The following is a 139,769-nucleotide window of genomic DNA, read 5'->3' as shown; positions in this document are numbered from 1 at the left end:
AATTAAAATTACAAAAACAAATCTAAAAATTAAAATTACAAAAAAATTATAAATTTGATTAAACATTGTGTAGCAATGAAACACACATATGAGGAAGAGGTATGAAACTGAATGCCTTAGAAAGACTTGATAAATTTAAGTTATTAAAGAAAAAGAGAGAACAGCATGAAAAGAGAATCACAAAAACACTGAATGTTATTCTACACTGTTTTCCCCTAAAATATCTTATTCCTTGTATTGCAAACAAATCCAAATTAGGAATCTAGAGGATGAATTATCATTATGGAAGAAATCACAGAACTGAGTCAGAGAACCCACATTCACATAAAGAGCTTTCATCCTGTAAATATGCAGAGTACATGAATAGAGATACAATGTATCCATTGAGGTAATGAAATTTCACTGGGATAGGGGAATACTTATTAGAGAATAATGTAATAAAGCTCCTTGGAGGAGATAATGAAAAAAGTTGAGAAACTGATTTATATATGATGTTAATATTTTTTGAGAGTATGTGTCCTATCATAAAGTGGTAAAGCCCTTATCTAGCATATACAGGAACCTGGGTTTAATCCCTAGAACCATTAAATAATTAATTATAATTTTAAAAGTAAGTACCATTAGTATTAGGATCATAGATTTGATGAACCCTCAAAGTATTATCCTGGTACAGTCAGAAAAAAAGCTGTACTGTACCACAGAAAGCACAGGGCACAAAAGAGGAGGAGTCTGGAATGTTTAAGGAAGGAATGAGAAAAACTAACTGTCAAACTGACACTGTAAAATGAATGTAGATTTCCTTCATTAATAGGATTGAGATAGGCTTGAGAAAAAGAAGGTACAAGAAAAATCACAAAGAAAAGAATAAAGATGAATGAGGGCAGACAGACTCCCAAAGGCCAGATATTGCACAGCTTTGTATGATAAGCAAAGGCATCTAGAGTTTATTTTATAGATTAGAGTAGAACATCAAAAAATATTGAATCCTGTAGTGACAAGAGAGAGCTACATGCTAGGGGGACCATCCTGTCAGCGATGTGGTGATGGGCCGGTCGGTAAGAAGGTTACCACAGTAGTCTGAGTAAGTAGGAATGAGCTAGAACAGCAGCAAGGGACAGGAAAGGAGGGACATAGTGACCTGTGTTGGTTCCTTCATCACACAGGCCTCTGTGGCCTCTCCCAACATGGACCTCAGCATTGATTTCCTCTGCACCCTTGTGGGGGAGGGAGATCAGCCTGAGCCAACCAATGTACCTAATCACTCCAGTCATGGATGGTACTTTGCTTTTTGAGACACTGGTATTATAAGAAAGGTTTGCTGAATGTTTCTGAGAAAGCAGCATCTTTTCTCTCCAGCTGGATATGAACAGGGAAGCATTAAGTCCTATTGTGGTTGGAAGTTGTTTGATAACCATGAGCTAGCATCACACTAATTTATCATCAAAAAACAAGGTTACACTTTTGAGAAAAGACAGTGCTATAAATAATTCATTTAGGATGATAAGTTTAACTGTAAGTAGCCAGCAAACCAGGACATATGGTGTTCGAGCCATTAGAAGAGATGCTCCTAGGATGAGGAAAACCATCATTAAAAGCTATGAGGAAATTAACTACTTGATAATACTGTTTACCACTATATAACACTTCAGCTGAAATTGACCATGTATCTGAACTTTTTGGTCATGAGAGTAAAAACATCCTTTATTTTAATTTTTCTTTTAATTTTATATTTAAATATTTAAGCAATTAAAATGTGCTATGGATAGAATAATGAACCTTCAGATTCTCCAAAGCCAGATCCAACTGTTTTCAAGTTTTTGCCTTAATTCTTCATCTCCTTTTTTTTTTGACAAAATATTTTAAAACAAAACAAGACATGTCATAATGAATATTTTAGTATGGGTTCCTGCTAAATATGAACTATTTTTCCAAATAGTCACACAATTGTGACACTTAACAAAAATAATTGACAGCCATTCATGCCATTTAATATACAGTTTCATATCCACATTTCTTGTTTGATCCAAAAATATTTTAACAGAGATTTGTTCACATCAAGATCTAAATAAAGTCCACACATAGTATTAGATGGTTATGTCACATAAGTAATCTCATTTAATGAGGAAAAATCCATTTTTGTCCTTCCCAAATGCAAATTATTTTTAAGAAAACTGTCACCTTAAGACCAGGTTTTAGTTGGGTTTTCTGTATTTGCAACCAAAGTGCTCAAAATGATCAAAATAGATTGTACAGTTTGGTGTTTGGGTGCCCAGCCTATTGAGACAAGATAGAACCTTTAGAAGATAGGGTAGCGTATAAAGAAGTTAGGACATTGGGGGTTCACCTTTGAAGAGAATATTGGTGTCCTGATGCATCCTCCCTTCTTTCTCTTTGCTTCCTGTTTCAAAGAGGTGAGACGTTTTCTTAGTTTGGGTGTTGCCAATGCAGTAATTCAAGGTAGAGTATGCTACTTTGAATTACTGCATTGGCAACACCCAAACTAGTAAGACCAAATGACCATAAACTGAAACTTCTGGAAACAAGAGCTTTGCTCCTTCTAAGTTGATTTTCTCAGTTATTTTGTCATAGCAATGGAAAGATAACTAACTCTATAGGTGATCTAGATGATAAAATTTGGAATGATTTGGAATTCAGTTCATAGAAGAAGAAAGAGGGAAACTCAAAATAATTCTTAAGGTTTTTCCACTGGCAACTATTAAGAACAATGAACAGTAAGAAAGTGAGAATTATGCTCCATAACCACCCAAACTAAAGGAATAAACAGTTGGGGTAGAAGCTGAGGAAAGAGAAAATATAAATAAATCAGAGTAATGGAAGAATCCAGGAGAGTATAGGGTTATGGAAACCAAGGACATTTCAAGGATCAAAAAAGTGAGTGATGCCAGATGAATCAAGTGAGATAAGGGTAAAATGCTTCTATTAGATCTGGGTAATTAAGTTGTTAAAGGAATTTTAACCACTATTTGTATAATCAATACCCACTCCTACTCTAAAATATTCTAGAAAATGTTCTTTTTTTTAAGTACAAGTATAATCCTATTCTCCTTAGTATTGAAGTCAGACAATTTATGAAAAAAGAAAAGAGAAAGCTAGCTCATCTGGATTTTATCATCAGTCAGATGATTGGATTAAACGACTGTTTCTCACCCTGTGGTTGTGTTATGGTTTGTGTCCAGATGACCCCTAACAGCCTTTTGAGGTCACAGGTGGCTTTTTCAGAGGCGGCTGAATGTACAGTGTGTGAAGCTGGTGTTAAGGGTGTGTGATTACTAAATCACTCACTGATTGGTTTGGCACTACCCTAATCTTGGTAGCCTAAACAGACTATAAAAGGGCAGAAAAAGGCCGTGAAGGCCCCTTGCTTACTTTGCTACCTTCTACCTACGATAGACTTGTTTCTCCTCTGGGATGCCCGTCTGCCATGCAAACCCTTCCTTGGAGCCAGCTCACTTTGGAATGAAACTTCTACAAACTGTGAACCAATTAAATCTTTCCTCTCTTAATTCTGGGAATCAGGTATTTTATCTCAGCAACAAGCAAAATTTCTAAGACAGATTGCTTGAGTGTTTGCTAAAATATTTATCCCTTGGAACATTAGTCAAACAGCCTCAAAGTAGGAGGACAGAGAAATACTCTGCCTTTTTCCCTTTAATATTTTATTGAACTACCTACAACAAGGAAATATAGCTCAGGGGTAGTTTCAGGGCTTTATTTCTAACCTTATAGACAATGAAATAAAGATAGTGATGAAGAGATAAGCCAAACAAAAACATATGTTCATTTTTTAACTTCAACATATATTTTCATTTGACAGCCAATCGTTAGCAAGCTAGTTTTCACCTATGTCAAAAGCACTAAAATAAGTCTTTTGTGGAGGTGTCCACTGCCTAATGGAGGAAAATGGGTATCTACATCATGTAGATTTGTTTAATCATCACCCCGAGCAGCCTCTGTGGCTCAGGTGCCAACCAGAGATAATCCCATGAAAGCAGAGCTGGCTTCAGTACACATGTGCTGTTTTCTGGAGCCAATTTGCATTTTGTGCTTTTGTTTATCTGAGCCAAAACAGCATAAACAATGCCAAACCTGGTTTTCTGATTATTTTCAGGCTGATTGAATCTGGCACATGACATGGTTTTATCTAATTAACCCACATGTGGTACAAAACAAAACAAATTTGAAATGGAAAGCTCATTCTGTCTTCATGGGAAGACAGAGGTGAACATATAATTATTTTTTTCTTGTCTCTAAGCCAAATTCATAGTTGATGGAAGAGGTCTTTTCTACTAAATAGCAAAACAGGTTCTGCGTATTACCTATTATCATTAAAATTTACTTTGTTTTGTATTTTTCCAAATCTAGTCCTTTCATTTTTTTTTGACTGCCCTAAAAGAGAAGTGTGTAGATGATATATTCCTAATTAAAACACGAGGGTTGTAAAAGGCAAAAGTTCCTCTCTCCACACACACATTTCTGAAAACGTGTGTATGAGAGGTTTTCTCTTAGCAACGAATTTCCACAACTGTCTATTCACCACCTGTACTCTGCACTCAACTGACACTGATTGCCATAGAATTACTGAAGATCCCTCAGGCTAAGGATTTAATCCCACAAGATTTTCTCCAGTTCAGATGCTAATCACCAGTCCCAGATTTCTACCTGTTCTTCTGACTGACTGGCTATAAACTGAGGGTTCTTATGACCAGTCGTCTGCTTTGATAATTTGCTATACCGTCTCAAAGAACTCAGTGAAACATCTTACATACCATTACTTATTTATTTTAAAACTTATGAACAGACAAATAGAAGAGGTACATAGGTAAGAGATGGGGAATAGGGGAACACAGTTTTCAGGACCTCCCATCACTTTTATGTGTGCACCAAGCTGGAAGTTCTTCAAACACCATTGTTTAAAGGTTTTATGGAGGTGCCATCATACATAGGCATGGTTGATTAAATTGTTGGCCATTGGTGATTGAACTATTTATTGCTTCAGCCCCTTTTCCTCTGGAAAGTAAGGGGGAAAAGCTGCAAATTCCAGTCCTCTCATCGCAGTCTAATTATTGGTTCCTCACAGACTACCAGTCCCTATTCCTCAAAGTCACCTGATCAGCACAAAATCAGGAATGGTTAAAGGGACTTGTAATGAATAATAAAAGATGCTGCTGTCACTCCTATCCCTCAGGAAATTCCAAATTCCTTTGTATTTATATTAGCATTTATCTGTGTATTAAGGTTTTCTAGAAAAAGAAAATCAACAGATTGAATAATTATGCAAGGGAATTTATTAAGTAGGCTTACAGGACCACAGGGAGGAGAATCCACAATGGCCATCTAAAGAGTCAAATGATCCAGGGAAGATGGAAATCATAGAACAAGAGAGATAAATTATGCAGCAGCAGTTCAAGGTCAAAGACCTGGAATTCTTGTTGCAGAATCACCAATGCAAACCTGTATTGAAGACTAAAGAAATTGGAGACCAATATCAAAAAGTTGAGAAGACCAGAGCTCTTCCAAAAGTCAGGATGTTCCTTCTTTCCCCTTTTATCCTCTGCAGGCAATGCTTACTGATTGGCAACACTCTAGTTTGGGTGTTTCTCTTTCAGTTTGCTGACCTACATCTCAATTATAGACAGAGATACTCAAAACAGTCCTCCCCTAATCTGCTATCTAGTCGAGTTGACACACTATGACTAACAGTTGCAATGTGTATGTCTTACATTGCTGCTGTAACAAATAACCATGTACTTAGTAGCTTAAAACAACACCCATTTGATATGCCACCGTCTGTACATTAGAAATCCAAAGGACTCATCAGGGTTTATATGGACTGTATTATTATGCCAAAATCAGGGTGTCACTCAGGCTGGTCTCTGACTTGAAGGCTCTGTTTCCAAGCTTAAATTGGTTTTTGACAGAATTAGTTCCTTGTGGCTGTAGGACTGTGTTTAGTTCCTTTTTGGCTGTAAGGACTATTTCAAGCTCCTTGAGACCACTTGCTATTCCCGTCATACTGCCTTGACCTATTTTCAAACCAGTAGAGCCTGTCTAATCTCGTGTACTTTAAATTTCTGTGATTTCTATTCTGCTCCCAGCTAAACAAAGCTTTGTGCTCATAAAGTACTTAGATATGATACTGTATGTGGAATCTTTTGATTGGGTAATAACAGAAATTAAAGAACAGACCAAAAAGTGTGAATAAATAGGTAAAGTTTTTAGTGAGAAGGCAGAGAAAATGGGGAAGGGACTTTAGCTTAAGGAGAAGAACCGAAAGAAGAAAAAAGAAGAGCAAATCAGACAGGCTGATTATCAAAGAAAAGGGGCGATCTTTTATAGGCTTACTCGGATGGACAAAGGTCTTGTTGACTAAAACCTTAGTTCTAGTTTTGAGGGATGGTTGAGTTTTTTACAGAGTCTTTCTTTGTAGTTCAGGCTGACCTCAAGCTCACAGTCCTGGGATTACAGGTATGTACCACCATACCCAGCTTCACTGTGAGTTCTGTGAGGCAGCTCCAGAGAAATCCTTATTGCTTGAGGGGGTGATCCTGTTCCCAAGACTCTTTTTGTTTGGGCAGTGAGTGACCTCATCATGGGCAAGTCTATCTCCACAGGGTTCTCTGGAATCCAAGGTGATATCACAGGCTTCCAGCAATGACTGGAACTCCAGGCACCACAACAGGGGGTCTGGAATAGGATGTTTTAAAAAGTGGCAGTTGAATGTCCCTGCAAATGTTGAAAATATCTTAGTTACTCTAACCTGGATGTTCTTTGTCTTGTTTTATTTTGTGATAGTTTTTTGTTGTTGTTTTCCTTAGTCTTGAAGAAAGATGAAGTTCAGGTCAATTTGGGGCTAATAAGCCAGTTTATATATAGTCCTTAAGTGATTAATATGCCTACATGTAAAATTATGCAAGGATCTGAATCAATATTTTAAGGTAATAAAGGAGATATTTAAAATAAAGCCAGAGATGCTAAATTTTATCCTCTTTTTAGTTACCTACTGGGCACCCATAGACCCAAATGAAGAGTCAATACTTTTTAGAAGTATTTTCTTATTATTGATTAATAGATAACTGCATGAGTAAGTATAGAAAAAGATACATGTATCAATACATGTTTATGTATGTATATATATACATACATATTTCCTAGGTATTTCTTCTGAAGTGACCCAAAATGGGCAATCTTGCACCCAGATTTTCATTTTAAATACCATTTCTCACTGCAAATTAAACATAAATCTGGAGAAATGAAAATTCCATGTCTGAGTCAAGAAAAGTATAAGCGGAAGAGAGAACCCCACAGTATGGGAGAAAATAGTTGCCGGTTATATCTCAAAGGGTTACTATCAAGAACATTTAAAGAACTCAAAAAAAAAAAAATCAGTCCTCTAGATTTAAAGATCCAGTCCAAATATGGGCATCTGAGATTGAAAGATTCTTGCCTCAGTAGAAATTATGGTGGTGGTCTAATGAGGCAGAAGGCCAAAGTGGGAATGTCTACACTTCCTGCTTCTTCCCCAGCTCCTGTTTGTGCCTGAAGAAAATTCCAATCGGCTGCTCATGCATCAGCAATGTCTGCCCTAAGCGCCATCCCAGTCAGAAATTATATGAATATCCCATGCCCCTCCGTTTCCAGTAGAGAATGCCAGGCCACCTGCGGTCATGGAGTTCTCTCCACATCCTTAGAAAAAAGGCTATTTTTTACTTTATATTCTCTATCATCATGCGAAAAACTCAGAGATGAATATACATTCTCAGATGAAGAAATATGAACAGCAAATATGTGAAGAAAAGCTCAACATCATTGGTCACTTAAGAAATGCAAGTTAAAACAACACTGAGATTCCACCTCCAGAAAAAAATGGCTAGTATCAAGAAATCAAGCAGTAACAAATGCTTGATTGGAGGGGCTGTGGGGGAAAAAGGAATACTTCTCCACATTTGTTGGAATGTAGCTTGGTGTAACCACTGTGGAAATCAGTGTAGATAATTCCTTAAAAACTAGGAATAGAAGTTCCATTCAACCCAGCTATTCCCCTTCTGGATATCTTCTCAGAAGAATTAAAAACATCATACAACAGTATATATGTGCAACCATGTTTATAGCAGGACAATTTGTAATAGTCAGATCTTGGAAACAACCTAAATGTCCATTGACTGAGGAATGGAAAAAAAGATGTGATATTTTTATACAATGGAGTACTACTCAGCTATAAAGAAGGATGAGCTGGAGACTTATAGATAAATGGATATAACTTGAGACCATACTCATTAGTGAAATAAATCAGACACACATATATAAACATAATATTGTCTCATTAGTGTGGGAAGCTGAAAGACACAACATATGTATATGTGTATGTATATGTACATGTATATGTATGTAAAAAATAGTTAAGATAGTTACACTACTGATTTCTCTGAGTTCACTGAAGAGAAAGATTTGTTCCAGTACTATTAGGACAATCGAATGCAGATGCCTTGTGCTCTGGGTGAATGATTTGGGGATGAAAATAGGTAATTTATGTACCATTCTTGCCCCCTGATTGATGTGTATTGAAACTTTTAGTTTTCTCTCTTTTTTTTTCTTTTTCTCCTTGAAATAAAATGGATCTGGAAGAAAAAAAAAGAAAATAAAAGTATAAGTCTTAACTATCTTGAGCCAGAAAGCAAGAAAGTGCTCAAAAATGATAAGGACATGCCAAAAGAATATGAGGGACAGCATACAGGGGCTGTCACTGGCCAAATGTGACAATTAGTATAAATAATAATAGTGATGAATTACAGTCTATTGAATAAAAGAAATACCCACAAGTCCTTATTTGAATAAACAAATATAAAAAGGAACAGAGAAAACTCTTTTTATGGCAGAATGTCCAGTTAATGAGTGTGGAAGGAATGATAGTGTTAGAAATTACTATTTCACACTCATAAATAATTCAGGAACAAAATATCCATGGATGCTAAAACCAGCAGGTAAAAATTTGATGAGAAACTACATCTTTCAAAGTATCTCCCCACAGATTGCATTTCGACTGTTTATTAATTATTAAATAACCAGAGTGGAGGAGCCCAGCATGTACCATCTTAACCCAGCAATAATAGTCAACACTGGCAATAACTGAACAAGCCCATCTCATGTTTTTGATGCGATGCACTGAGAAAAACAAAGCAGCTCTTTCACGAAATTCCAGCCAAAATGGATAACTTCATTTGAATCTTGAGGGAGCATCAGACAAAATAAAATTAAAGGATACTCTTCCTAGTTACTGGCCTGTGTTATTCAAAAAATACAAAAATCTTTAGAAACAAGGGGAAGCTGAGGATTCTTCCATCTTAAAAGATAAAACAACTAAGTCTTAGGTTGGATAGTCTAGATTGGATCCTAGATCATGAAGAAAAGGTAGCAAAAGTGCTTCTTGTTTGTTCTGTTAAGAAAGATTTATTTGAACAACTGGCAAAATTTGCAGGGAGTGCATGGATTAGGTGAATATGTAGGTGTATTCATTTCTTGATTCTTACGACATTATGGATTAAAAACTGATGGTCAACTTAACACCAGCTGAATTAAATTGGCATGGTGCTGAGTGTAGATGACCCACCTGAGGAAAGTTGCCAGCATTAAAGACATGGAGAGGATGAGTGTGGCATTGTGAGTTCTCCTAAGTGTCATTGTTTGGAGCCATTTGTTCTCCTGGAAGATGTTGTCATAGCTAGCTTTGGCCAAGAGGAGCTTGAGGCTCAGAGTGGCTGTGGTTCACTTTGGGGGAGCTCTGCTCCTTATACTGATCATCATTTCCTGTGTCCAGAAGTGGAGATGTGTGCTGTTTAGTCTCCAGGAGAAGCTTGTCATGCAGGATTCTTGACATGTACTCGACTATTCTCAGCAACAGAGGCACTTGGGAGCTCGCTGAGGATGACTGTGGCACTTTTCAGGGCAGCCCTGATTCCTATTTTGAGCATCCTTCTTGGCTCCAGTGTAGAACCCTCCACCTACTAACCCAGACCCTTAACCCCTTAACCCCTCTGGCATAGACTTTACAGCTTCCACCATTGATCTTTGGGCCTTCCCAGCACAGATCCGTTAAACAGGCTTGCATGAGTCATTGCTGTGGGCTGTAGACATCCAGCTGGACTTGTGCAAGGCCTTGCCATGGGCTCTAGGTTTTCCACAGGACTCATGCAGGACATTGCTGTGGGATCCAGGCCCTCAGTTAGGTTTCCTAGGTCTTTAGTGCTGTGGACAGATTTCCTGCACTTTCTTGTATTTAGCTCTGGGTGGCCATCATAAAATAATATTATAAATTCTGTATCCTATATGTAATTATTCTCCTTGCAACCCTTGACCACAACATATAGGTATACTGTAGATACAGAAGCAAATTGCTGGAGAAGGAAACTGATTTTCCCGAGAGTAATTTGTTTTTTAAAAGAAGAGACAATACAGGGACTTCTTCTGTAAAATTCCTAAAACATGGGTATTGGTCATCACTTCAGAATACATTCCAGATAGAAGTAAGCATCTGGCTTAAAGCAGATTGGTGGTACTGAAGACCTAATTTACCTACTGCTATTTATGATAGGATAGAGTGGATTGCTCCATTTATTTTCCCAGTGGGTTTAAAGCTCCACTTTAACATTATATAATCCAGATATAAGATTTTTCTTAAAGACTCCCAGTTATGGCTTTTGTCTAGATGTCCCCATAAAGCCTTATGCTCATAGGTGGGGCTTTTTCAGAGGTGGCTGGGTCTAGGGTGTGTGTTACTGGGATTAAATGTATGTGATTACTAAATCTGTTCACTGATTGGCTTGGCATAGTTCTGGGCGTGGATAATGGGAAAATGCACCCTGGGTGTGAGTGCAAAGGGCATGTAGTCTGAATAGAACAGAAAGGACAGAAAAAGTTTGTTTTAACTTGCTGCTTTTATTGCCTTCTGCCTGCCATGAGCTGTTTCTCCTTTGTGATGTCCCCTGACTTGGAGCCAGCTGATTATGACTCAAACCTCTACAAACTGTGACCTAAATAAACCTCTTCTCCTTTTAACTTTGGGTGTCAGGTATTTTGTCTCAGCAATGAGAAAAGTAACTAGAACTTACCCTAAGAAGAACAATGGCCTTACAATTTTTTTCCTCTTCAGTTGAAATATTTCTTACAAATCCATCAAGAAAGGTGAAGGCACTGGTGTTTGAGTCTCAATTTTTGTGCCCAGATTCTGTATGAATATTTGATGTTTGGAGAAAATGTCTACTGAATTGTTTCAATCTAATTAACCACCAACACCACTTTAATGGTCACATAGCACAGCTTGCACTATTTTTCTAGCATTTTATGTATTATGCCTTCAGGATCACTGTGTCAATTTATTGAGAGAGAAAAGGGCACTGACAGTGATGTGGGTTTGCTTTCAAAATACTTTAATTTTTCCATAATACCATGCCTCAACACCCATCTCATCAATGTGATGTCCCTATACACCTTCCATAATAGTAATGTGACCTTTGCCATCACAGCTTCATGGGGTTCCAATGGAACTATACTCTGGCAAACAAACATACCAGAAATATGTTTGGAAGAAATTCTGAAAACACTGTCTAAACAGTTAGAAACTTCTTATACCAAAAAATAATTTTTATATCTTCATTTTGTCACATTATGCTGAAAAAAAAATCCAGGTGTTAAATACACTCCTACAGCCTATGTTTTAGTATATTCTGTTTCCTTCCTGGTCCCTCACAGACCAGCTGGTGATACTTCTGCTGTGCTATATATCACTTACCCTAACACAAACTACACACATGCAAAAAGCCTAAACTGGTGTTCTGCTCACACACATCCTTTTGGTTCTAGCATAATGTTCTGAGAAATGACAGTAGGATCTCTCAGTTTTCTGTGCTTTTTTTCTGCATCCTGGCAGAAAATCCAAGGGCCTTGACTGCAGCATGACTCAGCCAGATGCAGGATTTTTTCCAGCTAGCTTTAACCCAAGAAAGGGTGCTTGAATAGTCCTAGGCACTGATGGAGGTATATAAATTGTTGCCCAAAACCCTAAAAGGAACAGGTCCCTGCTCTGAGCCAAATGCCTTTAGCCCTCATACAAACTCCACGCCCTAACTCTCTCACTGTGGATACAAATGTAGAACAGCCTTTTCTCTGTTGTCCATTCTAAAGGCAGCACTCGGTAAGTTCCCCTAATAAATGCATCGGATGAATCACCTGGGAATTTAGTGTTTCTTTGAAATCTACCTGGCTCTGTTCATGGACTTTTGGGGGAACTTGCTTATGGGAATTCTCTCCCTCGGCTTTTAGGATGACTCCCACTAGGTTTATTGGTATAAAACAATGATCTACTAGAAGCAATTTAAAATAACTGTAGGACTGAGGATAGAGCTCAGTGATAAAGCCTCCCTAGCACACACAAGGCGCTGGGTTCAATCCCCAGCACCTCCTAACAACCATACAAACAAACAAACAAACAAGACAGTAACAGTTGTTCAGTACTGCTGTCTGCAGTTTGTCTAATTTTCAGCCTTGTGAACTATCATTCTTTTACACTTTAGTAACTTTACTCTAATGCCTTCCAAACAGAAAGCGAAGACATGCTCCTAAGAATATTAATAGTGATAACTTATTAACTGTAATGTTCTTCAGCTACAATGATGGTTTTCAACCTTGACTAACCATGGAGACTTCTGGGGAGCATTTAAAACTCTGAGTCCAGGCTATAACACAGACCAATTAAATCTGAATCCTAGGGCGAGACCTAAGTTTCAGTTATGCTAAAAAGTTCCCCACATAATTTCAAAGTACACTCAACATTGAGAGCCATAGAGCTAGACTCTAAGAGCTGGCTTTCCAATTGCTAACCAATAGCCTTTCCATACAGGTTATGACTGTTTTGATCAGACTTGAGATTTGGAGGTTTAGATGTGTCTATTTGTTTTTAGAGGCTCAGTATTTACCCTACACCCTTGGAACATTGGCTTGATTCACTAATGTTCAACCAAAGAAATCCATGTATGTTTACTAACTGACCAGCATGTTTGTGTGTGTGTGTGTGTGTGTGTGTGTGTGTGTGTGTGTGCATAGAGGATAGAACCCAGGGTCTTATCCATACTAGGCAAGAGCTCTACCACTCAGCTACCCTCCCCAGACTCAATGCTTCTCCAATTTTATAGTAATAAAGCTAATTTAATAATACAAAGATAACAGACAACACCACCTAAACCCCACCTTTTTTTTTTTACTCTAATCTCATGAACTAGGTAATCTTATCCCATCCTCTGGCTTTAAATATATTCTTATGTGAAAATGAGTTCCAATTTTGTATCTATAATCTGGACAATTTCCCTGTACTCACAGTTACACTTCAGTAATTTATTGCTCTTGGATGTGTTAAGGATTTCAAAACTTAACACTTCCAAAAGTGAGCTTAAAATCACACACTTCTTTACCACTGTTAGAAGTGCCTCTCACCATCTTCTCCTCCTCTTAGTTAAAGGCAATTCCATCCTTCCAGCAACTGAAGCTCAACATCATGCAATCATCTTTGGCTTCTCTTTCTCTACAACTTACATCCAATCTGTTCTTGTTCAGCCTACTTTAAAATTCTGTTAATTGTACTTCTAAATTATATCCAAGATCCTGCTACTTCTCATGACCTCTACTGTGATTGTACTGACCCAAGCCCCATCATTTCTCATCTAGATCATTCTAATAGCCTCCGATCCAGTCTCCTTCCTCCTACGCTCACTTACTACTTAAGCTCTCTCAGCTTGAGTAGTCACAACAAAATATCCTATACTAGGTGGCTTAAACAATCAAAATATATTTTCTAATACTTCTAGAGGCCTGAAGTCTGACACCAAGATGTCTGCAAGATGTAGATGGCTTCTGTTGCACAACGTCCTATCTGATCTTTCTTCTGTGCCAAATGGAGTACTCTCTCTCTCTCTCTCTTTCCCTCAGTTCTTTTAAAGTTGATAATCTGCAATCCCGGTACTCAGAGGCTGAGGCAGAAAGATTGTGAGTTCCCCGGGATACCTAGTGAGACCCTGTCTCATATCAATGTATGACTTTAGATTGAACATAAACATTTGTTTTATAGCATTTTGTTTTAGTTCTCTCAATTTACTAGCCAAAATGATCTTGTTAAAACATATTACAACCCCTTGTTTCTCTGCACAGAACCCTCCAAACACTTGTCATTGCGTGCAGAGCAAAAGCCAAAGAACAATGCCATCTGGCTCTGCACTCTGCTTCTGTCTTTGTTTCTTCCTACCTTCTGCTGAATCCCATTGGCCTTTTTGTTGTATATTGACACAGAGATTTTCTCTTCAAGATTTTTGTCTTCTATTGCTTTTGTTCGATGCTGATATGTAGTTGGGTCTGCACGAGGTCCTAATAAATGTGTATAACCTGCATCAGCATTTATTTATTTAGATGTCTACTATTCTGATTGTTCAGTTTCTGGACTATGCACATGATTTTACCTTAAGCACTTTTTCTGTATTCTTTGCTTTTTCCTCAGAGTTCACATTAAGACTCTGGATACTATCTAAAATTTCAGATACATATTCACGTCTCATTTTTTGTCCCGTTTAATTTTTTTCTACCAGTTACTTGCCTTAGTTATCTATTAATGCATAACAGATTAGCCCCACATGTAGTGGCATAAAATAAACATTTACTTATTCAAAAAATTTGTATGATGCCAGAATTCAAGAGTATCTCAGCTACATGCCTCTATGATAGGTTTCAGTCAAGACATCAGCTAACCCTACTATCAGAAATAACAAAATAAAACAAAACAAAACAAAACAGATGTCAGCTAGAGTAGTGACCATCTTGAGCAGAGGTTACACGAGAGAGTTCTACAGTGGGAGTGTACTAATCAGGCACATAAATACCAGAAGACAAGAATCACTGGAGGACAACTTGGAGCCTAGCCAGTACAGTGCTACTAGATCTGCTAAGACTATATTTCTAGCCAGACATGGTGGTGCACACCTGTATTCTTGGTATTATGGATGCTGAAGTATTGTGAGTCCAAGTTCAAAGCCAGCCTGGGATACCTAGTGAGAACTTGTCTCAAAAACAAATAAGCAAACAGCAAGTACAATAACAAAAAATACCCCACCCCATCCAAAAAAAAAAAAACTACATATCTTGGCCTCTCTTATAACTCGTTTGGCCATGTAACTAAATTCAGTACAATGTAAGCAAAAGTGTTAAGTGCTATATTTGGGTTGCAGTCTCAAAGGAAATGCACTTGCTTTTCAGTTTCCTTTCCCACTCTACTGTTAGACTGTATATGTATCGGATGAAGATAAGAACAATCCCTCAAAAGGCAGAGCAACACCGCTGGAAAAATGCAGATCCTTGTAGACATGGAGTCAGTACATTAGCCCTGGGCTGAATATGCCTGGACTGGTTCCACCAAACTTTCACGCAGTTTAAACCATAGTTATTTTGTGTCTACTATTGCAGCTGAGTCAATAGCTTAACTAATACAAATTATATAAATAAGAGAGGCTGAAAAAGAAAGATAATGGCCAACTAGTTTTTAATGACATATAAAAGACCTCCTCATGTATCCTCTTAGATTATTGGAATGAGTATGCATAATTTATTTAATTTTTGTTGATAAGCATTTGAGTAATTTTTAGTTTTATGCTCCAGTGAATACTCTGATATGAGTACTTTTATATGTGACTTAGTGAATATAGTTACACAGTTAGGTCTAGTAGAATGATGAGGTAGGAAAATGTTCACTCTTAGAAGTTTCTTTTTTTTTAAATTTTATTTTGAAAGTAGTAAAAATACAACAGCACAAGACAGAACAAAGCCAAGCGAGACAATGCAGTGAAATTGGTACAGGATTTCACAGTAGGATACTGGGATAGTGGTAATAGGTACTATGGTATATCTCGTAAACTTCACAATAGTTGTCCAGTCAATTAGGTATAGTGAAATCAAATCAAAAATAGAACATTATAAAACCAATTGAGAGTACTGAATAGAGCAAAAGAAACATAACAAAACAAAACAGTGAAAACAACCTTTGCCTTCAAACGGAAGATAGAAGGAAATCTCCCCATATTTGCTATACTGCATGTGGTCATCCTTCCAAGAGATGCTGAGACATCTATCCCCAGTAGCTATGGTGGGGGTGTGGGGAGTGTGGGGGTGACAAGAGGGGAAAGGGTGCTTGATTTTCAGCCTGCGTGGCAGTAGGCTCACAGGTAATGGTTCTCTTCCTGGCCCATGCCATGGGTGCTTACCAAGAGGGCGGGTGAATAAGCTGCTTGAGTCCCACCTTGGCCAGATATCGGGAGCGCTGGTTCTCCTCCTAGCCCACGGGCGCTTCCCAGGAAGGCGGGTAAATAAGCCAATCTTAGAAGTTTCTAAGATGCTAGTTTTCCAGAAAGGTTGTACTGATTTTTTATAAGCCTTCTATCAGAGTTCAAAAATTTAGTTGTTTTAAATCCTTACCCACAATAATTTTTCACTTTCATTTAGCCATTTTGTTGAGTGTTAAGAGGCATTTTATTATTATTATTTTTTTGTTTTTTTGTCTTTTTCCTTTTTATTGGTACCAGGGATCGAACTCACACCTGCCTGCTTACAAGCAGGCGCTTATGCCACTGAGCTAAATCCCCAGCCCCTTATTATATTTTTAATTTGTATTTCCTCCATAACAAATGAAGTAGAGGTCTCTTTATTAAAATTTTAAAGAGATTAAAACAAAACGTAAAAACAAGAAAATGATTTAGGATTTCAAAACAAGAGATAGAAAATTAACAATGGTCACTATCCTGCATATTGTTATCTTCAGAATAGTTGCTTAGAATACAAGATACAGACGTGGAACAGATCAAACAATATAAGCACTCACTGTTTCTTTCCATGAACTAATGGAATTACTGGCAGAATTATCTTAGCTAATATATTTCCCTCTTTTGTTCTTTTCTCTTTTTCTCCATCTGAGTTGTTTTATTTCCTTTTAAGCAGTTTTTTTCCCTTTCACAATATCTATTGTACTGTTGGATCTTATTTACTCTTTCAGTTTCTTACACAAGGGAGAGAAGCTGAAAAAGTAAGTAAGTGTTCTTATTAGCTATTTCTGTGTTAAGTGCTTGTTCAAAATTTTAAAATTTTTTTGAGTTTAATAATGATCACTACATTTAGTAAACTATTTTGGATAAGGATACAAAGCACTTTATATTTAATATGCATAACAGCACTATTTAGCAGGTCTTGCAAATATTACAAATGTTTCTTGAGTTAGGATGGGGATATATCCCAATAAACCCATCATAAATTGAAACTATTCTATGTTGAATGCATTTATAACATCTAGCACATTAAACATCATAGTTTAGAGACCCAGCTCACTATAGAGGACTATTTCTTTTTCCTAGGAGTGGTGACTCATTGCTGCTGTTCAGCATCAAAAGAGAATATCACACAGCATTATTGCTAGCTAGGGAAAATACCAAAATTCAAATTACAGTTTTATATAATGTGCATGACTTTCACACCATCATAAGGTTGAAAAATCAGAAGTGCAACCAGTTTAAGTTAGGTTCTGTCTATACTCTAATTTTACAGTTGAAGAAGCCGAAGCCTCGAGACGTTCAATAATTTTCCCAAAGTCTGAGTTGTAAGCAATCAAGCCAAGATCTAAACATAGGACTACAATAAAGCTAGAAGCTTGAGCAACAAGCTCTTGGTTGTGAATCAGGTTCCTTAAGTATCATTTCCCAAAAAGAACTCCTGGCAGTGTAGAAAACAGCAAAGATCATCACTATGCTGACCACCAGAAACCAAAGTATGTATCCTGCCCACTGCATCCGGGCTAATATGATCTACCTGCTGGAATCCAGCGAACATATTCACACTACAAGTTACCCAGAGAAGGTCATTATTTACAGATAAGCAGCAAAGGACAGAAGGCTGCACTGTGAACTAATTTCCCAAAGGTCAAAAAAGCTTCTCAAGGTGGATTAGACTCTTAACTGTACATGCCCACTATGCAGTGCACATGGCTGAGGGACCCCCCCCCCCCGCCCCGCACACACACAAAGCAGCTTGCTCTGTGTTATATACTTAATGGACTATGTGACTGATTCAACACAGCTTTGAAGGTCATCCTACATTTTAGGTGAGAGATGATCCAAAAACTCTGTAATCCCAGCACTTGGGAGGCTGAGGCAGGAGGATCACTGCAAGTTGGAGACCAGCCTGGTATGCCTGTGGAGAAATCCCAACCCAAAATTACAAGCCAGAAAACACGCAAAGGTCATGGGGATTCTTATTAGGATTCCTTCTATAAGTTAAATAGGATAACCCTAGGTTTTATCCACAGAGAGGGGACTTTCTTGAGCTTTAGAAGTTGTTAGGGCAGACAGTGTCACAAAATGTCCATGGAGTACTCAAGTGTGTTCCAGTTATGACAACAGAATTCTGGTTTTTCTGGAAGCTACACTGCTGTGCCAGGCATCTTCATGTTGGAGGTGAAGCTATGAATACTGTTTTGTTTCTATGCTGAAAGGGATTTCATGTAAGCACACTATGGCTATTGTTCTGTAACATTTTCAAGTTGAAAGCCAAAGGCTAAGGGTACTACAGTTTGAAAGAGTTTTGGCCCAGACAGGACACTGTAGCTGGTAAAGCCTCAAGGCGGAACTAAGGAGCTCCATCTCCCCCACCCCTAGGAATTTACTTATGGCACCAAACAAAGACCAGTGGCCTACCGGTGCATCCCTAATGCCCCCTTAGGTTCCACCCCAAATCGAGGATACTCATATGCCCCCACTCCATGTGTTCCACGGAGAGATCGCTGACCCCGGGGTGGAGATGTCGTGCCCTGGGGGGTCGGGGCTGTCTCTCCTCGCATTCTCAAAATAAAGGTCATTTTATTTCATATTTCTTATCTTTTCAGCCACCGCCTGTCCCCCACAGTTCTATCACGTTAAAACTCTTTGAGGGCAAATATAAACAGTAATAGAAAAAAGTATATAAAATGATTGCATTGACAGCTCAAAAATAATAATTTTCATTTAAACTGATCCAAGGTGAAATTTATGAGCTATTTTCATACAATATCTCACTTTTGCCTCCCAAATTCCTGAAAGGTAGGTAGGACCAATAGGATGATTATGATTAAAATTTTATCCTACAAAGGAAGAAACCGATGTTCAGAAAGTTCAGTAACTACCTGTTGTCCCAAAAGTTTTGAATGGCTTTGCAGGTCTCAAGTTCTGGTCCTCTATGATTGTGCCCACTGTGCTGTATGTTCTCGGATACACCTCGCTATATGTACAGGACTGTGACAATCACCAAACTTTTGGTTTAGAGTTAAAGCATCAGAACAATGAGTCCCCTGAGAAGCGGTATTTTTGGAAAAGGTACAGGTATCAGGGGAAAATAGGAAGTTGTCTCAGGGTTTCAGTTTGATTCATTTATCACAGTTAAAAGAATTCCTTTAGGGAATCTCCCTGCCAAAACTGCTGATGGACTCTACAGAAGTTACCCCAAAGTTAAGGGAAATTCCTTCCATTGCCGTGGCCGGCAGAAATCCTGTGGCTTCTACCAAAGTAGACAGCGTGAGAACCCAGAAGTGGCAGCTGCTTTCCGTTCTTCAGATCTGAATTTACAGCCAAGGAAATCCAGCCACTAACGGGATGGGAAACAGCATGTAAAGCACATTTCTACAGCCCTCCTTTCTCCCAGTGACAGTCATCCAAAACACAGAGGGAGCAAGTATGTATCTTTCCATTTTTAGGTCAAATTCTTTGTACATTATCAAGCTCCCTATTTTAGTTGTTAAAGAAAATACATTTTAACCTACATTTACTGCCTGTGCTATTCATGATTTTTTTTTTTTTTGAGACAGGATTTCACTGCACAGTTCAAACTAGTTTTAAACTCACATCAGTCTCCTGCCTCAGCCTCTCAAGTGCTAGGATTATAGGTGTGTGTTACTACACTCAGTTTGTTTATGAAGCTTTACAAAATGGTATAAACCAGGGGTGGTGTGTGCCTTTAATCTCAGCATTCCAGAGGCTGAGGTGGGGGGATCCTTGCGAGTTCGAGACCAGTTTGGGCTACAAAGTGAGCTCAAGGCCAGCCTGAACTTCATAAAGAGACCTTGTCTCAAAAAGACAACCACACACACACACATCCAAAAAAGAAATTGTATTAAACACTGTCATTGTAGTCATCTGACTTCTGACAGAAGTGAAAGTTTGAGCATTACAGTTTTTATTAATGTCAGTTCTCATAGATTTAGATATACAACTGGCCGTTGAAAAATTATAATAAAAAAGGTTTCAAATTCTAAATTTTGTTAAAAGATTATATTTGTCACAGCCGGGAGTGGTGGCTCACGCCTGTAATCCCAGCACTTGGGAGGCTGAGGTGGGAGGATCCTTGTGAGTTGGAGACCAGCTTGGGCTACAAAGTGAGCTTAAGGTCAGCCTGAACTGCGGTAACAAGACCCTGTCTCAAACAACAACAACAACAACAACAACAACAAAAAAGATTATATTTGTCACAAGTGTATTTCAAAAATGTAAAAGACTTGGTTTTGGAAGGCCTATTTTCAAATTCTACCTCTGCCACTAACACGACCTGGAAATTCACTTGACTTTTCTAAGTCCCTGTTTGTCCATGCTGAAATGAAGCAGTTAGATGATCTTGAACGTGAAGCAGTGCTTAACAAAGCTGGACTTAAACTCGAAGCAATCCTCCTGCCTCAGCCTGCTGAGTGTGTGCCACTGTGCCCAGCTTCATTCTTTAATTAACTATTAAATATGTATTTTTCTGCTCTAACCACTAATAAAGCAATAAAATAGTGCCCCTACGTGGTTGGCTGATTGGGGCTGGCAAGCGCCAATCACACACCCTTAAATTAGGCATACAGTGTGTCACTGTAAACCACAAGTCCCTGCTGTGGCGTCTCCCTCTTTCTGGTGAACTCCCATGTTTTGGCGGCTCGTTGTCAAATATGCCTTTTCCTGAAGTAGTCAGAAAGTTAAATCCTAGTTCCCTGTATTCCACTAGTGACTAACCTGTGGTCCACCTGTCATATCAGGTACCCCGTGGTGGGGTTACTGCTTGTTTACTTGATCCCAGAATATAGAAGCGCCTTTCCAAAGTTATATAGACAGCAGCTCTCCACTCATCGAAATCATCTGGGAACATTTTAAAACTGGGTATTTGAATGAACAGTTACCTACCAAAACTATCCAGAGAATCAGCTCTAGCTTCCCCTGAGCTTGCTCGTTCAGGCTTTCTGTTTTGTTTTCTATTTATTTCACTTGTCATTTCCTCTGCATTGTGCCATCCAAGCTGCAGACATTACTAATAAAGGGCAATATAGCCTACTGACCGAATCTCTGGCACCTTAAAGTAATAGTTCTCAAGGCTTCAAACATCCAACAGAAACTTCAAATGAGGAATCTCTGTTAAATACTCCTTAAGTGTTTTTCAGGATCCTCCTAGCTGGCCACTTCTCCTTCACGCGGGGCCTGCAGCTGGGCGTAATTACCCTTATCCTCCTCTGAGTTGGTCTTGAGGCCTTACACCAACTCACCTGTAGCTGGGCGAGGCAGCGGAACCCAATGCACCTCCCAGGGGCTGCATGCTGCCCTGGGGTCGGGTCCCCCTTAGCGCTGGAGGGGGGGGGGAGGGGTGGGGGAGGGGAGGGTGGGGGAGGGGAGAAGGGGGCGGGGCAGGCGCAGACTGTAGAGAAAAACCGAAACTCAGCTGTTAAAACCGCTGTATCTGCTCTTTAGAATCTTCCCTCGAGACTCGCCAGGCGTCCTGGGACCATGGGCTCTAAGACCATGTACCCTCGCCGGCTTGCAGCAGTGGACTCGCAGTCCAGCCCTGGCCCCGGCCCCCGGGACAGGGAGCTCGGCGTGCTACCCAGCAGGAGCTGGAGCCGGGGTTTGCAGGGGGCGGCTGCCCCAGAGCGCCCGAGCCTGGGGCCCTCGGACCGGAGGAGGTGAGTAGTCAGCAACCTGTCTTGGGGGATGCGACCTCAGCTCCAAACATTCAAGCATCTTGCTGAGGTTTGGAGTTTGAAAACTCAGGAGCCCAATAACAGAGTTTTTGAGAGAATGAAATACCAGTTGCCTAAACAAAGGCATCCATACTTTGAAACTGTCAGTTTGGAGTCCTGTACTCAATATCGGAGCTCTCCCATTTTTATTATTATTTTGTTATTTTGAGGCAAGGTTTCCGCTATAGTTCAGGCTGGCCTTGAACTCACTTTGTCTCCCAACCGCCCTTGAATTCACAGAGAGCTTCCTGCGTCAGCCTCCAGTGCTGTGCCACCTCACCTGGCCTCGTACTCCTTTTAAACAAATTGCTGATTGTCCTCTCTAGTTACAGGATTGAAAGGGATGTACATAAAAATTCTTACTAAATTTCCAAGTGTCTCCAGAAGTTATGCTCCAGCTAAGTAAGAAAATAAGGTTTTCGTTATTGTTTTTAAAAATTCCTGCCATTAATAGAATCACCATACTAGACACCCGGCTCAGGGCTGGAAGGTATGTGACATGGGGAGGAGAGAGAATCACATAGGAGCCAGAGGAGCTCGCTTGTGTTCACTCAGACTGGCAGGTAAACTCGCCTCTTGGGACCAGGAGCAGGGCTGCTGGGGAGTCCTGAGCAGTTCAAGGTGGAACTATGCCCTGAACACGGACAGGTGGGTGGCATTTATTCTCAGGCTTTGCTTCAGGGACTACAGATGGTATTTTGGACGCATCTCTTATGCAGTATCCATGATCCTCTTTCCACCCAAGGAATGAGCTGCTTTTCTTTAGCCCTACAGACTGTAAAGACATTTCTTACTGCCTTTGAAGTGCTGTCTGTGTAATGGAACTGTACAAATGATTTTATTTTTATTTTTCCCCTTCTCAGTGGCTTCTTTGTCATGGGAAAGACAAATGCTCGTTGCTAGGGAACAGTATATAACCTTGTGACCAATAAACAGTAAAGTTTCTTTCATCCTTCCACTTTTGACAGTATCAAGCCCTTAGTATTATTCACTTTAGGTTTAGTGTTACATAGGCTGCATTCAGATCTGGAAATCCATTAGCAAATGCTGCATTTCTCATCTCAGAATAATTGGCATATTGCCACAGTAGAAGCTCCCTCAAATAGCCTACATGTATCTAGAAACTGCAGCATTAAATAACAAACAAGAGTCACAGACATAGTCCCATGCTCACAAGTGTTTAATGACAAAATCATTGACATGACTTTTATATTAAAAAGTATCCATTCAGATGTAACAAGTTATTTGCTTGCATCCTCTCATAAGTATTAACTCTTATATCTCTATTTTCCTATTTGACTGTCATTACTCCAGAATCTTGCTGAAACAGTTTCTCACACAGGAGCAGTTTTCAGGGTCAGGGCATGGTGGTACACACCTGTAATCTCAGCACTCTGTGATGCTGAGTGAGCAGGAGGATCACAAGCTCAAGCCCAGCTAAAACAACTTACTGACTCAGTGAGACTGTTGAAGAATAAGAAGAAGAGGAGGAGAGAGAGCGAGCAAGCGAGCATGAGTGAGCTGGGGACCTAGCTCAGTGCAAAGTCCTGGGTTCAATGCCCAGAAACACACTCACTCACTGACAGAAGGGGGCGGGCCGTTTTGATTAGTGATCTGCACTTCAATACTGTGATGACCTCATTGCAAACTATTTTAAAGTTTGGATACAGAGCATTAGAGAACTTTCTAAAAGAATTCAGTTTTCAGATATTTCTCAGAGTTTTCTTCTTTTTTCAACTGAATCAGTTGTAGTAAACAGGATTATATGATACATTACATTTTATGTCTTAACATCTAACATCTTGTTCTGCACTACTCTGAGTTATATCTCCGTCACTCACATTTACCTTCTCACTTGTCTCATTTAACAGAAGTGGAAAGCAAGGAGAGTGATGGGGTGATAAATAGCATCTCAGTAAAATCAACAGTAAAAAGTTAGACTGTTTTAAACAGAAATTAGGAGCATTTTCTGATGGAAAATTAAAAAGAAAGGGAAGATACAGTTACATGCTTTAATATTGAATCATTTGTTCATTCACAATGCAAACCTATTTAGATGTTAAAGACTTGCAATGTAACCTTGTTTTGTGTGCTTTCCTCTGCTGATTCATCGGGGCAGCCCCAGTGTGGGGATCAGGAGCCTGGGCGTTGATGCTAAGTGAATTTCAGTTCAAATCCTGGGTCTGCAGTTACTGTATTTGCTATCTAAATGGAATACATAGCCACTTTATGTCTCAGTTCCACTTAGGTATTATTTTTGGGACAATTTATCCCCCAGTTGGTATCATATGGTTGGTGTTGAAATGGCGTATGCAGAACTGTACATTTCCCTGTACATATCCATACATTTTACATTTCCATATTACTTAAGATAACACTAACCTCCCAGTAATTATTCAGTAAATGTTGGGAACTAACAGCCTTGACTTCATTTAACAAACTTTTATTGACCAAATATTATGTTGTCAACCTTAAGTTGAGTGTTCCAGCCTTGAAAAAACACACTGATTTAAAATATCTACTCTCCTATAACCAAAATAAGCTAGTAAAAATCTTTGATAATATCTTTGAATTGGTGATTCCAGAGGACCAGTAGACTTTCAGGCAAGGTTGAGGTTTTGTCTCTTTGTTTGTATTTGTTTTTGTCTTGTCTTTTTTGAGACAGGGTTCCATTGTGCAGTTCAGGCTGGCCTTGAACTCACTTTATAGCCCAGACTAGCCTTGAACTCATAGCAGTCCTCCTGCCTCAGTCTCCTGAGTGCTGGGATTATGGGCATGTACTACCATGCCTGGCCTGAGTTCTTGATGGTATTTGAATTTAAGTAATTACAAGTATTTAGTAATTCATGTTGGCTTTTCCAATTATTTTTACTGGATTTCATTTTATCTCTGTTAGAATTTAAAGAGAAAAGCTTTATACATATTTGTAATATAAGGCAATGCTTTCTTTCCACTTAGTATTTTGCTTGTTTGTAAATATTTTTCATTAACATCACCTCTTGATAGATACAATGTAATGGCATAGGTTTCTAACCTGAGTTTGCCTAACTGTAGGTGATAGGCTCTCGTCTGTGTCATAACGTAGTTTAAGGTTCATTTCTTTCAGATACTTGTCTATAACTATACTTATCACAGGCCTTTAGTTTGATGTTTAAAGGAGATAAAAAGATATTATGAAAATGAACCATAATGTAGAATTTTACGGTACAGTTAGCTTTAGCATGATTTATATACAAATTCAGTTTACCTTTCCACATTTGTGGCCTATTTTATATAGAGTAGTGTAGAGACTCAGAGATGAGCAGTAATAGCTGCAAATACTTATGCAGTGCTCACTGTGTAATAGTGTATTGCATATACTAACTCAATCCTCACAGGCCTAAGAGAGGAGAATGAATTTAAAACTTAGGAGGAAGTAAACTCCAACAGAGAAGAAGCTTGCAAAATTTCTGGTGTAATGGATGGGGTAATCACACAATAAATCTTTATGTATATTGTAAAGGAAAGCCAGGGGCCAAGGTGATCTTGGGAACAAGAAAACCTTTTTGAAGAAATTATGTTTGAGCTATTGCCTACTGGAAAATGAGAAAATGAGTGTGTGGGTATGTGTGTGTGTGTGTGTGTGTTTCTGACACAGTATATGTCGTTTTAACACCACTATATGACACTCATGTGGAATAAATTATTACTTAATTCTATTTTTTCACTCAAGAGTTAATGCAGGCTCAGTTTCACAACATTGCTCCTAACTCAGACCTCAGACCACCAACTACAAATGGGCTTCCCAGCCACTGCAGTCCACTCACGACTATAAATTTGGGGTTTTTCCTACTTCTCTCCCCCAAATTTGATAATTCACTAGAACGAATCATAGAACTTACAGAAACCACTATGTGTACAGTTAGTCCTCTGATAAAGGGTATAATTCGGGAACAGACAAGTAGAAGAGATCCATAGGACAAGAACTGCAGGGCACATGAGGGGTGATGTGCAGAGAGCTGCTGTGCCCTGTCTAAGAAGACCACCCTCCCATCACCTTGCCCTGTTCACCAACCATGGTGGCTCAGGAGTTTTTATAGAGCCTCGTTATCATTGGCCACTGGTGATTGAACTCAATCGCTAGTCCTTCTCCCCTATATAAAAATTGAGGTGGGAATGAAAGCTTTAAGCTTTTAATCACATAGTTGGTTTTCTGGCCACTGCCCCATCTTAAGCTTTCCAGGGACCCTCACCCTGACTGATCATTAATATAAAAAAGATATCTTTTTTTTTGTCTTTTTCATTTTTATTGGTACCAGGGATGGAACTCACAACCGCACATTTGTAAGGCAGGCACTTATGCTGCTGAGCTAAATCCCCAGCCCCTAAGAAAGATATCTTATTAGGGGGGTTTTCAGGAGCTTGGTGACAGATCAGAGACAATGACCGAATATTTATTTTTTAATAGAGGCTTAAGTGGACTCTGTGGCAGCCAGAGAAACTGTCACTCTGATCTCCAAAAATGGATTTACTGTGTCGAGTGTGGTCAGCAGACAGCCCCAGGTGCCACCTTTTGTACCTTTCACTGCAGGGCCAGCTCACACTGTGCTCTTCTCAGCCAGCGATTGAGCATTTCAGGTAGTAGGGCCACTACCACACCTGCTTGTGGTGCTGAGGAATTCCTGCCCACCCCTGCTCCTGTGTCTGCCATTCCCAGGCGCTCCTCCTAGGACATCTCGTCCTTGGCATCATCCAGAAGCCCACTCTTTATTCTTAGTTCTTTGGAGCCCAGAGGACGTTCTGTAATTCTTTTCATCCAACTTTGTGCTTCTCACCACTTTGTTTTGCTGGGGAAAGGCAGTAACTTCTGTAACTGACACTTTTTCTTCCCTTCATTCCTAAATTCTCAAGGGAGATCTGGGAAGTGCGAATAAAGGACAGGTCAGTAGTGTACTTATTGATGGTCAGTCCCTGAAAATGGAGAAGTCTCCATTTTCTTTTTACAGTGTTGTGATTGGCTTGGGGATTTAGCTCAGTGGCATAAAGTGCCTGCCTGGCAAGCACGAGGTTGTGAGTTCGATCCCCAATATGGTGGTGGAGGGGGAGTGTTGTGATTGATTGGTGTTTTTGAGACAAGTCTCCTGTGTATGTAGTTCAGGCTGACCTTGAACTCATTATGTAACCTAGGCTGGGCTCACACTCATTGCAATCCTGTCTCGCTTCCCAAGTGCTGGGTGTATAGACATGTTATAGGCTGCCTGGTAATTGTGTTACATTTTTGCAAAGCATTTTATATGGGATGGAATAAAATGCTAGATATGATAGTTATTGTTTCAATATTTTATTTTCACATAAAGATCACTGTGTAGTGTATATATTTTGAAATTCTGAAATATGATACTTTCTTGCCTAAGAACTTTTTTCTTCTCAGTAGGAGGAACTGAACCCAGGGTCTTTGCATCAAGCTACATTCCCAGGCCCTTTACATTTGTATTTTTTAAAATAATGAGTTTACATATATTGGAAATGAGATAGCCTATTATTCAAGAAGTCACACAATATCTCATTTAGAGAATGACTAACAAAATGTACATCTTAAAAATTCAGCACTCCAGAATGCTTTTTACAATTGTTTCCATTTGAGAATTAGAATACAAATGTGGGTAGTAACATAGACACAGTTTCACATGGTTATCTGGGTAAGAGGCAAGAAACATCATGATTTCTTTGTGAGTAACCACACACTAGAGGAGGGACAAAACAGGGTTCAGGAGGGCACAGCCCAAGGGGCTTCCAGCAGAGAGGGTGCCCTTGGGGATCTTGTTTCCTTCCCTGGAAGAATGGGAAGTTGAGGAGGGTTGTGATCATCAGGAAGTACACTGCAGGCCTTGTACTTAGTCTGCCAACTGATTGACTATCCAACCAGTTGCTCCTCTTTGCAGGAAGTACATCTTCAGAAAGTTCCCTAAACTCTGCTTATGTTGTTCAAACAGCGTATTGAAGTGGCTTTTGTCATGTTTCCTTTAGCTTTTTTCTTAAGTAGCTGCTTGAAAGATAACTGCTGTTTCTCTGACTTCTGCTTTACCTGGGGCTCTGGCTCCTTGGGTGGGAGGGACTTCATTTTGCCTTTGTCTTGCAGCCTAATTTTGGAACCTTGGTGAGAGGGAGACACCAGGACCGTTATTCTCTTCCCATTGGGCAGCTCCACCTGCTCTACTTTGGCTGTGGTCTGCACCCTGTTCTTGAGGTGAAGCCCACCCTCCCCTTCTGCAGGCCGCAGAGGTGCTGGCGTGGGAGGAGCTTGCTTTGATCTCGTCTGCAGTCTTGAGCTCCCTTCTGTTGCTTCTCTTTTCCAAGAAATTTCTGCCTTTTTTTCCCCTTCTGCTGCTTTTAGGCCCACAGATTGCAGGCTTCAGTATGAATTTTTGCAGGCTGCACTGATCCTCAGTTCCTTCACTTTGATTCCTTTGATTTTCCAAAGAGAACTCCACTGTTGGTCTCTTCTGAGGCCAAAAGATTTCTGGGTTGTTGATTCAGCAGAGAGCTCTCAGAGCATGCTTATGCTTCTGGAATCCTGCAAAGGAACAGCACAGCCACCGCTCCTTCGTTTTCCTCATATCACTCTCCACTTGCACAATGCTGGTTTCCCTCTAGTGTATTATTCAGCAATTGCTCCTGAGCTGTTTGTCATCCATAATCTTTGGGTGACTGTGTAAGGAGAACCCCGCCTGGGAGACAAAGAAATTCTAGTCCTCGAGTTTCTGATGTTTCATTAGCTCTGGACTGTTTTTGTCTGGCCACACCGGCAGCACTTATACCTACAGCAATTCATTCTTGGGCCAGGTAGAGGTTCTGAGTCCTTGTTAGCTTCTCCCCTTCTTTGTCTGAACTTTTATAGCCTCAGGATGGGTCATGGCCAAGGCAACCTTGAGTTGTTGGCCATTCTCTCTAAGTTCATCACACTTTTTCTCTGGAGAAGCGGCTTTGAGGCAATTATGAACAGCTTGTTGAGTCGTGAGTGGGGTAAATGCACAGCCTTTAGCGTGCTCTGTGTGTGGAGACACAGCGGTGTGGGCATATATCCAAACTGTCGGGGGAGCCCACATTGTCCTTCCTCTGAGCCAAAAGATAGGTTTATGATAAAAATAGTTTTCACCTTCACCCCAGAGGGTAATTCCTCCTCTTCATCCTCTTGTTCTTCAGAGTTACTATCCTGTGGAACCTGTCCCTTGTCACCACCAATGGTACCTCTTTCCTCCAGATCGCTGTCCTCATCTCATGCTTTTCCTCCCTGCTTTCTACGGAGGCTGCTCTCGTGCCTGCTCTCCTGAATTTTCTTGTGCTTGGTTAGCTTTTATTGTTCGCCTTTTCGCTTTCACCACCGTCATGATCGCTGTCAGCCTCAACATCATCATCATCCCCTCTTCCCTCTGCCGTTCCTTTTAACTGACTCTTGCTGTTCAGATTCAAAGCCCTTTTTACCTGGGGCAGAAGCAGACTGTGTGTCTTTGTATCTATCTTCGCCTCACCCCAGTCCATGGCCATTGTCCACCCCTTTGTGTGTTTCATGTTCATGTCTTTGAGAGCTTTTCATGCTTCTAAGAGACCTTTGAAATGAACAAAAACAAAACCACAAATCTTTCCATCGTAAAGTTCAGGTGCCAGATAATTAATCTGGGTATTTTATCTGCCACTTTGGCTTTGTCTTCAGCTCCTTTGGAGACTGAAATTTCATTTTTCCTCTTTTCCTTGTGCTCGTTACTCAGTGTTTTTTTTTAAACAGTAATGCTGATCTTGCAACCTTCAAAGGTATTAATCTCCTTGAGGGCCCTCTGGACATCTTGCAGCGTGGAGAAAGTGGCACACTCAAAGCCTCGGTATGCCTTACACCCCGACTGGACAGTGCTTGCTGCTTGCTGTGAGCTGAAGATGGGAGTGGCTCACACAGAGGCAGGCCAGTCACGAGACCGGGAAACAGAGGTGCATGAGGCTACGAGGCCAACATATGTTGATTATATTTTTGCATTTGAAGACAAGGTTTTCCTAGATCATTAAGTTGGTCAAATTTGCAATCCTCCTGCATCAGTCTCCCACTGTGCTGGGATTACAGGTATGTGCCACCATAGCTGGTGACTGAACTTCTTAAGTCATTCTTGACTCACTTTAGTTATATCCAGAATATTGGCTCCAGGAAGTGTTTACAAAGTTATTAGAGCTTATAAGAACTGCTTTTAGTATTTCTTCCTTACTACAGCACTCAGGTTTCAATTTCCTCTCTCTGTATGATTAACAGGAAATAAGCTTTTGCCTATGGATGCTAAATGGCGTGGAAGTTTCAGACTTATTACTCCTTCCTAAAAATGGAGAACTGGATAATGCTGAAGTTCCTTGTAGGGTATGAAATAATAGCACATCGGAAGAAGAGCTCTGTGATTGATTCTAATGAGTAATCTTCCTGATGGCTCAATATAGATGGTTACTCATTGAGAGGTTATTTGACTCAGTCCCTGTAGAAAGCTTATAAGCATTCAAAAAGTCTGCAAAGTAATGGATAATATTTAACTCTTAATGGTAATAATATGGTTCAATGAATAGGTGGTTCAACTTCTAATATCAAACTAATCAATGGAATTCTGCCTATTTGACTTTTTATGGTACATGTAATGACGCATTGAAATGCTGTGGTAGCATAGAGTTAATTAGTTGTGATCTGGCATATACTGCATATGCCTGAAAAACTAAAATAAAAACCAAAATAATAGTACTTTTTATGTCTCAAATACTGAACCATGTTCTGGACTCTGTTAAGCACATCCTATGAATTATTGAATTTTGTCTTCAAAATAATCACTCTGGCACTTTACAGATGGCGACCTGGAATCTTGCAAACTTAAATTGCTTACCAGGTTCTCACAGAACCTGCACACAGGTTAAATTGCTTACTGGTTCCTAATCATAGAATCAGCACACAGTTTTGAATTTATCTGCCAGAGTCTGAATCCTGTCCCTGTGGTGCCGAAAAAGCAAGTGATACTGCACCAAGCTAATGCCCTATCAATCGTTTCATAGTCACATGCAGAAAAGAAATTCTGAAGACTACAGAGTGTTAGTAAATGTCACATCACTGTTTCTATACTTATAGCTTTAGGGGGAAAAAGATTTCTTTCCTCATCTACACATAAATTTACCTTCCCTATAAGAAAAGATAGTTAATAAGTGAAAAGGATACAAATTTCTTTAGTGTAGTTTTAGGTAATATAAGAGACTTCAGAAATGAAAACCCAAACAAACAGACATCTTGATAGAATCATGTTTGCTGAAGGGTGACCAGTATGACTGGTCAACAGGGAGTATGATCTAGTGGTGATAAACTGGATAAACAGTTAAACTGGTGTCAGCTTGGGTGGCTTGAGATTCACCTGGGGAATTAGCATCCTGGGTGGGTCCTAAGCGTGGCCCTGGGTACTCTATGTGGTCCTTAGCCCCTTCTCTGTGGCGCTGTTCCTGTGCTCAGCTTCCTGGCCACCAAGAACTAAACAGTATTGATCGATCGTGCCTTCATTCCTGCTTTGGAGCCAGCGGGTTGTAGACTGAACAATATGAAACCGTGAGCCAAATTAAATCTCTTCAAGTTGTAAATGGAGGCATTTTATATAACCAATGAGAAAACTTAGTAATACACTAAAGAAACTCGGTTAGGCTTGCTCTGATGCTTTTATATGTCTCTGTGACTTCATTCTTTTTCTCTGGCTCTGACATGGAGGTCACATGCCTTACTTTATGAAAGACCGGAGAATTGTTTTCTGGTTTGTTTCCAGGGGAAAAAAGTGGGAGAGATCAGAGAGGCCTGCCTGCACCCACTGTTTTCTCTATATTCTAGGGTAATATATCCTGAACCCTATAGCAATTTAAAAATTATTAGGATCAGAATGTAGTTTGCAAGAACCACATTTCAATGAATATCTGTTCTTTGCTGCTTTTCACAAATGACAGAGTTTGGTGACCTCCTTTTAGAGCAGTTCTCTCATTGTTTTGGAGCAACTATATAGTTACTTCCAATAAATGTTCAGACTCCTGACCGTAGCCTACAGGGAACAAATTATTTGACACTGTGACCTAGTAAATGTATGACAACCTATGAAGGTATAAATAACTGGAAAGGAATTTCACAAAATATTTGTTACTCTTAGTACATGTGATTCACTCTTATATTTTCTATTTGTTCATTAAAAATAAATCCATTGAATTGATTTCATAACCCACTAGTGGCTTACCACCTGCAGTTTAAAAAACACAGTCCTATGCATGGCAGAGATTGTTAGAGTGGATGGAAAAAAAGACATTTAAGTTTGATTAAATCAAATTTACCTTCCTGTTTATATAGGAGATGAGAAATTATAGTCCTATTTAGAATGAATTTCTACCTTTTCTGTATTAGATTCTTTTCCTCAGTGTGTGTGCATTTGCAGTCTGCCAAGTCTTCGGGAGCAATCATTTTTGCTCAAATATAGTATCATCAAAAATGAATGGACATTTTTCAAAAAGCCTTTGACAGCTGAAATAGTGAAACAATAAATCAACAGGATGATGAAAACCTGAAAACACATAATACCTATAATAATCAGGGAAAGCACAGCAGAGATGAGAAAAAAACGAAACAGTTCAATTACACAGTAAGGTTACTTACTTCAAAGTCAGTAGAGTGCTGTAAGGTTATACATATTTTTAAGGTTAATTGCATCTATTCAGAGTGTATTTGAATATGAAACAAAAGCTTTAAGAGACAAAACTAATCAAAGAATGCTTTTGAAGGGTCTGTTCTATATCAGAGCATCAGCTGATCATGGCTGCTTTGTTCTGTAATGTTTGTAGCCCCCGTCCCCCAGTATAAAGACTTGAAAGGCCACCCATTAAACTCCTGTACAAAAACTGAAGACATTTACCATGAGTAAAATTAAGGGTTATTATTGCCAGGTGTTTCTGATCTTGGTAAGAACAGAAATCTCCTTTTACATAATCTTAAAGAGAAAATCTGAGCCCTTTTTTAAGAAATACTTATTTTAAATGTTTGCACTGTTTTTCCCTAATTGTAAAAGTAAAGTCCTATCTGCTTGTTATAAAAACTCAAACATTGCAAAAATAATGTACAGAATATGAAAATCCTCTGCAATTTTGACCCCTAACACACACACTTCAACCCTGGTGTGGTGGTGTACACCTAATAATCGCAGCACTCTGGCAGACTAAGGCAAGAGATCCCAAACTTAGGCCCAGCCTACGCATCTTAGTGACTTAGACAGAACTTTTCTCAAAATGAAAAATAAAGAACTGGAGAGGTAGATCAGTATGAAGATCCAGAATTCAATTCCCAATACTGCTACAAAGCAACCCCTCCCAAAAGACTTCGAAGAACTTAACAAAAAGGAATCTTTATTTTTAAGTGTAGGGTACACTCTTAAGACTCCTCATGTCTTAGTCTTAGAGACATTACATCCTTTGATTTCTACTGTCAAGAGAAGATGACAAGGGAAGATACATTCTTTCTAATTTTATTTTAAAATGCGATTGCAAGCTACTATATAGGCAGATACTGTTTTTCATATTGTATTATTTAGTTGTACAAGGAAACAATATCTTGTCCTCTCAGTGGACTCTTGAATAATGTCTCCTATGTGGCACTCTTGGTAAAAATAATCTAATCATGAGGAAATAATCCTTTTCTTAAACCCAGATGACAACGTAGTCTACAAAATTTATGTAGATTCTTCAAAAATGTCAGTCACAAGAATAAAACCGTCCAGAAAATTGTCTTATAGTCTACAGAGACGTGTGGATCCAGGCTGAGATGGATGTAGACTATTAATATTGCAACAATTTGGAAATCTGAATATAGTTAGGAAAAGTTCTATTAATATTAAATTCTTTGGGTGTGGTAACGTTCCTGTGTATAAGTAGGAGAATGTTTTAGTGCCTTGAAGACTCGTGCTGAAGTATTAAAGGTGGTGATGTATCATGACTGTTCAGCTTCCTTTCATACATTTCAAAGAAAAACAGGATTGAGAACAAACTGTATGAAACACCAACAGTTGGAAAACACAAGGGAATAATACATGGGTCTTCATTTTACTGTTCTAGTTTTGTTTGTTAGGTTTAATATTTTTGTTTGTTAGGTTAATATTTTTTGAGATTAAATGTTGGGGAGAAAATTAATTTAGTTAATACATAGGTCTTTGTGTCTCTTTTTTTTTCCCTTTGTTTTTGGAACATGGAGATTTGTCACAGACCTGTATATTCAAGATTTGTGTAGTTTATTGTACATATACTTCCACAAATGAAGGGAAAAAGCCTTGGCTCAGAACTATTCTACTATCTGCAGGGAAAGTATATTTATGAAGCTTGGTATTTATCAATTCCATTTTAGTAATTCATATAGTAATTCTTATTACTCCTAAGATACAAAAGGAGTCAGAATATACATATTAGAAGAGCCAGAACAGGGATATACACAGAAAATTAGAAAGCTAAAATGCTTTTATTTATGAAAAAGGTGCAACAAAATGATTAAGTCACTGCATGATAAAAAGATGCTGTAGTGATTCTGGATGAGGTTCTAGTACATATAATAAAATAGGTGCTGTATGTGTTACACATGGTTGTAATTACATATAAAGTAGATGTTCTCCTTAGGTATCTTAAACAAGGCTTTGTTTTTCTCCTATTATGTAAGTCTGAAAGTAATCTAGATATCACATAATATAAATAATATGCAGTCATAAGAGAACATTTATTATTTTCTGATATTGTTGTAAACACTTTATATCTCTACCTTATGAGAGAGATAGTTATTCTCATTTTACAGATTAAAAAATAGAGAAGTTAAGTAATTTGTTCAAATCTCACCTAACAGCATTTGAAAATCAGGTGCAGGAATTAGCACTAATGCACTAGGTTTACAGTTGAGAGGATACTAAACTGCTCTTGCTGATCTGTTATTCTTTATGTATGACTTCTATATTTAAGTTTTTCATTGATCAAAGTAACTGCTTGAGCACCAGCAACCACTTCAGCCTTCCAGTATAGTGAAAACAGCAACAACAGCAACAAAAGTTTTCCTGTCTTCTCCATTTAGAAGAGCTTTCCTAGAAATCCCTTTCAACAGTTTCCACTTATATCTCAATTACAAGGTTATAAATGTTGGAAACTACCGTATTTTAATGGGCACATTTTCACTTTCAATAATATAGAATTGCTATTAGTAAGTAGAAAATAAGAACGAGCATTGAAAAGGTAAACAACTCACTTAAGAGTTGAGAGTCAGGCATTAAAAATTAATCATGTGGTCGAGCTGTCTAATCTGAGCTGTATCCGAGTTTGTGTAGAAGGAACCTTGAGAGATGAGGCACACTTTGCTCGTGACAAAGACCAGGCTTCCTTACTAGCTCCTATAATAATGGTGAATTTTGCAGCTCAGGATTTCTGAGCTGTGGTGCAAACATTCATGTGTGCGACATTCATTATGCTGTCTCTGTAAGACCTGGGATCAGAGGGAGCAGATACAAAGAAGCTGCTTGCTGTGATATGAGCAAAATGTCCTTTATCTCTGGCCCAATGAATTGCGTGTCTTCTGCCAGTGTCCATGAAAGAGTAGCAGGCTAATTTCTTAGCTTGTAAATAGGGTCAAACTGAATCTCAGACCTGACATTTCTGTGTTCTGAAAATATAAATTCCTTCTAATTATTAATTATGATTTTTACAGAAAAAGCAGTTTCAGACATTTTGCAGGTATACCTACCAATTGGTCCCCATCTCCATGTCTATCACGGTTTTTGGGCCTCTTAAAACATAGTTCTTGGGGGCTGGGGATTTAGCTCAGTGGCCTAAGTACCTGCCTTGCAAGTGTGCGGTTGTGAGTTCGATCCCTGGTACCGATAAAAATGAAAAAGACAAAAACAAAAACAAAACAAAAAAACATAGTTCTCTATGATAATGTATTTCAAATACATTCTTTGTATCTTTAGTATAAATCCTTCTTGCTTTCTTTATTCATGACTTTTACTATTTATGTGTGTATGTATATTTTAGAAAAGAAACAACATCTTGTGTCCATGCATAGTTGTGCATGTGGTTACTGCACAGACTTGCAGATAACAAGCAATTTAAAGCTAAACCATGTGTCCTAATGTGAGGTCACCCCCACCTGAATGAAAAGACACATTTTTAATAATTTGCATAACTTTATAATATCTTAATTATATGGGAATTTTGAGTTGTGTGTTTACGCCTGTGTATGCGCGCGCGCACACACACACACACACACACACACACACACTTACACTCCTTTTATTTTCATAAAGGCATCTTATAAACAAGGCACAAGGATCTCTCCTTGCGTATCTTTTCTCTCTGAGACTCCATTTTAGTCTATTTCAGTCTTCTAACAGAAGTTGTGGATTTTGCCAAAGAAAGAACTTAGCAACTTTCCATCATTTTCTTGAGTGTTGACAACATTGTAGGCTTCGCCTCCTCTAAAATCAAAGATGGTTCATGAATTTATTTAACTTGAGAGGTGGAATGCCAGGTCCAGGCTGGCGTTGCACACTTGGGGTCAGGGTTGGCTTACTTAGCCTGATCTTGGTTTTTTGTTTTTCTTGGGAATTTAATTTGTTTAAAAAAGAAGTTTTAGAAACCTAATTGCTTCAAAAGTTTTTGCGCAGATTGGCTGAAAAAAGTAAGCTTCAGTTTCCTTCACTGGAGATTATATAACAAATGCTAATATAGAATTTCATATTTAGAAAAAAATACCCAAAACTTGGAAATACCTAAATGTTAATTTTTTCAACTTATGCATATCCAAGGATAAGATTTGCTCAATCTATAGCAGACATCAAGTCAGTGTTTTATACAATGGCAGACTGGGTGTTTCTGTTCTTCTGTTTGAAATTATCTGTAACTTGTCTACCTCTTCCTGAATTTTTCTCTTAACTTCAAATTTCTTTTTCATTACAACCAGTGTTGTGTACCATTAGAAATTTAAATTATATCTGGTGCAGTTTGTACATACTGGGGGGTATATTTACATAATACTTTTAGGCAGCCAAGATAATTTTCATAACTCCAGCAGAATATTTCAGAGTCCTTATTGATGAGATGTTCTAAAAGTTGTACAAGAAGGAAACGCACTTTTGTGAGTCAGAGACCCTTCACAGGGAAATATGTCCTGCATGTTATATTTTTATTTTTTTTTTTAATGGTACAAAAATTTTTCTTTGTTGTGGGTGTTCTTTCATATGGGCTTTAGTTTATCTCACAGAAATGTGCTTTTAAGAAGTGAAAACAATATCACCAATTGAGATATTTCATTAAATTTCAATGAGGTAATTAAGGAAACTCATTTTCAAAATACATATTTGTTTCACTAGCTTGAATGTGCCTTAATCAGGAAATGACCAGAATGCAAAATTTAGTTAGGTTCTACCTATCTGTATTAGCAGCTTAGGAATCAGCCTGTTGAAGAGAAAACCACGGAGGTTAAAATGACAAAGCCTTTTGCTGTGGGTGGAAACTAATTGGCTGAAAACATTAATAAATTATACTTGCTATTCATGTCAAGAAACAGCTAAGAGACAAGGGATGAATATTTTTTTACCTATCAAGGCATTACACTTTGCCACATGTTAAAAATAAAAAGTATAGCTTTGAACTTAAGCAGCTTTTCCTGTTATAAGTAAGAGGAATAAAAGCTAAATTATTTGGCAGTGTCTCCTTGTGGATATTATAAAATGTTTTATATTTGACATTTTTATCCAATAAAATATTGCTGAGGGAGTTATCTAGGAACTCTAACGTAAAACATGCATTATCAGGACCACCGTTAGGGTTGTGCTAAAATGGTTTTGATTTAAAACCTTTAATTTCAAGGCTAGATGAGTGTTTGTTATGGCGTATAGCTTGGTGATGGTGACCCCTCCCCTTCAAAGGCCTCATGAGGTCTTAGGTGGAGCTTTTTGGAGAAAGCTAATCTAGAATGTGAGAAGCTGGGATTGGTTCATGGTGTAATGCTAGGATGAAGGCATCCTCACCCTGGCTGTGAGTACGAGGATGGGTAGCATTGATAGAATATAAGGCACAGAAAAAGGGCTCCCGTGTCTGCTCGTTGCTTGCTGATTTTGCTACCTTCTGCCTGCCATGAACTGTCTCTCCTCTGTCATGCTCCCCTGCAATGCCACTCTGCCTTGGATCCAGCCAGTTATGGACTGAAACCTCTACAAGCTGTGAGCCAAGATAAACCTTTCCTCCTCTAACTTTAGGTGTTGAGAAAACTAAGACAGTCTTTTTCTTTTTTTCCTGTCCCTGCGATGTGTTTGAATGCCTGCTGCTCATATACAGTAGCCAGAGATTGTACATGGTCCTGTCCCTAAAACTGACCTCATAAGCACTGGAACTACAGAGAAAAAATGTAAATGAGCTGATGGTCATTCTGCTTGCTGTGCTATGAGTAATAAGGTCCTTCATGTTTGACCCAGGAATCTCAGATCATCTATCAGTGACAGATTCTAGTAGTATAATGTTGTTAATCTTAAATTGAATGATTAGGTATTGTAGTCTCTACAAGCTTTTACAAACAAGTTGTATTTTTTTTCCTCCAATGTTTATAAAATTTTCATAAGCAGACTTATGAACTTAATTCTTTTTTTAAAATTTTTTGTCTTTTTCTTTTTTTATCGGTACCGGGGATCGAACTCACGACTGCGTACTTGCAAGGCAGGCGCTTACGCTGCTGAGTTAAATCCCCAGCCCCTTTTGTTATTTTTTTTTTTTATTTTTTAGTCTTTTTCTAAAATTCTTGACAAAGTACTTTTTAAAAATTCTTGTCAAAAACCAACAAAAACTTGTCATTTCAGGGTCTATCTTTTAAGTTTCAACTTACTCTTCTTTCTGAAGCTTTCTGCTGCTGTGGGGCTCTGTGACTCTCCTGTGCTGTCATCCCTTACTACATACATCCTCCCACCTTAACACTTGTTTGAATATCTTTGTGCTATTCTCTGGTGGTGTTTTCTTGAGTTGTTCCAAACTATAGTATAAGTTATGTTAAAGTGGTTGGAATCTATATTTTGGTATCTTCTTTCACATCCCTAAGGTCCTAACATAGTAAGTCCTTAATAGGTGCTCAGTTAAGCCATTGCATTGCTTAGAAGTCTTATCAAAGGACTGTAGTCAAGAGACAATCATACTTTCTGTAGAGAGTCGAGGAGTTAGCTGCAGACAGTTAACTGACTTATATCAAAAGACCTGAGTTTGAGTCTCAGCCCTTTTGCTTAATTAACCTAGTGATATTTGGTACATGATTTAACCTATGTCTTTATCAAACATTTATGAACTCCTAAGTTTCCTCTTAGCCAACATATCCTAAGATAATGTGCCTTTGGGTTGCTATAACAGAATATATAACATGATTTAGGGTAATGCTTTTAAAAAGAAGTAGAGTTTTTTGGCTCATGATTCTAGTGGCAGGAAAGTTCAAACAGGCCCCTGGGTTGTATCGTAACATAGTGCAGAAGTGGAAAGAGAAACAGACGTGCAAAAGGCCAAGCATGTGGTTGACTTCACCTTTATAACACACTCAACAAGTCCAGTCCTGTGAGGTGGGCATCAGTTCCTTCTGAGCATGGTGCTCCCATAGCCCACAATGCCTCTTACAGGCCCACCCATTTCTCAACAATATTTCATTGGGGACCAACCCCCCATATGAGTTGTGGTGAGCACAAACCATATTTGAACTACAGCACATAGCGTGACTGATCTACAGCAATGATTCTTCAAGTGTGGTACCAGATCACAAATATCAGCATCACTTGAGAACTTGTTAAAAATATATGTTATTGAATTTTGGTCCAGAGCTACTAAATCAGGAGCTTACATTAACAAGTCTGCCCTCCTGGTGATGCATGATACAGGTGAAGGGCTGCTTATCTGGAGGACAGGCAAATTCCTGTTATAGTGAGTAAGAAACTGCACCACGGCCCTAGCAGACTCTAAAGAGCAAGCAGCAATTTTATGGGTGGCACTGAAATCCATTTTCTCATGCTTCAGCTAGCTTCAAGGCTCTATAGAATGGCTCACCATTACATAGTATTTATTTCCAGGCACTGCCACAGAATAGCCATAGAATCGCAGCCCCAAACTCCTAACATTACTGGCAACTGAAAAGTGAAATCTTATGGTGAACAAAGAATATGTAATGGATAAGGGATTAATTTACAGTGTCAGTTTCCTAATTTTGTATTCATAAAGTTGTATGTATGCTAGGCTACACAAGCAAGGTCTCCTGATATACCTGAGGTAATTGGGCATCCAGCAGCCCCATTTGCATGCAAAAGTAGATGCACACCTCACATTTACAAGTCTAAAACTGAAGCCCAGTCTGAAGCTGGCTGAAGGCTGGCTGCTGGAGAAATAATGAGCTAGGAAAGAAATGGCTTCTGCTCTTCAACACTTTGGGCCTCTACTGTTCAGGATTGGTAAATATGCCCTGTGAAATTTGTACATTACAGATCGGAGAGACTTCTGGGTTTCTATTCTTTATTTTTTTCTTCCTACAAAATTCTACAGTTATAAACTGGTTGTGTTTATTCACAGTATTTTCCCTAAAATTGTACCTGTATGGGTGTTATAGTCTGTTGCTGTGCTATATTTTGCTCTACAAAGTATTCACGCTTTTGTGGGACCAGATGCCTCAGCTTAAAGAAGAGCTACCCCCAGCCAAACTCACTGACTGGATCTGTGGCATAGTTTTATTTCAGTTTAGCCCACATTTCATCATGTAGCTACTTTGTGCCAGGCACAAGACCTGGAACACATGGCAAGGAAGCATAATTTCTGTCCTCAACAGCTTACAATATTTTAATAGTTTCTTGCTGCCTCAAGTGTTGAGATGCTTAAATTAGCTCTTTCTTCAGCCATTTGAAGGACCCCTTACTTGTCTGAGTTTCTGATTATGTTCAACCTGTAATATCTTTGGGAGACTAAGGAACTCAGTAGTCCCAGCTTTATAAAAATTATAGGATTACGGCCAGTTGGCTACTCAGATGGCTCATCATGAGGAAGTACTATAGCTGCAATGCAATACCCACCTGTGTTTCCTATTTTCCCAATATGGGTCACATGGAAAAGAAGGGCAATCTTTTTTTTTTTTACATTTTTTTTCTTTTTTTATTGGTACCAGGGATCGAATTCATGACCGCCTGCTTGCAAGGCGGGTGCTTATGCCGCTGAGCTAAATCCCCAGCCCCAAGAAGGGCAATCTTAAAGGGATTTACCCACAACAGCCACCTAGAGGTGCAAGAACCAGTGATGAAGCAGTTCTATAAAGAGCCTGTCACCTCATCCAAAGCTTTCTATGTATATATTTGATCATGTCTGTCTTACATTGATGGCTAGATTGGATCTTAAGATTATTTTCTATGGTACCAATATGATTATTCTAATCACATAATGTATTAGAGAAAAGATGCTGGTGACCTACATACACTAGTGATTTCTCAGTTAATAGTGACTTTTTCTGTTCATTCTAGCACAGGTGCATATACCTTGATAGCACCGAATGAAACTCGGAGACATCAGATCCAAAGGAGTATGTATATTTGCTTATGTAATATTCAGAATGATTCTCATGTTCTTTTAAATTGGTTTGTTTTAGCCTGAAGTGTTTTCATTTCGATTGACATAAATTTACCAGATCTCACCAAAATCTTTCTTTTTAAACTATAGTGGCTTTTAATATACTTTATCATAGGAAGCAGGGGGATAGGTCATACTCAGAGGGGCAGGGCATCACGAGATAGAGGGAAAGGGATAAGGGATAAAAAGAGAAACTGAGATGTGTTATGCACATGTACCAACTCTACACAAGAACTATAAACATTATCTACATGAACAAAAAAAAGAAAGGCATCTAGGGAAGGATGCACAGGGAAGGGAAAGGGACCTAGAGAAGGGTGGAGAGGAGAGGTAGGGAATAGAAAAGGATGGAAAAGCAATTAGGATGTGGTATGTACATGTTCCAACTTCTTACAAGGAATATAAACATGTACTACACTCATGTAATAATAAATAAAATGATAAAAATTATTCTCTCATTAGCATTTTATAAATTTGTTCCTCCACGTTAGTAACAGAACTCATGACATGATTGTAAGTCTTAGATTTTTGTTGAATTAAAAAAACCTCATTGCCCATAGACTAGTCTCATCCCTTTACATTTCAGCTGATTGCTATATTTTAATGGCAGTATGAATTCTTATAAAACAGACAAATGTTGTACAAAATAATCATGAAATAATTTGCACCTTTCTTTGTCTCATCTCTCCTCAGTGGAATTTTTCCACAACATCTGAGCCCTCATAATTTTGAAATTGTCAGTTTATCCTTCACTGTTATTATTTGTGTAATTTAGTTTTATTCCCTAGGTTATAAGGTCTTTAAGGGCAAGGACCATTTGACTCTTTTTTGTGCTCCTTATACTTAGTGTGTGTATAATATGTATAGAGGAAGTATAGTATATATAAATACTACCATCTAAAGTTATGACATTATCTTTTAGAGTTGCAGAAAGAGGTAAGGTTCATTTAGTTCAGGTCTAGCTGCAGTAGTACTGACATTCTGTGCTTTGGCTTACTGCATCTTTTGCAGAAAGTATAATTTTGTAACTGATGATAAACCTATGGGCTTTAAGCAAAGCCACCATCTAAAGGGTGGTGTTTCCAGGTAGATAGCCCCCTTGTGGGAGAGTAGATCACTTTAGAATATGACAGATAGCTTCAGTGATTATGGCAGCTGCAGGTATTTGACCAACAGAACCCCAAAAGTTGTGGCATCTTACCAGCTTTTGTTATACTTACCTGGAATTTGTGTAGTCTGGGTTTTGAGATATTTCAGAATCCTTTTACCTTCATAATTAAAATAGTTTATAATTAGACATTTGGAACAATCAAGTCTAACCTGGAGATGAGGGCATTTGCTGATAACAGAGATAGCATCTCCTTGGTGCCCCCTGCTGTGAAGAGTTAATATCTGGGCATTGAGCCTAGCTTCTTAGCAGACTCTGCCTAGTCCCAAAAGCCAGAACCAGAACAGGGGTGCACACTCAAAAGTGCAGAGCCCTCATTCCTTGTATCTGAGGTGAAATTGGGGAGCATTTGAAATAAAGTCAATAGGAGCATCAGAATTCTCAGAATGATTACATGTGTGAATTCCCACTGTCAGGAATATTGTAGTTTTGCACAATAGGAAACCTTTAAAATTAACTTGATATAGAGTTTTAAGAATGTCTAAATGGGAGATAAAACTATATTCCTTTTTGTTATTAGGAGATCAGATTGTTTCTCAACTTTGAACTCTCTGTGTCGACACTTAGAATAGTATGGGTACAGTACCTTATTTTCCTGGACATCTTGTCTGCTTATGCTAGCATGTAGTTAACTGTCCTCTGATGATTTTATTTTTTGTGTGTGCTTTAAAGTGATCCATTTTCTTTCCACATTCTAATACTTGATGATTTTGTTTCTCACTTATTTAGTTGCCGAGCAAGAGCTGGCCAGCTTGGAGAAGTGGAAGGAACAGAACAGAGCTAAACCAGTTTATCTCTTGCCAAAACGGCTGGGTAAGCAATAAATCAGTTGCCTGAATGAGGAAGGCAAGTCCCACCTCAGATCCTGTAGGCACCTGTATATGCCTTTCTTTGTATACTAGAGGCAGTCAGTGGTTGTCACTGCTTGAAATATCACTCACTGCTTGAGATGGAATGTATTTAACATGGAAACATTTAAGTGTGCAGGTACATTGTTGTCTCTTGCTTCCTACAAGTAGCAAATGTATGAAGCCACAGTCATGTGGGAATAATGTGGCAGGTTAATTATCTAATAATTTAGAACAGTGGCACACATACCACTATGGGCTTGTTTGTTATTGTTGAAAACTCTAAAAGGCTCACAAACACTGATTTAGAGCTTCTTAGATGATCAGCTCTGAACAATGCTTACCTGGGGTGCTGGATATATACCCCATCAGCACCTGTTGGGATGAGGGGGAGACTATCACAGCATATCAGTCATGGCAGTTAAATGCTACTGTGAAGGAAATAGAAGGAGAGCTAATTCTAAAAGCGAGAAGAGAACCCAATGGTGGGTATAAAGACAAATGTCACCTGGGTTTTACTCTGCGGAGACCTTTGGGCCACTAGGATGGGTGGTGGTAATGTGATGAATGATCGGGGTCATCTCTGTGGTGTTTGAATCATTTAGGGGGATGTCACCTAATGGGAGTCTTTAATTTTCTTTCTTTTTTCTTTACCAGCAGCAATTGACAATTTAAAATGCTGGACATAGTTTCTGTAGATCTAGTTAATATAAGCATTATTTTCATTCAAGAAGCCACTTACTGTCATGAAAGTCTTAAAGAACCCCCTCCCCTGACATGGACATAGGTAAAAACTAGCAAATTTGGAAGTCACTTGATGAATGAAAGTAATAGTATCATCATGGACATACATAGTACAGTGGTACTTTGGTTTACAAACTTAATGTAGTCTGTTCCACAATTTGGGGGAAGGTGATCACATTCATGTTTGTCACCCAGTGTAGGGTTCACAAACAGAAGCAAAATTTTGTGAATACTTTTATTCTTGAACTGAACAGAAGTTTCTAAGCTGAGGTATTACTGTATTTCATGGAAGAGGTTAAGCTCATATCACTTTGGTGCTGAATAAACCAGACTTGAGGGGTGCCATCAAATCATGTTCCTCAAACCAGCTGTGGGGAGCCAGTCTTTGCCATGTCCTTTGAATGCTGTGGAAGATTAGACTTTTTTGGTTTTTCTCAAATAATAGTACCTACCTAGTTCTAGGCATAATGCAGTCTCATTTCAATAAAGTTCAGTCATAAATACTGGTCAGAACTAACTCTGTTACTAAAGATTAAGGCTCCCCTAATTCAGTACAGCATTGTTTCAGGGAGGAAGCTAACAAGCATGGTTGATGTTCCTGGACTTGTGTTTGACTCCTTCAGGGTCAACGGCTTAGAGGTGAATAAAACAGTAGTGTTGGGTACATGCTGTCATGCTGTGGTGACTGCTCTCTCCCTCCTGAGATTATCTGAGTTTTTCAGGGTCCTTCCCTACCTACCATCTGTCCCTTGCTTGATTTCCTTCATAGAGACGATAGACTCTTCTGTCGGCACTGCTTTGGCTCTTGCTAGACTGTGTGTGGAGTCTGTTGTTTCATAGATGGTGCCCATAGCTGAATGTTACGCTAATGTCTAGATGTCCCCCCAAAGCCTCATGCACTCATAGATGTGGCTTTGGGAGGTAGCTAGATGATGGATATATGATACTGGATTAGTTCACTGATGCCTGGAGTGTGATGCTGGGAGGTGAAGCCTTGTGGGAAGACATGAGTCACTGTGAGTGTGACCTGGAAGGATGTATATATACCTCTCTCCTCTTCCCTTGATGGTTCCTTGCTTCCTGCTTACCATGCCATGAGATGATTCTCCTCCATCCTGCCTTGGAGCTACCTGGCTATGAGCTGAAGCTTCTAGAGTCTGTGAGACAAATTAAATCCTTTTTCCTTTAACTGTGAGTGTCAGGTATGTTGTCCCAGCAATAAGAAAGTTGGTAAGACAATGAGTTCCTCTAAGGTGATTTTAGGTTGGCATTTTCTCTCATAAGATCACATAAGAAATGCTGATGCATCTTTTCTTACTGCTGACTCTGGGAACACAGGCCATTTTCAATGCGATCACCTCTTTTTGAAGACATATCTGAGCAGCCAACTAACAACAGCTTTGTTGCCTTTAAGCTCTGATTTTTCTGTGAATTTTTCATACTCTTAGGAATTCAGGTTAAGGTCTTCACATGATCTTTGTTAAACCACTCTTGCTCAGCTTGAAGTGGATATTTTTTTCCTTTATCAAATACACAGAGGAGTAGGAACTCAGACATAGCTCCTCAGGTTTCTATCTCCCTTTTAAAAAAAATTTTTTTTATTTAAAGAGAAAAAGATAAAAACAAAAACAAACATGGAGAAAAAAATAATACAGAAAAATAAACAGTAAGAAATCACTAGTTGATAAGTTACATATTGTCATCTTAGAAATAGTTGTTCAGGTTACCAAATTAAAGCATACAAAGTGACATTCAAATAGTGACACTGCCAACAGTTCTGCTCAATGATCCAACAAAAACTTAGTAATATGGTTATCAGTCCTACACACTTGTTTTTTATCTTAAAGAGGGTAAGATTAAACATATCAAAACAGAACAAAACAGTTCATAAAGAAACAATTTAAAGAAATGAGGATTTCAAAGCAAGTCCACTGGAGATCTTCACTGACTATCTTATTGTCTCTAGTTTTTCTTCCAAATAGTTGTCCCCATCTTCACACACATTGAATACATACTGCATATTATATAATTAAATCATTACTGGATGGTGAAGGCTTTTTAGGTCTTCAAGACCTGACATTGGAGAAGTAAGTAATGACTACCATAATGTCTCTCATTCTCTTCGCAGTAACTGTTCTTACCTTTACGTATACTGAAATTGAACTTAAGAGACTAGACTAATATCGCTCTGAACAGTGAATAATAGTATTGCTAGATTTTATATCATAATGTTACAGAATTAACACTGGGTTTCTTAGTGTCTCTTCTTCAGAGTATCTGTTCATTACATCATACATTATATAATCTGTTCCCATAAATAGTTTAAAAAATTCTTCCCATGTGTGAATTTATACATGTATATCTATCTTCTCTGTATTATAGGGAAAAACAGATCATAACAAGACAACAAAACAAATTCTAGAAAAACATGCAATGAAAAAGACACATAAGACCACAATATTTGGTGATCTAGTAGTTGCTTTCTCTTGTTATTTTAAATAGACTTGTCCACATCATCAAGCTTAATATAGTTAAGCATAGTATTACATAGCTATTTTTATAAAAACACAACTTAGAATACATTATAAGACTTGAAAGCGGTTAATAATCAAAACTGGTATGGATATCTTTTACATCTTGTCATCTTCAGAGTAGTTGCATCTACTCTTAGACTTGATACTATCAAGCATACCAAATTTGAATAAAATCAGCCAAGGCAAATCTGCAATCTAACAAACCAGATTCAAATAAGATCAGTCATAGTAAGACAATATAACTAATACAGGGTTTCAGTTTAAGTTTATAGGAAATTAAGGATAGTTACCATGGTATAACCTGCTATTTTTGGGTTAGATGTCTGTGCCCTCAAATCTGATATGAGTGGACAGACCAGAATAAATAAAATCAAACTAAACAGAGCGATAAGACTACTGTGACTTTTAAATCCTGATACACTATTAACAATGACCTCTGCCTTCCTTTTTTAGGCTATTTTTCACCTTTTCCCTTCTTAGGATGCTTTGAATGTTTTGGGTCTCACTAGCCCCTTTAGTTTTTAGATTAGGAGGCCAGCCTATGGTCTATCTGAGTGTTGCTGAACCTTTTTACCCCTGAGCTTGGTAGTGTTTTCCTTCCTTCCAGCTGTGTAGTTCTACACTGCCCCAGTGTCAAAGCTTTCCAATCTATCTGTGGCTGCTGGATGAGTTGTCCCTATTTCTTTCTGGATTCCTGTCACATATAGCATTGCTTTCTCATCTTTGACTTTCAGTTTATTGACCCTCTTTCGGGTTGAGTGTATTTCCTATTCATAGCATCTCGATGGAACCTGCCTTCTAATCTACTCTGCCTGTTTCTTTTTTTATTTTTTATTTTATTTTAGTGTATCAAGGCTATCTATATTATAGATTATAGTTTACCGTCTCTGCCTCATGTCTGGTATTCTATTTTTCTGCTATAATTTATCTACTTTACTCCTTCATTCCACTGTCTGCCCCATTCTTTGAGGCCTCTCTGCCACTGTTGCTGGGATCCTGGTATTTTTTCCTCTCTCTGGAATGTTCTTCAGTATTTTTTGTAGGATTGGGTTGGTGGTCATGAATTCCCACAGTTCTTCCTTGTCTTGGAAACATCTTATTTCTCCATTAATTTTGAGACAGAGTTTTCTGGGTACATCAGTGTTGGATGTGGATTATTTTCTTTCAGGGCTTGGACTGTTTCCTCCCAGGCTCTTTTCAATTTGAGAGTTTGTGTTGATAAGTCTTTTGTTATTTTGATAATTTTTCCATTGTAGGTAATCTGCTTCTTTTCCCTGGCTGCTTTTAATACTCTGTTCTTTTGGTGGATTTCTGGAATCTTGATTATTATATGTCTGGGTGTAGATTTGTTTTGGTTTTAGGTGGCTGGAGTTCTGTATGCCTCATTTATTTGGATATGATTTCTTTTTCCTATGCTTGGGAAGTTTTCCTTAATTATATCTATGGATGGTCTTTGTAGTTCATTTTTGGTTACTCCTGCTTCTTCGTTCACATGTTTTATTCTTAAGTTATGTATCCTTTTGTCGTCTTCTAGCCTTTGAATTGTTTCTTTCTGCTTCCTCGTTATTTTTAAGAGATCTTTTCTTTTGCAATCATATATCATAAATCTTTCTTCAAGTTTAAAAAGGCTGACTTTAGTTTCTTTCAAGGCATTTTGCCAGTTTTCAATGGAGTTTTTAGTTTCCTGGTAATCTCTTTGAATCTGTTTCATGTATTCTAGATTTTGTTTATATTCTTCATCAAAGGTTTCTCTTTCTTTTCTGAGTTCCTCCATTCTTCTATTTGTGTTCTCTTGGGAGGGACTTATCATTTCTTTAATTAATCTTTTTAAATCTTGCCTCACTTGGATCAGAAGTACAGTTTTAAATTCATCTATGAGGTCATGAAGGTATTTCTTTATGTCCACTGATGCTCTGTCTAGTATTGGATGGTTACTGCACTGGTTCTCTTCTGTATTTACTTCTCCTGGGCTTATTTTCCCAGGTTCAGCAGCTGGAGGTTTTTTTTTTTTTTTATTTCCTTCTCTTATCAGGTTTCTGGTTTCTTTCAGACAGGTGTGTCCTGGGGGTCTCTGGCCCTCACCGTATTGCTTAGGGTCTTTCCGAAGTGTGCTGACTGGGGTTTTGCTGCCCTCCCCAATTTGCTGTTATCTGAGGTACACGCAGGGATGCAGGGACTGTACAGGCTAGCCTCCAGCCTCTATGCCAGTCAATCCACAAGTTAGGCTGTACCTTGTGGATGTCACAGAGTCAGGACAGTTTTATACTTGCTTATTGGGTCCCAACCAGAGGTGTAACTTAGCCCCAGCAGATCATGCCAGTTCTCTCTGTGCCAGGGGTAGCTGACTGACATCACTGCGGCGCCGGGCTCTGCCCAACTGCAAGATGTTCTCCACCAGTCCTTTCTATGCCAGGGGTGGCCGACTGACAGCACTGCAGTGCCAGGCTCTGCCCAACTCCAAGATGTCCCCCAGCCAGCGACAGCAGCCACGGGACCCAATCCCTAGCAGTCACTGGGAATCAATGCAGTTCTTCCTTTTGGGTCTACTCCACACTGCACTGCGTGTCTTCACTGCATTCTCAGCACATTGTGGATTGGTCAGAAAACTGTGCAGTGCCTGGCTTCAGCGCCCAGGTGTATGGTCCTCTCGCTGTCTCCTCTGGTGTGGCCAGGTGGCTCCGGCTGGTTTGCAGGGCCCCGGGTCCCAATTTCCAGCACTCACCGAGAGCCAATAAAGCTCTTCCCCTTGGATCCACTGCTTACTGTGCTGCGTCCTCCCATTAAGGGCCCGGAATTCGTTGACTCCTGTTATTGGCAGCTGCAGTCTCAGCGTGACTTTGGATCATCTGGGTGTGCCTAGTACAGCACAGAATGGGTTTCAGTGAGCGTGTTGGGTTTCAGTTCTCCACCTGTGCTTTTCCTTCCTCTTCCTAGTTTTATCTTTCCCTTCAGTTACCGCCTTGGTTAATAAGAATCGTTATCCAATCGTCTGGTCCTCTCCATGTTGTCAAATTCTACCATTGATCTGATTTCTCCGCAGAGGCTCTCCATCCAGCCCCCTAGCAAGCCGCCATTTTTTCTCTCCATCTCCCTTTTAACTATCTATCCTCTTTTACGGTCTGAAGATAGCTGCTAGTGGAGATTCTGCAAACCAGTTTGTAGTTGTTCCCTTGCAGATCTGCTTGTAGGGATGCAAGCAACATACTTGGAATTTGGAGCAGTGGGTGCCTATTATCTTGCAGCATTGGTGGAATATGAGCGAGATTCTTATTTTTAAGTTTGTGATATATGAGGTATCTAGGAATGACTGGATGTGAAGGGGGGAAGGGCTAGTAGGAAGAAGGTTCTAGAATGTATTAAAATGATGAATTCTAAATAAAACTGCTTCCTGCTTGCCATCCATGACTTTCTCCATTTCTTTTCATCCTCAAGTCCTCCCCTACTTCTCTACCTCTTAAAATACTGGAAGAATTGTCAGTGATAGAGAAAGTATTTGAAACAATAGATACAAGCTTCAATATTTCTTGCAGTTTTTTTTTTTTTTTACTCTCCACAAGAGTGACTGATGGGCCCTATCTGAGCCTGTATATCTTTTGGAACTTGTAAGAAGAGCCTCTATAGTGTCTTTATCAGTTCAATTATAAAAACTACAGCAAATACAAATTGTTTTAATATATGTTCTGTGACAGTGAATCTGTCACAGCACCAGAGAATTATTTCAAAGGAATCTTTCTAATATAAACACCAACCCTGCAGAAACACTGAGAAATTGCTAAATGGCTTTTTTCATTTCTTTTCTTTCCTTTTTTTTTTTTTTTGCCATGGTGGGGATTGAACCTGATCTGACATATAGTGTCAGGCGCTCTTCCACTAAGCTGCATACTACCCAGCCTGAAATAACAGTTCTTAGATGATTGTTAACCTTTGATGATTTCTGACCCCAGATTATCTTTGTTTAAGAGACAAGCAAATACTCTTTTATCCATAGTTTTCCCCTTGAAAACCTACAGAAAAATAAATTTTATGAGTTGATAATCAGTAGGCAGAATATTCCTGTTGTACTTTATAAGACCTGATTATAAAGACCAAATATGTTTTTGGAAACAAGACTTAACTGAGTGTTGCTATTTGAACATAGGACAATAGAAATTGAGGGAAAAAACAATTGAGACATCATTGATTATCTTTATTTGTTAAAGAATAGTCATGGAGGAATTTTCTAGACTTTCAAGACAGGCAGTACTTTTTTTTTTCCACTTTAGTGTGCCTCAAGTTATAATTTTGGTCTAAATGAAAACTTTAATCCTACTGATTGGAAACCCTTAGTAGGATCCTTTTTTAAAAAAATATAGCTTCATCTATGTCTAGTTTTGTTCTGTTTTAAGCAATTACCATTCTTTAATGTTTTATTGATGATAATTGGTTATGTTCTTATTTCTAGGGGTATAAAAATGTTAAATTTATGTTGTAAATTTGTCATGTATTAATTAGTCCTTGATGGCTGACATTTCAGCTTAATATTCATGTTTTACTGTCACAGCTTTTTTGTTTGTTTGTTTGTTTTTTCATTAGGTGGAAGTCAGTCAGAGTCTGAAGTCAGGCAGAAGCAACAGCTCCAACTGATGCAATCTAAATACCAGCAAAAGGTCAGAATCTATCTCTTTCAGTTTAATTTCAACAAGAATTTTGAGTACCAGTACTGTTAAGTAACTATGAAATAATATAGTAGCTTTACCAAAAGCATAAGATCTTTAAACCGATTTCAAGTGGAGCACCTTTCAGAACTGAAGAAGCCAGGAACTGTGAAATGAAGAGAGAAATTACTTACATCCTTAGTTAAGTCATATATTTATCAACACAACTAAGGGAATTTACACCCCCCTCACACAAACATTGATTTAACTTAATGATGTATTAATGTAGTTTCAGTCTATTCTGTTTTGAATATTTTAGTTCCAAGAATATAATTTTGCTTACCTCATGGAAATGATACAAAAAAGATTTAAGTACCTGGTGATTTTTTTAATGAACACTATGAATTTTATAATCAGGAAGAATTATCACCCTTTCCCCCTCACACACAGGCATGTGCATGCATACTCACAATCCTCCCGCCGACATGTAGATCAGAGAAAGAGAGACTGACACACACACACCCAGATGGAGGGGGATGGACATACACACAGACACAGGAAGAAAGAAACACAGAAACTTAATAGCAAAGGAGGTAGCCTGGCCATTCTCTGTGATCTAAGTTGCTCGATGGAACAACCTATAATCATAGTGAGGGATGGCACAAACAATACTATAACTTGCCTTTCATCCTAATTTTGTGTTCCAGAATTTCAGACAAAAATGGTAACTGTTTTTTTTTTGTCTTCTATTATTTTGTCTTAAATTTAGCTAAAAAGAGAAGAATATATAAGAATCAAGAAGGAAACTGAAGAAGCTGAGCTCCAGAAAATGAAGGCAATCCAGAGAGAGAAGGTAAGAAGGTAGAGACCATGATTAGCTAACAGTACAGAGGGCCATCTGCCAGTGATCTTCTAGGTGTTGTTTGTAGATTAACTCACTTAATTCCCTCAGTAATTGGATGAGGTAGAGATTATCCAGTTTTACTAGTAAGTAACACAGGGGAGATAAGTTACCAAGGGACCATAAGCAAGTAATAGAATAACTGGGCTTTAGAGGTCCTACTCTGAGTCACCATCACACTGTCTCACCTCTTAGGCAAACAATCAACATACAAACTGTGCATGTAATGGGTTAGAAGAAGACAAAACAGCTATTAACAATGTCAGTGATACAGGGTTAGCATTATACCCACATATTGCATTTTTCAAGTAAATATGATGTAGCATGCCTCTCTCACTAGTAAAAACAAAAACATGTAGATAGGCATAAGGAGTGCATGCTTATAATCCTGGCACTCTGGGAGGCTGAGGCAGGAGGATCACAAGTTTTAGCTTAAACCAAGAGATTTAGGAAGACTCTGTTTCAAAATAAAAAATAAAAAGACATTGAGATGTAGCTCAATGCAAAGGCTGTGGGTTCAATGCCCAATACAAACAAAGAAAAAAAATAGCACTCTTTATATTTCAGTATGTTTTATTCCATTTTGCACCTCAAAGTTGTTTTAGTTTCAGTATAATTTCTAGGGCTTGTGAAATAGCTCTTAGAAATACTCATCTGCTTAAGGGGGCAGAAGAGTGCAACATTCTTTTCATTTAAAATTATAATTATTATTCCATATTCATTGTACAAATTAGTGGGTTTCACTGTGGCGTTTCCATGCATGCACACTTCAGGTGCTCTGACCGCATCCACACTCCTGCCCACCCGGTCTCAGCCTCCTCTGTAGTGTTTGCTGCCCACCCTTGTTCCTCCTCCCATTCTCCACCACATCCAAAGCTACCTTCCTTTCCAGTCTAAGAGCGTCCTGTTACTGTAGAGAGGTAGTCTCTGGGAGTAGAGATAAGACTAGACTTGCGGAAAAATAAGAAAAGACTGAAGGTATAAAAAAATACAGAAATTTTGTTTCTAGGACCACCAGTTCTAATTGACTAGCCATTACACTTCCATTGCTTTTTATTACAATGACTTTAGAAAAATTCACCTCTTTCTCTCTCCTCATTCTTCTCTATTCCTCACTCTTTAGCTCTCCTTTCCCCCTGCCATTTATCCCTGTAAAATAAGCTCATGTCTTGGTCTGCATTGTAGAAGAAGGGTCTTCTACACATTGCCTGTGTTACAGGTGGAATAAGAAAACCACCAAGAACTGAATGAAGAGGCTTAAATACCCTGAAGAATTACTGTGTTGCAGCCTTTCTCCTAAAAATCATTTATAAATTGTCATTTAATACCCATAATTGGCTGGTTTATCAGTCATGCTTAGAGCTCATTTCTTTGTTGTCATTAACATGTACTATTCATAAGTTGCTTTCTGAAATTATTCTTTGCCATCAGTATTTCTCATCTCTAGTGCCACAGCACTAGACATACAGCAATCAATCAAAACAGAAATCTTAATTAGATATGCATTTCTAAAATGGTAAGCACAATGCTCACTGGGATGAATTTATGGGGAAGAAGGAGACAGGTAATTGGTAGATCCGTCCCATTCAGTAGGTGGCCCCTGGGTGGGCTGTGTGCCAAAGTGCTGCAGACACTTGAGCCCTCCTCAGACCTACAAAATCAACAAACTCCCCTGTGATTCCTGTGCACATTACAGTTTGGGGAGAACTAATGGAAATGGCTTTTCAAAAGAACAAGCCATTTGCCCCAGGCCTTGCATGGATTTGTTTTCTCTGATTGAGGTGCTCTGCCACCGTGGCCCAGCCTTCCTGTCACATATAAATCTGTTGTTTTTCATACTAAATACGGTGTAAGCCTATTTTGTAGCTTGCGTCAGATAGAAAAGAGACATTAGCCATCTAGAAGTGACATATTTCACATTGCCAGTGTGAAAATGGCCAAAGAAGGTAATAATGATTATGCTTATGGGGCACTTACTCTTTAGAATGTGCAGCAAATACACACATGGACACTAGCCTGCAGAACTCTGCCTTCCTTCTTAGGCAAGTGACTACTGCCCAGGAAGTCCAAAACCAAGAAGAAGCCAAGCAATTATTGCCACCAAGAGCTTCTAGTATGGGCAGTCATGTTGACCCTCTCCCCCACCCTACACCTGTCCATTTATGCAGAGGGATCACTGGGAGACTATGAGTCTCATTCTGATGGGTCACCAATTGTGCGGGTAACAGTGAGTAGACAGTAATTGAGTTCCTGCTAACATTTGTGTGTGTGTATCTACCATGAACAGGATGGCATAAAAGACACCCAATTTCTTCCTTATTCAGTCAAGTCATGGAGTTTAGGAGTACTTAATCCTACAGGTCAAGGGGACTGTCTTAGTTATTTTTTACTCGTCCTTGAGACAAAATACCTGATACCCAAAGTTAGGAAAGGTTTATTTCTTACAGTTCTTGGAGTTTTCAGTCGGTATTCGGCTGGCTCCAAGGCAGTGTGGCTTGGTGGGGCAGCCTTTCATGGCCACTGCAAACAGCAAGGCATGAACCAGCAAGAGAGAGCGACACACCTCCTTCCCACCTTGACATCATATCCTGCCCCCACCCCTGGGTGGGTAAAACACTCACAACACCAATCCGAGCTCTAGACAGTGAACCAGTAACAAATGCTAGATTTGGTCCCATCCATAATTCATGAGGCTTCGGGGCCCCTGACATAAATCATGACAGAAACTTTGGTGACAGCACTGAAGTGCTTTGTCAAACTCACATTCCATGAACTAGAGAGTGACAGTGGCAGTATACCTCTAGTGGTAACCTAGAACTGCTGCAAACTAGCTCATGAAAATAGATTAAGTTTTCAAGTTTTGGGGGACTCAGTTTAATTCATAGTGGTGGTATAGAATTAACTGGTAGAAATATTTGCACTATAGAAATCAGGAAAATACTACAATCAACTTCCCCTTGTTTCTACTAGAGCTGGCTGTTAGATGTTTACCAGGACTCACTGGTTAGCACTAAATCAAAGTTGTTTTCCTTTAACCTCCACATTTCAAAGCCAAGTCTCAGACCACTCAGAAGGGCAAAATACATTATGAAGTTCCAGGCATGTTGTTCCTAATACTTCCTGATTCAAAAGTAGATGATAATTCATGAGGTAGAGAGAACAATTTCCATCCTTCCTCAAGATAATCAAATTCTAACCTGAAGAATCTAAAGATATATGAAAAAGGGAAATTAAGTTCACAGATGGAATTAAGTTTGCTAATCAACTGTCCTTAAAAATAGAGCATCCTGCAATATTCAGGTGGTTCAACCTAATCACAAGGGTCCTTAAAATTGGAAGAGGCGGACAGAAGAGAAAGATGACAGCAGAGAGAGATTCATGCTGTTTGTTGTTGGCTTTGAAGATGAAAGGGACTATAGGCCGGGGAATGTAGGAGACCACCAGAGACTAGAAAAGACAAGAACTCTGATTTTCTCAGAGCTGCTAGAAGAAATGCAGCACCTGTGACACCTTGATTTTACCCTGTGAGACCCATTTTGGACAGCTGACTTTCAGAACTGCAAGATAACAATTTCTTAAGGCTGCTAAGTTTATGATAATTTTTTTGTGGCAACCACTCTCTTGTGGTTTCATAATTGTGTGTTAACTTTCTTCCTAGAAATCTATATGGCAGGGACAGTAGCTCTAAATATTAGAGTAAAAGAAATTTGTTTAAAAATGAAGGTAGTGTACCAGATACAAGTACTTTTTTTGCCACTGGATTGTGCCCAGGAGTAGACAGGTTTTCATATGGCCACATAGGAGCATTTCATCCAAATTTAGTGCCGTGGGAGAAAACTTCCACCACACCTTTCCCTCATAAGCACATTGATGAATTAAGTAATAATCTGTTTTTCCAGACTTTCCTAAAACCCACAAACCTAAAAACATGAAAAATTTCCACTTATGTGTCAAAGACCTTCCCTATTTCTTGGATTCATTTTATTCTCCTTTCTATCTACTTAGGTTTAGAATACTGTTATAGAACACTATTATGTAGTACTGCTCTTCCCAAATACTTCTGTTTGGCTCTCTCAATTTATTGGGAAATTGTAACCTCAGGAAGTTCAAGAATCCAGTTAGGTATCTGAGTAACATTGAAAACCTTTTCTTGCTTTCCACTAAGCTATGGCTGCCAAAGTCATTTGGAGCCTGGAAGTCAATGTGTTTTATGTGGACACTAAGAAACATTGTCAGTTTTAATGCTGTGCAGTGAAATAGGAACTAACCAGTGGAATATAAATCATGCATATTAGATGCAAAGATGCATACATATACATATTCCTAGGAAATCATACTTGTTGCTATACCCTGCCTTGAGTAGGGCTGCCTATGAAATTGGTTCCTTGGGATGTGTTGCATTGTGCTCAGCCTTCCCAGGCTGCTGGAGCCATGCTCCAGTGGAGCCTAGGTAGTGCTTGGCATTGTCCATGTGATGCTAGCTTTCAGGCATGCAGAATACAAGAGTTCTGGAGTATGGAGGTATCCACACAGACTTCAGAGGATTGCCTGGAAAGTCAGGAAATGTGCTTGCTTGTTGTCTTTCACTGTTGATTCCCTGTCCCTCTGCCCGGGGGTGTAGGGAGCTCCTCATGGTTGAGCACTTTTGGTCTCAGAATTCAGGACTTTCTCAAGATTAGAGTCATTTATTTCATTTAAAATTCTGTTAGTTTTCTTCCTAGAATTCTGTTTCGTTAACGTCTAATTGCTTGCATTTTAATTGATTCCCCTGACACTAGTAAATTTCTGATAGTTTTTTTTTTTTTTCTCTGTTTGGTACCAGGAATTGAACTTGCAACCTCATGTTCGCCAGGCAGGTGCTTATGCCGCTGAGCTAAATCTCCAGTGACCCCCACTCTTTTTATGGAATTGAAATCACCATCTGTTTTGCCTGTCAAAATGGGAAGGTTCTGTGTGAATGCATATTTTCATGCAAATGAAAAATATGAACACATTTTCCCCTTTTTGAAAGATTGAGCCAAACACACAAAGTGTAAAAATAATGATTTCCATTATTCTCTGATCACAGGTCTTTCTCTGGGAAAATCCAATTTTTTATTAAATCTAGTTTGTTCTCTCTTGAATTCATTTAAAACTTCACATTTTTCTTGTGCTGCAGAACTTGCTTAAACTCCCGATTAAATCTGTTGTTTAAGAATTTTATTTGGTACTAGGGATGGTAGCTCAGTGGCACAGTGTCTGTCTGGCAAGTGTGGGGTCCTGAGTTCGGTTCCTAGTAACAACAACAACAAAGAACTGTACTTATTTTTCTAAACTAAGTTTTAAAAAGTGATAGTTGTGTCATGGTGAGCAGAAAGCAAGTGCTCTGGATTTATTTAAATTGGATTAAAATATGCCATGGTGACAGTAAAATCAAATACAAAATTTTTTCTCTACGCTCTCAAAACAGCTAATTAAAAAAAACTGGATGAATATTTTTTAAGGACATATATTATTCAGTCTCTAAACAGCTTTAAGTATCTGATTCTAAGTCAGAAGGGAGTTAGGTTAGCATACTGAAAATCTTTTCTGGAGTGCCTGAGTAGAATATGGGTAGGCTTATGTAGATTTATTATAATTTTAACCATTTATTATAATTTTAATTTATCATACTTGGTTTGTAAATTTTATGTTTCCATTAGAACATTTTGAAAATATCGATTAAAAAGTTAAGTGTTGCTATCATTTGAGCTAAAATAAAATATAGAATGTTGATTCTGTGATTATTCTAGTCAAACTGGGAGAAGGGAGCGGAGGGGAAGATTTGGGCTCCTGACCACCACCTCCTCCTCTCTTTCTTCTCCTCCTTCTGCTTTTTCCTTTTATTTTTTTCTTTTGGTACTGGGGGTTTAATTCCAGACCTTCGCACTGAGCTCCATTTCTAACCCTTTTGTATTTTTGAGACAAGGTCTTGTTAGGTCACTAAGTTGTCCACTGTGGGGTCAACACTCAGTCTTTCTGCCTCAGCCTCCCAGAGGCCAGGATTATGTGTGTGCCTCCATGCTTGACTGAGCTCCTGGCTTTTGGTCTGGTGCTCTTGCGTTGGAGAGGGGATGCATCTGGGAACCTCTAGCAGGATACTATGTTAAACTGTTAGGGCCACTAGCTCTTTGTATAATTTCAACATCATGATTTATCCCAAAGGTTCATTAATTGATTTTATTTTGATATTTGAAATTTCAGAGCAATAAACTGGAGGAGAAAAAGGCACTTCAAGAAAAGCTCAGAAGAGAAACACTTAGGGAGCATCACCAATAGTGAGTATATTTTCAGAACTACAACCTTTGTGAGCATATTTTTCATTCAGCTTTTAAATTCTAGATGATGGTACATTTTCAAATATCTGGTACAATATGAGATTATTGACTACTATGTTAATTATTTAATTGATCTCTGTTAACGTTTGAAGATCTAAGATTGGATGTATCTATACTTAGCAAAGTACTCTTTATATATTTTACTCTTAAAAGAAAAAGTGCTCTTTAGTAGTCAATTGCCTAGCAATGTTAGTACTAAATTTTAGGAGTTCATCATTATAAATAACTTGGAGATCTTGACTTTTTGGGTGATCCAGGGTACTTATTATGTTGAGGATTGAAATATCCAAGAAGAATCTAAACTAGTTAAGGATTTATCTAATGGACTGAGAAATGTTACACTTTGTGTTTTGTTCTAATTAAAAATTCAGATACCATTTAGCAGTAATTGTCAAAATTTCTAATTTGTGGTCATATACCACAGTAAATTTTATAGTATGATTTATGAATAACAGCAGTTAATAAGTATTGCCATAATAAGGCAGCTACTGCTTTATAAGGTAGATATTATACTCTAAAAGCAGACAACCAAATAACCATATTTCAGATCTTATAATCAAAATGTCATAAAATCAAGGTAGGAGGTAGACAGCATGGGGGGTCTGTTGGTTTTAGGGTGCCTTACAGCATTTGGCGACCATAAGAACACCATGTCCTAACCACACTCCCTGACACCAGGCATCAGCCTGAGGGTCAGGTGTTGTGCTTGAGAGTCACCTTAGGCGACCTCATAGCCATTGTAATAGCATTGTGATTTTGACCCCACTAATGGGCTTGGCCACCATGGTGGTTCAGCAAGGTCCATATAAATTCAAAGACTGCTTCTGACATGGGGATGGAGATTCACCACGAACTGGGAGAAATCCCTGCTATATACCACCCAGACCCTAAAACACAGGAAGAGCTCCAGCAAATCTTAAAACCAAAGATGGGATCTCTCTGAGTCAGGCAACCCTTGATCTTCATTGTTGGCCTGCTCCTGCTCTGTGAAGTCACTTTTGCTCTAATAAGCTCTATGCTTTTCTTGCTGCTTCCATATGTCCTGCTCTGTTCCTTGTTCAGGATAAAAAGAGCCTGGCTGCCTGGTGGGACAGAAACAACCCATTTGGGTTAGAACCAAGTCGATCTGAGAGTCCTAGTTTCAATCCTCAGCTGTGATTTTGGACAAGCTACTAAAGCTCTTGGAAATTTAGTGTTTTTTTCATTTGAATTCAATTTCAAAATAAGAATGATAATATTGATCTGATCATCTAATTGTAAGATTTAAAGATAATATATCTATGGCATAGAAGTGCCTATTATATGGACTTGAAATGATTGTCTTACAGAGATCCTAGTTGGATGGGATTATACAGTTTTATTTTGGAGAAACTATATTTAGCTTTGTGGCCCCACTAGAGGCAGTAGTTGACCTCTGTCTTTCCTGTGCAGTGCTCGTTACCTGCTTTCTATTCTCTCTTCCCACCGTTGTCCCTCATTTTCAGAATTTTAGGTCATTAAGGTGTTGAGCTGTACATGTATGTGACACCCTAGAATACATCCTTCTCAACATTCTACATCTTTTAATTTTTTCATGCTATTGTAATTATCTCGCCTATATCATAAGCAGCCACTTCTTGTTTTAAGACTCAGAGACAAGAATGGAAAAGAAATTTCTTGCCCTTCTACATTGCTTTTTAGCAAGACAGGTAATTGGCCTCTGCAATCCAGGTCAGAAAATCGGTGGGAGATAGACTGAAGCAGGATGGAACGGTTAATGAGTGATAACTTCCACCTTACTCCTGCCTTAGTCACAGGATCTGAAGCCCGTCTCTCCTTCCTCTTTCTTGGGAAACAGGAAGCTGAACATCATGAGAAACTGACTATCTTAAAGAGACATATAGCAAGATGGAAGCAATAGGTTGAGAGTGCTGGTGTATTCTTGCCTCTCTTTTCATGGATAGAGAAGGATGAGGATTTATTTCTGGTTCCAGCCTGAGGAGTTAAGGGAGACGAGACTAGAAGGTTTAGTTACTTAGAGCCACAAATAAAAACAAATACAGTTACTCTGTGGCATACTAGTTTTACATTGGAGAAGGGACGACCTACTTCACAGTGAGGTATCCTAAATGCAGGACTGGGAGGTTAAGCCAGTGCATCCTCTGGATGACTGAAGGTAAAGGATGAGAAAGTCTTGAAGATTTCAAATGTTGGAGGTTGTGCTGCTCAGCTTGCTTTCTTTCATCTACGTTCAGTTCTTGAGTTTGTGTTTTACTAAATACTAAAGATCAGTCACCTTTTTTTTTGTAAAGAAGGAAAAGGTTTTGCCCTCAGCCACCTTGCACATTATCAGTGGAGTTCAGTTCAATTACATGCACATTTCACTCTTGCTCTTTTTTGCTTATCATGAAAGTGCCAGTTAACCAGGAAAAAGAGAAGTTGGCTAAAAATGAGAAGTATCTCAAATTGATTTTTAAAGCCTTTTGAGAAACACAAGAAGAGGTAGATGTGTGTGAGCTTTTTTTCTTTTAAGAGCATTGTGTTTGAAATTATTTTTGAAATTAAAAGGCCAATAGCTCATGAAATGAATGACCATTACATAGCTAGAAATATGAAAGAAACTTCTTAGAAAAGGTGGATTCTCTATAAAATAAGTCTTTATCTACATTCTTAGAAGCAGTTTATAGTAGAAAAAGTGCCTAGGAAAGCTGTTAGAATTTTTAACAGTGCAAAGATTTCACTAGACCAACCAGAATGCTGCCCTCTACCCCTCAAATTTGATTCTCCTGAAGCTGTGAAGTGAAGGAACTCAGACTAGAAACCCAAATAAGAAATTCTTTAGCATCAGTCAATACCTTCTAGTTTCTGCATACTGTGACGTGCAGGGTTCAAACAGCAGACCAGGAATGACCAGCCATGGATTTGAACAGACTGTAAATCCAAGATGCTGGAGAAAAAGCAGAGCCACATGGGGCAGCACCATGAGAATCTTAATGTGCTCTTTCTTCACACCTTGTTCCTGACTCCGTTCATTTGCTTCTGATTATTTTTAGCGTTGTCAATTATTTAGCTAACAGGCAGAAAACTAGGCTTTTATTGACATCCAAAGGGACTCTCCTGAGTGTAATAATGAAGGCAGTTTATTGAATGCCTGTGAGGTTGCTTTCTAATTGTACGCATTAATCTGCCCATGCAAGCTGGCTGAAAATACACAAGCAGATTGCACATGCAGATGGAGCACACAGGATGGTTTTTATGGAAAGACCTCTGGAATGTACTTCTGCAGTACTGTCTTTTCCTTAAAAATCGAATGACTGTGACTATTTCAATTGGCAGCTGAGAGCAGACCAGATTAATGATGCATTAAGTCTGCCTCTCTGGCTGGGGACAGACTCCAATTTCACAATTCAGAATTAGTTCTAGGATTCTTGAGCCTGAAAATGGAGGTTAGGAATGGGTATTAAGCTTTGTGTGGTTTTCACCATTCTTTTAATCTTTTTGACTATTTACTCTTAAAAAAACTCATACATGATGCTTTTCAGGATGGTCCTTATATTAGTCTTACTGAGCTGAAGTAATAGTTTATCTAAGAGAGGATGTTATGTCTTAGGTTATTTAAACTATTGGATAAAATATCTTAGCATTTTAAAGTTTAAGTAATAATTTACTTCTGTGGCTTTTAATTTTTAATAAATGTTGAGACAAATTTTGAGCCTATTTAATCAGTGATGGTAATAGGGTACGAAGTGAGGTAGGTATGCAGGTGTAATGGAAAGTGATATTCTTTTAAGTGTATTCTAGATCATTGAATTGACTATGTTTCAATCATTTAAAATTATAATCCATATCTAATGACCGTTTAACACAAAAGATTAGACATTTATATAGTTTCAAATATATAATGTGATTGGCTCTTTTATTTTTTTACTTTTTTTTTTTTTTGTCTTTTTCATTTTTTTTTTAATCGGTACCAGGGATCGAACTCACGACTGCCTGCTTGCAAGGCAGGTGCTTATGCCGCTGAGCTAAATCCCCAGCCAGATTGGCTCTTTTAAATCAAAGTAATAATAGGAAGCTGGTGTATAACTGAGATCCTATGGAGTGTCAGGCTTAACAGTAGATGGGTAATAAAAACTATTTGTTTAATTTTCAGATCACCCCTATTAGGGATGCAATAGGTTGTGAATGCTGGTATATTATTGCCTCCCCATTTTTCTGGTGAACGTTGCAGCATTGGAGTCTGGCTGGGGACAGACTCCAATTTCACAATTCAGAATTAGTTCTAGGATTCTTGAGCCTGAAAATGGAGGATAGGAATGGGTACCATTCACCATTTTTCTGGTGAACGTTTTCTGGTAACATTTTCCAAGGTCATGGAGATGCTAAGTGATAAAGCCATACCCAGGTTCTGAGATTTTAGGGGGACAAGAGAATTAGGTGATTTAGGTCTGCAGTATACTTTAAAGTTGAGAGTCTCAGGGTAGATGGGTTACTGTGGTGAGAACTATTAGAGAGGGTAGGTCAGCTCAGCGAGAAAGACTTGGCCAAAGTTAACTTCTACATCTTCCCAACAAGATCTAAATTTTGCTTGGAGCAGGCAAAAGAAAGGCTGAAGAAATAGGTCTGCTTTGTTTCGAGTCATTCCATAGAAATAGTGTTGTCATCCCAGGGCCAACACTAGGTTAGTACCATGATCCATCTTACTATAGAATAGGATAGGATAGGGCCTTAAGGCTCCTTGACTGTACGCTTCTCCCAAATACAGTTTCTTGTGAGGTTTCCCAGGGACAAAGGGCTCCCATTATTAAACTCTTAGTTGGCAAAACTTTTGGAACCAAGCCCATTCCCAATCAGGACCTTCCTGTTCCTAAACTGTCAAGCTGCACCACTGGCTCAGGTCGCTGATTATAATGTTGGGAAATTTTCTTAAAGTCTGCCATCACAGCTATGCATACCTTTTACTTCTATTTGAATAACAATGTGCTTAGTTCCTCAGAGCCACATCTTCATCTATTTTAGTTTCCTAGAGCTTGAAATCGAGGCAGGTCTGCTGAATATGCACACTTTTGGCCCCAAGTTCGCTGTGTAATATGCTTGCAAAACTCCTAAATGCCCTTTGAGGGAACTTCTGAAAGACTCTTAAGGGCTAAATTGCTCCCTTCTCCATATGGTAGGCATAAATCCAACCTTGAGCTTCATAATTTAGGTAAGGTGAATAGAAAGTCATCCTATTCATAACTTTCTAGCTTATGCTAATGAAGTGAACTTACAGATATAAAAGTCTGTATCTATTTTGTTCAGAATGAGACTGAACAGCTTATGAGAAATCTGGACTGAGGGAATCCCTTACAGTTGAATGTTAAATCACATTACTAGTTAAAACCATATCAACATTTCCACCCACTATGAATTCTTCCTGCAATATCCTAGAGCAGTGCTGATGAACCTATGCCACGTGTGCTGCAGTGGACTGTTCCTATCACTGAAAGCTCTAGAAGGTTCACCGTCACTGTTTCAGAGCATATTAACTCAGTTCATTCCCAACCCGCAACCCCCGTGCTGGCATCCACCACATCCCACTTGAATCATGGCCTGTGTCTTCTGTGTTACCTGTCAGCCTACATACTACTGCAATGCTGTTATCTTAGCCAGAAGTCTTTTCTATTTGTGTTTGGTCTCGTGTGTTTTGTAAGACTTAATTTGCCTGTTTAAAAAATTTAATTAAGTTTATTGGTACATTTTAGGTATATATAATGATTGCATTCATTATACAGAATTTGTATCCATATATGATGTAACTTGATTTTTTGTTTTTCCCATCCCTCTAACCTGCCTTTAACCTCTCTTGAAGCTATTTACAAAGGCTTTGTTTTGATTTTTTCCTTGTTTTCTTATCATTTTTTTCTTTTTCCTTCTTTCCTTTCTGCTTCCCCACTGTCTAGTTAACATTCCCACTTAAACGTTTTCTTCCTATTTCATCCTATTAAACACTGCCTTCCTATTTTGCCATATTATACATTTATATTTTTGCTTTTTCACACGAGAAAAACAATGTGGTACTTGCACATATGTGTCCAATTCATTTCACTTATGACTATGAACTCAAGGTATATTGATTTAGCTCGAAATATCTCAAGTTATGCTTCTGTATGGTAGAGTAGTACTCCATTGTATAAAAACTACATCTTTTTTTATCCATTCCTTGGTTTATGGGCATTTGGTTATTTCCATGATTCAACTATCACAAATTATCATGCTATAAATATGGCATTGCTGTGGTATGATGTTTTTAAACCTCTCAGGAAAACATGCAGAGAGGAATAGCTGGGTTGAACAGGACATGCAATCCCTGTTTTTTGAGGAATCTCCGTACTGATTTCCACAGTGGTCATTCCTGTCTGGTTCACCAGAAGTGTTCCTTTTTCCCCATATTCCCTTCAACATTTGTTTTTGGTTGATTTCTTGATAGCCATTGTTTCTGGAGTAAGATGGAATCTCAGTGTTATTTTAATTTGCATTTCTTGAATGATCAGTGATGTTCAACATTTTGTCATATGTTTATTTATTGGTATTTCTTCATTTGAGAAGTGCACTATTCATCTCAGATGCCCAGTTTTGGACTGGGTCTTTGAATTTGGGTAGGGAGTCTGATTTTTTTCAATTCTTTATATGTTCTAGATATACGTTGTTTGTGGGACGACTGGCTAAAATTTTTTCCCAGGCTGAGAGTTGTGTTTTCACTCTGTTTACTTTTGTTATGCAAAAGCTTTTTAATAAGATGAGATCTCAGTTGTTGACTTTTTGTAGTATTTGTTGTACAATCTGGGTTTTGTTCATGAAGTTTCTGCTCGTCCCACTGATTTTAACATCGATAGGCTCTTGTCAGCTTTCTTGGCCTTGGTGTTTTTTGGTGTTTACTCAATAATGACTTTGCATTTCTGACATGAAGTTATAAATTTGTTGGCCTTTGATTAAAAATCAAGAGTTTGTTTTCACCATAGAAAGGTTTAGGGGATTAGATGGAGGTGTGGGACTTAAGTGGCAGATATATAGGGCAGAATAGGATTGATGGATGTGTTGGTCCATCATTGTAACAAAACAACCTGAGATAACAAACTTATACAGAGAAAAGGTTTATATGACTCACACTATTGGAGGTTCCAGTCTATGGTCAGTTAATTCCATTGCTTTGTCTTTAATGAGGCAACAGATTGTGGCAGAAGTACATGGAAGAACAAACCTGCTTACCTCATGACTAGGAGGCAAAAGAGAGGAAAAGAAAGAGACTGGGATCTCACAGTTCCCTTCAAGGACTTAATTTTTATAGTGAAACACCATACTATCCCATTTAAGAGAAAAATTTCTATTAGTTTATGGAATAGAAAAGCTATGGATAAAAAGTAGACATCAAAATTTCAAAGAAGGCAGTATACATCTTTCTTTAGACTGATCTGGGGCTGGTATGTGCTGACATATTAGCTTTTGCTACTAGGCATTAGAAGACTCAGGAAAATAGTGATTCTACCATTCTTTGCAGATGCCTTCAAAAGTCACTTTGGATACTATTATCAGAAAGAAGGAAAGAGTATTAAGACTTACTCATGGAAATTATTGAGGTGTGTCACTTCAAGCCTGGCCCACACATTTGCTCCCTATTTATTGCTCAGACCTCGTATGCAGCCACATCTAGTTGCACAACAGCTGAGACATGTGCTCCAGCTCTGTGTCCAAGGATAGAGCTAGCAGTCTCCATTTTATCCAGAGTACTCTGCTTCAACATAAACCTCTGTTCATTTTCACATTATCCTAAGCAAATCTCTATCAATTAATGGAAAACAATCTGGTAGGATGCCTGTGAGACAATTCATGGTGTTGACTGTGGAAAAGGGTAAGCCTGAGAGAGGATCTTCAATTTCTATTCTGTAAACTTTTCTGTTTTCGGACTCATTCATATCTTACTTCATGATTAAAAATTAAAACACTAAATACAAGCTAAGTGAGGGAGAATAATTGTTTTAAATACATGGACTAGTTTGATTACTTTGAATATAAAATTTTGTTCTCCCAATGATACTACTCATATTATGTTTTGTTTTATATCTTGTTCTGATGAACTCTTAAATGGTACTTGTAGAGCTACCTCAGTAAACTTTCTCTGAGTGCTTATAGATGTATGATTGTCTTGGTTCTCACTCAGTTATATGAAACTGACTTTCTCAATGTTGCTAAGCAATAGCACGGACTCAAGAATGTTGTTGTCTGCATGAATGCATGTATGAATATGAGAGTGATTACTTATCTAAACTTCATGGTGACAAAGTTCAAATTTTTGAAGCTGTTGCAAAGTAAAGGGAGATTGTATTTTTAGACAGTATTTCTATAGACAGTTTCTGAGATAACTGAGGTTTTATTTCCGAATGTGCTATATAAACATGAATTACTCATAAGTCTAAGTCATGTGGACTTAAGGTAACTATGTATATTATATACCCATATTTAGGTACTATAGTAGTTCTTGAGATCACCAAGGGTGCTTTTAGGAAGCAGATTTCCAGATTCCACTCTACACATGCTAGAAAAAACAGAGGTTCAAGCCCCATAATTTCTAAGAAGCACCATCAGTGAATTGGGTGTAGTCAGCCCCACATAGGTGCTTGTACTGCCATTTTGAAAATGATTGTACGTGCTGGGAAATCCAGAATGGCATCTTCCAAGTCTTTCCCTAGCAAACACCACCATCAGTTATGGGCTTTTTCTCTCTATACTTGAGAAACACTTCAAAAACACAGAAATATTTTTCTGTATCCATCCACTAAGATCTTATTGTTAAAATTTTCTTTACCTTTTTTTTTGAGACAGGTTTTACTGTTTAAGACCAGCTCTGGCTGGTCTTGAATTTGTGATCCTCCTGCCTGTCCTCCCAAGCACTGGGATTCGAGGCATGCACCACCATGCCTAGAATGTTTGGTTAATTTTTAAAAAGAAATGCAGTATTACTGAGCCTGCAGAAGTTACCCTTTCACCTTCGTCCTTTTTCTCTACATCTTTCCCAAGCAATAACCACTGTCCTGGGATATAATATTTGTCAAGACCACCAAGGACACATCCATAGTTGAAGAAGTCAGCTTTATTGTAGCAGCATTTAGAAAATACCAATCATAGGGAACAAAAAGCTATCTCAGTAAGAAAGTGCTAGGATGCATTGTAGGATTTGGTTCCAGTTGGGTAATTTTAGGAAGGATCTAAGCATGCAGGGGGCCATTGTGGATTAAGTGCAATCAGGAGGCAGACAACTTAATGGCTAGGTATCTCAATAAATCTTACCTACAAGGAGGACAGGCTAGTAGTTAGTAAAAAAACTGGTAGTGATGCTGTGGCTAGGAGAAAGGCTGGATGTCTAATAATTTGTGGTTTGCTCGATGACCTTGTGGAAACTAGATGTGACTGTGTTACATCAGTGGAACGAGTCTTAACTGCACAAGGCTGGGTCAGTTTGTGGTAAGAGTGAGGTCCGCATGAGAGTAACAGACCAGTTCCTAGATGTCACAAGCTGTTCTCACTTACCCTGCAGGTTTTTCTAATTTTACCACATTATATGAATTCACAAAGTTGGGTTTAAAAATATTGTTGTATCATAATTTTTGTAAACTATTTTATTTCCCTGTTGGACATGATTCAGGTTTGAGACTTAATCATAGTGACTCCTGATATAAATCAATCTGTTTTCCTCTAATTTTTCTTCCTCTTTCTCTTATAAGTAGTACTATATGATGGGTCCTTTCTCAGGTCTCCCTTTGATCCTATGCCAGGGTTTCTGTAAGCACTCAGTCTTTGGACACACATTCAACTTTACTAGGTATTGTCAGATTGCTCTGAAGTGATGAGACCAATTTGCTCTCCATTCACAATTCATAAGAGGATCAATTTTGCCAGACATCCTCCTTAGTATATGATGAGGTTTTCCTACTTTTAAATTTTTTGTTGGCAATCTGGCAGATGTGGAATGGTGTTTTAACTATCATGTTACCAATTATTAATGAGATTAAACATCTTTTGACATCAGTTTTGCTCATGAGAAGCCATCAAGCATAGTAGCTAAAAATATGATCTCTGGAACCAGGCTGCTGCTCTGCCCCAGGTTCTGACATTTACTAGCTGAGCTTGGGTAAGTTTCTTCTATAAATTGGAGGTAATAATAGGAGCATGTGCCAGGTTGCCATGAAATTAACATATGAAAAGTGGTTACCAGAGGGCATGTCACATAATAAACACTATTTAAGCCCCAAGTTGTCGTTTTTGTTATTATGGTTCTTAAGTGATATGTTTCTCTGTTTCTATATTTTGCCTATGTTTGTATTGGTCACTAATCTTTTTATTAATTACATATTTTGTATACTAATCCTTTTATTATTTTTCTTTGGTTTTAAATATTTTCTGTGCTTTGTCTTTTCATCTTGTGTTTAGAGTTTGATTTTTGCATATTCATACAATTACAGAATTATAAACTGTACGTGCCATGATACATCAGTATTTGTTACAAATAGGAACTATGGTATGATATCCCTTTTCTTTCCTATTGGTAGCAGATGGGCACAAAGCGCATAACAGCTTTTTCTTAGCCTATTTTTCAGTACTAGAATTCTCTGTCTCTCTGCCTTTCTGTTTTTGTCTGTCTCCTTCTAAATATGACGTGCATATAGTTAAGAAAAACACTGTTTGGGACTTCCGGGAGAACATGGCGGACAGATAACAGCAACTACCGGAGGCTCTCTGAAAGACTTGGCTCAGAAGCCAGGAATGGTGCGGACTAAGGAGACATAAGCAGGTGGAGATATGCTCTGCTGACTCAGGAACGAACTGGGCTGAGAGAAACCAACTTGGAATGCATTCCTGGTGCTAAAACAGGAACAGAAAAGCCTCGGTGTGGAGGCTGGACCCCGCGCCATTGTAAGCCGCGATTTGGGTTTCCCGCTGCGTGGTGGCTGGCTGCCTCTACAGTGGCTCAGCAAGGAGAGAGACGCGCAGAAGCTCTGAGAACGGCAATCTGCGAACGGCAGGGAGGCGTGCACTGACTTGTGGTGAGGTGAGTGAGAGAAGCTGACACTCTACCACAGTTTGACTCCAGCGGAGGACTTTCTGGGCCCAAGCAGTCCTGCGGGAGCAGGGCACGGTGGCGACTCCAGCCACACATCCCCCTCTCACGCGGGATTGGTGAAAAGTGCCTGGCCTGCGTGACGCTGCTGGCGGACCTGGTAGGCTGTCCCAACCCAGATCCCAGAGCCTGACGGTGGCCGGGAGGGGAGACGCCTAGGCTGCCTGGTCCGTAACTCCCTGGTGCGCAGCGGTAAGCAGGAACACCTAACTGGCGCAATTCGATCAGGCTGTGGCTGACTGGGAGAGAAGCTGGGCCTCTTATATAAGCTTGCATATATAAGGAACAGAGAAGAAGAGGCAGCATGGGAAGAGGCAGCAACAAGAAAGGCTCCTCGGCCCCCAATTCTGAGAAACAGGCAATAGCAGACACCGCACCAATATACATAAGGCACCATATAGAGAGCCTCATAGACCAATTCAGGAATGAAGTTATCAACGACCTGAAGCTAGAAGTATGCAGAATAGTTAGAGAAATGCTAAGTACCACCCAAGAAAAAACAGGCGGTGGAATGGAAGAACAGAAAAAAAGGGGAGAATTGTTTGATGGAGAAAACAGAGAAACCATAGAATACGTGAAGCAGGTTCAAAGGGACTACCAAGATACCAAGAAGTCTATAGAAGACTGGCATAACAGCTTGAAAGAAACTAAGGACAGACTATCTGAACTGGAGGACAGACTTGTAATATGGGAGAATGAAATGAAAAACTTCTTAAAAATAACAAAGAAACAAATAGCAATAATACAAAGACAAGAAGATGATAAGAGGATCCATAACTTAAGGATTAAGAACATAAAAGAAGAAGTAGGGACACAAACAAGTGAACTACAAAAGCTACTCACAGAAATAATCCAGGAGAATTTTCCTAATTTAGCAAAAGGTAAAGATACTCAGATGTATGAGGCATACAGGACCCCAGCTACCTACAACCCAAACAGAGCAACACCCAGGCATATAATAATAAAAATTCCAGAAATTCAATACAAGAACAGAATATTAAAAGCTGTCAGAGACAAGAAACAGACCACTTACAAGGGAACACCCATCAGAATTACAGCAGATTTCTCGGCACAAACCATCAAATCACGAAGAGCGTGGGGGGAAATAATTCAAGCTTTGAAAGATAATAATCTCCAGCCAAGATTGAGATATCCTGCACAACTGTCCCTGGAAATTGATGGAAAAACAAGGTGCTTCCAGGATAAAGAGGAACTGGGGGAATTTGCAACCACCAATTCAACTCTACAGAGAGTATTGCAGGATATTCTAAAAAAAGAAAAATACAAAGAATCCAGAAATAATGGCAGAGAGGCCACAACGAATGGAGCAGAGAACAAAATGAAGAAGACAAACTGACAGCTACTGACAGAAAAAGAGCTCAACAGAAATGAGGCAGAGAAGATTGGATGATAGGAACAGCTATTTTGGAGAAAATGACATCTTAATAGGTAATACTGATTTAGTATCATCTTGTTTTGAAGTCTCATCTAGCTTTTGTCCTTCTGTCTCCAATAGTCTAAATAGGTTGTATCTTACTGGATTTTATTATGTACGATAGTATAAGCAAAAACCTTGTAAAGACAAGGAGATTATACAGAAACCATTATTCATTTTCTGTTAGTCGATTCTAAAACGCCTAGGCTGTAATGCTGTCATTCTCTTGAATGGTTTTACATTGTTTTGATATACTTAATGCTACAGTATACGAAGTTGTACTCAAGGATTTCAAAGAAAGACAATATTGTACCTACTTTTAGGTTAGGATTATCTGGTGGTGAAACACTATTCTGCTTAAATGGTTATGTTTTGATCTGTGCTGTTTCGTTGTTATGCCCTCTTTTATCTCAATCTCCACTCCATTATTTACTTTTTTATCTTTATCCTTTTAATTAAAGGAAAAAAATAGCAGGATATATTATAGTAACCCACTTTGACTTTTCATTACCTTGATTTAAAGCCCTGTATTACTCTCACCATCTGGTTTTTAACTGATGTTCCCCTATTCTGTTTTGCTGGATAGTATCAGGTTCGAAAGTTTAGGCATCAGCTGTGAAGATAATGAGATTCATTATGACGCCCATTCTTGTTGACTTTTATCTACTTTTGAAGACCTACAATGTCTCCAATGTTTTGGTTTTGTTGGTTTTATTCTTTACTGTTTTGTTCAATTGTATTATAACTAACGATATAGGCAATTCTATTAGAGATAGCGGGAGGCATTATGGTAACCATTGTTGATCACCTTGTATTATGTTTTTACATTATCTATTATGTCCACCCTTTTGACTTGACCGATTCTGTTCTGTTATGTCACATTTGGTTTTACTCTCTTCCAAAAAAGTAATAAGAACTGTGGGAGCAATGAAACCCAAAATGTGTAATAGTCATGGTACAAAAGAGAGGAAAAGAAAGTGCTCCAAACTATATAACTGCGTGTATATTTAAGTGTATAAGATAGAAAATGATATCACAGAGTTTTATTGGATCAATGAACAGAACTGTTTGCAGTATCATTGATGGAATGTCCACTTTACAAGCTTTAATTTTGTGACTTGAACAATTATTTCTAAGATGACAATATGTAATCCATTAACTAGTGATTTCCTACTGTTCATTTTTTTTCTGTAAATCTGTATAACTTGTACCCTTTCCCTGCTTTTTTTTTCTTTTCTCCTTAAATAAAATTAAAAAAAAAAAAAAAAAAAAAAAAAAAAAAAAAAAAAAAGAAAAACACTGTTCACAGCACAAACTTGAACAGGTAAAAACAAAATAAGCTTATGTGAATTAGGTCTTTGTGTTGCATCTAACTTGCAGAGGTTATTGTTTCCTTTGTTTCCTCCAGTTTTATTTTTATTATTAGACATTAATAGTACATAATAATTACATTCCTTGCAGAGAGCTGGTACATGTACATAACACATTTTAATTCTTTTTTCATCCCCTTTCGCTTACCCCCCTCCCCTTTTTTATTTTAAAGATAGTAAAATACAACAAAACAAGACAGAACAAAGCCAATCAAGACAATGCAGTGAAATTGGTACAGAACTTCAGAGCAGGTCACCTGGATAACAGAAATAGCTACCATAGTGTATCTTGTTATCTTCACAATCGTTGTCCATTCAATTAGGCCTAGCAAAATCAAACCAAAAACAGAACACTATAAAACCAATCAAAACAGAATACCGAATATAGCAAAAACAATTAATCATAACAAAACAGTGAAAACAATATTGGCTTTCAAAGACAAGATAGAAGGAAATCCTTCCAAATTGCTATATTGTATACTGTCATCCTTCCAAGAGATGCTTGGACCTCTGGGCCCAGGTCAGCACAATCAGCTGAACAATACAAGCATTTAGTTGTTTTATGTACCTTAGTTGCTATCAACTCAGGCTGACCTTGAAGCTGTCCAGTTGCTAAGGCTGGGGATGGCCACGGGACATTTGATTCTCAGCCTGCCCACTGGTAGGTTCACAAGAGACACGGATTTGTTCTTTTCCTAGTGCACCCGTGACTCATGCCACTTAGCAGGAAAGCTGGTTCGTTGCTTTTTTGTTGGTCTCCCAAGTTCCAGCAAGGATGCTGACTTGATCTCTCCCTGGCATGCCCATGGCTCACACTGCTTACCAGCCTCCCCACTTTCTAAAGACCTCTCCTGTTTCCTATTATCTATCATTTATTTTGCTCTTTATTTATATTTAAGTTCTCGTGTAAGAGAAATCATGTGATATTTAAGCTGGTATGTCTGTTTTATTTAACATTATGGTCTCAAGATACATTCATTTTCCTATAAATGACTCAAGTTTATTTTTTATGGCAGAGTAGTACTCCATTGTGTACACATTTTTAAAATCTATTTATCTATTAATGGACATAGGCCACTTCCAATATTTAGCTACTATGAATTGTGCTGCTACAATGTAGGTATGTACACAACACTATAACATGTCTTTAATCCTTTTGGAAAGATACCTAGAAGGGGAATAGCTAGGCCAAATGGAGTTTCTAGTTTTGGTTTGTATTTGCTTTTGACCAGCACATGTAGGGATTAGTGTTACCAACAAAAAAATCTATTTTATAATATAAATTTCAAAACTGGTTATTATAGTGAAAATTTGTTTATTTTAGAGACATCTGGCATTGTTAGACTGTGTCCCTGGGGACAGTGATAGAGTCATTAACCTCTGTATGTGGCAGACTTCTCTCTGGTTTGTTAAAATACCCAACACTGTCTCTGGTCTATCAGTGACTTCAGTGGCAGCTGTCATTTGTCACTGTATTTGCTCTCCTGTTTCCTTTACTCATGAGCATTACTTGTCTGACCCTTGCAGCCATTTAGGTTTGTGTTAATGGACAGAAGGCGAGAGGGCAAAACTATCCTCTTCATGGCAAGAAACACAAAAAGTACAGGGAAAATTTTTTCAGTAGCTCTTCAATCCTCATAGCTTCCTAATGATGACTCTTTAAATTTAAAATTTGTAGTTTAGTACTTTTACTAGAATGTAGACCTTCAGGTGAAGAAAACTGCTTACCACCTTATAACTCTGATGTGATGAGTGACCGGCTCCCAACTTGAAAATGTCTACATTGCTAAATTTTGTTTTTTCTTCACAGATTATTTTTTTTTAATATTAAAAGTCCTAGTTTTCTAACTATCCATTCATCCTTTTCTAAATTTTATTTTTGTGGTGGTGGTGATTGACACCAGACCTTCAGGCATATCAGATTCTCTTCCACTAATCTACATACTCAGCCCTCTAGCACATCAAAGAACTTTACAAATACTGTCTTTTACATTTCTGAGCTACTCAAATGAGACAAACACACATATTCCTCTGTTTTTTTTCTTTCACAAAGGGCAGATTTTGTTATCCATCAATTTCCATTAATGCATTTTAAATATTCCATCGTACAGAAATATAGTAAGCCACATTCTGGTCCTTCCTGAGTTTCTCACAATGCGGTTTTTCTTCTCAGTCCCCCACCTGTCTTCAAACTAAACAAAATCCTAGTGATTTTAGGATACACTATTGCATTTATACTTGGGGTCTAGTAGTTCCTAGTCCTGACACAAGGCATCTCAAAGACAAATGAACAGTTCTTTTTTTTTTTTTTTTTTTTTTTTTTTTTTGCAGCTTTCATTTGTAAAGTTCTGAAACATCTGAGAAGGAAAAAAAAAAAAGCCTAGAGAATTTTTTTTCTGTTCTTCCTCAAGTGTTTGTGATATCTTCTTATATACTTTTGGCATTGATCATCTAAACTGAGAAATGATTCTCTTTTTATAATCCTTTATATTATATTATCAGGTAGGTAAACTTCTATAAAAACGAGGCCCCTAAACATAGTATTTTGAGCGCTATATGTGGTTTTCTTGTAGTTCACTCAAGATGTGGGTGGACAGGTTTGTGAGAGGGCTCCTCCAGTCAATCAGGTAATACTGACCAAAACGGACAGAGTTTGTACCAATTTCAGTTTACAACTTCCAAAGTATCCCTGTCGGTTGCCTGTATTCCAGTCAACCGTAAGGGGGAAATGGATGGAGGGATGTACATGGGATGTTTACAATCACTCAGCCTAAAGGTGTTGTTTCCTCCTCTCATATTCATTGGTCAAGACTCAGTCATATCATCAATCTTAGCTGTAAGAAACGCTAAGAAATATAGTCAAGTTGTGTGATCAGATTAAGAGGAAAATACAAATTTTGGTAAACATTTGGCCTCTCCATGAGGAGAGGTTGTCCTGAAGAGACCTTTTGGGATGAGCCATGTTTTTGTTGCTGTGAGAAAATACATGAGGAAAAAGGGCTTACATGAGGGAAGGTTTATTTCAGGTCTCAGGGTTTCATTTCATGGGCAGCGGGCTCCACTGTTGTTGAGAGAAGGGCAGATCCAGAGAGGAATTAGTTGAGGACATGCTATAGTCTTCAAAGTTGTGCCATGGCCTATCCTTTTCAACTAGTCTGTGCCTTCCTGTGCATCACTGCCAGGAAAGTCATCAAATTATGACTCTACCAATGGATTAATGCGCCGATGAAGCTGAGGCCTGCACGATCTAATCACTTTGCAAAGTTCCACCTCAACTGTTACTGCATTGTGGACCAAATCTCCAACCCATGAGTCTTTGGAGGGGGTTGTTTTTGATCCAAACCATATCATAAACTGTAGGAATCACTCCCAGAACAGGAGGTAATGATCCCTCCAGGTGAAAGTTAGACACGCTAGCAGTATCTTCAGAGCCAATATTATCAGTGCTCAACAGAGAATAAAAAAGAGTCCTTTATCCTACGTAGGTAACAGTAATAAGGTGGAACAGCACCACAGTCCTCTAGTGGGAACACAGCCATGATGGTGATAAAGAGCAAGAAATTCAAAGGAAAATGTGACTCATGGTGCTAGACTCAGATTCCTAATCCTGTTAGGCCAGAGAGATTTTCCTTTGTTTGCACCTCAGTGAGGTTCAGTGTTTTATTTTTCTTACATATAAACACAATTTCTTATTGGCTTCCTCATTCAGTTCAGTCAATAAGACGTAATTGTCTCATATACCAAACACTGAGAATACGGACTTTTCTTGATGGTATAGTTAATGGTAAGTAATCCATATCTTCTATAGGCCCCTAGTTTTGTTATGGCTGTCCTGTGGCCCTGTCACCCTCCTGTAATCTTGTAGCATGAGTGGGACATATGGCCGGTAGCTCGTCACCCAGTGGGCTCTGTGATTGGCATTGTCAGTAAGAAGCAGCCATCAGCGTACACTGAGGGCCGCCAGTCAACTTGGGCAAAATCTCCTTCCTTATCCGGGGTTTGTTTTTTCATTGTTTCTTCTGTGGTCTGCACTCAGCTAAGGATATGCAGAAATCTCATCCAAACTTCTGGCAACTCTCTTCTTTTTAAGCTTTTGACTGATGACTTCATAAAGCCCCAGACAGTGGGGTAACTTCCAGACTGCACAATTTCATTAGTCTCCTTGTCTATTCTGGGCAAGATAAGTAATGCTAGACAAATGGGGGGCTGCTTCCACTGCCGAGGTCTCACACGGCTCGGGCTCCTGTCCTTTGCTTCATTGTTAGCTCTTCCTCTCCCAGTTTAAGCTTCTGACCTTGCTTAAATGTCATGTTCTACCTAAGTAATTATTGAACATGACATTGGCATCTCTGTTTAATTTCTAATTCCTTGTTTTGATCCCCCTCCTTTCCCAGGTGCCACTGGTTTTTAACCAAGGCTTTTGTGTTTCCTTTGATGCCCAAATGCTAAGTGATTGATGACTCAGATCTTGGTATTAGGCTAAAATATTAGAGGGAAACAGGAATAGATGTAGGAGTAGAAATTAATCAAAGGCAGGCAGAATGGAGAAGCCATTAAAAGGAAGGGCCAGGAAGTAATTTCAATGTTCTGTGCTTGACATAGGAGAAAGAAGAAATTGGGGTGGTGGTTTGTATTAAGGGAAACATGAAGACTTTCTTATCGAAGCAGAAGACTTTTTTTGTTTTTGACAGGGTCTCCCTCTGTAGTGAAGGCTGGTCTTAAACTCACTACTGTAGCCTAAACTGGCCTCAAACTCATGTTGATCCTCCTACCTCAGCCTCCCAGGTACTGGGATTACAGGCGTGCACCACTAAAACCAGCAACAGGAGACATTTTTAGGTTAGCCTTTAGAGCTAGAAGGAAACACCAAAAATGCAAACTGGAATCAGCAATACTCTTTAACCTCCATAGAAAGAGGTTCATCCCCTCTTGAGTCAGATACATGGTTGTGTGCATATATCTATATCTCAAGACAAAGGGTCCGTTTTGGCTTTTGGAATTACATAAATGAGAAAGAACTACTGGATTAGCTGGCCTGGGTATCCTGCAGGTAGTCAAATTATGAGGGCGCCATGCGGGAGCCACTGGAGAAGAGCTTTGGTGGGTGGAGAGCTTAATATAAAACTGATGTAAATGAGGTGTTGTAGGGCATTAACCCACAGCTCTACACTGATGTCTGCTGTCAGACTTTAAATGTTCACATAGGAAATGAGACCCCGTACTGCGGAGTCTGAGAGAGCACTTATCTCCATGTCAAAACGCAGTGGCAAAAAATAGTGTAACTCATTTCACAAACTGAGTTTTATATTTTCAAACTAATGTTCTTCAAGTATGCGGTCTTGTTCTGATTTTCTGCTGCACGTTGTGCTCACTCTAACCTTTTGTTCTCCCTAGAAACTCTTTTAGTCATCACTCAGTAAAAGCCTAGGCTGGTATCCAAAGCTACAATAAACACCGGTATTGCTGTTTTTATGAAGCACTAACACCTATCTGTCCTTCTGGTAGCAAAACTGCCGAGTTCTTGAGCAGAATGGACAGAACGCTGCCACGCAGAAGTGCCTGTCAATTTGCTCCTCGTGGCCCACAGTCATCAACATGGGTGAGTGGAACGTCAGGCTGCTGTCTGGTGCTTTGCAAAGAGTGTTTGGGGCTGACGATGAGGATAGAGTGCCTGGTGTATCATAGAACACTGGAACTAAGGGCAGCTGGCTGGGTCAGAAACTTTGACCCCATGTCTCTCTGAGCTAAAAAAAAAAAATGCTTGTAATTGTTACCTCCATTATGATCTTCTAAAAAGTCCTAGATTTCAATGATATCCATCTACAGCTTTCTCAAATACTTATGTCAACACAAGGTGTGGAGAAAAATTATTAATGCTTATTAATTATTAAAATATCTATTATCATACAAAATGCATTACTATCAATTGCCCTTAAAATTGTCCTCTTCTGTGTTTTTAATACTTACCCTGGCATTCTTGCCACTTAAGCAGTTTTAAAAGCCCTTTTTTGTGAGTGTCATTTTATGACTGCCTTGATATTCTTAATTTCATTCAGAACATTTACAGAAATTCTGTCCAATAAATGTTGTGGTGTGTCCTTCTTCACTGATCTGATACCAGGTGACATCTGGCTCTTTCTGCAATTCAAAATGAGCATAAAAGATAAATAATTTGAATAGATTCAGGACATCAAGGCAGCCAAAATAGTGTAACTGCAGACACTCCTGAAAGAGGACTTCTAGAACTACTTCAGAGAGTTATAAGAACAGTGACATAGGGGCTGGGGATTTAGCTCAGTGGCATAAGCGCCTGCCTTGCAAGCAGGCAGTCATGAGTTCGATCCCTGGTACCAATAAAAATGAAAAAGACAAAAAAAAAAAAAAAAAAAAAAAGAACAATGACCTAAGTGTTTTTAAAGTGAGAGTGTTTGGGGGGATTAATAGCAATGTGTCTTTTATTGTAATAAATTTTAAAAGTTTAAGAATTCACTGCATGGTTTTTTTCATACCCTATCAGGTATAGTAGATGCATTCCATATTTGCGCTATAGAACTTCAGTAGAGTGAGGGAGAAAGCCCAGAGTTAGAAAGCAAAGCGCTGAGTGCAAGGCATCTCACAGATAGAAAGCACTATTACTTTATCAGGAAGATGCATCTAACTCAGACTACGTGTGTGTACTTCCTAGTAGAGCTGACCCCAACCCAAAGCTTAAAAGATGAGTCAGTAATTAGAGTTATTCCAGGTGTTAGAATCAATGAAAATTCAAAAGCAAGAATTAATAAATAAAGGAGAAAAAGCATGGCTTTGCTGGGGAAGAAGACGTATAGCTGCAGGGGAAAAGTGAACTAAAAGGCTGGAGAAGTAGATAGGAACCATTTGGAGCCTTTCTCAGTAGAGGTACTACTAACAGTTGGGACAGTGGGGTAGCTTATTGGGCAGTTTGTTTTGGGTACTGCAGGATGCTTAGCATTCCGGCACCATACGCACAAAATGCTAGGAGCACTACCCAAACATTGTGGCATCTAGAAGTGATCCAAACAGGAAGCTGGTGGCACTTCTGGTGGAAAAACCACTGGAGACATTTACAAGTCACATTGTGAAACTTGGACCTGTTCTGTGAGTACAAAAGGTACTGAAAAGTAGCCAAGGAAGGTTCAAGGTCATATTTTTATTTTCATGGGATCATAACTAATAACCAAGATTTAAAGGGATAAAGAGCAAGACAAGCTGGTAAGTCTTCTGGCCTAGTGTAGGTGAGGAGTAATGAAGACTTTAAATAGGACTACAGGTAAGAGGATGGAGATGAACGTGCGGGTCAGGGAACTCTTAGAAAATTCAGAGGGTAGGGCTTGATTATTGACTGACTAGTTGAGGCCAAGAATGTATCATTAAAGATGACCCTGGGAAAGTGATGCAGTTGAGAGAAAGGGTGGGCAAAAAGTCTTAGCTTTCCTACAGTTTGGGCAGGGAAATGCTAAGTTGTTAGAGAAACTTGATTTTCATCATCCCCACGAGCCTACTCCATGTTCGTTAGGGACCATGTGTTAAAATATCAGGAAGACAGTACGACACACCCTTAGGAGAAAAAAAACGGTCATTATACTCCTACCTACAAACCTTTAGCTTTTTCCCCTTGCTTCTGATGTGGTGTTCCAAAGTCCAAATGTGTCTGTGTGGCTCCACAGGACATATCAGCTGAAAGCTCACCTCTTTATCTCCTCTCTGAAGGGTTGTAGGGGAAGCATCAAGACGCTCTAGGCTGTGAAGCTACAGTATGTGTAGGTGCCAGTCTTGAACATCTCGTATCTTGTACCCTGTGGCTGTGAGGAGAGGTGGGAGACAGGAGTTGGATAGTTTTACCAGTGTGTTTTTACCTGCCAAGATAGTCTTAACTTCTGACTGAAGCCCTGTGACTCCTATGATTTGAAACACCTGGCAGAACTGTGTGGGCTTGCTGTATTGATTTTGGCTCATTTCTTCAATTTAAGAAGATCATCCTGAATTTTAATATTGTCATCCAGACTGTTTGCAGTGTCTTCCAGAAATGCATTTTCTTTCGATTGATTAGTGCATCATCACATGATCCTCAGACTATCGACAGAAAACAGAGCAGGATCAGCCCTCAGATGGCTCCTTAGGCACTGCATGCCATGGCTGCTCTCATTTTGACACCAAACTACTGATAGGTTGTTGGTGTTCATTGTACTTACCTGACTTTTTACCCACATTATTCTTGTCTAGCTCTGTCTAATCTATATGCATAGAATTCTTCAGAGAATGCTTTGTAGAACAATGTCTAATGCTCTAGGAAAATCAAATATGTACACTGCACTTCTGTGAAGAACATTTCTCCTCTTTTAGAGAGCACTTGCAGTTTGCCTTAGCTGTAGTCAAGGTGTAGAATGTGAAATATCTGTGTCTCTCATCTGTGTGGAGAATGAGGCACTAGAAGAATTTATGTAGTTTTCTGTTTTTTAAGTTTGATTATAGTACCTATTGCAATTTTCCCGAGGACAAAAACATCTCTTCTTATATTTTAAAAATCTGAATATGGACTGTCATTGGCAATTGGGGACTCAATAACCACTCTGTACTTTTATCAACTAAAAAGGCTACAAGAGCTTCAGACAAAAAATATTTGCAGAATTCTTTGTTCATGAATCAATGAAGTCTGTGGGGCGCAAGTCATGCCTTCCTCAGCCATTATCATGTATACAAAGTCGTTTACGGTCCTAGGTTTCCTTTCTTCTCTTGTTCTACAAAGAATAAGTTTTTTAAAATTACATCTTGGTGGGGCATGGTGGCAGAATTTTAATCTCAGCATTCTGGGAAGCTGAGGCAGGAGATCTCAAGTTCGAACCCAGATGGGGCAACTTAATGAGAATTTGTATCAAAATAAAATAACTTTAAAAAGGAAGGGAAAGGGGATAGAGACAGCTCTGCGTGAAGGCTGTGTTCATTTTTCAGACCCTCCCGCCCATGCATCCTATTCATTTCACTGTCCAGAATCATTTAGTGGTTTTCTATATCCCCCTTAACTTAATGACAATGACCTTTGTGCCCTCTGCCTGCCCCCTCTTGTCTCTCAGTTCTCTCTCTGGCCCACAGCACAGGCTATGGGCACCATGAGGATTTTATAGAAATGCAGGTGAATCTGAGGCCCACAGCAGACCTCCTGAGTCAGAGTCTGTGTTTTGACATCTGGGAGTGAGCTGTACACTTGTCAATGTCTGAGGGAAGCTGCCGTATATCTCCTCATACCTTCCCAGGCACATGCTCTCACACCACTCTGCGTGCTCGATGTGGTTCTGTCGTTTTAGTTTTTATCTATATGTCATGTGTTTGTTCTTTCTAGGAGATACTTGATTGTTTTTGTGATACTGTTTGGTGGTCATGAATTTTTTTTTTTTCCACCACCAGTCAGTATGGAGGTCATGAACTTTTTAAGGTGCTCTTGGTCATGGAAATAACCTTAATTGTTCCTCAATTTTGACCCATAGTTTTGTAGGATGTATTTGAGTTGGAAGTTGTTTTCTTTTGGGGCCTGAAACATTTCACTCACCTGATTTTTAATGTTTGTGTTCAGAAGTCTGCTGCAAGTCTAATGGGGTTTACTTGTAGAAGTGATTTGTTGCTTTTCTCGAACAGCTTTTAAGATTCTGTTGGACTTCTGGGACTTTGACTGTGATGTGTCATGAAGAGGTTATTTTCTGATTGTGGCTATTTAGGGTTCTGTATGGCTCACTTATCTGTATTTTCTATCTTTTTCAGCTTTTTAAGCATTTTGCTCAATCGTTGCATTTTCTTTATTTCCTTTGAACATTTGACTGTCTTAGCTTTTGTGGCTGCTCTCCAAAATATCTTCTGATGCAAATTTCCATGCAGTTTTCTATTTCATGCCTTTCATCCTTCTCAATTCCGTGTCCCCTCACTGAAGCACGTCTTACTTCCTGCTCTGCACACACGGCTTGTTCTTTAGGCCTGCTCCCTGCAGTTGTTCTGGGATTGTCCTTCAGCACAATGGACTTCCCGTGACTCTGCACAGTGGCCCAGCCTGGGGAGCTGTAAAAACTGCTGATGTCTAGGTGGTTCCTCTAGAGTTGTTGCTGTGCTCTGGCCTGGGCTTTGGAGTTGTGTTTTTCATTGCTTCTTTAAGTTTAGTTTTTATTAGGTCATATTTGCTGTCCATAATGTTTACATTCCTGGTGGGGAGCTGGGAGCTGGTCCATATGCATAACACATCTTTGTTCTTTTTCTTCATCTCCTTCCTCCTCCTCTACTCCGTCTCTTGATTCCAGAACTTCCTATTTATAAATATCAAAATAAAAAGATCTTAAGATTTTAGGCATTGCATATGGAAGAAAGTATGTGGCAATCAAGTTTGTGTATCTGATCTATTTCACTTAACCTTATGGCCTCAAGGTGCATCTATTTCCCTACAAATGACTCAAGTTTATCTTTACGGCAGAGTAGTACTCTGTCGTGTGTGAATACTGCATTTTCTTTATCCATCCACCTGTTCATGGACATACAGGCTGTTTCTAAGACGTGGCTATTATGAACTGCGCTGCTATAAACATGGGTCACTGTAACATGTCTTTCAGAGCTATGAGTCCTCAGGTGGTCCTACTGTGCAGCCAGGGTTGAGAATCACTGTTCAGCAGTCATGTTTATTGCCCACTTAGCATCACTCCCCGGCTTTCTGGGTCTCATTTCTTCTATTTCTTGCTTTGTGTCTTTGTTTTGCACCATACCAAATGTAGACCTGTTGGGGACCTTCTATCTGAAACTATCTTTACATAGCCCTCGTGTTTTGTTTGCAACTTAATTGGTAAGTGTTCTAAATTGGAGATAATCTTTCTTCACCATTGTGAAACCATTGCTCTTTTAACTAAAGTATTAGCTCCTTCCTGAAACACCAAATCCACCTGCATTTTGCTTCTTATCAATGGCTTTTCCTTAATTCTAGAAATATTTTAATGTCTTCTTTTATTTTGTTTACCTCTTGTAATGACGTGGCTTAGTGTAAGGGTCTTGTGGCTTAGTATAAAAGTCTTCTTCATTTATTTTCAATCTGAAAACTCGTGTCTAGTTTTAGATAAGTTTCTTATGTGATTCCTTTGGTTTATTTGCCTTCATTTTCTCTTTAAGGAATTCTTGATAATCAAACCCAAGGCTACTTGGGTTTATCATCATTTTAAGTATTTTTCTCCTCCAGTTTATCCTTGATTACTTTTTTTCTGACATATCTTTTTGACTTTAACTTCTAAGAATTTTACTAATTTGGTTGTTTTTGTGGGGAAGGGACAGTTATTTTTAATTTCCAAGATACATATATTACCTTCTTCCTACCATTCGAATTACTCAGGAAGCTGAGACAGGCTGATCACAAGGCTGGGTTAGGCTAGTCAGACCCTGTTTCAAAGTAAAATTTAAAAATCAGGGTTAGAATATCTCAGTAGTAGCCTGCTTGAAGGTCCTCTGGGTTCAGTCCTCAGTACTAAGGGAAAAGTGTGTGTGTGCACATGTGCGTGAGAAGGGCCGATGGGAGGGTAAGGGTAAGGCAAAACTTCACACAGGGACCCAGAGCCCCCTCCTCTGGAGCCTCTCTGGTCAGTGTACACACTTTATGCAATGTGTTCTCACCCAACGTGGTGTTTTACCACTGTTCCTTTCCGTACCTGTGTGTCTGGCTTAGTTTTCCAGTGTATGCCCTTCTAATTTCCTATTGGAGTTGGGAAAATGAGCTCTTGAATTTTCAGGGCAGGAACAGACACATAGTGTAAGCTGCTTCTATGGAGCTTTTCTAATAATGCCTTTCTTATTACCTTCTGTCTCTGTCTGTCTTCCTTCCTCCCTCGCTGATGACCCCATTTCTTGGGTTCACGTCTCACGCTGTGAGGGAAATTGGCTTCCCCTGGATGGCCTCCGTGTCTTGACTGCAAGTCCTCCAGTTTATTCCTTTTTATTGTTTATTCCATTTTACCATCTCTTCATCCTCCTGTCTTCGTAGACTCCATGTGTGAACACAGGTATCTCATGGCTTTTGAAGGTAGAGTTTATGTTTGTTCTGTTTCCTCGTCTGCTTAGGGTAATTTTTAAGAGAATGGAACAAAAGCATCTTTGCTGCAGCCTTTTGAAATGACAACTTAATGATCCTTAATGGACTGAATTGCATCTGCCCATCCCCATCCCAAGTGTTTGTGTTGAAGCTCTATCCCCCAGTACGTCAGATTATGTCTTCGCAAAGATGATCAAGTCAAAATGGCGATCAAGTTAGGATGACTTCAAATCCAGTATGAGAGGAGAAGCTAGAAAGATGACGTGAAGAGACGCAGCTCCTCTACAAGTCAAGGAGAAAAGGCTGGCCCAGGTCTTCACTGATCTCAATGAACATCCATTCCTGGAGACAACTTGATTTTGAACTTGCGTCCTCCAGAAGCATGAGTTGGTACCTGTTCCCTAAGCCACCAGGCTGTAGTGCTCTACTATGGAAGCCTAGCAAACTTACAATGTGTCATTGGTTCATGTGATGCCCTTCCCTTAGTCTGATTCCTATTTTCTAAATCATAGCTAATGTCACCTTCTTAGAGAAGGGGTCCTTAGTCCAGTTTAATTGTCTTCCTTAATGACTCACTGTATCACAAGAGTTTTCATGCTATAGTACTGGATTCGTTAGCTTTCTTGTCAAACTTCTGTGTGAAGCTGTGGTACCTGAGGTCTGGGGTCATAATAGTGCTTGCACATAGCTTAAATGTTCATACATCATAAGCATAGCTTTGGGGGATGAGTAAAAGTGTGCTTTAGTTGAATGACAGAAATTTAGCACCAGTGTATTTAACGCTTGAGTAATTATTTGAATACAGTGACTTAGACATTTCTGGTACTAAGAACTAAGAACAATGCACATCAAAAATTCTTTCCACTTCTGTCATTAAAAAACAAAAAACAAAACAAAACAAAAAAAAACAAGTGTGCTGTCTAAGGGTCCCAGATGGGTAAGAATGCACCAGAATTGCAAGTAACTTTGAACTCTTCCTGGCCAAGGTATCACATGACTTCTGAGTTTCTGTACCTTTTATTTGGTACCTTTTATATCTGATAACCATTTTGTTTCTCAGCCAAGCTCAGATCCATATTCTGATAAGAGAACAAAGTGGTAGGTTTAAAGGGATGTATTCAAATAAAATTTAGGTTCCTTGCTCAAATCATAATTTTTCTTTATATATTTTACTCAACCTTTTAATTTCTTAAATAGAAACCATCTTCTTCCCTCATTATTCCTTTCTTTTCTTCTTTGCTTCCTGGGCCTTATAGGAATATTTATGATGAAGCCTAGCCTTCTCTAATGTAAAAACAGTGATCCAGTCTGTACCTTCCATGGCTTATCCCAGCTCCCCTGTGTTTGGGATAGAGAAGAGTCATTGTTTGTAGGCTTCCCTCCTGTCTGATGCGGCAGGCTTTGGATAGACATGGGCTTTCTGAGCACACAAAGCTCTGCTATCCTTACTGGTACTGCTGCAGATGATACAATTCTGAAGGCTTCTCTTCTCTGGAAAGTAGTTCATACTGTTTGATGGTTTATGGGTTTTTATAGTGACAGAAATGGGCGAATGAACTAAGAAGTGCTTGAGAAAAATTATAGTAAGGGAGAAGGGAAGAACCAGCCTACATAAGCTTTATGGATATTAGTCCAGTGAACGAGTCCTGAAATATGTAGCTAGCTGCTCTGATGCTGCTGGAACTTTTATGGAACTCCCTAAGGAATCTCCTAAGCATTAGATTATCAGGCTGGGCTCTGCTTTATGGAGGCTGGGCTGCAATCTCTAAGGGTGAAAGTGTGCATGACAAATGAATAGAAATACAGACGCACTTTGCCTTCTGATGAGGTTCCATCCCTATAAGCCCATCAGAAGTAGAAAATACCATACGTTGGAATGCATTCAATATATCTGACCTACGAAGCATCCTAGTTTAGCAACATGGCAAACTGCCGTGTCCCTTGTTTATCCTCATGGTTGTTGGGAGTTGTGGCTCACGGCCATTGCTCGGTGTCTAGAGATAGGTTTTACTGCATATCCCTAGCTTGTGAAAGGATCAAAAGTTTGAAATACGATTCTACTGAATATGAATCACTTTGGTACCATCATGAAGTTGAAAAGTCATTAGTTGAACTTGTAAATCAGAGACCATCTGTATTTGAAAGCTTACTCATTTCAGAATATGAGGTCACTAGGCCAGTGCCCCAGGGGGATGTGTCACAAAGACTGACAGCCGTTCTACCACAGATACTGACTCTCCTAAGGCTCCTGTGCTCCTGACTAGGCTTTGTGTTTCCTCTCAGAAATGGAATTGTGTTTCAGGTACCAAGTAGAGATACAAGGACCCAGAAAGAAGTATATCTTGGGACTTACATGCTGTTATCCATCAGCTGATATGTTTAGTAGGACACTGAGCAGTGGACATGTCATTTAGTGCCCCTAAAGACAGTGTCACTAATTTGGAATATTCTTGAAAATAATTTTATTTTTAAGAAAAATAAATTAGGTTAGTGTATCTGAGGGGAAATTTTAAAAGCTTAATTAAACAAATATGTAGATCATCCTTTAAAATGTGCTGAATAATTGTGCTTGTACCAGCTTCCTTTTATCTATCCCAAAGGACGTCTTCAGGCATATGCATAAATCAATCAACAAGCAAGTGTGTACGGAGGCTTGGTGTAGGTTCTGTGCAGAAGTTGAGTTCTTAGTGCTGGTTTCATAGGAGGCAGATTGGTGTAGTGTGGTGATACTTTTTCCTGTGAATTTTGTCCCCTGTACTTTTTGCAGATCTGTAGGTAGGCTCTCAGTGTTCTCTAAGATAGGAAGAAAAACAAAAATTGCAAAAGATAAAGGGAGAGCGTCATTTTGAAGGATTTCTGAGCAGATATATTTAGGTAGGTGAAAAACTTGAAAAAATGATAAAAGCATTGACAAAAGTTGAATTCTGGATGCATTTTAATGCTGTGGTGTTGGCTCCTGCTAGTCAAAACTGTCATGGTATCTAGTCCCTTAGCGGGCTGCACTCTGTTAACATAGTTAAGAGCCTGAAATTTGTGGTGAAAATGATAGAGCACGTGTGAACTTGTGATCTGCAAAATAAAACCAGACTAACATCCCTGACACACTGAAACCAAAGACGTGAGATGGTGGATGGTGATCAGAGAATACCAGGGTAAACAACAAAGTGGAGATGCAAACTGATGAAAGTGGCTTAAGTATTCACCAAAAATAGTTAAGCACATAAATTTAAAGTTAAACATGTCCTGCTCATGTCTGCAAATCTATTCTATATTCTTCAAGCAGTGGGAATCAATACTGTGAGACAGCAGAGCCTCCTAAATTGTTAGACACTGATCCTCATCACGATATGAAGTTTGTGGGATGGTTGCCCATTGTGATTTGCCAGTCATGCTAACCTCCGATAAATAGATCAGAGAGGGCTGGAAGCTCCTTAGCATGAGAGGAGATGATGAGGGAGAGCAGTGATGCTCAGGGTGCCACTCTGTTCCAGATTCTTAAATGAGCAACTTAATGGTCTCTAGCCAGATAACTTACCATTCTTACTTTCTGACTTTTCTTTTTGCTATATTTGTGGTTGATAAATCCTGTCAAGATTTCTTTCAGAATGTTTCTTAAAACCCCTTCCTTCCCTCCACCATTTCTTTTTTGCTTCTTTCCTGCTTTCCTTTCTTCCTATTTTGTGTGTGTGTGTGTGTGTGTGTGTGTGTGTGTGTGTGTGTGTGTGAGTGTGATTTTTTATTTGTGACAGGAGTTGCTAAGTCAACAAGACTGGGCTTTAACTTGCCATTTCCCTGCTTCAGCCTCCCCTAGTGTTGGCATTTCAGGCTGCACCACCATGTCCAGCTCCAAGCTTATTTCTTCAGTTATGCAACTCACTAGAATCCTTACTTCTCTTTTGAGTTCCTTGACTTGATTCATGTGTTTCTTACATCTTTGCCTCACAAGGATATTTATTACAAAAGTTTATATAAAAGCCTTACTATGAAGTATTAAATTGGGTATGAAGTGTAAGTACTTCCTATTATTGCTATAATTTGATGCTATAGCATGGTACCCTCCTCTCAAGGAGAGTGGCCAGCCTCATCCTGGCTCATCTTCCAGCCAGCACACAGTATAAATTACTACTATGTAAATGATAAAGAATGATGAACATTTTTATCCCTTCTTTATTTTCCAAAATGCAAACATCTTTTTGTATTGATAAAGTCTTCCTCAGAAATCTGTCAAATATGTAAAGTTGCAGTAAGATGGTAGTAATTAATAAATAGAAGCTAAATCTTGTATATGTTAATGCTGTATTTTCAATAATGTCAATCAATCAATTGATGTGAAAGTATTTGTTTATGAGAGCTTCAACTTATTATCAAGTCCTGAGGTAGTTAGCTTCTAAAGAGAGTGTGGTAATGTTAGTCTTAGACATGGCATCCTTTAAAATAACCTCTAATACATTTTAAATGGTGCTTGATAAAGTTTTGTGCATGTGTTTGAAATACAGAAACCATTAAATGGTAGAGCATTTCACAAAGGATTTAATTTTAGGATTGAGCTGTTTAATAGTAAAAATTAATTTTTTATTTCTTTTTAAAAAATTTTATTTAAAGAAAGACTAAATAAAACATAAAATAGGTAGAAATAATACATTCAAAGAAAAAATAAACAGTAAGAAATCACTAGTTGATGTTTACATACTGTCCTCTTACGAATAGTTGTTCAAGGTACAAAAGTGGAACATATAAAGTGAGAATTCAAACAGCGAGACTGCAAACAGTCCTGATCAACTATCCAACAAAAGCTTAGTAATATAGTTACCAATCCTATACACTTAAACATACATGCAGTTATCCATATCTTCATTTATGTTGAGATTAAACAAACTAAAGCAGGCTAAAATCACTCTGAGCAAAGAATAATAGTATTGCTGGATTTCATATCATGATACTCCATGATCAGCACTTTAGTGTCTCTTCAAAGTATCTGTTCATTTCATCATGTGTCATAAGATCAGTTCTCATAAATTGTTTATAGATTCTACACATGCATGAGTCTTAACATGTATTTCTACCCTTTCTGTATTGGAGAAACAAAACAAAGCAAGACAAAACATATTCCTATAAACACATGAAACGAAAAAGACATGTAAGACTGTTGTACAAGGAATTCTACCATAGTTCCTGTGTTGTCTTTTGTTATCTTCAATAGATTGGCTATATCATCAGACAGAGTATAATTGAATATATAAGTACATACAGTATTAATAAAAACTCAACTTATAGAACTTCAAAAACCAGCAGTTATCAAACCAGAATGTGTACCGTAGAGTCTTGTCATCTTCAGTGTAGTTGCCTATACTCTCAGACTTGATACTATCAATCATATCAGTTTTGAATAAAATCTGTCGATACCAAACAGCAATCAAACAAACCAGATTTAACTAATATCAGTCATGATAAAACAGAATAAGTCATACAGGGCTCCAGATTAAGTTATAAAATTAAAGGTGGTTACTGTGCTACATCCTGATATTTTTGGAATAGCTGTCTGTGCCCTCAAATCTAATGCAAGTAGACAAACTGGGACAGAATAAAATCTATCTAAGCAGAGTGGTGTGAATAATGTGGGTTTTAAATCCTGATACACTATTAACAATATCTTATGCCATCTTTTTTAAGACTCTTCCTCCCCTTTCACTACCCCAGGGTACACTGTGCATTTTTGGGTCTCACCAAGACCCTTGGTTTTAAATTGGTGGGGGGGGGCAGAAACCTGCTATTTACCTAAGTGGTTCTGAACCTTCTCTGTCCTGGGCTTGATCTCTAATTGTATTCCTTTACCTATTAAAGTCTATCTTTCCAACCTATCGACAAATACTGGTCTAGTTGCTCCTATTACTCTCTGGTTCTCTGTCACATAGAGCATTGTTTTCTCATATTTGATTTTCAGTCCATGTACTCTTTTTCATGTTAATTATATTTCCTAAAAATAGCATCTTGGTGGACCCTACCTCCTGATCTACTCTATGTGTGGTTCTTTTCTTTTTTTAATTTAGTGTATCAAGGCCATCTATATTAGAGATTATAACCAACCTTCTCTGCCTCATTTCTATTATGCTCTTTTTTTGCCATCAGTTGTCTGCTTGTCTTCATTCTGTTTTCTGCTCCATTTATTGAGGCCTCTCTGCCACTGTTCTTGGAGTCCTAGTACTTTTCTGTCTCTTTAGAATGCCCTGCAGTATTCTCTGTAGACTTGGATTGGTGGTTGCGAATTTCCCAAGTTCTTTGTCTTGGAAGCATCTTGTTTCTCCATTAGTTTCTAGAGAAAGTTTAGCAGGGTATATCAATCTGGGATGGAGGTTATTTTCTTTCAGGGCTTGGAATATTTCTCTCCAGGCTCTTCTTGACTTGATGGTTTGTGTTGAGAAGTCTGCTGTGATTCTGATGTGCCTTCCTGTATAGGTGATCTGTTTCTTGTCTCTAACACCTTTTAATATTCTGTTCTTATATTGAATTTCTGGGATCTTGATTATTATATACTTGGGTGTGGCTCTGTTTTGGTTGTAGGTGGCTGAAGTTCTGTACGCCTCATACATCTGCATATCATTTCCTTTTGCCATGTTTGGGAAGTTTTCCTTAATTATTTCTGTGAAGTCTTTGTAGTTCCTTTGTTTGTGCCCCTGCTTCTTCATTCACATTCTTTATTCTCAAGTTATAGATCCTCTTGTCATCTTTTAGCCTTTGTATTGTTACTGCTTGTTTCCTTGTTATTTTAAAAAAGTTTTTCCTTTCATACTCCCACATTGCAAAATTGTCCTCCAGTTTGGATAATCTACCCCTAGTTTCTTTCAAGCAGTTTTGCCATCTCTAGTGGTTGACTGATTGTGTCAACTTGAGACAGTTAGAAGCTAACTAAATGGGTTTAGCAATTCTACACTCAAGGATGTAGAAGAAGACCCACCCTAGAGTGGGTTATCACCTCAAGGTATAAAAGAAGAGGAGGAAGGACAAATCCATGCGATTCTTGGGGGAAGCTCCAGTCTTCACATTTAGTTTTGGACCTCGCCTCCTGGCTTCCAGTACAGACTCTTCAGCTTCCCAGCGTAGACTCTTCAGCCTTCCATTACAGAGCCTTCGGCCTTCTATCGCGGACCCATCAGCCTGCTGGTGTGGACTTACACAAGACACTAGGGTGAACTCCAGATCTTGGATTGAATCCTTCGGCCTCCAGTGCATAGACACCCTCTGCACTCTTCCTCATCGGACTCTGTGACTATCATTAGCCAATCTTGTTGTTTCTGTATATCCTGGGTTATATCTGTTCTCTCTAGTAAAACCCTGACCAATACACCATCTTTCATAGAGTTTTTAATTTCCTGGTAATCTCTTTGAATCTGCTTCATATATTCTATATTTTCTTTATATTCTTCATCAAATGGGTCTCTCCTTTGTTTGAGTTCCTCCATTCTTCCAACTATGTCTTCTTGAGGGGTGCTTAGCATCTCTTTTATTAATCTTCTTATATCTTGCTTTACTTGGCTAAATATTTCACTTTTGCACTTGTCTATGAGGTCCCGAAGATGTCTCTTTATGTCCACTGGTGCCATGTCTGATATTACATGTTTGCTGTTCTCATTCTCCTTTGTATTTACCTGTCCTGGGTCAATGGTCTCAGGGTTGGGAGCTGGGGACTTTTTTGTTGTTGCTTCCTCTTCCCATCTTTTTTGTTTCTTCTGGGAGGCCCCAGTTTCTTTCTCTGTTGGTTACAATTCTTCTGAAGCACACTGGCTAGGTGACCCTTCCCACTGCAGTGTGCTAGTGACTTGCAAACAGGCAGTGTATGCTAGCCCCTCCCCTCTGGGTCAGTCAACCTGCTGAGGCCTACACTGTGTTAGTGTGTACTGCCACCACAGGGAATTAATTTCAGATAACCTATTGACTCTCAGCCAGGTCTAGTGGCCCAGGCCTAGCTCTCTCCACCAATCCTGTTCAGGAAAGGAACAACTGACTGAAGTCACTGCTGCCCCTTGTTCCTGCCAGTCCTGCCTGGTCCCAGAATTTCATCTGTTGGAGCCCCCTTCTCTGTGGAACAGTTTTATTCCTGTCACTCACCACAGGTCAATGCAGGTTCCCTGCTAGCTTAGCTCTCCATTCTGCTCACTGACCCCTATCCTCAGTGCAAGTGTGTTTCCAGTGAGTTGAAGTGGTGGAATTTCAGATGGCTCGGTAAGTTGCCGCCACTCGGATTCGGATGCTGCAGTGGAAGCACTGAACCTTTAGCTGTTCCAGTAGTAGCACCGGGACTGTATGTTTGATTGGTTCTTCTCACCTTAGTTTCTTCTTGGGACAAGAGAATTCATTTCCCTCTGTTCGGGACTCCCCACGCTGTATTATGTTGAATTCTAAATTGACTATCTCAGGGAGCCTCTGTAGCCTGCTGTTATCTATCCACCATCTTTTGCTGACCAATCTTTTTATTTCTTAATAAAAAAATAAATAAAATTTATTTCTTAATAAAAATTCTTATTTTTATTCTAGTGTTAGACAAATCGTACATATTAGTACATATTTTCTGGTTATTGATTGAACATATTTTTATTATATATACTTTTACATAAGTTATTTCCCTTTATTACTGTAGCTATCAGCAAAATGAATAGCTTTAGTTTGCAGATAATTGCATTTTTAGGACGTTTACAATGGTGGAATAGAAAAGGATGTACAGTCAATTGTTCTACAATGTTTTCACTTTTCTGTCTCTTTGCTCAGTGTATTCTCAGTCTCTCTCTTTGTTCAATGTACTCTAAGGCATTCCATGATGGGTGGAACCTACCATTCTTTATCATTTCAGTGATTTACCTTGAAAAAATGAGAAATGTGTTATGGTAAGAAGACACAAACCATAATGTTTATATTATTACATCTATTTGTGTGTATGTTCATTCCATTCATTTGACAGATACATACATTTTAGTTCAACTGAAGTGACCACATATTTGTTTTGTTCTATGTGGCTCTGACTTTCATGTTCTATTACACTGGCTTCTGAGGACAATAGATATTTTTCTTTAAGATTAATCATGCATTATGTTACATCTGATCCAGTTCTCTCTTCTAGAAATGTACTTATAATTCTTTTTCTCTTCTATACATACAGTATATTCTTCACTATTTTCTTTTTGTCAATAAACATGCTTACTTGTGCCATTCTAAAGTAAACAAGCCAACTAACTCCTTTCTGTAGCTTGCTATCCTCAGAGAAATTCCCTTTTCCACTTCTATGAAATTTAAAGGAAGACAAAAGTAGTCTTACTGTAACCACTGCTTTATTACCCACTTCATCCTTAATTCCTTATGATACGGTTTATATTCAGAGATGCTTTTACTGAAATTGCTCTCTAAAGGTAAGATAGCGTCTGAATATACATTTTGGTGATTTTTTTTTAAAGCAATGCCTATATCTCTGTAATCCTGGAAAATGAATACCATTTTAAAGCTTCTTTATTTTGCCTTTTTAAGTATTCTGGTTGATATGTGTCAGTAATCTATCCATGTGTACTGAGTGTTTATGTTCTGAGCCCTGTGTAAAATATTGGAACTATAATTAAAAGCAGAGTCAATGGTAAATAGGAAGGTAGAGAAGGGGATGGGGCACAGTTGACCGGGAAGAAGCTAGAAGTTCTGGTGTGCTGCTGCGGAGTAAGGTGACTGAAAATAGCACCAATGTGCTATGCATTTCAGAAAACTACAGGAAATAATTTAGAATATTTTGCCATAAAGGAAAAGCTAAATGTTTGAGGAGATGAATATGTTTAACTTACCTTAGACATTCCACAGTGTCTATATGTATAGAGACTTAATATGACACCCTATTGCTTTTTTTTTAATTTTATTTAAGGAGAAAAGAAAAAAAAAGCAGAGAAAGGGTACAAGTTATACAGATTTACAGAAAAAAAATGAACAGTAGGAAATCACTAGTTAATGGATTACATATTGTCATCTTAGAAATAATTGTTCAAGTCACAAAATTAAAGCTTGTAGAGTGGACATTCCATCAATGATACTGCAAACAGTTCTGTTCAATGATCCAATAAAACTCTGTGATATCATTTTCTATCTTATACACTTAAATATACATGCAGTTACATAGTTTAGAGCACTTTCTTTTCCTCTCTTTTGTACAATGACTATTACACATTTTGGGTTTCATTGCTCCCACGGTTCTTATAACTTTTTTGGAAGAGAGTAAAACCAAATGTGACATAACAGAACAGAATCGGTCAAGTCAAAAGGGTGGACATAATAGATAATGTAAAAACATAATACAAGGTGATCAACAATGGTTACTATAATGCCTCCCGCTATCTCTAATAGAATTGCCTATATCATTAGTTATAATACAATTGAACAAAACAGTAAAGAATAAAACCGACAAAACCAAAACATTGGAGACATTGTAGGTCTTCAAAAGTAGATAAAAGTCAACGAGAATGGGTGTTATAATGAATCTCATTATTTTCACAGCTGATACCTAAACTTTCGAACCTGATACTATCCAGCAAAACAGAATAGGGGAACATCAGTTAAAAACCAGATGGTGAGAGTAATACAGGGCTTTAAATCGAGATAATGGAAAGTCAAAGTGGGTTACTATAATATATCCTGCTATTTTTTTCCTTTAATTAAAAGGATAAAAATAAAAAAGTAAATAATGGAGTGGAGATTGAGATAAAAGAGGGCATAACAACGAAACAGCGCAGATCAAAACATAACCATTTAAGCAGAATAGTGTTTCACTACCAGATAATCCTGACCTAAAAGTAGTTACCATATTGTCTCTTTCCTTGAAATCCTTGAGTACAACTTCGTATACTGTAGCATTAAGTATATCAAAACAATGTAAAACCATTTAAGAGAATGACAGCATTACAGAGTATTTAGAATCGACTAACAGAAAATGAACAATGGTTTCTGTATAATCTCCTTGTCTTTAAAAGGTTTTTGCTTATACTATCATACATAATAAGATCCAATAAGATACAACCTATTTAGACCATTGGAGACAGAAGGACAAAAGCTAGATGAGACTTCAAAACAAGATGATACTAAATCAGTATTACCTATTAGGATGTCATTTTCTCCAAAATAGCTGTTCCTATCATCCAATCTTCTCTGCCTCATTTCTGTTGAGCTCTTTTTCTGTCAGTAGCTGTCAGTTTGTCTTCTTCATTTTGTTCTCTGCTCCATTCATTATGGCCTCCCCGCCACTATTTTTGGATTCTTTGTATTTTTCTTTTTTTAGAATATCCTGCAATACTCTCTGTAGAGTTGAATTGGTGGTTGCAAATTCCCCCAGTTCCTCTTTATCCTGGAAGCACCTTGTTTTTCCATCAATTTCCAGGGACAGTTGTGCAGGATATCTCAATCTTGGCTGGAGATTATTATCTTTCAAAGCTTGAATTATTTCCCCCCACGCTCTTCGTGATTTGATGGTTAGTGCAGAGAAATCTGCTGCAATTCTGATGGGTGTTCCCTTGTAAGTGGTCTGTTTCTTGTCTCTGACAGCTTTTAATATTCTGTTCTTGTATTGAATTTCAGGAATTTTTATTATTATATGCCTGGGTGTTTCTCTGTTAGGGTTGTAGGTAGCTGGGGTCCTGTATGCCTCATATATCTGAGTATCTTTACCTTTTGCTAAATTAGGAAAATTCCCCTGGATTATTTCTGTGAGTAGCTTTTGTAGTTCACTTGTTTGCATCCCTACTTCTTCTTTTATGTTCTTAATCCTTAAGTTATGGATCCTCTTATCATCTTCTTGTCTTTGTATTATTGCTGTTTGTTTCTTTGTTATTTTTAAGAAGTTTTTCATTTCATTCTCCCATATTACAAGTCTGCCCTCCAGTTCAGATAGTCTGTCCTTAGTTTCTTTCAAGCTGTTATGCCAGTCTTCGATAGACTTCTTAGTTTCTTGGTAGTCCCTTTGAACCTGCTTCACGTATTCTATGCTTTCTCTGTTTTCTCCATCAAACAATTCTCCCCTTTTTTTCTGTTCTTCCATTCCACCATCTGTTTTTTCTTGGGTGGTGCTTAGCATTTCTCTCACTATTCTGCATACTTCTAGCTTCAGGTCGTTGATAGCTTCATTCCTGAATTGGTCTATGAGGCTCTCTATATGGCGCTTTATGTCTATTGGTGTGGTGTCCACTATTGCCTGTTTCTCAGAATTGGGGGCCGAGGAGCCTTTCTTGTTGCTGCCTCTTCCCATATTCTCTGTTCCTTATATATGCAAGCTTATATAAGAGGCCCAGCTTCTCTCCCAGTCAGGCACAGCCTGGTTGCCCCTCCCGGCCACCGTCAGGCTCTGGGATCTGGGTTGGGCCAGCCTACCGAGTCCGCCAGCAGCGTCACGCAGGCCAGGCACTTTTCACCAATCCCGCCCAAGAGGGGGATGTGTGGCTGGAATCGCCACCGTGCCCTGCTCCCACAGGACTGCTGGGGCCCAGAAAGTCCTCTGCTGGAGTCAGACTGTGGTAGAGTGTCAGTTTCTCTCACTCACCTCACCACAAGTCAGTACATGCCTCTCTGCCCATCCTGTTTTTGACTCCGTTCGCAGATGCCGCCACGCGGCAGAAAACCCAAATCGCGGATTCCAATGGCGCGGGGTCCAGCCTCCACACCGAGGCTTTTCTGTTCCTGTTTTAGCACCAGAACTGCATTCCAAGTTGGTTTTTCTCAGCCCAGTTCGTTCCTGAGTCAGCAGAGCATATCTCCATGTGCTTATGTCTCCTTAGTCCGCACCATTCTTGTCTTCTGAGCCGAGTCTTTCAGAGAGCCTCCAGTAGTTGCTGTTATCTGTCTGCCATGTTCTCCCGGAAGTCCCCAACACCAACTTTTTTTAGATGACAAAGTCACACTCATAGATCTCAAGAAATCACTCCTAAAATTCATCTGTAACCAGAAGAGACCTGGCCCAGACCCCAGCTCAGGCCCCGACGCAGCCTAGGCCCCTGAAGGAAGAGAGCACTGGTCTTCAGACAGCATCTCTAGTGGCAAAATGGCGACTCCGACACCCTATTGCTTTGTATAATTTTTATGTTTTTATTTATCAGTTAAAAAGGCAGTATCATCAACAAAATAAATTAATAATAATAATTAAAACTAGAACAATATGGACAGGGTTTCCACTCTCCTGATTTTACATTTTAATAGAGGAAATAGGCAACTAAATGGAGATAAAGAAATAATACATTGTACTTTTTCTTTTGTAGTAGTTCACAAATTTGTAGTAACCCATGCCATAAGGAAATAATTATGCATTGTGTTAACTTCAACGTGGCACATCAAATATTGTTTCTACAACTCTGATTTTTTTATTCAAGTGTCCATCATACTTTGTATGACCTATATCTCAAGAAAAGAAGATAAAACCCTAGCTGTTGGTATTTAATTCCAAATGGTCTTGCTGCTCATGGGAGCTCCATTCTCCTTGACTGTGATTGGTTCCACCAGGGGTGTGTTCTGTATTTTTGACCAATGAAACTAAAGCAAACCCTGCCTTTTGGTATAGATCTTTTTTGTTGTTGTTGTTATTGAAGTTGTTGTTTTGTCTTTTTGACACAGGGTTTTACTATGCAGTTCAAGCTAAACTTGAACTCACTTTGTAGCCCAGGCTGGCCTTGAATTTGCAGTGATTCCCCTGCCTCAGCCTCCCAAGTGCTGGGATTCTAGATGTGCACCACCATGTCCTACCCAGTATGGATTTTTAAAGTTATCATTTATTAGTGTGCGTTTGAAGTACATAGTGATTACATTCATTGTGGGTGTAAGGAATAGTGTGAGTTAGAGACCACTAGAGACCATTAGGGACACCAGGCTTGTGTGATGGCATCACAGCATGAAATTTATTGTGACTAGGTCCAGGCAGATAGAGGACGGAAACCCATCCATGGGATATAAAGAAAAGCAGAGCCTTTTATAAGGCTTGTATTAGGGAGGGGGATCAAGTGATCACTTATATCTCTTTTTTTATGACATCCTGTGTTTGTTGAGGGCGGCTGCACTGGTGCTGAGCTGGATTTTCACTGAGAACAATGCCGTTGCTGACCAACAGGCTGGGTGAAGGGAAGTCCTGCCTGGTCAAACCTGATGTAGGGAATGTGCTTAACACATCTTCATTCTTTTTTATCTTCTTTCCTTGCACTTCTCTCCCTCTTTCTCCTCACATTTCTTGTTCCATTTTACTTTTCAAAAGTTTTTTCATATTATCATATTATATATCTTTTATTTGTGCTTTAATTTATTCATACTTTAAGTACCTTAGTATGGATTTTTATTCATTTAGAGTACTATGTTCTTCCCATTTAGTGATTTCTCACCTGGATCCCTTTTTTGCCTATTTTGTTTGAAGGTAAAACACTAATGAAAAAAAATCAGAAACACTCAAACTGTGAGGTGAAAAAAAAATCATCATTCAGAACACAAAAAAATCTAGCAAGAGAAATTTTTGTGAATTCATTGTGCTCAGAGAAAGAAAATTTTAACTTTGCAGTTCATTCAATCTTGCTAAATAAACTAAGCATCCAATACAAAATTTAAAATAAGAACAATAAGTGATAATGAATTCAGTAATTAAGATCAGAACAAAAATTAATAAAACTTGAAGAAACAGCTGTTCTAAATATTTGGCCACTTATTCTTTGGTAAAGTCGACAAAATGAACAAATCTGCAGCAAGTCTAATAAAAAAGAGATTAATAAAAATACAAATGTACAACATTAGACAAGAAAGTAGAACCAGATTTGGAAAAGATTAAATTTTTATTGCTACAGGTAAAATTGTGCTAGTTAATTGCAAATATGAATTAAGTGAATGATTTTCTAGGCAAATACAATTAAAATTACTCAAAGCATTAAAACTTATAAAGAGTAAGGAAAATGATGATGCTTTGAAAAACTTTCTGAGAATGACTTCCCCCAATGGGTTGAAGTTGGATAATTTTAGAAACAAGTTTTACTGAATTTTTGAGGACCAGATTGTTTTTTTCTTGCCTGTGTTTTACAAATTATTTCAGAGTATGAAAAAATTTAAAATACTTTAGCATTTTATTTAACTATTATGCCCATGATTTAACAGCCTGATTTTAAAAATTGTACACACATTTAGCTATCTTGTAACTAGATAAAAAATATTAATATTAACATCTGAAAGAAAATATGATCAACAGAATTTTTCTCTCAGGTAGCAATTTACCAATGCAGAATAAAGTTTATCGTAGAAAAGGAATATTGTAGCTTATTATACTTTATTACCACAATAGGAGAAGTCACAAGAGAAAAACATTTGGCTATCTAATTAGTTACGTAAGAAAGCATTGATTAACTTCTGCTGTAAATATTTTTAAAAATCAACTTCAGGGAACTAGAAAAATAGAGATTTTTTTAATACTTGTAGTCCTCCAAACCAATAATTAACACTGAAACTGAAATGTTAATTGGTAATATTGGAATAATGAAAAATATAAAGATATTTGCATCACCTACCATTAATCAGTATTGCTCTGGAAATTCTAATCTAGTGCTTCTCAAAGATATTCAATTGAATATGTTTTTAGCACCAAAAAACAAAGACTTTTTATATTGCTTGGAATGAAATTTAGGAATTGTCTTGGCTTAGTAAGACATGACATGAAATTTTAAAAGAACTTTTCTAATAATGGGAAATAAGTTATTTATAGATGAGAGCAATTTGCCTGTATAACCCCAGACAATCATCTGAAACATGATTAGAAGCAGTGATTCACTAAAAGACAGCTGCAAAACAAATAACATAAGAATCAACTTTCTCAAATACCAGCAAAAAATTAACTAGAATGGGATTTCAAAAAAGATCTCATAAAGAAAGAACTGCATAAAAGTTGTTCAATAGCTAAAACGAAATAAAACAAAACACAAAAGTAAAGTTTCCTGTAATCCACAAAAGTCAATTGAATAAAGAAGATATGGATAGTGTTCCTAAGTGTTAAAATTCAATATTGCATTAACTACGGTTCTATTTAAATTAATTTGTGAGTTTAAAGTAATTTCAATGGAAATTCCAGTGGAATTTGAAGTAATTTGAAAAACATTTCCTAAATTTCCACTGAGGCAATAATCATGGAATTTAAAATCTTTAGAAAATATGAATGCCAATTTGAATTTTTTTCACAGGGCAAGGAAATAATACTCTAGAAGCTAGTAACTGGTACTCCCTAAACTCTCAATACTGGGACTGGAGAAGGAATGAGCTGCGAGGCTCTTTGGCAATACCAAATTCTAAAGAGTTTTCAAAAAAAAAAAAGTATCAGATCTAAAAGATGCTTAGTTGTTCTGAGAAAATAATCAGGGATTCATTTGCTCTTTGGCAATACCAAATTCTAAAGAGTTTTCAAAAAGAAAAGGTATCAGATCTAAAAGATGCTTAGTTGTTCTGAGAAAATAATCAGGGATTCATTTACGATGAATGTAGTCATTTTTTAAAAAAATGAAGTTAATGAAAAAAAAAAAAAGAACAACTCATTCAGTGATAGAGAACTTGAAGGTTTTGGAGTTGAAAAACCTGTGCAGTGATGACTGGGTTTTACTGTCATGGGAATGTACTCTTATCTATGAAAATGAAAGAAATCGACTATAAAAGAAAGCCGACAAACTGTAAAACCTACTTCCTCTTCTTAACATACTTTGTGCAAATGACTTATGACTTCTGCTCTCCAACCCTCATCTGTCGTGTCTGATAGTGATGTTGTTTTCCTCGTGACAGTGTTTCTAGGATCAAAAGGAAGGAGAGCATGTAGAGAGTTTATCTTAAAGCCTGGCACATGGGAAGCCTGAAAATGTGACCCACGGTGATAAGAGGCTGTAAGTTACGTGTATAAATCGGGAAGCAAATACACTGACACATTAAAGGAGCTTACTTCTGATTAGAGGGTTTTATGAATGATTATTTTGTTTTCCTTTGTAGTTTCTACATTTTCCACAGTAAATAATAACTTTAGTGAAAGAATGCTTTTTTTTTTTTTTTAAAGATAGAAGAAAGTTGATAGGAGATACTTAGAGGTGGGAGAGAGAAATGTAAATTCAATGTTTACTGTAGCTGTGATCCACTTATTTAAATCAAGATGACAGAACCAGCTAGTAAAAGGGGACTGTACACTATTTGTACTATTTTTCTTGACTGTTCTATTCTCATTATAATTTATTTCCTTTATTTGCTTGGGCTCCTCTTAACTTTTAAGCATAGTTTTTACTTCACTCTTCATTCTTACTAGTGAAGGCCACTACTTCAGGGAGCCTCAGAACTAGGACTTCTTTGACCCAGCCTCCTTCTCCTGAAAGCTCTTCTCCTGAATGCCCTTTGAATATTAACTGTATCTAAAGGCGGGAGTGTTTTTGTTGTGTTTTCTTTTGTAGTATTGGGGATTAAACTCAGGATCTTTTCAATTAGCTACATTCCCAAGCCCTTTTATTTTGTATTTTGAGACAGGGTCTCAATAAGTCACTGAGTTGTTAGTGCTGTGTTCAAGCTTGGAATCTTCCTGCCTCAGCCTCCCAAAGCGCTGGGATTACAAGCATACATTACCATTCCAGGCTGAAAGGCAGGAGTTCTTAACCTTCCCTGATAGTGATGCCTGACCTCAGCCTCCTGCATCCACTGTTCTTTTCCTCTTGTTGGATTGAGAGAGCATCCTTAGGGTCAAATCTGTCTGCCAATGGCACTTTCATGTTTACATGAAGCAGCCAGATGAAACTATGTCAGCACACGCCCCAGTGGAATTCAGACATGATATTGAAATGCCCTGATCTTCACTTCCAATTACTACAGAAGCGTGGCTTTGGAATATGACTTTCGCCTTAGCCTTATCGAGTTTCTCAAACCATCAGCCTCGTACACATCTGTCTGTTAAATAGTCGACCCTTCTGCAGAACAGCGCACTACCAACAAAGTGGTGCCCAAGGAACTGATCTGCACCACCTCCAACTTCCACATCCTGCTGTTAGCGTGGACTCTGAGCTCCCTGGCAGCACAGACCTCCCTAGCATGCCAGGCAGTGGCATTGGGTGAAGCAGCTTCCTCATTCATCGTGAGCTGCTTGCCTGGTATTCACAGGAAGTCCTGTGTCTGGAATCTCCACGATGGTGTTTTGCTGACCGTATCTCTGCCGTGCCCTCTTCATCTGGAACCCTGTTTGGATGTCATGAGTTGTGTGGCACAGTGATAAGATGTGCTCCTTCTCCGGAGAGCTTTTATGGATAGATTTAAAGTGTCAAACACCTGCTTCTCTTGTTATGTCTTTCCCTTTATATTTCCATGTCATTGCTTGAACTTGCATTTTGCATTTTTTTGCTTTGTATCACGGTTGTTTCTGAGTCTGCCTTCTTCATTACACCGTGACTCCCTGCGTGATGCAGCTGCCTAGCTGAACCTTCGGCATGGATTCGGGTGTCTGGAAAGTGTTCTGTGCTTAATGATCGTGTATCACATGGGACAGGGCTCAGACCTTGGAACAAGAACAGCTTATTTTGAATTTGTCCAAGTAAATACTGCATATCCATGTAAGAATCCAGTAAATGAACCAAGAATATGCTTATAAGACATGCAGATATAGCCTCAGGGGCTGTCAGTTCAGCAGAACAAATTAATTAGTTGAAATTATCCTTTTAGGTACCAAAGAAAAATCAGCTTTCCCTAGTAAATGTGCTTTGCTAGTTATAAGGTAATAATCGCCAGCGCCTTCCTTGTGCCATCTGGAACAATGCTCCTGTACGGTGAAGCCTCATCAGCTCCCTGTCCCCGGTTCCCGCCAGCTCTTTATCTCTCCTCCCCATGCTTGTCTCTCTAATACGATGGTGTATATAGTTCTTTTCTCTTCCTTTCTTATTCCTGCTTAAGCAGTTCTTAGCTGTAATGTAGTGTCGTCTTCTTTTACATCTCTAAATTTAAACAGAACTATGTTGTATTTTTTTGTGGTACTGGAGAATAAACCCAAGATCTTTGCACTGAGCTACATTCTTGCTCACTTTAGTGTTTATTTTGAGACAGGGTCTTGCTAAGTCACTAAGTTGTGCAGGCTGGGCTTGAACTGGCAATCCTCCTGCCTCAGCCTCCCAGAATACTGGATTTATAGGCATATGCCACAATGCCCAGCTTAAAAACTACACATATTCTGGAATTTCTAAATAAGTGAAAACAAAAGGAATAGAATTGTCCTACACAAGAATAATAGATTTCTTAATATAAAGTTTTCTTCCTGTTCATCCGCCCTTCGAATTTCCCTACCCAGTGATGATTACAGTTAATATTTTCTTGTGTATTTTTCAAAGCATTTTAAGCATCCTATATTAGCATATAAGGGCTGAAATTGATGTCCAGTATTTTTCACTGTTAAGTGCTTTGAACTAATCTCGTATCACTTACTATATCTCCATACATCCTTTCTGCATCTCTCTCCCCCAACACAGTTACCTTACTCTTTGTAACTGTTTTGCAATGTTCCATTGTGTGGCTGATTTAACGTATTGTTCTTTATAGGGAATATTATAAGATTTTTCTCCTGAACTTTTACAGGTTTAATAATACAATTGTAAATCTCCATGTACAGCCACATATACCTTTAAGCACTTCTGCAAAAAAGATGAATATTTGGAATCTTGATGGTTATTGTTTAACTGTCCTCCAAAAACTAAATTAGTTTTAACTAATCCAGAAATTCATCCAAAGTGTTCATACCTGATTATCTGTCTGCTTTTCTGGTTTTTGTCAATATGATAGAAAATTTTTATCTCCTTGTTTTGATTTATATTTGAGTAAAAATCATGACCATTTTGAATTTAAAGGTAGTCTATAGTTTATCTGTGAACTGCCCATACTGTATTTTGGCACATTTTCTGCTTGGTTAATTTCTCTTTCTTGTGTGAGATCTTTAGCCACTTCCACAAACCTCAATCTAAAATAATCACCAAGCCACTAAGTCTCAAGTTGGTGTGTTTTCGTCCTCTGCATAGGATTATGATGAGATATTTTTCTCACTTATTTATGAGTTTCTTTTCTCCAGAATATAAGCAGAGCTAAGATCTGATCTGTCTTTTTCTTGGAGGAAAGGGTTAATGAGGATGAAAAGAATTAGAATCCTTTGGCAATTGAATTTAGGTTAGATATGTTCTGCTAATACTGTGGAGTGTAAGTCTAATACAAGCTGTGCTCTCCAGTACTGTAGTTCTGGATGTGGCTGTTCATACTGGAGCATTTTGGATGCATCCTACAGAAAATGATTAGTTTATTTAATCCCCAATCTTTATTTGCTGTTAATAAGCTATTTAGCTATACTGTTTCCTCACCTGTAAAACAAGCATAATATTTTTCATTCATTAGCAAAAAATATGTTGCTTACCTGCCTACCTTAGATAATTATTCTGAGTATTAATGAACAGAATTTCAGTAAACTTTTTAATTGAAAATATTAGGGTCTCCTGGTTAAACTGCATGTTTAAAAATATTTCATTTGTTTATCTCCAGACCCTCTTTCCCTATATCATAAAAAAAATATGAGATTTTTTTTTTTAAAGCATGAGATTATAAGGACAAAATATAGGTAAGGAGATTGTAACAAGAAAATACAGGGATATCAGCAAAATTTTTGGAGTATGAATGTAGATAGTGGTAACTGACTTAGTAGAACAGAAAAAACTATAATTTATTTGCATGAAGCAGGGAGACACAAGTTATTAAATTTCAGGAATTGGGAGCACCTGGCAACTCTGAGTTAGAGTTGAAAACAGGAAGATAGAGATAGATTGAGCGCCTAAAGGGGGAGCTATAGACTCGGAGATTCGCCCCACCGCACTGAGTACTTTCTTAAAAGCAATATTTTATGATAGCAGGCATACTTGGAGGGGGAATTTGGATTGAATTGGAGATAGTAATAAACTTTTTCCTTAGTCAGAATTTGAAAAAGTAAGACTATTACAAATAATAAGTAGATATACGCTATTAAGAAAGACATAATTTTAACAAGACCACAAAACATTCAGAGTAATCATACAAGCAAGAGAGAGGACAGAAGTTGATCTTATTTTAGTATGAGGTCTAGCAATATAATGAATAATACTGAAACCATTAGACATTTAAAGCTATAAACATATTGAAGTGATAAAAAATTAAAAGAAAGGAAAGAGTTTATGCCATTGTGGAAAAGGAGTACCTAGCACAAGGTTTGGTATCTAGTTTTTTTTTTGGTACTAGGAATCAAACTCAGGACCTTGAGTTGCCAGGCAGGTGTTTATGCTGCTGAGCTATATGCCCTGGTACCTACTTCTTAATAAGTGCCTGTTGAATGGATTAATATTATTCAATTATTTTGAAAACATTCCAATTTTCTATTGTTGTTGCAATATAGAAATTAAGAGTGAGTAATGTGCTTTAGAGACTGATGAATAATCAAATTATTTGGAATATCACAGTATAAGAAATAAGTCCTTTATTTTGGTAAATGTGGAATATTGGATAGCCTTTGAAGAAATTTTAAAAAGCCAATCTGAATTTGATTGTCCTTATATTTTTCACCAGGAATTTCAGGGTGGAAGGGCCACCACAATTCACTGCTGTGTATTTGTCAAGATGTCACATGGTTTCTTTACTACCAGAAATCTCAGTTTCAAACGCAATTTGTGATTTGGGCCTGATACTTTTCTTTTCTTTTTCCTGTCTTTAAATCGGATTGAAAGCCAATCTGCCTCAAGGCTATTAGAGAAATCCTGACACCCAGTCCTTTGGTGTAAGACTTTAAATGTAGTCACCGAGTCTGGAAGAAGTTGCCTTTTCTGAGAAGATAATTAGCATGTTGGAAATTAGATATTTAGTTATAGTAATACAACCTATTTGCAGCAAAGTATCTCCTAAAGGGAGCCCAAAGCTCTGCTGGTTTGGGAAATAACTATTACATAATGGATGAATGCTTATTCTCCAGGAAAGAGCATGGTTTACGAACAGTCCTGCACTGAAGAATTGAGTTCAATATTTATTAATAAGTTGCTATGTATTAGCAGCTAATAGGAAAAAGTGTTAGAAAAATATCAAGAAATAGTATTACGTGATGCTTTTACAGGAACTAATTTGATTTGCTTGTCTTTGTAAGACATTGTGAGTTTGAGTCACATTGTATTTTCTTCCTTGTATCTTGTCCCTCTTAGTCTAATTTCTTAGACCACGCTTTTTAAGCTAACAATTTTACACTCATGGAGCCATTCTGTTCGACTAAGCCACAATTATCTTTGCTATCTCCTTATATAGAAAATAATTTCATATCCAAAGAGTTCTTAAGTAAAAGTCTCAAAAAAGCAGAATATTGCACCAGCTAATGTTAAATGTGTAATTGATTAGGGTATCTTCTGTACAACTGTGTTGATCCAAAACCTTATTATAAAACTTTTATTGTTTCTAGAAAAAATTACTGAAACGTACACTGTAGCTGTACAAGGAAGAAAAACTCAAAATCCATCAAACTAAGCATAAGAGTTAAAACTGGCTAGTAAAATGTCTTTGATAAAATCAATTACTTACAAAATTTTGCAAGTTTTGGGAAAATAATAGTAATAATATTGAATACAGTTTTGGAATCCATATTATCTTTAAATTTTTATTGTTGGGTTATTGTGTATATATTTGTTATGTGGTACATCAATTGCTATATATCTATGTATAGACTCATGAGTACATGTATTTATATATATATATATACATATATCACACAATATCTAATTTTTCTCTACAGATAACATTATATATTTTCACTAGAAAACTGAATCATGGTTTTTAGCTATGTGTTTATTTATATTACATTTAGTTTGCCTTCCATGCTGTCTTAGTTACTTATATTCATTGCTAGGACAAAATACCCACCATCCAAAGTTAATGGAGGAAAGGTTTATTCAACTTGTAGTTTGTAGAGGTTTCAGTGCATAATCAGCTGGTCCCAAGGCAGGAGAGCATGGCAGGCAAACAGGAATCGCAAAGGAGAAACAGTTCATGGTGGGCAGAAGGTAACAAAGCAAGCACGACTCTTTCTATCTTTATATCTTATCCAGGCTACTCAGGTTGGGGAGAACTCATATCCTTAATACTAGTGTCCTTGAGCCTGGCATTGCACCATGAATCAATTCAGCATTACACATTCTAGATTCAGCTGCCTTTATAAAACACTGTCTATGACTACATGAGACTCTGCGGGACATCTAGACATCAGCCATCATACATGGGAAATAAACTCATAATGCTTTGAGATGATGCTTTAATATTTGTCGACCACTTCAGAATTGAATTAATATTGATGACAGGTACCAATACTTGATTACAAAGGGTCACACAAAAACTTATTAAAATTATTTTATATTGACTCATACACTAGGGGAAAAACTTTCAAATCAGAACCAGTAAGTAATTTTTAATAGTGTAAGTGTTCCCTAGTTTATTCACATTATCAAAACTAAGTACTTGAGAGTACCCAGTAACATCATGAGAGAGTGCTCATGGCTCCCACATTGTCTGGCACTGTTATTATTCTAGGATTCTCCTGGGAGGCACTTAGGTTATTATAAGAGCTCATGGGAGTTGGAGGATGGGGGGTAATGGTGCCTGAATGTCTTAGAAGAACTTAATATAAGGGCTTTCATAATTTAAAGATACAAATCTCTCTTTTGAAAGTGAATGACTTCTCATTTGTATTTAATCTTCCTGCTGTCATTCAATGTCCTTTTGAGTTGTGGTGAATTCATTTTTTAAATGAGAGACTTTACAAACATTCAGTGGAGGCTCCCAGCTCTGACGGTGTCATTCACAGGGGGTGGGTACTCATGTTCTTGTGATGGGGCATTGCTGCCTCCTTGTTCCAGCTGAAATAGTTTTGAATCATCAAATTTGAATTTATGTTTTTCTCTGATGTAAAGAAATATCAACACTTTGAGATATTGGCTAGGCTATTTCATTGGGTAAGGTGAGAGCAGTGGATAGGTAGCACTGTTTATTCCTACCTAGTTATTATAAAGTAGGTTGTATTTAGTCCTTTTTATTGGTTTTTATTCTTTTCTCTCTCTCTCTCTCTCTCTTTTTTTTTTGTTTTTGTTTTTGAGACAAGGTCTTGTGTGGTTTAGGCTGGCCTTGCATTCACTGTGAAGCCCAGACTGGCCTCAAATTTGTGACAGTCCTCCTCTCCCAGCCTCCCAAGTCCTGGGATTATAGGTTTGCCACCACACCCAGCTTTCATTTTGTCTTTAGGAGACTTTCTATTAAAAACAAAAATGTGACACTGTATTTATGTAACACTGGTTGCTAGAAGTAGACTATGTATTTCTCTGGATTCCTGAGGATTAATTGGATTTGGAAGGCTTAAATGTCTTAACGATGGTGATATGTCACATTAGTAGGCCCCCTTGCTAATAAAGTAATCTTTGATGGGACCCAATAAATAAACATTAATTGGTTACAGGTGGGAAAAAAATTTTTTTTTTGCTATAGGCATCTTGGCCCTTAACCTTTAAATTTATTTCCATATCACTGAATACCTAAATATTGGTGAGAAAGTTTAGTTTCTATACTTTATTTTCTCTTTGACTGATTCCAGTTAAATGTAGAACCAAATTTGATCCATGAGCAAATTCCTCTGAATAATAAACTCAGTTTTGAAATAAGTAATCAAGTCTTTAAACCTATATTTTATGTTCATAATCAGTTTTGAAAAGAGCTTACATTTGTATAGCCCTTAATGTTTACAGGGAGCTTTCCCATAGTATCATCTGAGACTACTCATTCCATAAACTATTAGTAAATAAAATAGCCATGTCAGTTTTTACCAGGGCAACAGCACAAGCTATATTGTATATGTATAGGGGACACAAGTTAGTTGTTCTCCAGGGCTATAATTTCACTGGAGTTGAAAAGGCAATATACTTTCTACTGTTAAAAAGCTCACATAGCAGAATGCTCAACACTGAGTTTTATAACAGAAAGTTTGTGGAATTCCTCAGTGAATACTGAAATGAATCCTGTAATAAGCTTGAGCCTGAACCTCACCCTGCTCCAGTGTAACTATTTGAGCAAGAGAAGACAAATAGAAGCTCTAGAGAGAACTGAAGGAGCTTAGGGTCAAGAGCTTGAAGGGGTCTGTGCTGTGATTGAACCAAACTGATTTATTGAAACTTGAACTCCCTTTGGATATAGCTGAACTTACCCCTAGAAGGAAACCCAGAACACAAGTATAAAAGCAATAAAACGTATGTGTGCCATATAAAAAGTAAACAAAAAAAATGTAGACTGGAACTGGAACGTGGATTCTTGATAGGAATCCAGAGAAGCAACCTCCTTACAACCCATTGCCTCTTGTTGACCCATGATGTAGTTGAGGGGCCAGTGCAGGATACTCCTAAAGCATAAAGAAAATTCAGCAACTCTGATTTTACAAGGAACCAATGCTCCAAATTGAAAGACTTGCCTTATTTCACAACAGTGAAGCCAAAAGACATCAGTTGACAATGACATGGCGAGCATTTCACAATCACCAGCTCCTGTCATGGCACCAGGGATGCCCCTGGAAGACTCATTCATTCAATAAGTACGTATCATGGCAAGTACTGCCAAGGGTTTGTTCTAGGTAATGGGAGTGGAGGGTATACAAGTCACGTGGATATTATAATATGGAAGAAAGAAACAGAAACAAATAAGCAGCAAGATTATTTCAGATGGTGGTGAGTGCCATGTGGTCTATATCACGGGATGATAAGGGAGGAATTGGAGGTGACGGATGACTAAAGAAAACTGTGCATGGAGGCTGAGGCTGATTGATATCAAGTTCAAGTCTAATCTGGACAATTTAATGACATAGTGAGACCCTGTCTCAAAAAAATAAATAGAAAAGGGCTGGGGATGTAACTCAATGCAAACATCCTGGTTCAGTCTTCACTACTGGGAGAAGGAGAATAAGTCTTCACCGAAGAGCTGACATCAAAGGCCAAAAAGCTAAGAATGCAGAAATTGGAAGCAGAAAGAGGTCCTGTATGGCAAAAGGAGGAAATGCAAAGGCTCTCACATAGGAATGACATTGGACTCTGAGCCCCAAATGGTTGGATTAAGTAAGGAAGAGAATACCACGCAGTCAGGTAAGAAAGGAAGGCTAAAGCAAGGCCAGTTGAGGTTGCAAAAACGAGTGATTTTATTTTCAGGCCAGTGAGAAATTGTCAGAGGTTTTTAAGCAAAAGGAAGGCAAGCTCTCATGTGTAACCTTGAGATCCTGAAAAGCAGTGGTGATCAGAACTAGAATGATGTTTGTGGAAAAATCTGAGTGAAGTCAGGCTGTGTTGAATAAGTAAAATAGCTAAGATCTGGGGTGGTTTGGCTGGGAGTGGGGCAGGGTGGAGGAGAGGGTCAAAGAAGGTGACTTACAGGATAAACCCTGCAGTCAACCAGCTGACCAAAACATGGGTGGATTTCATGGTGACAGGGAGAAAAGATTCATCAAACCTCACCACTGCCTGATGAGTCTTGAAGTTGTGGAGAAATAGCAGTTCAGTAATGCAGAAATCAAAATGAGTGAAATCATGGTTGGCTTGTTGGCTAACAGTAAGTACAGACAACCATTATTTGCCTTTGCCATTTTTGCCTTTGCCACAAGCCATTATTGCTCTTAAGAGTCCCCAAATATATGTTAATGGCTTGTAGCCACCTTCTAAGACAATATTATAGCCACCTAGTTGTCATGACCCCGAAAGGATGCTATTGTGACTGGTTGCCATTTCTCTTCTGTTGTAATCAGAAGTTGCAAGGAAAATAATTACATACAGGACACATAAGTCAAATACAAAGAAAGTGCAGGATATCTGCCCACAACTATGAAGACCTAGAAAATCTAGCTGAGGACCTGGATCTCATGGCAATAAACTGCATGAGTTCAGCTGAAAACCTAGAGCCTACAGCAATGACTCATGCAAATCTAATTCACAGATCTGCACTGGGAAGGCCCAAACGTCAGTGGTGGAAGCTAGAAAGTGTGTGCCAGCAGGGTGAAGGATCTGTGCCAGGAGGTTGAGAATTCTGTGGTACAGCCAAGAGCAATGCTTCTTAAGGATCAGGGCTCCTCTGAAAAGTACCATCTCTGTCCTCAGCAACCATGAGGTCCTGAGCTGTTTCCATGATGAGAACAGCCAAGTTCATTTCAGGAAGCCAGCATGACAAACGTCTGGAGATTAAATAGCACACATCTTCCCCTCTGGAGCTAGGAAATGATGCTCAAAGTAAGGACCAAAGTGAACTTCAGCCATTCTCAGGAACAAGTTCCTGAGCTCCTTTGATAATAACAGCCAAGTTCCTATCAGGGAAGCCATCATGATAAGCTCCTCCAGGAGAACCAACAGCTTCAAATAACACCACCACTTAGGAGAACCCACAGTGCTACTCTTCCTCTTTATGTTGGCAAAAGTCCTCAGGTGGGACATCCACACTCAGCACCAGTTCAGCTGGTGTTTAAATGGACCACCAGTTACCAATCCACTACATCTTCCTTCCATAAATGTATGTTGAGTGACTACTATGTGCCTTTGCCTCAAAGAAGCCTGTAATCTTGTTTGCATAATCCTTCATTAATCCATTGCTACTTCTGTAGTTTCCAAACTCCTAACTCCATTCAACCATGCATAGGTAACTTGGAGCATGATGCTGCCATATATATTTACATTTTTTTTGAGAAAGGGTATTGCCACTTTTTAATCCATATTTTTAACTAAAAGTTATACTATGAAGTATATGACACATTCCATAAAACAAATATTTATAATAATTAAGTGAAAAGTGACCTCCAGGTGGCCAGTCTCCCAAATAGACTATAGTTGATCCTCTATATGTGTTGGTTCCACATCTGTGGATTCAATCAGCTGTGCATTTAAAATATTTGTTGCCTTTAATGAATGTATACAGACATTTGCCTTGTTACTAGTTCCTAAACAATACAGCATAATCGATCTTTATATAGCACTCACAGTATATTAAGTATTAGAAGTAATCTGGATGATTTGAAGTATATTGGAGGATAAGCATAGGGCACATGCAAATTTATCCATTTTCTATAAAGGATGTGAGCATTTGTAGATTTTAGTATTAGTAGGTTTCTATGGGGGATCCCGGAACCTCTCTGCTGTGGATGCCCAGGGGTGATTTTGTGATCCTCACACTACATGTCATCCTTATATCCTGACTTTTGTGAAAATCATGTTCTTATTGATTCAGAATTTCTGAAATTGGTTGTTGGAGTTATGACAGAGTATCAGGGAAAGATGTGCCCATTCCTTTAAAAGAATGTTTTTAGTGTGTGTTTGTGATACCTACCAGTTAGGCTCATTTTAGCGTATTGCATCTTGGCCATTTTTACTTTCTCTTTTCTCAGATGCATTCCTCATTTTAAAAGCTTGAGAGGCTCTCTCTTCTGATATTTCTCTTTCCCCTACTGTCTTCCTGTTTTCCTTCTGATGTCACCAAGGGATGTTTACTGAACAAGACTTACAGTACAGCACAGAATATATGGGAGTGATGTGTTTCTTGCAACACTAGCATCATGTAGTTATTTTGGGAGATTTTTCCGTCCTGGTCCTTGCTGAAGCTTTGTTCACAGTCTCTGGGTTTTATGGCTGTAATGGTTGATTCATGGTTGTCAACCTGAAAAGTTTAGACGTTTAATTAAGGGATTCAGCAGGAGGCCAGGATCCTTACTTTGTAAACATCTTCATCCTGTGCCAAAGCAGGACAGGAAGACGGTGCGAGTTCTACACGCACAGGGTGGAGGGTAGCCTGCCTACAATATAAGGGAGGAAAAGAGGCTTGATCTATTCCTTTTGTTCCTGCTGCTTTTACTGTTTTCTGTCACCTTGAAGTGTTACCTCTGTGCCATACTGCCCTGCCTTGGGGCCAGCTGATTATGGACTGAAACCTCCACAAACTGTGAGTTAAATAAACCTTTCCTGCCTTAATTTTGGATGTTGATTGTTTTGGCCCAGCAGTAACAGAAAAGTAACCAAGACAGTGGCCCTGAGGGGTGCAAGTTGTTTGCATGATCGAGGCTTTTTGCTGACTTGGTGAAAGATAGGCAAGTGAAACCCTGAAGTTAAGAATTCATGCTTGAGCCAAAACTGGTACCAGCTCCAGGAAAGGCCCGCTCCTGGTGTGCCATGTGACGAATGTGAAAAGACATTTCTGTAGATTTCTTCTAAGCTGAAGTGAGGCAGCAGTCCCTACAGTCAGTTCTTACAGCACATTAGCTTTTCAAAAATCTCTTAGCCCTGCAGCAAGCTTTCTATTTCCACATATTTTTCATTGTTCTAAAAGGTAAATAATGTTTTTCTGGACCACCTCTAAGGCAAAAGGCAGCCAGGTGGCCTCAAGCAGTCTGGAGGCTGTTGGAATATGAATAGTGGTAATGGCTGGGTGAGTTTTTTTCCTTTTCTCTTAAAAGAAATCATCTTTCCAAGTTGAAGAATAAAAACAATGAGACTTTTAAAAATATGATGTGGCCTTCTCCTCAGATATTATTTTTCTCATGTGCTGTTCAGCTATATGGTGGGCAGTCAGCCAGCATGATTACTGTAAATTCTGCAAAAGCTTTTGAGAGAGAAAGAACCCTGATTTCAGCTCTGGCCAATCACAATAAAAAATGACACCTGCCCTTTCTTCTCAGCATGATTGCCTGGACTAGAAGGGTTTTTATCACCCTTCGCCCAGACCTACAACAAAAACAAATGAACTTTTTTTTTTTCTGAGACAATTTTTAAATGAAATACAGTTATAAAAATAGTATGCGTTCTTCTCCACTAAAATATTCCTTTCTGTGAAACTAGCACATCAAAGGAACTAATATTTAATTCTTCACTACAAAATGATTTTTAAAAACCCTAAGGCGAAAGGCACGCTTTGAAAATGAATTTTTCTTATGTATTTCTGTAAAGAAAATCTTACAGCTGTATTGTAATATGTTTGTAATGTTTTTTGTGTGTATAATAATATATTTTAAAAAACTGAAGCTAGCCCAAATGAGCATCAAATTTCAAAAAGTATATGATTGTGAGGTTTGCAACATGAATAGACTCAAACTATGGTGAGTTTTATGGGTTAGGTGAAGTCCAACTGCATATGTACTTAAAAAAAATAATACATATATATATATATATATATATATATATATATATATTTTGAGCAAATACTAGTTTTTAAACTAATAAAATCCATCTGGGTATAGTGGTGCACATCTGTAATTCCAGCTATTTGAGAGGCTGAGACAAGGGGATCACAAGTTTGTGACCAGCCTATGTACCTTAGTAAGAGCCTGCTTCAAAATAAAAAGAGAAGGGGTAGAGAGGTGGTTCAGATAGAGTACTCATATAGCATATGTGAGGTCTTGGCTTCAGTCCACAGGACTCCAATAAACAGGTAAAATCTATCAAAATGATCAAGCACTGGTTAATCTGTAAACTCTGAACTTTAATAGATACTTGAGGGGCATAAGATCATTTTGGAGAAGTTGATCTATTAGAAATCTTATGCCTATGTTTCCTAAAAGGCCTGTGGTAGTTAACATTGAAGATAGGCCTGTGTTCAATTCCTGGAACCAACAACAAAAAAATTGAAGATAGATTTTATAAATGTTTACATATTTAAAATAACTGAACATAAGCAAATTTGCATTCTGGATGTGTCTATTGATACTGCAAGGTTATGAGCTTTGCTGTAGCATTCAGAATAGCACAGTGTGGAAAAAGGAATGTTGGTTATGCTTGGCTGCTCCTCCCCCAAAATAACCAAAAGAATATCTTTGTGTTGTGTGAGATAATATAAACAATATAAACTTACCCATGAAAATATGTGGGTAGGAATCGTAGGTGGGTAGGAATAATCTCTCTCACTTCTGCTCCTACCCTGTTTCTTTAGGATTATGGCAACACTTTAAGAAATGTCTACCCTTGCTTTAGCTTTTTTCCTAAACCCATTCCAATCAGGTTTTAGACTCTACCAGTTTAAAATATGTGTTCTTTTCATGGTCACCATAATGTACATATTTAAAAACCCAGTGGTTACTTTCTGTCTTGCCCTCTCAGCATCATTTGTGATGGTGAACCACTCCTTTCCTTTTAAAAAAATGTTCTGTCTACAGCGCTGTATTCTCTGGGGTCTCCACATACCTCACTGGCTGTTTCCTTTCATTCTCCTTTGCTGAATCCTCCATGCTTGTCTCTTTGTTCCTTTTTTTTAAAGTTTTGCTTCATTAAAACCTTGGTAGCCCTATTTGTTCTGATGAAGTTGAATACCTTCTATATGCTTCTGACTCCCAAATTCCTATTTCCAGTTTTAAATCCCTTCTTTCCAGCTCCAGACTGGCATATCCAGTTGCCTGCCCAGAGTCTGTACTTGGATGTGTTAGATATTTTAACCTTAACACGTCTAAAACTTAAGCTTCCCCCTTTCTATGTAATAGTACAGAATTCTCTCGCATCTCCCACAGCTGATCCACCAGCAAATCATCTCATGGTCCCTTCCAAATATATCCAGTTTACAGCTTCTCACCAGCAGCGCTCACCCAGTCTCTGCCAGTAATCTCCTGTTAGTTACGTTCTCATCTCTGAGACACAGTAACCTAAAGAAGGAGAAGTTTCTTTTGACTTTCTTTTTTAAATTTCTTTGTCTTTTTCATTTTGCTCTTTCAATCCCTAGTCGTCTGGCTCTAAGGCACAAGTTGAAGTACAAGGCCTAAAGGAGGAAAACTGCTTCCATCGTGGCAGCTAGGAAAAGACAGTGGAGAGAAGGGAGGAGCTGGGGGCAAGCACACACCCTTGGAGACCACACCCCCAGTGGCCTCCCTCCAACCAGACCTCCTAACAGCACAACTAGCTACTGCACTCATCACTGGACAAATCTTCTGATGACTATAGCACTTACACGATCCAGTCACCTTACATACCTGAGTATTTGGGAGGATATTTTAGGTTCAAACTGTAACACTCCCAGATCATTTCTTTGCTTCCACTTTTAGCACTGGGATCTGTTACAGTAGAAGAAAGACAGAAGTCAGATGTTGTCACTCTGAGCATCCATAACTTGAAGTGGAAGCCAGAGCCCTTGCAGGGGCCTATCATAATGCTGCACGATGAAGACACCCATGTCACCCCCTTGCTCTCTCCTACCAGTCTCCTCCTTCCCTTTTGTTCTCTGTCTGCCCTAGCTGTCTTGACGTTCTTTGAAAACTTCAGATGCTGTTGGGAGTGAGGCTGTCTGTACCTCGGGTGTCTGGGACAAGGTCACTGCCTGCCTCTTGTGAGTGTGACGAGGCCCCATGAGGATTGTGCACAACAAAGAGAGCTGATGCACATAGTGACTTGATCGTCATCTGAGATTATACGGACAGTTTTCTCTTGTTTCCAATGGAGCCACCGAGCATGAATCCACAAAGACATTCTATTCTACTGCTGATTAGATATTCTTCCTGTCCCAGATCCTACCTTTCTCTTTAACTCCCCATGGGGCTGGGAAAGTAGCTGACCAGTGAAGACCTGCTGGCAAGCACAAGGACCTGAGGTTGATTACTGATACCAAAAAAGAAAAGAATGGAGGGAAAAAAGCCCCTTAAACTCCCCATGAACTCATTCATATGCTGATTGTATAAATAAGAACACTGCATGTAGCAGGCAGTTCCTTTCTCCAACTGGAGAGGGCTCCACCTACCCCAACTTTTGTATATTGACTCCTCTCTCCTTCACCCCCCACCATCGCCCTCCAGGCTTTCGTGAGCTGCACTGGACATGGACACTGCAAGACACTGGGTGCCCTCACCCTACGGCTCTGCATTAACTGTTCCCTCCATGACGTTGTTCAAAATATTCATGAATGATTTGTTTTCTTCATGTTCTTTCTCAGATCACACTATTTTAGTAGGGTTATCCTGGCAATCCATTTTAAGGCTGTCACCTGTGCCCTCCGCTGGTTTGTACAGTCCCCGTCCCGGGCTCCCCCTGCTGACTCCATCAGCTTCTAATATGCTTTTTCTAACATATTTTACTTGTATGTTTTGGTAACTGTTTATTCTTAATCTCTCCCTATGGTAATGAATGTCCATAATGATAGATCCCTTTGATGGTTTTGTTCACTGATAAATCCCAAGCATGTAATAATGACGACTAGAAACATGCTGCACACATAAGGAACAAGTGTGAAGTTGTGATTGAACATCATAAACATAACAAACAGACTGAACCAAGACATTTGATACACCAAAATGCTTAACTACTGTGCTTAGAATTGCTGTGTGTAGAACATTTGGTGAAGTGTGATTTGCTATAAAAATGAATTTGGCATCATAGTAAAACTTAGGAATAAATGATAACTATAGTACTCAGAAAGATTGAAGAGGGTATCAGAAAAATATTCCCTTGTTCCTGGAATAGGCAGAATCAATATGGTCAAAATGACTATACTTCTAAAACTGTTACATACATTTAACATAATCCTAATAAAATGCCAATAGCATTCCTCACAAAACTAGAGAAAGTAATCCTAAGCTTCATATAGAATCAGAAGAGACCTAGAATAGCAAAAGCAATTCTGGGCAACAAAGGCAAGGGTTTGGGGCATCCCTAACTTAGAGTTATACTACAAAGTTTTCCAGTGATAAAAACAGTATGGCATTAATTTAAAAAAGGATCAGTGAAACACAATACAGGATGCAGAAACAACTCAAAGCATACTCATCTACCTTGTCTTTGATAAGTGGTGAAATCCTTTTGGTAGAGGAAAGATAGCCTCTTTAACAAATGGTTTTCGACTGGTTATCTACATGCTGAGAATTGAACCTAGACCCTTTCCTCTCATCAGGCATTAAATTAGAACCAGAATGCATCAAAGATTTAAATAGAATAGAAACACTTACTCTGCTGGAAGACAAAATAATTAAAATACTTGCACAAAGGCTTTTTGAACAGAACCCCAGATGCACAAGAAATAATACCAAATATCAACTAATGGGATCACATCAAATTAAAAGCTTCTGCACAGCAAAGGAAACCACCAACAGAGTAAAAGGAAAACTTACAGAGTGGGAAAAGAATTTTGCCAGCTAATCTTCAAAGAACTAATATTTAGAATGTATAAAATAACTCAAGAAACAGACCCCTCCGAATTTAAAGACCCAAGAAAAAATGGCCTCTGAAGTGAATAGACACTTCTTAAGTGAAGAAATACAAATGAGCAATAAATATATGAAAAAAAATGCTCAACATTTGCAAGTTGTTCAAGAACTACAAATTAAAACAACACTGAGATTTCCTTTCACTCCAGAAAGAATGGCTATCATCCAGAAATCAACCAATAACAAATGCTAGTGGAGTTGTGGATGGGGGAAAAGGATTTCTCTTCATTGCTGGTGGGAGTGTAAACTGATACAACTATTAGGGAAATCAGTGTGGTGATTCCTTTGAAAATTACAACTAAAAGTTCCACTTTACCCAGCCATTCTCCTTCTATATATCTAGAAAGAGTTAAAGACATCATATCACAGTGATGGATGCATACCCATGTTTATAGCAGCACAATTCATAATAGATGAATTTTGGAAGCAGCCTATATGTGTTCATCATCAAATGAATAAGTAAAGAAAATTTGATGTTTGTATACAATGGAGTATCATAAAGAATAAACTTGAGTCATTTGTAGGAAAATAGACAAATGTTGAGACCATAATGTTAAGTGAAGTAAACCAGACACAAAAGCTTGATTTCTCTTATATGAGAAGCTCAATACTGTATATAAATGAAGTGCAGTAAAAAAAAGACAAATAATAGGAAAAAAAGGAAAGAAAAAATTTTCTAATCCAGTATAGGCATATAAGATTTAGTATAGTTGTCTTAAAGTGTTTTATATGCTTTTGGGCTTATTAATCTGTTTGCTACTCTGTATGATAATTAACTTCATAAGGACTTTAAAGATGAATAAATGAATCTGATGTTGGCCAAAAGGTAAGGAGGAATGGAAAGAAAAAGAATTGAGATGTGTTATTACATGTACCAGTTTCCCACAATGAAAGTAACCATTGTGAACTAACAGAAATTTTTAGAAAGAATAAGGTAGAATATCAATATAGAAAATATAATCTTAGAAATTAAGAAACTCATTGAATTTATTGTCATGAAAGAGACCCAAAAGAACCAAACAAAAATACCTTTTCTCATCTATTATTTAGCTAAAAAAATTGACAATACGCTCTGTTTATAAAACTGTGGGTATTACACGTTATTGACAAAAGTGCAAAATGATACATACACTGTGACAGATACACTAAATTTCCAGGCAGGGCTCAAGTTTGCAGTCCCCCTGCCTCAACCTCACACACTGCTAAATTACAGATATGCACCACCATGCCCAAGTCTCTAGATCTATTTTTTAAGTCTTCTAATAAAAGCTAGGCCCTAGGAAAAGTTTGCTAAATTTTTGAAAATAATATTTCAAATGTCTATAAAATTTGAAAGTGAAGAAAACGCTGTTCTCTAAAGGCAAATGTAGTTCTGAATTAAAATCAGAGAAAGACTGGAAAATAAATACTTTCACTCATAATTTTTTTTGGTACTGGGGATTGGACTCAGAAGCTTCACACTGAACTACATTTCCAGTCCTGTTGTTATTTTTTTATTGAAACAGGGCTAAGTTATATAGACTGGGCTTCAACTCACAGTCCTTCTACCCTAGTCTTCCAGAGTATTAGAATTATGAGCATGTGCCACCACATCCACCTAAAAAAAAAATCACAAAATTTTGACACTTGGTAGCATTTAAAAAAAAAACACATCCTCACCAAGTTGCATTTATCCCAGTGTTTTTATTCACACAATAAGATAAAACTACTGTGATAATTCACTTCATGAATTACAGAACCTCCATATAAGCATTTCAACAAAGAAATTTTAATATTCATTAAAAACCACTACCAAACTAGGAGTAGCAAAGAAGAATTTTATCTAACAATAACATCAAGTCCATACTAAAAATGTATCAAAATATTTGCTTTAAATCAGATATAAGAATTAAAAGGGAAATAATCATTTATAAATTATATCAAAGATGATAGTTATCTTCATAGATCATCAAAGAGGATTTATAATGGAATTACTGTAAATAAGGACTCAGCAATGTTGGTGGATATGGGATATGTATATATATATATATATATATATATATATATATATATACAACATCATTTCTATACCTTTGGAATTGTAAACAAATAAAAAGAGCCAACCAAAGATCCAAAACCCTATTAAATTTTTGTAGAAAGACATTAAGGAATAAATAAGTTGTCCCTTGTTAGTGGATAGGGATGTGCATGGACTCAAGTAATCTATAGATTTAAATTATAATGAAAGCAAAGAACCAAAAATGCTAACTTCTAAATATAAAGAGACATATAAGGAAGCTGATTAAGTGTTTGATGTAGATGCAGCTGGCACCAGCAGCCTCTCCCATTCCTGGAATTTTGATCTTTCCCAGAAAGGCAGTGCACATCCTTCAGGAAATGGATTCTTCACCAAATGCTGTGGGGCAGTCAGATACCTTTCCTGATATCATTCGTAAAAATCAATTTCAGTTAAATTAAAATTCATAAAGAGAAGACTTTAAAGTGTAGAAGAAAAATAAAGTGGCTATTTATAAAATAAAGCAAATGATCGATTTTGTAATACCCAAAGTATCAACCATAAAGAAATGATAAATATATTTACACTAAAATTTAAAGCATCTTTTCATCAAAGGGCAACATACAAAAAGTCCAAAGTCCAAAACTGAACCTTCATTCTTGCTATACAGTATTTTATAAACACGTGGACAAAAGGTGGTGTAAAGAATACATTGAGTATGTCATTTCTTAGAGGAACATTGAGTTTCCCCAAGGAATGTGAGAGAGATGGGATTTGGAAGAAACTTTAGAACTAGTACAAAGCTAAAGATGGAGAAGAAAAGGGGGGAGGAAACAAGAAAACATAAACCATGAGAAATCTATGGAAAGAGACAGCTGTTCCTTTAAATGTCCTACGGACACCTAAGCAGCAAAACTTCCACTAAGTGTGTGTTAGGTAAACGGGATTGATCTTCACTCTCAAAATCATTGTAAGTTAAACTGCAACCATCTCCTGTCAGTTAGAATATATACCTATTCTTGAATAATTTAAATTGCTTTTTATATTTTAGGAAAGGTATTTTCCTAAAATATAAAAGTCCCCTTTTAGGCTTTATGAGGCTCCCTAGAATAGAACACTTAAAAAAAAATTTTCTCTGATAATAGTAGGCAAGACATTTTGGGATGCTATAGAAACCCTAAATCCTACGTCTTAAGGGCAGTGTTTGCCATGACTTCTGAGGTAGCCTGAGTGAGTTTGGTTTCCCAGAATGTTAGGAAAAACTGTCTGTATTCTCAGGGCAGTGTAAACCAGCAGTGCAGGGGACTGGATGGGGATTTCTTGACCCTTGGAGCCCACCGTAGGCAGGACTTAGTAGTCTGTCTCCCTCCTTTAAAATACCCTTAGAAGTCACCTTCCTGCCTCATCATGCAGTGCAACTCCACTTGAACATGATGTGTTTCTATTTAAATTACTCTGCTCCACACTGTCCATCCTGTTCATGCTGCACCTGTGGAAATGGTGACAACGTTGTGGAACTCTTATTGTGACCCATGTTAGCCTGTCCTACAAACACAGCCAATAAAGTGTCATTGGACAGCCATTGTGCTCTTGACAGAGGCTGTGTTGAGAATCAAATGCAATGTGATTTGAAAATTAAATCATTTCACTGGTACTTTAAAATCATTAAAAAGTGCTTATTAGGCCTGTTACAGTTTGACTTTAAAGGAACTTCATTTTGGAGTACAAAGGCTTTGAATTTTATTTTGCTCCCTCTAATTTTTGTTTTCTTTCTCTTTCAGGGTATATGAGAAATATTAGTTGCCATCTGGCCTTCATCAGCTGACCTTGGAAAAACCTCCTGAGATGCTTTACCTTAATGCAATTTAGTTCAGCCTCACCGTTTTTTACCTTAGCTTTGATGGCCTGTTCACTCAACTGAGCAGTTAGGGATGGTCAATTTCTCCCTGTCATTAGTTATGCATGTTTGCAGGCACTGATTACTACACTCATTTAATTCCTACTGCCTGCAAAATGTTACGTTATTTTTATAATTGATTTTGCCTCTTATTAGAATTGCTAGAACAATATTATTAAGACAAAAAAACAATCACTTGATACTTTCAGGTTAATGAGAACACTGGATGCTACAGGCTTCTTTCTATAAGCAACTATTTCTAAGCTAATTTTCAGATCAGGTTTGGGGAAGCTTTGAGATCTTTTTAGATTTTTATACATGCTATCTTAATCTAGGCAACAAACATGACCAAAGGAAAAATATCATATACTGTATTAAACTTACAAATAAATTTTGAACTGCTTTTATGGAAATGAGTTGCTTTTATTTTTGGTGAAAAGCTCTTAGGCTTTTCTCTCTTCAGGAGTCTTATTTTAATATTTCTTTTTACAGTCTCTATAGATCAAATATAGTAAAATAATCACCGCTGAATCTTGGCTCTTACTTTGGTCTTTATTAATATGGTCCCCCTGATTTTCAGACTGGCACAAATTATTTCTATAAAAACCAACGAGACACAAACGCAGACATCGTATGTGGTTCCTAGGTTTACTGAAAACGTTTCTTTGCCTAATGCCTCTTATTTGCCATTGCCTATCCAATAGGCTTTGCCATTCAACTTCTGTAAGCTTGAACCAGTTCATGCCCCCCAGAGTACCCACACTGATTTCCCCTTCTATGTTGTCATAATCCACTTCCTGGACCCACGCCCACCCCGTTATATAAGGAAAGGATTACTGTACATTTAATTTTAGAATAAATTTGAGGAACAAATCATGTATTTTACAGCTGGGCAACCAGCAATTTGCAGCTTTACTCGATCTTCTGTATTACTAATTGCTCCGTTGAAATTAACTTTCCAAATCTCTTCTTTATTCAAAGGAAATTGGGAGTTGAAATTCTTGGGCCAAGACTCATGACTAGGGCAAGTGTGCCCTGCAGAAAGGGCCACACGGGGTTGGGTGAGAGGGTGGCTGCGAACAGATGGTGACCAGGCATTTTCCCTGGAATTACAGATCGCACCCTCCTTGGTTCCCTGTACTCTGCCAGCTGAGGCTGTGTTAGTGCTACTGACACTAATTTAAAATCTTTGGTCCATTTGAAATCTTTGCTGTTGCCTTATATGGGAAGCACTAAATCCCTCAGCCTGGGCTGGAAATGCAGCCAGACAGACTGTAGCTGCGCGGTGGCGGCAGGCGTTTCACTGCTGTGGAAAGCGGCAGTTTCAGCCCACACTGCCAGCCTGCTACCCCACAGTGGTGATTCAGTCTGTGTCTCGGCTTGCCGGCCTCACTTGCTACATCTTCCAGGGTGCAGGCCTGAGTAGGAGAAACGGACACTTGCTTTCTTTGAAGGCTCTTAGAGAAGTTTTTGTAAACAATACATGTATTTTTCATAGTTTTAGAGGCCGAAAATCTAAAACCAAGGTGTCTGCAAATTTGGTATCTGATGAGAGCCTACTGTCAGGTTGATAATGTTTTCCTGCTGTGTCCACATGATAAAGGAACAAAAGGTACTTACTGGTCCTCTTTTTGTTTGTTTTTGGAGGTTTATTTTTTTTGAGATGGTCACACATTGTATTTCAGGCTGGCCTTGAATTCATTATGAAGCCCAGGCTGGCCTCGAACTCATATGCATTCTCTTGCCTCAGCCTCCCAAGCTCTGCAATTACAGGCACCAAACACCCATCTTGCATCTCTCGTATAAGGATCCTAAGCTATTCATGAGGCTTCTACACCTGTGACCTAGTCGCCTTCCTGTGGCCCCATAATGTCATCCCTCTTAGTACAGATTTCAGCATATGAATTTTGGAGAGTGTAACATTCAGACCATAGCAGAGAGTTTTGGTAAATCTAGTCAAACTACTTTGTCAAAAGGTAGCACCAGTATTTATTACCACCAGATACAACCATACCTTTGTTCCTATACCCTGCAGGATACTATTGGTGATTTTAAACATTTGCCAGTATACTGAATTAAAAATGTTACTGGAGTAGTTAAATCTTCTTTTTCGTTATGTGTATGGGGGGTTGTTGTTTGTGGTTTTCCTTTGCAGGGAACAAAGAAGGGGAGGAAGAGTATGTGTATCCCACCTGTAAAAGACCTCTCTGTGTTAAGGTTTTATGTTGTCAGTATTCTAATTTTATGTGTCTTTTAATTTAATGTTACTTAATTTGATAATAAAGTTTGAAATATCTGTGTATTTGGATTCAAGCTTTTTTTCCCTTGTGGTTTCTTATTGGTATTACGTTAATAGATTTGAAAATGTGCGATAACCTGCCTCATGGCTCATCCTAACAAAGCGGAGGATTTCCCCTACTGTTGGGCCTACTTACAGGAAATGAACAAAAGATGTTCTCATTCTTTTTATAGCAGAGGCCTGAGAAATCATATTTTTATGTGTGTTTTTACACTAGCAGAAATACGTCCTGTAATCTCTTAACTATTCTGTTTAAGAGAAAACATTGGATTCTTTCTTTGATTGTTTTGGTTAAACATTATAGGAACCCTACAGATTTATTTTTATTTTGGAGATTAAGTTGTCATTTAGAAAGTATCTTTAGGCAATGACATTATAGTTACAATAAATGGAGATACATTTTCTCCTAAAATAAAACACTTGACATTTTAAAATAAATAATAAGTTAAATGTCTTGTGAAAACTTGGCCTAATAATTTATAACTGATATTTAGAAAACTACCATAGAACCGGTACCTATATGCTTAGTTTTCAATTTCAAGGTATTAAGCAGATAGTTTTTGATTAGGGAACCTATTTATTCCTAGGAAAGGGTGTGTTTGGAAGTGTGCTGCTGGAGGAAGTAACGGGAATTATGTTAGAACCATTGAGGGGGGAAGAAAATACTGTGGGTTCTTTGTTTTTTAATTGGATGAGCTAGTGTTTATGGTAACCAGCTGTGTGCTCATGTGCACAGAGCCTGGAGTGATGTATGACACTTTTATATATGGGTATAAAATTATGCCTTTTAAGTAACCATAAGGACTGGAGAGAATGAACACAAGCATTTATTCAAGGAATACATTTGGCGCTGAAATCTTTTATTTTTCAAATATTCCATTGTTTTGAGGTGGAATTTTAAAAGGAGCATCGAGAGATGATTTTTATTTTCTGCTCACAGAATTATGTGCTGAAAAGTGGAGGATTTTTAATAAGGCGTATAAAGGCAAATGAAGAGACACTCTGGTTACATGTATTGCCATGTTATTGTGCCATCTGCTGGAACAGAGCGTTCAGGGGGACCTGTGCTGCGACAGGCACATCCTCTAGTCAGCTAGTTTATCACCCCTCGGCTCTGGGGCTCAGCTGCAAGACTTGTCAGAGTCCCCTTCCCTCTGTGTCCCTGAAGAACCCTGCCTGCAGCTGAGCTGCAGAGCTTTTCATTCAGTCATCAGAAGGTGACAGTTTATTCCCTACAACACATTCTGCAAGTGATCAAAACCAAATTATGAGCTGGTTAGAAATTTTATTTTCTATATTTTGGAAACCGTGTTGTGTTAAAATGAGAAGTTGTGCTTCAGTGGAGAGCAGCAGCAGATAGTGGATATTTGAAATTGGACATTATGAATTAAAAATCAGAAATAAACATTTAAATAAGACATTTACGTTCTAGTCTGTTTTGGATATGGTGCTGCGGAGACAAAGATAAGCAGTGTGGGTCCTGTTCTCGCAAAATAGAGCAGTTGTAATAGGTAACGGGACCACAATAGCCAACCCCATGTCTCCCTCCCTGGATTACTATAATGCATTTATTTTATTTGAGGCATACCCCAAGTTCCCGCTCACCTTAGCCCCCCAGAGACCTAGGCACTTCCCTTACAGTGCAAGGAGACAGTAGCCACAGCCCACAGGGGGCAATTAAATGCTTTTTCCAGGAAATGCAGATGCTGTTTCCTGTCACATTTTATTGGCCAGAAATCACATGGTCATCCCTAACTTTAGGGGAAGTTGAAAATCTACAATCTTTTAGAGGAAAAGATTTAGAACATGTATAAAAAGCACTAATGACTGCCCCCAGGAATCCACTGTACAGCTATAGACGCAAGATACACCCATGGAAGTTAAGGATACATGTAAGTCCAAAACAGTAAGAAAGTCTTAGTTCAGCTCAAAACTTAATAAGGATCCAGTATATACCAGGCACTGTGCCTGCCCTGGAGACTACAGATACTGTATGTGCCAACCAACCACCAAGAAACTAATTTGTGGGGCGGGGTGACCCACACCTCTAATTCTTGTACTCTGGGAGACTAAGGCAGAGGCTCCCAAGTTTGAGCTCAGCAGGAACAATTCAGCCACGTAGTGAGAACTTGTCTCAACGTTTAAAAAAAGAATTAGAAAAGGTCTGGGTATACAGTTCAGTGTGAAGGTCCTGAGTTCAATCCCTATTATTGGGGAAAAATTTGATTTATTAGAGTTACACACACTACACAACTAGGCAAAAAAATTCAAGATAGGAACTATGCAAAATAATAAAGCAAGAGATATAGAAAAAAAGACATAAAAAGTTTGTGTACCATATCAAGAAGGTTGGGCTCCTATAAGTTTATGAGGAAAAATTGGGCTTGGTTAGATTCTTGTTTTAAATAAGTGGTCAGTGGTGCATAGAAGAAAAGATACCCTCAAAGGAGACAAGCCCAGAGGCAAGAAGACCAAGTAACCCAAGACGAGAACCCTAAGTCAGAACAGTGAGAGAATAACTGAGAGAAGGGAAGGCACATGAGGAATTGTTAGGAAAATAAAGAACAAGACTTTGTAAGTGACAATTATAGACAGTGACAAATCAGAGATGAGTTTCGTATTTCTAGTCTGATTGCCTATACCTTCAAGTATAATAGAATTGAACAAAACAGTACAGAACAAGACCAGTAAGCCCAAATACAGTGATGGTGATGTAGCCATTTAGATCAAATGTGTTGTGTCTCAGTGAAATGGGACATTGATGTGGTCAGTAAAGAGTTTCAAAGGCTGTAAACCTAAACTGCATGAACTCAAGGGCTGTTTAATGCTGTATGTAATCCCAGCCCCCAAACCCTTGAATGGTGCCTAGCACATAATAGGGCTTCAGTGAGTATCGGATAAATGTATAGATTTTCTGGACTAGTAAAATTTTCATGTGTGGAGAGAAATGAGTATGGCTGTGGTTGGTAATCATTGGGTGGAGGGACATTCAAGGCGCAAACCATAGTGATATGGTAGTGATGGTGGATGGGAGGTGGTTTGGAGGAAGCTGGGAGAACCCGAGTGGTTGCTGCTCAGTCCAAAAGGAAATGGAAGAAAGATGTGGGACCCTAGCAGAAAGCTTTTATTTTTTTTATTTTTTAATTTGCAATTTCTCACACCTAATTAGCCAACCTATGATAATCAAGAGTAAAGAGACTTAGACTAAGGATATCAGACGAGGCCTATCAGTTATAAACATGTGCAGATTCTTCCAGTGGCAGTTGCTAGTGAAAACCGAAAGGCTTTCTTTGTCCATTTGTGGTACAAAAGTGGTGTTGGAAACACCTGTCCTAAAATTCCTACAGATGGTTAGCAGTGCCCTGAGAAGTAACGTTTTGAAGGAAAAGGGAAAACTCCTTAATGCTGGGGATAGGAGAGTCTAGTCTTGCTACTCGTTAGTGATATGGTAGTGATGATATTCTTTTTGTAAGAATCTCTTTGGTTTTATTGCTCTCCCCATCTTGTTTTGTCTGATTTTACTATATTCTATTTTGTTTGATAGTATCAAGTTTGAGGGTATAGGCAACCACTTTGAAGGCAATAAGGTTTGCTATGATGCCCATTATGGTTTGACTATTATGTTCTTTTGAAGTCCTGTAAGGTCTCCAGTGTAGGTTTTATTGGTCTTGTTCTGTACCGTTTTGTTCAATTCTATTATACCTGAAGATATAGGCAACTCTTTTTAAGATAGTAAGAGGCATAATGGTAACCATTGTTGATCACCTGGTATTCTGTTTTTGCATCATGTAATATGTCCATCCTTCTGTTCTAACTGACTCTGTTTTGCTTTGTCACATTTGGTTTTTTTCTCTTCAGAAAAAAAAGTTATAAGAACTGTGGGAGTAGTAAAACTCCAAAAGTGTAATTGTTATTGCAAAAAAGAGAGGAAAAGAAAGTGGATGCATGTATATTGAAGTGTGTAGGATAGAAAACCATATTACTGAGTTTTTGTTGGATCATTGAACAGAACTGTCTGCAATCTCACTGTATGAATGTCCACTTTTTATGCTTTAATTTTGTAATTTGAACAACTGCTTCTAAGATGACAATATGTAATCTATTAACTAGTGATTTCTTATTGTATATATTTTTTCTTGAAACTCTGTATTACTTGTACCATTTTACTGCTTTGTTTTTTTCTCTTTAAATAAAAAAATAGAACCTCTTTGGTTTATGTTTTATATTCTGAGTAACTACTTTGAAGTAATGGTACACAGAGTAATAACTATTGCTATTCTTTTATTTGATTGTGAAATATTTTATTGTTTTATAAAGTAAAAAAAAATCAAATATCTTCTCTTTTTCTCCTTTTCCTGTCATCATTTTAGATGTCACCTGGCCATGCAGACTTGCAGGTTTCCACAACTTTCCTTCTCTTTCAACCTTGAGTACTTAGCAGAGATTCTCCTCCCATGACATCTCCAGAAACTGCACACTACTTATTTCAAGCTCACCTGATTTAGTTCCTTAGAACGTTTTAAAGAGATCTTGGTCATAAAGGACTATTTGGTCCTTCTGCCTCTTCTGCCTCACCTCTATGATATAATGAGAGTGAAGAAAAGCTTGTGAGGAGTTAACTGCATCATTTTAGGATTTGTGCCAGCTGAGAAGAGAAGCCTTGCAATGCTAAGGACAGATTCTCAACACTTGGAGAAGGCAGATTTTAAGGGATTCAAGAGAAGATGATGATGGTTCTCTTCCTGAAGAGCGGACTCAAAGGAATTGGTGGTGAGCTTTCAAAGTTACAGCGCTGTCTTGGCCATTATGTTTCGTACATGATGAAGATGAGAGGATTCTAGAGCCAGTGTGGGGACCTGCAGAAACCAGCAGTGCTTTCCTGGTGCTTATTGTCTTGTTCAGAGAATCAGAGGGAATGACTAGTAAATGCAAAAAATGAACATTTATTTAGGGAAAAATAAGAGAAAGGAAAGAAAAAGAGAAAGAAGCATAAAAGAAGTTCTTAAGGAGAAAAGTTACTTGGAAGGAGAAAGAGAAGATGTGTCCTGCAAGCAGAGTGGGATCACTGCAGGAACAGAGGCAGTGGTGAACAGGCAGTTGCTGCATTTTTTAGTACAATCTTCGAGAGCTGATCCAGGTGGTCCCACTTGATCTTGTGCTTGAACATTGGTGTCAGTTGCTAGGCTGAGCTTGTTCTAGTGTCAGAAGGTTTGTGTCAAGAGCCAGAGTCAGTGTGTTCTCATGTCAGAAGATCAGTACCAAGTGCAGGGTTGGGCTTGATCTGGTGTCAGGATCAGAGCTGTTGCGCTGTGCCTGTGGTTAACAAGTCTCAAGTTGGCAGGTCGTGCCCAGTTGCTCCAGCCACAATGCATGCCCTTGCTACCTACTTCTCTGCTGAGACACTCGTTGTAAAAGGACATGGCCAAAAGCAGAGAGATCCATTGCCAAAGATTGCTAGAAAGAGAGAAAGGGTCTTGTCACAAATCAGAGCCACAGGCCAGTGAACTGAGGCTTGTGAAGGGGAGAGGCTAAGACTAATGGAGGCCTTTTTAGTTCAGAGCAGAGGAAGGAAGGAGCCTGCTGCTTGAGGCTAACGGTGTGATGTTGATGGATGACACGCAGAAAGCAGAACTACTTTCCTTCCATTTGCTCCTGTCTTCTCTGTCAAGGAAAGTGATCTTTGGACTGAACAGGGTAGAGTGAACATTGTTAAGAGAAAATTGAAGCCCAAGATGGGTGAGGAGATTATGCAAGAGCATGAATCCCCTGTAAATGGGCCTAAGTTTCCAGCTCTGAATGAATCACCAACAAGTTTTCATCTGGAAAAATGGGCAAACAAGTTTACTCACCTATGTAAGGACAGTTAGATGGTGGAGGTGAGGAAGGCAGGCTGATCAGAAAGATAAAACGCCACAACCTGAGAATTTTAAAATACAGACCTGGAAAGTGCCTAGATACCTCATTCAGCCCTTACCTGATACATAATCAAATGTATGTGTAGAGGTGTTTTATGGATATTCAAGGACTCTATGACAAAGCCAGTTTTTCTGGCTAGTATTTCATCCTTTTAATGCGTTAATAAATCCTTAATGGAAAGATTGTTTTATAGTTGTCGACATTATTCATTCCTTTCTCCCTTTTCGTCTTCTTTGCAAAAACATTTGTTGAATATATACTACACCGGTGCTTTGTAGGAAAATAAATATGACTGACCTCGTGCCCTTTGGTGCCTTTAGTCAATCACAGGGGGCCATCTGAATTCAGTCATTTGGCAGAAGAGAAAGCAAACAATTTTATTACTGAATAAGCATTAAACCAGGGAGTTGGTACACATACATGTGAGTTCTTAATTAATCTTTTTAGCTTCCTCTGCTTCCCTCCATCCCCCTTCCTGAATCTCTTGGATCCCCTTCATTTATATCATGCATATATATATACACATTTTTTAAAACAGTCTGTCTCATTTTCCTGAGTGTTTCTACAGAGACCTGAGAACAATTTCTTTGAAAGGAATCGTTCAGGAAGGCATTAACTTCCCTCTCCCAAGGGCAGTCAGACCCAACTTCAGCTGTCAGCTGCCTCCAGATCATTATAGTCGGCTGTGCCTACTTAACTATAAAGAGGGGTTTTGTCTCTGTTTTTTGCAGTCTCGTTAGCAGATTGACTGTGATGTGTATTACTTTTTGGTTTAATGCTTATTCAGTAATAAAATTGTTTGCTTTTTCTTCTGCCTTTATGGAAAGGTTTCCTAGGTTGGGTGGTGATTTCATTTTTAATTAAACTTCTCAAAGTTTAAACTTTTAATTAAACTTCTCAAAGAGTGCCTGGCACATGCTATGTATGAAGCACACATACTTAGTATGAGGTAAGAATTTCATAGTAATATTATCTACAAACTCAAATACTGCAAAGTTGAATTAAAGAATATCAAAAATTAAATATTATGACATTTCATTTGTAAACAAATCGTCAGGTTTCTTTGTTGTTTTGTGGTATTAAGATCATCAGAGGCTTTTGTTTGGACCAGACCAGACCAAACCAAACCAAAATGGAATCACTCATGCTAATTGCTACATAATCAAACTGAAAATTTAAAGAAACAGCTAAACTTCCAAACATGAGATCTCAAAAAGACTTTACCTAAGAAGGTATAATAAGAAAGTCTCCTCAGTTTTGATCTTTAGAGAAATGCAATCTGATGTTAGACAATCAGTTTTCTTTCTATTGATGTTTTCTTGTTCACACATTACAAACCTCACTATTTGGCTGTGCCCTGTGGGAGCTATCAGGGTAAAGAATGGCAGTTGCTCTAATTTATGAATCACAAATAAAAACAGGGGTACTAAATTTGTTGTAATTTGCCTTTTGACAAAAAGGATATAGTTTAGTGTCTTGCTGTTTTTAAACCTTGTTACTAATAATCTCGATTGTCTAAATATCTCAGAAGGTGAATTTTTTTGACCATTCTTCATTGAAAATTTTGATGAAATAAATATTTCTAACTGATTTGAACAAATATGGGTCAAACATAAAATGGCTCATTAATAAAAGAATTCAGGGCACTTAAGTTGATTTACAAGTGACTTATTCAAAGCACAAATATTTTCAAAATCCTACTATGGTAGACAGCATAGAGAGAAAATCCATACCTCTATATTTCCACAAAAATACATACTTCAGTTAAACCATATATATATTATAATATTTATAAGTTCTTATACTGACAGCTATTGTTCTGTTAGACCATCACAACTGGTTTGAGTGCACATTTAAATTATATTGAATCACACCAAATTCCAAAAATTTCTCCTCCACTTAGTTAGAAAGTACGTGGTTTTACTATGGTCCTGTGCTCTACCAGTATTTATGTGGAATTATAATGTAAATTTAACTTTATCTTTAAACTTTTAAAAAACTGAATTTTCAGTAGCACTGATTCATTTCATTGACTGTAGAATGAAAGCTTGCTTTAGTAATATCAGATATTTTACCTTCAACCAAATGAAATTATTTTGATACCATGAATTGGATGAAAACCAAACAAACCATTACTGAAAAATTACCATTTCCAGCATGAAGCATCTAATTACATTTATTTAAAGCAGGCATCATTTAATTGTTTTAAACATTCCCCTGCCAATGGGCTCAAAACATTAACATATACCTCTTTGTGGGATAAAGATTTTTCCTCTACATCTTAGATTCATAGCTATGGTCCCTCTAATAAAAGACAGCTGAAGAGAAAATCACACATATCTACTCAACACAAGTTTTATATGACATGAGACATCATTTCACGAGGAAATGATTTGAAGAAATGGCTAAATGTAGGTCCTTTTATGCTAGGTGTGGGGAAGTGTAGGAATCTGTGGATAAACAGGACAGGGCAAAGTATATGACCTAATGTAATGAGCTGAAGTCTGTTAGTTGAATTCTCCTCTGTGATTTGTTACCTTCAGAGATAGGGATATTCTTTACTTCTGAGTATGTGGAGCCACCTCTCACAGGAAGGTCTAATGATCTTGTTCCTAGCGAATGAAAATCCTTGCTAGGTTTTATGATCTGCTTCAGAAAGAAGTGTGGAGTAAAGTGACAGTGACCTTCCCATTTCCATTTTCTCAAATTTTTTCAGCTATAGATAGTATGGAAGGGTGCCACATTTTGGAGTAACGTGTCATAAACCTCATCAACTTCATTTTTTGCATGTGCATAAGAAACTGAATAAAATTAATTTGGAGGAGCCATTTTCATCCATTATGTATGAGATACATAACTGTATGTACCCTACGGTCTTCTGAATTAGATACTGTACCTTAGCAGACTTAGGCCTTCCAGTTTTCATGTGGTCATTGAATCATGACTCCCACGGCACATGACAAATGTTGATAAAATGTGTAGCTTTGTCATCAGTTTTAACATAAACAAAGTATTTTTTCATCAAAAATCCCTTTAATATTTTTGAATCCCTTAATGCCAAGCTATTTACTGAAAATTCAAAAAGTGTTATCATTAATAACACAATTTATTAGTTACAGATTCATGTAGCATGTTTTTTTTTTTCTGCACCAGGGATTGAACTCACAACCTTATGCTTGCCACTGAGCTAAATCCCTGGCCCCTCATATAGCATGTTCTCAATGTTAAAACCAATGTAGCAAGAGTGTTTAGACACTCTTTCCTATGTTATATGGCAGGGCTTGTAGTTCCCTATATATTTCACATATATCAAGATTGAAATGTTCCTTGTTTTCCACTTGCTGAAAAGAGTAACTTCAGGCATCTCTCAGATGAGATCCAGGGTCAGTGTACAAGTGGCAAGGGACAGCAGCCCCTAACTTTCACCATTATCCCAGATGAAAATATCCAGTAGTCTCTACCAGCTGATGCATTAGCATATTGTTAAGCAAGCATTCAACAAGCTGACCTGGAAAGGAAGGTGTTGCATGGTATTGTAGATTGAATTATCCAGATGTAGATGCTGAGAGGAAGTTGGGCATCTAGGATGTTTATTTGGGACAATTACCTGAGGAAGAGGAATTGGCAGAGGAAGATGTTCCTCTGTGATAGGGGGTTGATAAAGTCTGGACTAATCTTCTAGAGAAATTGGAGGCAAGCATGACCCATCAAAATTGTCCCATGTTGAGCCCCTGGAGGGAGCACTGGCCACTCCTCCCCAATCCCAGAGGACCTTAGCAGCTAGTGGAAGCATTGACTACCCCTCCCCTCACCTACAGTACTTCAGTGGGCTGCCAGGAACATCAGTGACCCCTTCACTGACCAGCAGACTTTGGTGGGCCAAGGGGGCTCAGTAACCCACCCTCCCGCCCAGAGAACCTCCTCAGGCAGGTAAGAGTACAGGTAAGTGCTCTCCACACACAACCAGAGGACCTCAGTGGGTAAGCAGGAGTCTCAGCAAGCCCTCCCTCCATCCAGAGGACTTCAATGGGTAGGCAATGTGGGTAGGGCTCACCCACACTGGGAGAAAACTGACTGGGCCTCTGACATTTTCGGTGACACAATACGGCCCCAGTTAAGGCGGACACCATTGACAGGTGGATCTGGCAACCTGGAACAGTCTGAAGCCACAGTAACAATAGGAGATAAGGGTGGGTTCACATCAATACTCCTAGGCTAGTTGGCTCAGGAAGAATTCAGGACTCACTCAACTGGCTCCACAGGAGGAATTCAGGTGACTGGTCCCTCTCCTACACTGTGTAGCCTGGCAACTGGGTGAATGTCAGCCACACAGTGGAACACTAAGAAATACACTACAGATAGCTGAGATTAGCAGGAGTCAAAAGACTGAAATATCAACCAAGGAATAAAAGTGATAAAATAAAAAACAAAATGCAATCTCAAAGCCCCAGCCCATTTGGAATAAATACAGGAGACATAGATATAGAAGATGTTGGAAGTTACACACCTGAAATTTCTGAAAAGATAGAAAGTGAAGTAAAGAAAAAAAATCCACCAAGCTACAGAGTAAATCAGACCAGAAATAATCTCTGAGGTAAAAAAAGAAATGACAACCTTAAGGAACCGCTCGGCATAGCTAGAAAAGGCACCGATTTAAAAGTACAGGAGCATAAAGAAATGATGGAAACCTTGAACAAACAGTACGGGAAAGAAATAGAATGCATGAAACATGTTCAAAGAGATAGCCACAAAATTAAAAATTCCATTGAAACAGCTGGGATTGTTTGAACAAAACTGAAGAGACATTCATACCTTGAAGACAGGAGCATGACTAGTAATCACAACAGAAAAGAATGATTAAAAATAACAAGAAACCATGAAATAACAATTAAGCAGCTACAAGATGATGCAAAGAAAAAATATAAGATTGATAGGTGTCAGTGAAAATGCAGGAATCAATGCAAATGACATTAAGAAAGAAGTAATAGCAGAAAATTTCCTAAGTATGGGAATAGAATTTGAATACAGATAAGTGAGGCATATAGAATTCCATAAAAGCCACAACCAAAATAAATCTATGATTGGAAGTCTCATCCAAGCTAACTATTCCCTTCCTGGTATTTTCCCAGAAAAACTGAAATGTCATGTCACAGTGATATATGTGCACCCATGTTTATAGCAGCACAATTTGTAATTGCTAAATCTTGGAAACAACCCAAATGTCCATCAATCACAGAATGGATAAAAAAGATGTGGTATTTTTATATAATGGAATGTTACTCAGCTATAAAAAGGATGATCTTGAAGCCTTTATAGGTAAATGGAGACAATTTGACACTATAGTCACAAGTTAAATAAATCAGACTCACGTTTGTAAATATCATATTGTCTTTCCAGTGCAAAATAATAATAATAATAAACTGAAAGAGTAATAAAGATGCAAAATATACAATAGAAAATGAAATAATGAAAGGGAAAGAAAGTGCTCAAAAGGACAGAATTACTGGGAGAGAGGAAAGATAAAAAGGAAGAAAGGAAAAGATTATATAGTTGTTGGTAAACATATATTAATTTATGTATGTATATGTACATTAGCTATATAACTATACTACTAATCTCTCTTAGCTCATCAAAAAGAACAGTTTGTGGTGTCTTTATTCAATTGATCATTTTTGTATGTAGATTTTGTAACCTGAACAACTAGTTCTGAGATAATAATGTGCAATATTAACTAGTGTTAATTTCATACATTTTTCTTTGCTTTTTTGAAATTCTTTTCAATCCTTTTTTTCTGTTTTGCTTTTTAAAATAAAATTTAAAAAAATAAATCTACACCCATGTATATAATAAGCAAGATCCCAGAAATTCAGCACGAAAATAGAATACTATAAGCTGTTAGATAAAAGAAAATAGAATACTATAAGCTGTTAGATAAAAGGCTCAGCAAGTCGTGGCTGGACCTCTGCAAATCACAGCAGGACCTTGGATGGCCAGCAAGTCACCTTAATTTCTTCTTGGGATGAGATAATTCATCTCCCTCTGTTTGGGGCTCCCCACTCTGTATTATGTTGAATTCTAAGTTGACTATCTCAGGGAGCCTCTAGCCAGTTGTTATCTATCCGCCATCTTTGCTCCTCCCCCATCAATAGCATTCTTATACAAGAACAAATCACTGAGACAGAAACTATGGAAATAGCACTTTCATAATAATATCCAAAACAATGAGATACTTAGGAATCAACCTAACAAAGGATGGAAAAGATCTTATATTGAACACTACAGTACTCTGAAAAGGGAAATTGAAGAGGAAGTCAGAAAATGAAAAGATATTCCTTGCTAAAGAAAGAATAGAAAGAACCAACATAGTGAAAATGGCCATACTCTCAAAACTATTATACAGATTTAATGCAATCCTGATCAAAATACCATTAGCAAACCTCACATATCTAGAGAAAACATTCCTAAAATTGTTTGGAAATGGAGAAGACCTAGAATATCAAAGGCAAGGCAGGAGGCTTCACAATTCCAGACTTTAAATTATACTGCAAAGCTACTGTGATAAAATCAGCATGGTGCTGGCAAATAAAACAGACCTGAGGATCAGTGTAACATATTAGAAGATGCAGACACAACTACAAAGACACTTATCTACCTTATTTTTGACAAAGGGCCATACAGATTCACTGGAAGAAAGCCTTTTTAATAAATGGTGCTGAAAAAGTTGGCTTTCCATACAGTGAAGACTAAAACTAGAACCTTGTCTATCACCATGCACTAAAGTAAAAATGAGTCAAAGATTTAAATAGTAAAACAGAATTACTAAATCTACTGGAAGACAAAATAGGTATAAATCTTTAAGACATAGGGGTAGGTAAAGAGATCATGAACAAAATGTAAACTGCACAGAAAGTACTTCAAAAAATCAACAACTAGAATCTCATCTTATTAAGAAGTTTTTTCACATTCAAAAAATCACCAACAGAATGAAAAGAAAACCCACAGACAGAAAAAAATTTTAGCCTACTGTCCCTTAGACAAAGGACTTCTACCTAGAACATATAAAGAATCGAACAACATCAGGCCCTCCAAATTCAAAGACCCACTCCAAAAATGAGCACCTGAGATGAATATGCACTTCTCAGACAAAGAAATACAAATGGTAAATAATTATATGAAGAAATGCTCAACATAACTGGTAATTTGAGAAATGCAAATTAAAATTAACATTGAGATTCCATCTCATTCCAGAAAGAATGGCTGTCATCAAGAAATCAAACGATAACAAATGCTGGTGTGGCTGCGAGGAAAAAGGAACCCTTCTCTACTGTTGTAGGAGTGTAGACAACCACTATGGAAATCAGTGTGGAGACTCCTCAAAAGCTTAGGATTGGAGGATCCATTCAATCCTGCTGGTGGATATTTTCCTAGAAGCATTGAAAACATTATGCCACAGCAATATAGGTTCACCCATGTTTATAGCAGCACAATTTGTAATAGCCAAATCTTGGAAATAACCCAAATGCCCATCAACCAAGGAATGGATAAAATAGATGTGGTATTTTTATACAATGGAGTGTGACTCAGCTATGAAGAAGAATAAACTTGAAGCTTTTATAGGCAAATGAATGCAACTGGAGACCATACTTGTTAAGGATTAAGAACTGGTGGTCAACTTAATGTCAGCTGGAGTACATCAGCATGGCATTGAGTGAAGATGCTCCACCTGAGGAAAGTTGCCAGGATAAATAGGTGGAGAAGAAGGCGTAGAGGGTTGAGGCGTTAAGGAGGCGTTGCTGTGTGAGCTGTTGGTTCTCCTGGAGAGGCTTTGGTCCCTACATCGAGCATTGCTTCCTGGCTCCGGAGGGGAAGACATGTGCTGGTTGGTCTCCAGGATGAACTCGTCACACTGCTTCGTGGCATGTACCCGACTGTGCTTGTCATCAGAGGAGCTCAGGGCCTCTGTGTCGCTGAGGACAGCTGTGGTGCCTTTAGGATAGCCCTGGTCTTTGTTGTGAGTGTGACTTCTCAGCTCCAGCATAGAACCCTCATCCCACTAGCATAGCTCCTTCATCCTGCTGGCATAGACTTTCTGGTTTCCACCACTGACCCTTGGGTCTTCCTGGCATGGATCCTTAAAAGAGACTGGCGTGAGTCCTTCTTGTGGGCTCTGGACCTCCAGTTGGACTCGTGGAGGCATTGTCCTGAGCTCTGGATTTTTATCTGGACTCATGTGGGACATTGCTTTGGGGTTTAGGCTCTTGACTAAATAATCTATGTCTTTGGTGTTGCGGATAGATTTCCTGCGTTTTCCTGTGTTAACTTCCCGTGACAATTATAAAAATGTTATAAACTCCATGTCCTGATCCTAATTGTTCTTTGTGTACAGCCCCTGACTACAACAATACTCATAAGTGAAGTAAGTCAGACTCACATGTGTAAATACCATATTGTCTTCCTAGTGTAAAAAACTGTAAGAGTAAATAAGATCCAAAATATATAACATAT

At 38.3% G+C, this 139,769-nt stretch overlaps 1 protein-coding gene and 1 pseudogene across 4 annotated transcripts; one reads left to right on the top strand and one right to left on the bottom strand.

The window, feature by feature from the left end:
- Window positions 1–21,539: 21,539 nt before the first annotated feature.
- Window positions 21,540–123,879, top strand: Epsti1 (epithelial stromal interaction 1). Of its 4 annotated transcripts, none has more exons than XM_013140826.3 (9): window positions 21,540–21,572; window positions 21,828–22,039; window positions 41,647–41,705; window positions 43,650–43,733; window positions 51,619–51,692; window positions 52,450–52,533; window positions 58,804–58,877; window positions 78,379–78,472; window positions 122,934–123,879. In XM_013140826.3, exons 2-9 carry the CDS (start codon window positions 21,864–21,866, stop codon window positions 122,940–122,942), a joined length of 654 nt encoding a protein of 217 aa, XP_012996280.1. In that variant the 5' UTR covers window positions 21,540–21,572; window positions 21,828–21,863; the 3' UTR covers window positions 122,943–123,879. The 4 variants fall into 4 exon arrangements, with proteins under 4 accessions (XP_012996280.1, XP_063088799.1, XP_012996281.2 ...); XM_063232729.1 differs by having other exon boundaries at window positions 21,553–21,686; XM_013140827.3 differs by lacking the exon at window positions 78,379–78,472 and having other exon boundaries at window positions 21,553–21,686.
- LOC134471892 (RNA-binding protein 28-like) lies at window positions 27,970–28,692 on the bottom strand (annotated as a pseudogene).
- Window positions 123,880–139,769: the final 15,890 nt, after the last annotated feature.

The sequence above is a fragment of the Cavia porcellus genome, unplaced genomic scaffold, assembly GCF_034190915.1.
Source record: "Cavia porcellus strain 051 isolate PalLab524CR breed Dunkin Hartley unplaced genomic scaffold, mCavPor4.1 scaffold_21, whole genome shotgun sequence".
Lineage (NCBI taxonomy): Eukaryota > Metazoa > Chordata > Mammalia > Rodentia > Caviidae > Cavia > Cavia porcellus.
Note: the sequence above shows the minus strand (reverse complement) of the source record. Positions and strands in the feature narration are given on the sequence as shown.

Bases quoted from the DNA above. Each gene is read 5' to 3' on its own strand.
- Epsti1 (XM_063232729.1), top strand. From the start codon at position 21,654: ATGCACCTCCCAGGGGCTGCATGCTGCCCTGGG. The intron at 21,687-21,827 runs GTCGGGTCCCCC...TCTGCTCTTTAG, and splicing joins GGGCTGCATGCTGCCCTGGG to AATCTTCCCTCGAGACTCGC. The intron at 43,734-51,618 runs GTAAGCAATAAA...TTTTTTCATTAG, and splicing joins TCTCTTGCCAAAACGGCTGG to GTGGAAGTCAGTCAGAGTCT.